The 112,006-nt window shown below is 35.7% G+C and overlaps 2 protein-coding genes and 1 long non-coding RNA gene across 4 annotated transcripts; 2 read left to right on the top strand and 1 right to left on the bottom strand.

Annotated features, from left to right (window-relative positions):
- The first annotated feature begins 1,516 nt into the window (after window positions 1–1,516).
- On the top strand, window positions 1,517–76,919 carry WASL (WASP like actin nucleation promoting factor). Of its 2 annotated transcripts, XM_079149850.1 has the most exons (12): window positions 1,517–1,808; window positions 38,203–38,337; window positions 40,701–40,787; window positions 41,280–41,376; window positions 44,590–44,613; window positions 51,188–51,356; window positions 52,344–52,386; window positions 53,394–53,547; window positions 55,269–55,286; window positions 66,921–67,441; window positions 69,633–69,741; window positions 74,175–76,919. In XM_079149850.1, the coding sequence occupies exons 1-12, from the start codon at window positions 1,695–1,697 to the stop codon at window positions 74,234–74,236; spliced, it is 1,533 nt and encodes a 510-aa protein (XP_079005976.1). In that variant the 5' UTR covers window positions 1,517–1,694; the 3' UTR covers window positions 74,237–76,919. The 2 variants fall into 2 exon arrangements, with proteins under 2 accessions (XP_079005976.1, XP_079005977.1); XM_079149851.1 differs by lacking the exon at window positions 55,269–55,286.
- LOC306667348 lies at window positions 1,815–11,382 on the top strand. The gene is made up of 2 exons (XR_013765504.1): window positions 1,815–8,392; window positions 10,501–11,382. It is a non-coding gene; the product is annotated as an uncharacterized lncRNA (long non-coding RNA).
- Window positions 76,920–89,975: 13,056 nt separating the features above from the next.
- Window positions 89,976–97,787, bottom strand: LMOD2 (leiomodin 2). Its single transcript, XM_079150255.1, has 3 exons — window positions 97,393–97,787; window positions 90,880–92,250; window positions 89,976–90,336 (listed from the first exon to the last, which is right to left on the bottom strand). The coding sequence occupies exons 1-3, from the start codon at window positions 97,663–97,665 to the stop codon at window positions 90,310–90,312; spliced, it is 1,671 nt and encodes a 556-aa protein (XP_079006381.1). The 5' UTR covers window positions 97,666–97,787; the 3' UTR covers window positions 89,976–90,309.
- Between the last annotated feature and the right edge of the window lie 14,219 nt (window positions 97,788–112,006).

Here is a 112,006-nt window from a genome sequence, read left to right on the forward strand (position 1 = left end):
CACCTCTATTATTAAGCGTTTAATTTTGAAATATCCATATATTATGTGAGAACTTCCAGGGTTATATACTTTTCATTTTTCTTTGAAGATTTGTTTCCTGCTCAATTTCATTAAGGGAAACTTTCAAATTTTTCTATTTTCAAAGTGCACTGAGAATGGTTTATTGATTTGTTTAGTACTTTAGAGATTTCTAATGGGAGCTGCTAGACAAGTTAACCTCAGAGAGTTTTATGAAAGTTTAATCGTTACAGGATTCACGTCTTAAGTTCATCATAACTTTGTTTACAGAAACTTTGTACTTAGCAAACGATGGTTTAAAAAAAGTCACACAATAAATTCTAATATGCTTAGCAGAGATAAATCATAAAGATGTTTTATAATTCACTGCAGTCCATTTTATTATTTCCATATCCCTAAATTTCCTTTTACAACGGCCTAGTGATTTCCTCCACGGGGGAGTTAACTTTTAATACTCTGAAGCATACACATTTTTGAAAAGTTCTTGAAATTTACTTCTAGGGAGTAAACCAGATAAGGTATTTTTCTATATGACATCCCCAAATGAGCACATACATTAATAAGAAAACAGAGAGTTCGGGGTTTAGGATGCAGGAAAAGGAGGGGGGAAGGGAATATTTTTCCAATTCTTGAGACGGGGAAAAGCAAACGTGTTCAGCTCCCTGACGAGACTATGCGTTTAAATGCTGCAAATACATTCATCCCACGTGAAACGACCTGCCGGCAGGGCGGTGCGTTTTTTGTGACATCCGTCAAAATCTCCTTCACAGTCGTGGGGGCGAGAGGCCTGTGTGCTCCTTCAATGTCCCTGTCGAAGTGCGGACAGAGTTTGGGATCCCCAGTACCTGCGGCTCTGCCCCACACCCGGCGCCAGCGGCACACGAGAGCGCGTCTCTTCCCAATTTCTGTCCCCAGGTTCCACCCCTTCTTGACCAGCGGCGCGAGCGCCCCACTTTCGTTCCCGAGAAACTGCTATTCCGGGGAGGGGGACCTGCTGCTCCCGGCTACTCCGCCCAGGTGTGCGCCGGCTGAAGAGAGGCGGACGCCGTGGCAGCGAAGCCTCCTCGTCTCTCCAAATAGTAGTGGCCGGGCTCGGATTCCCGACCCGCGAGCCGAGAGGGAGAGGTCGAGGCCCCCGACCCACCACCGCAGACCCGAGCCACCCGCGCGGCCCGCGCCCGGCCGGAAGAGGGCGGGGCCTCAGGACGGTCCGCGAGGCTCGCGGCGAGCCGAGAGGTTCCTCCCCGGCCCCAGGCCGCGGCGGCCGCGCGTTTCCGGCGCGCTCCCCCGCGTCTCGCGTCCCGTGGTCTCGTCCGCCCCCGCTGCCATGTTGGATTGTGCGGCCGCCGCCGCCGCAGCCGCCGCCGCCGCCGCCGCCGCCGCGGGAGCGTCGGAGGAGGAGTTGGGAGTTTAGCGCAGTCGCCGGAGTGTGGGGACAACGGCCATCTGGCCCAAGCCTAGCCGGGCGGGAGCTGGGAGCTTCCCTTTCTGAGTGCGGCCCGAAGGCGGCCCGCCGTCAGCTCCTCCTTCCCTTGTCTTCCTCCCTGCTCCGCTGGAGCTGCGAGATGCGGCGCCTCTGAATCGCTCCCGCCCGCCCCTGTCACCGAGAGGGGGATCGAGCACTCGCCCACTCGCCGAGGAGACGGCCCTGGACGCCCAGCCCAGCCGGCGAAACCATGAGCTCCAGCCAGCAGCCGCCGCCTCCGCGGAAGGTCACCAACGTGGGGTCTCTGCTGCTCACTCCGCAGGAGAACGAGTCCCTCTTCACTTTCCTCGGCAAGAAATGTGTGGTCAGTGGCCGAGCCCCCTATCGCCTCCCGGACGTTACCTTTCGGGCCTGGGCTCGGGGGACCGGGAAGTGGGAGTGAGGAAGGAGGCGGGAGCCGCGCAGGGAGGGTCCCGCCGCCGCCAGGCCTCCCGCCGGCCCGAGCCCCGCGGCGGCGCCCTCGTCCTGCTCTGTGGGTTCGGGCCGGGGCGGCCGGACGCCTCCCGAGCCGCTGGAGAACAGGGGAGTGTCACCTCCACAGGCCTGTCCTGGAGCCCAGCCTGGCCGGGCTCGGGTCCGCACCCTTGCTGCTGGTTCAAACTTTACTCGGACCACAAGGGGATTTTCTTCTTTCAGGAGCTGTTTAATCTGTGAACAGAACCCGTGTTCTGACCCGAGCTTTACCTCCTACTGCTAGAGCTGAGGGCTACCTTCCTTAACAATGCCAGAGGTTTGAGGAGTGCATCGATTGGGGAATGAAGCGGATCGGGCTTTTAATCCTCCTCTAGGAGTCTAGGAGGGGATGAAGTAGAGTGCAGGTTCCTGGACATTCTTGGAATCAGTGCAAGGACAGGAAATGCTACTGCTCCCCGTTGCAGAGAACCAGCATTTATTTCTCCAGCAATGACGCCTAGGCCTGGTTTCTACTCTCTTCACTGATTTTTTTTTTTTTTTTTTTTTTTAATCATTGGTGGGAGGGGGTGCATCTCTCCCCGCAGCCATGCGCAAGGAAACCGCAATCTAGTAGTTTTTGGCCTTTGGGACCAAGCATGATTCTTAGGTTGGTGTAGTGCGGCGGATTCCAACCCCAGATGGCCGGTTGGGAGTGAGCAGTTCTGTGGGAAGGGGAATGTGTGTTGTTGACGGAAGCATTCATTATATTGGCTGCTGGCACTTCTGGGGGTGGGGAGGTTCAGCTCCGTGGTGCAGGCCTAGTCGGGATCTTACTGAGGTGACTGGGTTGAACTGTGGGTTGTTGAAATGCTGCGTGCCTCCCTCTCTCCCTTTTTTGCTGGCTCTTACCTGCAGAGAATGTGCCACTCGAACCTAGGGAACACCTAAGGAAGTTGTAACAGACCAGTACCATTTTATAACTTCTTGATAATATTAAAAATGTCAGACTTACACCTGCTTGTTTAAGAATTTAAGATTGGGACAATTTCTGGAAAGTTATCAGATTGTTAACTTTATAGGAGTCTACTCTGTGTGTCTTGTACCATCCAGTTAGAGACTGAATAATTTCATTCAGTTTCAGATGTGTTTGTTATTTAAGAATTTTGACTTTGAAGAACACAGTTAACTGATTAGAAAAAATGAAACAAGAGGACGGTCTCAAAATCAGAAATTTGGGAAACCACTTCAAAGATAGTCAGATCCCTTCTCCCCTACCCACTTTTTAAAACAAATGAGAAAATGGAGCCAGCAAGTCCCAGGTCACACAAGAGTTTAGTAAGATAATAGAAATGAGAAAACCAGGAGTAGTCCCTTTGTACTTCCCATTACATTGTTGTTTAAGAATAGTTTTTTTTTTTTTTTTCCAAATTTTAAAAAGTGTTAAGGGCATAACCATTTCTCTACATCAAAATTAATATAATTTAAGATGTAAAGTTCTAATTTTTGCATATTGTCAATGTAGGAAAAGCTCCAGCATTTAAAATATTATTTATCTGCAAATAAAAAAAAAATTAGTTTTGCTGACTTACTACATTTGTTATGTAGTTTGCATCAAAAAGGAAGTAGTGCTATGTTTTACATACCAGACAGGTTAACTAGGCAGGAAGAACATTACATTTACATGCAAGTATACTAACAAATTGCTTTGTGCTTACCTATAGTGTTTATTCCTGGTTTCAGAAGAATGACAAATATGAGAGAACATTGTGATAGAGAAAGAGCATTGCTTACTGATTAGCATAAGTAGATTGCTGAGTAGGTATCAGTATTTAGTGCTTAATTTATATCATCTATTCTTAATCACTTTTTAAATTTCAGTCATCTGCTCTTATGGGATGAAACTGTTGTGAAGATTAAGTCTAAAATTTGAAGTCCTCATTTTGATAGAGGGTAATGTAAGAATGATACTTTAATTTTAGAATAATCTTTTTTTTTTTTTTCCCTCTTCTTTGGCTGTGTAGTTTTACATAGTTTAAAATAATGCCAAAATTCACTGTGTTATTATAAATCCAACAGCAGATTTGCAGGTCAGGCCTGATGTGTTTGACATGAAGTATATTCAGAGCTCACTCTAAGAATCCAAGAAATGAAACCTGAGTTATATAGAACCAGCTCTTGAGGAGCTTTTTTTCCTGTTTCATTCAACAAACATGTACCAAGTAACTAAATGTTGAGGTCAAAATCAGGGTTGATACCTGCCCTCAGGGAAGCATAGTATGTCTAAAAAGGGAAACAAAGGGTGTAAACTGATGAGTAAGTCAGTACTTCTGAGTGATGTGTAAGAGTCTGCATATCACAATGGAAAACACCATACATAGCTTTGTAGTCGGTCAATGTGGGTTCGAATTCAGGATCACTTTAAACATATTTCTTAACTTTCCTGTCACAGATTCAGTTTTCTTACCTCTAAAATAGGGATACTATGTCACGGTTATATGGGTTAGAAGGACTATATGTGAATATATGAAAACTTTTTGTAAAGTTTTAAAGGATCAAAGGAGAGGTGGTGGGAGAGGAGATGAGTAAAAGTTTTTAGAATGAGCATTATCCGAGTATTTAAGATGAATAGTACTCCCCAGGTTGATGAGAGGTATAAAACATCCTGGAAGTTAGTATGTCTACTTATTGTTATGAAGCAAGGATTTTCTGCTTGGGTTCTCTAATTTAGGTTTGCATTGGGATTATTGAAGATTATTTTAAAATGCTAGTTTCAATTCTAAGATGATATTCAAATTCATTGGTTCTGAAATGGAGCTTGGTCATTTGTTTTTTAGCAAGCTTGACAGAAGATTTCTGTAGAATCAGTTTCAGAACTGAAGTGTACTCTTCTGATAGGGTAGTCCTGAAAATGTCACTTTGGAAACTTTGGATATTGTGTTGGAAAAATAACATTGGAGATAGTAGGTTTTCTTTCGATCATTGTATTTTGTGAGCTAAGTTAAATTAAGTTACAACAAATTATTTTGTACAGAATTTCTCTTGACTTCTGAAGATATTAAGGTACATTTCATAACTATAAGGAGGACATAAAATTGAGGAAGTATTTCACTAGTTATCAGGGAACTGCAAATCAGATTCTACTTTTAGAATGTTTTTGGGGGGAAAAGAGGCAGTTTAAAAGGTGGATTGAGGATTGTGAGAATGGAGCAAAAGATCAGATACGTGTTTATAAAAGTCCTCATTAAATATGACTGGGACCTGAATCAAAGAATTTCTGATGGGAATTCAAGGGCAATTAACAAAACTTTCTGCAGAACTTAGTCCCATCTAAGTATAGAGGGTAAGGGATGGGAATTTCAATAAAGCCAGGCATTATAAGTATCAGCAGAAGAAATATGCAGCAGCATTCATATCTCATTAGCTGGAAAAGTGCTTTAATTTTATGAGACTCTGGACTGGCAATTGGTTTCATGGAAGAGGTGATTTCTAAGTAAATCTATTGTTTTTAAAATAAATTTTGTAGAAATTAAAGTTTCATTTATATAAATTGTTATGAACTTTTTACATAAAGTAATTCTGATGCCATTCATTACCCAGTAGTGTTTTCTTAGGAGAACCATGTAAAAAAATTGATAAAATTAAATTCATAGGTCTTGTAATTAGTTCTGTTGACTTTTGTGAGGTGTGGTATTTATATTCTGTGAAGAGTACATGTGCATTCTTGTCAAGTGGACTTTAGTATATGCAGTGCTGAATAAGTAAGAAATTGAATGGGAAAAATAAAAGCTTCCAACTCTCCCTCTGTAGCCATCTCTGGCTAAATGGCTTTGTGTTGATATTGTTCATTAACTTTTCCTGCCATACCCACCCAGGTTGTTTCTTCAAGATTTAATGATAGTCAAAAGCCATATTTTCCCCCTTTTATTAGTGCTTTATAGTTGTATATAATAGTTGGGTTCATTTTGACATAATTGTACATTCAAGAAATTTAATTTGTTACCTTTTAGTCTCCAGTTCTTCCTTTTTCCCTCCCTGTCTCCTTCTCCATGTTTGCCTCCTTTGGCTCTGCTGGTCTTCTTTCCACTCATTTATTTGCTTATTTTTAATTGGTACTGTATAGATATACATAAAGGTGAAATTCACCTTATATTTATACATGCAGAGTGTGATTTTGTCAAATTCATTCCACAGTAATAAGCAATCTTCATTAATCAGATTTAACTTTCATTTCCTTTAATTCCTTAGCATTTGTTTTAACTTGCTTATATTCTTTAGTGATTTTGTTTGATTCCTCACTCTGAATATAACTCTGGGAGATGAACTTTATTATTCCTTGGTACTTTTCTATAGTTTTCATAACCTTAGCACAGATCAGTGAATAGTTATTGATTGAATAATTATAATTGTTCACTTGCTTATTCCTTAGCTATTCAACATTTCTTTTTGTATAACCAAGTTGTTAAAACCCTTAGTTTCTAATGCAGATAATATCTTCAATCTCATTTACTGGTTTAACAACAACAACAACAACAAAAAAAAAACATGGTTTAATTCTGTCCCTGAACTAATGTAGTTGGTAACTGTTTAACAATTATTTTGTTTCTTTTCTAAGTCATATCTTTTGGGTAGTAGGTCTAAAATAGGTTTAGAGGAAAATATGTGCTAGAGAGCAATGTTTATCTTAATGTTTGTTGGCCTGAATTAAGAAAGTACCAATGAAAAGTCATGGGCTGGGAATATATTTTACCTTGAGTCATTTGGAAGGAGAAACAAGGTTAAAGTTCACAGAGTTTGGAATATACAGAAATGAAAAGGTCCCCTTGTCTAGTACATAGGGAAAAACTGAGCACAGTAGTGTATATAATATAGGGCAGACTATGAGCACAGGAAGAGATTCAGATGAATCTAACAGAGTTGGGTTATGAATCCTGTTCTGGTAATTCTTAAGTCTATAATAATATAGGCCAGTTTATTAACTAGTGTGAACCTTGGTATCTAGGATTGTAAAATGGGCTTAGCTAAGGATTTCAAAGAATAATGCAATGACTATGTAAAATACTTAAGAGTGCCCAAAGTATTGTGGAAGTTTGGGGAAGCATATGAAAGAAAGTTGTTATTAATGCTATTAAATGCTGTTTAGATTTCCTGTTACTGGCAGAGATTTTAGAGTAAATTTGAATTTTGTATTTTATTTGCTGTGACTTAGGTTAGATGGTAGCTTGTTCTCATTTTGAGTAGAAAATATAAGTAATATTAATTACTTAATATAAGTGAAATTTAGTAATTAGAAGATGTTTGAAATATTTAATTATAAATAGTGTATCAAAAATATATCCCGTTTTTATTTATTGCATATGTCAGTATTGTTAGAAGTAGTAGAGGGTTACAACATCATGATAGCAATATGAGAGACTGAAATTAATTAGAAAACACCAGTTTCACTTTGTAGTTGAGTTGTCATCGAATTGAGTTTTAGTTGATTTGTGATCTGTTTTAAAAGAGATTAAACAGTGGACTTTAGAAAAATGTTGAAGAGGTAAATCTGGAAGAGCCCCCTTTGGAAAATAGGATCAAATGAAAAATATGTGGTGTGTTTATAGTTTAGTTTAGGTATCGATTTAATTCAATATTCTTACCTCTTGGGTTCCTTTGCCATGTGGATTTTTTTTTAACTTGATCTGAAGATTTACCATGGAAGTCTGTCACTATAAAGCAGTACTTATTAAAGATCTGCTAGATTGAAGCAAAAGGAAAATAGAATTTAGTATCATCTTAAATTCCTGATATGAAGAAATTGGAAATATCACAAATACATAGTAACTTTAGAACAATTAAATGTTTTCCAGATTTCTATATAAAGTTAAACTTTTAGATTTGCAGAAGCTAAGACTATTTAGAGATGAAGTTACTTATTTAAATACCTGTGGTTCCAAAATAAAAATATTAAGTTAAATACTCTCTTGAGTGTAGTGAATTGCTTTTGATACCATAAGAAGTATGAGGATATATAAATATCTTTAAAATTTCCATATTAGTAAAGGAGCTGGTTGATATGTATATAGTTCATAAAGCTAGTCAGAAACCCAAATGATTTATTTTTAATCAGTGAAATACCAGAAAGTATTGTACTTACTGATAAGCAGTAATATCATAGAGTACCAATTAAAAAAAAAAAGATTCAGGCTTTACCCTTCCCTTGTTTACTCTATAGCTAGAAAAAACAAAAATCATCATCACAAAAAGATACATACTACAAACCAGTGATTATTAGAGATTAGAATAATGGGGAGAAGAGATAGATGCCACATTGTGAGATTTGATAGATCGTTTGTGGGACTTGAATTTGAGGACCTTAAATAGTGTGTAGAATTTCTATCAGGAGCAGGAAAAAACTCATTTCAAGTATAGGGAACTGTATAAGCAAATTTTTGAAATAGAAAATGTACATGAAGTGTTTGGAGATATCAAATATACTGACTTCTAAAATTGAATAAGGTATTTATTTCCTTGGGGAGATAGTGGACCATAAGTTGCAGGACAATTTGAGGTCAGAATTTGGAAGACTTTGAACTGCAATCTTAAGGATTGAGCTTTATTCCATAGGTAGTGGTAATAAGAAACCACTAAGTTTTTTGGTTTTGGTTGGGGCAGGTACTGGGGGTTTAACCCATGGAAGCTTTATCACTGAGCTACATCTCCAGTCCTTTTTATTTTTTATTTTGAGACAAGGTTTCATGAAGTTGCTGAGATCTTTGCTGATTTGCTGAGGCTGGCCTCGAAATTGCAATCCTGCTTCGGTCTCCCAAGTCAGTGGAATTATAGGCATGTACCCCTGCATGAGTTCCACTACTAAATTTTTTGATTCAAGAAATGTCGAGAAAATAAGTTTGTAGAGATGGGAAAAATTGAAAATATTTGTAATATAAATAATTGAATGTTTTAAAACTTAATATTTTTCTTATTCATTATATTAACATAACTGGTATGGGTAAGGAACCTGGATTATAGCAGCACCTGGGACGAATAAAAGACTGTGTCACTGGTCTGTGTGTCCAGTGCAGATAACACTAGTTGCTCATTGTTTTTCACACTGAGTTCAGATATGGTGTCTGAATAACCAGCATATGTCTACAGGCAGCCACTACCAATTTTCCAACTTCATAGTAGATGGAATCTAGTTGGTACTGAATGTTTGAAACATGTGAAGAAAAATTGGACTGTGTAAATTCCAAATGACAACAGAACCTCTTAATGGAAATGGCTAAATCCTAAGAATTATAGGTATAGGGCTTTTGGAATCCTTTACAGAGTTGATTATTTAGGCCATGGGAATGGAATTATATCTGTGAAAGTGTCAGTGTCAAGAATACAGAGGGGAGCAAGTCTAGCCCATGTTTGATTTGGTCAGCACTGGAAAATTATAATTACAGTTCAAGAGAGAGATGTTCTCTTTAATTCATCAGAAAAATGGGATTGTATGTGTTTTCTGCAACTTAACTTTCTCACTTTATTTCCATGCCCATATATATCTGTTGCATCCTATTTATTGTATGTTATATTACTATAGTATGTGAATATACATGTAGTTTATTAATCTCTGCTGGTGGGTATAATAATTTCCTAGGGCTTCTATAACTAAGTACTACAGAGTAGCTGGCCAAAACAACAGAAATTTAACTGTCTCCTGGTTCTGGAGACCAGACATCTGAAATCAGGGTTTTGGCAGGGTTGGTTTCTTCAGGAGGAACTGAGAATCTGTCCCATACCTCTCCTAACTTCTGGCAGTTGCTGGCAATCCTTGAGGTTTCTTGACTTGTAGGTTTATCACTCTGGCCTCTGCCTATTCTATTACATATTTTTCTCTTTTCTCTGTGTCTTCTTACTTATGAGATCATCAATCATATTGGATTAGTGTCAACCCTAATGACTTCACCGTAACTTGGTTACATCTGTCAAGACACTCTTTGTAAGTAATAACACATCTGCATGCTCTCCAAGTATTTCTGTAGAATAAGTTCTAAGAATAAAATCAAAGGCTATAAAGATTAAAAATATTAATAGACACTACTTACTATTGGTCCTCCAAAACAATTGTTTTGAGTGTAACTTATTCTAACTTAGGATCCCATTTTTGTGGTCGTACATGATGTAATTTTGAATGGATCTGCTTCTCCTTGCAGTTTTATGAGGTTTTGCTTCAAATATTTTGAACCTCTGAATTGGGAGTATAAACGTTTACAGTTGTTATATCCTGTTGATGAATTCACCCTTTTATCATTATGAAATGATCTCCTTTGTCCCTCATACACTTGACTCTTAAATCAACTTTGACATTAATATAGTCATTGCAGCTTTCTTTGATGTTATCATCTGTGTGCATTCTTCATTTCAGTTCCTTTTGTGTCTTTATTCTTAAAGTCGGTTTGTTTTAGGCAGCACATGCAGTCATCCCCCAGAATCTGTGGATGATGAGTTCCAAGATCTAAGTGGACACCATAATCTCTGGATGTTCAGGTCCCTGTGGTGCATATAACCCACACACTTCCTCTCATATACTTTAGATCATCTGTAGATTACTAGTAATATCTGATACAAAGCAAAAGTGACTTTGCTAGATTGTTGTCGCTCAGGGAATAATTAACAAGGCAAAAAGGCTATGTGTTCAGTACAGATGAGTTTTTTTCCTGAATGTTTTCCATCTGTACTTGGTTAATCCAAGGGTGCAAAACTTCGGCACCCATGGATGTTGAAGGGCTGCCAATATTAAATCTTGCTTTATAAATTTAATCTGACAGTGTCTGCCCTTTGATCTAGATATTTAGACTGTTTGCATTTAATGTACTTATTTATATGGTTGAATTTAAATCTACCACCTTACTGTTTGTCTTGTTTGTTCATTTCCCTTTCCCTTTTTTTTCTGCCTTTGGATTGTTTTAGTAATTTTTTTTTTTTTTTTTTTTTTACTTATAACTTGTTGTTTTGTTGCTTTAGGGCTTATAGTAAATGACTTTTAAATACAGTTCACTTTCAAGGGCTATTATATTCCTTTCTATTTATTAGTAAAAGAATGTAACCATAGCATAGTTTCATTTGTCTCCTCCAGACTGTGGTACTGTATTACTGTATATTTTACTTCTATTTATGTTATAAACTCTGTACTACATTTTCACTTTTTTGCACCAAAACTTCAGTTATCTTTTAAAAGAAGACATTAAAATAGTAAGAAAATAAAAGGGGTGTGCTGGGTGGGTATGTATTGTGTGTTTATATATATAATTTATGGTGTCCTTAATTTCTTTATCTAGATCTAGATATCTCTCTGTTATCATTTTCTTTCAGTTAAAAGTGTGGCTTTTGTTTTTTTTTTTTTTTTTCCTCTCTCTCTCTAAACATCTCTTAGGACCCCTGCTGATAAATTTTGTTTATCTGAAAAAGTCTGTATTTTGTTCTGAATCTTAAAAGACCTTTTCACTGGGTATAGAATTCCATGTTTTTTTTTGTTTTGTTTTGTTTTTGTACTTTCAAAAGGATGTTGGTATAAATATTGTTGTAGCTGCTTCACTGTAGTATGCTGAATTTTAAGTCCTTTGGGTATACACCAAGGAGTGGGATAGCTGGGTCCAGTGGATGATGATATATAACGGGCAGGGTTGGGGGAGTTAAGGGAAGAATGGAAGAAGGGTGGGTTGTGTAGAGGAAACTGAGGGGTGGGGAGGGGGCGAGGGAAAGGAAAGATAATAGAATGAGACAAAAATCATTACCCTATGTACCCTATTTATTTTCCATAAAGGCTATATACATGTATGATTACACAAATGGTATGACTTTACATGTACAACCAGAGAAACAATAGTTGTACCCCATTTGTGTATGATCAAATCAAATATAATCAATAATAATCAAAATAAAAAGAAAATCACAGTGGCAGTAATTAATAAACATCTCTATCAGGAAAAAAAAAAGGATGTTGGTTCATTATCTCGTTAGTTTGCCTTATTTCTTATAGAAACTCAGTTACTGTGCTTTCCTATAATCTTCTGTACATAATTTATACTTTTTTATCTTTGACTTCTCTTCAAATTTTTCTCTTTATTATCATTTTAAGGGATCAGATTATGATGTACCTTTGAATTGTTTTCTTACTGTTTCTTGTGCTAGAGTTTTTTGAATTTCTTAGATCTATGTGTTTATAATAAGTATACAATAAGTTTGGAAAATTTTCAGACTTTTTTTTTCTTTGAAACAACTACTTCCCATCTCACCCTCCTATACTTGTTACACATGTGTGAGACTGCTTAAAGATGTTGTATACATCACTGCTACACAGCTGAGTTTCTTTTCTTCCATCTGTATCGCTTTTGGATATTGCTTTGTCTTTAAATTGCCTAGTTTCTAATCTCAGGGATAGCATCCACTGTATTTTTCTTTTCAGACGTTGTATTTTTCATCTGTAGAAGTTTAATTTGTTGTTATAGTCTGTGTCTCTACACGTTCATTCTTTACTGTGGCTTCTTTAATATATGGAATATAAGTATAGCTACTTTTTTGCACATATCTGCTAATTCTTGGTGTCAGTTTTTCTTGATTTATTCTGTCTTCATTGTGGGTAATATTTTATTGATTTTTCTTGCTTGGTAATTTTTGAATGGTAAATCTATAAAATTTACCTTGACTTTTTAACTAGTCCTGAATTTTTGCTGGTAGGGTTTTTTAAAAAAATTTATTTTCCATAAAGGCTTTTCTATAATTGCAAGTGCTATGTTTTAATAGCACCCTACTCTCCTCTGTTTTTTTTTTTTAAATAATAGTACCTAATTATTTCTGAAAATATTAATTTATTTTTTTCTTAACTTTCATTGAAGACCTTTTGTTTTCTGGCAGAATACTTACACTTGATATTCATGTTTACTGGTTTACTTAAAAACACACATTGCTCTACTTAATCATCCTTCTCTCCTGCTATCCACTGAATTTTTCACATTCCTTATGGTTTTGCCTTACTTGTAATAACATATAGTTGGAGTTACAAGTGTGTAAACTTTATAGGCAGGCCGCCTGTTCCTGTTGCTTCCCATCTTCACCAGCTTTCGGTGTTACCAGTATTTTGGATTTTAGCTATTCCAATAAGTTTATTTTCTGGGGTTTTCATCTCTAATCCTCTAATACCATATAATGTTGAGATCCTTTCATATGACTATTTGCCATCTATTTCTCTTCTTTGGTGAGTTATCCATATCATTGACCCTTTTTAAAATTAAGTTGTTCATTTCTTATTGTTTTAGTGTATTTTTTTCTCTTGAAATTAAGCCCTTTGTTAGTACTGTTTTGCATATATTTTCTCTTAGTGTGGGACTTGTCTTTTCATTCATTTATCAGTCTTTCACAGAATGGAAGTTTCTTTTGTGTGTGTGCAGTTTAAAAATATTTTCTCTCTTGGATTGTGTCTTTGGTGTTATATTTAAAAAGTCATCACCAACTCCAAGGTCACCTAGATTTTCTTTCATGTTATCTTCCAAACACTTTGTTTTGAATTTGAATTTTAAATCTGTATTCTATGTTGAATAAATTTGTAAGGTGTAAAATTGGTGTTTATATTTGATTTTTGTTTTTTTTTTGCATGAGGATGTACAGTGTTTCATTGTTAAAGTTTATCATTCCTTGATTGCATTATTGTTGTTCCTTTGTGAAAGATGAGTTGACTGTGTTTATATGAGTCTACTACTGGACTCTCTCTTCTGTTCCACTGATCTTTTTGTCTGTTCTCTGGACAATACCACACTGTCTTAATAACTGTTGCTTTAAGTAACTCTTGAAATCATGTAGTGTCAGTCCTCAGACATTGTTCTTATTTGTCAGCATTTTGTTTACAGTTCTAGCTCTTTTTTCTTTGCATATAAACTTTAGAGCAGTTTGGTGATACACAATAACTTACTAGGATTTTGGGTTGGAGTTCTGTTGAATCCATTACGGAAAAAAAACTGACATTTTAAGAGTATTGAGTATTCCTATTCATAAACATGAAATATCTCATGTTAATTTAGATCATTGATTTCTTTTTTTGTAATTTAAATTTTTACTTTTATAGACTGCATTTTGATTCATTGTACACAAATGGGGTCAACTTTTCATTTCTATGGTTGTACACAGTGTAGATTCACACCATCCCTGTAATCATACATATACATAGGGTAGTACTGTCTCATTCTCATATACATAGGGTAGTACTGTGTTTCCTTCCCCCACAGCCTCCTGCCCCATTTTCCTCTGCACCATCCAAAGTTACTTCATTCTTCTCTTCCTGCCCCCTTCCATTAGTATCGTTATCCACTTATCAGAGAAAACATTCGGTCTTTGGTTTTTTGGGTTTAGCCTATTTCACTTAGCATGATATTCCCCAGTTCCATCCATTTACCACCAAATGCCATAATTTTCTTCTTTATGACTGAGTAATGTTCCATTGTGTATATATACCATAATTTCTTTATCCATTCATCAGTTGAAGGGCATCTCAGTTGGTTCCACAATCTGGCTATTGTGAGCTGAGCAGATATGAACATTGATGTGGCTGTGTCATTGTAGTATGCTGACATTGATTTCTTTAATTGTGATTTTTGTAAGCACATAGGCCTGCTGTGCTTATTTGTTAGGGTTATATTTAGGTATTTTTCTTTCTTTTTTTAAAATTTTTTTTTGATAATCAAGTAAATGGTGTTGTGTTTTCATTTCAAATTCCAGTTCTTTGCTACTGATACATAGGAAAGCAATGGACTTTGTGCATTAGCCTGTATCTTATAGCATTGCTATAATGGCTTATTAGTTCCTTGGAGTTTTTTATGTGTACAGTTATGTCATTTGCAAATAAAGACATTTTAGGAACAAGACAGGGATGCCCTTTTTCACTATGTGTTCAACATAGTTCTTGAAACCTTAGCCAGAGCAATTAGGTGAAAGAAAGAAATTAAAGAGATAGGAATAGGAAAAGAAGAACTCAAACTATCCCTATTTGCCAGTGTTATGATTCTGTATTTACAAGACTCAAAAAACTCCACCAGAAAACTTCTAGGACTTATAAATATATTCAGAAAAGTAACAGGATATAAAATTAACACTTACAAATCAATTGTGTACCTATACAGCAGTGATGAATCAACTGAAAGAGGAAATTTGGAAAACTATTTCATTCACGATAGCCTTGGGAAAAAAGATTTGGAATCAATCTAATAAAAGAGGTGAAAGACCACTACAGTGAAAACTATACCATCATTAAAGAAAGAAATTGAAGACCTTAGAAGATGGAAAGATATCTCATGTTCTTGGATAGGCAGAATTAATATTGTCAAAATGGCCATTATACCAAACGTTCTATGCAGATTTAATGCAATTCCTATTAAAATTACAATGTCATTCTTCATAGAAGTAGAAAAAGCTGTCATGAAATTCATTTGGAAAAATAAGAGAGCAAGAAAAGTGAAGCAGAAGGCATCATATTGCCAGGCTTTAATTATACTACAGGGCTAATAATACTAAGTGCATGGTATTGGCATAAAAAAAAAGGCATGAAGACCATTGGAACAGAATAGAAGGCACAGAGACAAACCCACATTAATAGCATTTATCTCATAGTAGACAAAGGTGCCATAAACATACATTGGGGAAAAGAAAGCCTCTTCAACAAATGGTGCTGGGAAAACTGGAAATCCACATGTAGTAGAATGAATTTTCAAAAATTTGTTCTAATTAGTTATACATGATGCCAGAATGCATTTGGACTCATTATACACAAATGGAACACAACTTTTCATATCTCTGGTTGCACAGGATACAGTCACACCATTCCTGCAATCACACATGTACATAGGGTCTCATTCCACCACTTTACCATACCCCCCTCACTCCCTCTGCCCAATCTAAAGTTCTTCCATTCTTCCTTTGCCCCGCCTCACCCCCATTATGGATCATCATCCACATAATCAGAAAAAAACATCTGGCCTTTTGTTTTCTGAGATTGGCCTAATTTGCTTAGCATGATAATCTCCAACTCCATCTATTTACCTGCAAATGCCGTAATTTCATTCTTGTAGAATGAAATTTAACCCCTTTCTCACCCTGCACAAAACTCAAAGTGGATTAAGGACCTATGCATTAGACCAGAGACCCTGTGCCTACTAGAAGAAAATTTAGGTCCAACTGTGCATCACGTTCGCTTAGGAACTGAGTTCCTCAACAAGACTCTTAAAGTGCCAGAAGTAAAATGAAGAATCAATAAATGGGATGGCATCAAACTAAAAAACTTCTTCACAGCAAATGAAACAATCAAGAATGTGAAGAGAGAACCTATAGAATGGGAAAAAATCTTTGCAACTTGCACCTTAGATAGAGCATTAATCTGTAGGATATACAAAGAACTCAAAAAACTTAGTACCAAATCAAAATCAAATAATCCAATCAATAAATGGGCAAAGGAGATGAACAAGCACTTCACAAAAGAAGAAATAAGAATGGTCCAAAAATATACAAAAAAAATGTTCAATATCTCTTGAAGTTAGAGAAATGCAAATTAAAACTACACTGAGATTTCATCTCACTCCAGTCAGAATAGCAGTTATCAAAAATGCAAGTGAAAATAAATGTTGGTTGAGGATGTAGGCAAAAAGATTCACTCATACATTGCTGATGGGAAGCAAATTGGTACAACTGCTTTGGAAAGCAGTATGGAAATTCTTCAGAAAACTTGGAATGAAACCACTGTTTGACCCAGTTGCCATTCCTCGTATATACCTAAAGGACTTAAAATCAGTAAGGCAGCCACATCATTGGTTATAGCAGCTCAGTACACAATAGTTAAGCTATGAAACCAACCTAGGTGCCCTTCAACAGATGAATGTATAAAGAAAAGTGGTACATATACACAAGGAATATTACTCATCCATGAAGAAGAATGAAATTATGGCATTTGCCAGTAAATGGATAGAACTGGAGATTATCATGCTAAGTGACATAAGCCAATGCCAAAAACAAAACAAAACAAAACACTAGAAGCTGAATGTTCTCTCTTATCTGTGGATGCTGATACAAAATAAAGGGGGTGGATGAGAAGAATAATTGTTCATTGGATTAGACAAAGGGAATGAAGGGAGGGATGGCGGATGGGAATAGGAAAGACAATAGAATGAATTGGACATCACTTTGATATGTACATATATGAATGTATGACAGTGTAACTCACATCATGTACAACCACAAGAATGAGTAAGTTATACTCCATGAATGTATAATATGTCAAAATTCACTCTACTGTCCTGTATATCTAAAAAGAACAAATAAAAAAAAAAATTTAAAGGAAGGTTTTTTTTTTTTTTTTCTTCCTTCCTAATTTGTATACTTTTTACTCTGTGTTCTTGTGTTACATAAGACCTCCAGAATAGTGTTAGATAATAGTGGTAAGAAGGTATATTATTGGATTGTTCCCAGTATTAGGGGAGAAAGCATCTAGCTTTATGAGTTAGATCATAATATCACTAATATCACTGAGTGTGATACTAGTTATAGGTTGAGTATAGATTTTCTTTCTTTGTCAATTTTAGGAAGTTCCCCTCTTTTGAAAGTTTTTGCCATGAATGAGTATTGGATCAGTAACTATTCATTGAATTTAATTGTCAGAAATTCACTGTTACAATATATGGAAAACAGGGTTTGAATTCATGCATACATCCCCATAATACCAGAAGTCTCTCTTTATTGCTACATTTTAAATTGATTTTTGTATTTTTGTATCTTTTCCATCAGCTCAGACCAACCTGTTCATTTCTAAAAACAAGAATTTTTCACAGAATGCTAGGAAACAGTTTGAAGTAATCCAGAAAATTATGTAATACACAGCTGCAAGAATTTGGAAAAGGCTCTGGTATCAGTTATTTAAAAGACAACTTTTCTTTCTCATTAAAAACGTAATGTTCGTTATTAAAAATGTAGTCTTGCACTGTACCTGCCTGGTAGCCGCTAGCCACATTGTGGTTAGCAGTTGAAACGTGATTAACTCAAAAGGAGATGTTTGGTTAGTGTGAACTATACACTGGATTTCTGCGACTTAGTATGAAAAAATGCATGATATTTAATTATTTTCATACAGATTATACTTTGGAATGGTAGTTTTTTGTACATTTAGTTAAGTTTGTTAAAATTAATTTCACTTACTTTTTTTATGTACTACCTGCTGAAATATTTGAAATTGCTTACTTGACTCATATTTCTATTGAAAAGTGTAAACTTAGGTGCTTGACAGAGTAATAATGATAAAAGTAGAAATCATCTATAAACTCTTAAGACCTAGAAATAATATTTATTAATATTTTTGTTCAAATCTTCCTGGATTCTGTTTTGCGTGAATCATTGAATGACAATGACATAAAGGCACTTAATCTCAGCGTACATACCCCACAGGCACAGTCGTTCAATTTTTATGGACATCATTTCATGTCAGTAAGTCTGTCATTGCCAGTGTCATAGTATTCTCTGGAGCTTAACGGTTTTGTTTTTCTTTTTTCCCCTACCCCCACCACTATACATGGAGTGCGCGCACACACACACACACACACACGAATAGATAAGTACACTTTGGTCTTCATCTTCATAGACTTCATCTCTTCTGTGTTTTTTTGGTTTTTGTTTTTTTTTTCTCCCTAGTGCTTGGGACTAAATCCAGGACCTCATCTCATGCATGCTAGGCAAATGTTCTACCACTAAGCTATCTTCCCACCCCTTGATCTACTATTTTACAATGATCATTTTGAAGAAATAGGTTTGTTTAGTTAAAGGGTAAGCACTTTTTAAATTTGTTGTTGCCTGGTCAAATTGTACTTTTCAAGAGTTTGTGCCTCCTATAGTGATAATTTAGCATATTCTGTGTAGTTCTTGAACATGCCCAAACCCTATATAACATTAAACAAATTAACAATATGTTTTGTACTTGTTCGCATTAGAAATGTTCTGGATTTTAAAATGTACTTTTTCTGAATATTGGGCATGATTTTTTTTCCTAAGTATTCTTAGAGACATCTCAATTTTAAAATGAAAGTGAATAAATGAGAAGATGAATGTGGTAATAATGCATTTTACAGTCTTTCTATTAAAGTGAGGTATTGTGTTTCTTTCCAACTTTCCAAATAAAGGAAAGTAGGAAAGTTACACTGTATCCTTAATTCTCCCTAATTTGTCTAGCTACCTTTAACAAGACTGTATCAAACAGAAGTAGTCATTAGTGTTTGATGATTTTGCTGTTAAGATGCTTTTTTTTTTAACTTAAAAAATTAAGGTATACTATATATATAAAATAAAACACAGATCTTAAATGTTAAGTTTGATGAATTTTGAAATTGTGTAACCAGTATCCCCTAAAAAAGGTTGAGAATATCTCTTTGCCACCTTAAATGCATCTGTGTCCCTGTCCAATTATTTTCTTTTTCCTTTCTTTTCCTTTTAAAGAGACAGTCTCTTGCTATGTTGCTGAGGTATCCCCAGACTCCTGTGGAATCCTCCCACCTTAGCCCCTTAAGTATTGCGGGCATGTACCACCCACCCGGGTTAGCCAGTTACCTTCTAATGCTTACCTTTCCTCATCTGCCATTCCACCCCTGGCAATCATTTCCTGATTTCTATGACTATGGCTTACTTGCCCCTGATTTGGCTTATTTCCCTCAGCATGTTTTGAGATTCATCTGTTATTGTATAGACATTCTTTTTTTATTGGTCATCAGTAGTATTCCATTGATGAATATACCACAATTCTTTTACCTATTTTTCTGCTAATTCGATGTTTCCAGTTTTGAATTGATTTTTTTTTTTTTTTTTTGTATGTTATGAATTAAGGCTCCCGGAAATGTTTATAGGGTTTTGTTGTTGTTGTTGTTGTTTGTGGACACATTTTTTACTTCTTTTGGGTAAATACATGGAAGAAGAATTACATTGTCATAGTGCACTTATTTTTATAAGGAACTTCCAGGCAAGTGGCTGTACCATGTTTTTAATACTTGTATTAACAGTATATAAAAGTTCCAGTTGCTCCATATCTTTTCCAACATTTGATGTGATTGGTATTTTGGGGGGTTTGGTAATTCGAGTAGATGTGGAATGACTTTTCAGTGTAACTTTTTTTTTTGGTACTTCCTTGATTAATGTTGAACACTTTTTTGTTTGCTTATTAGCCATTTGTGTACTTTTGTTTTTTTATGTAGCTTTTTAGGTCCTTTGTTCACCTGTTCAGTGAGTTGTTTGCTATTAATGGTTTTGGGGAGTGCTTTATATATTCTAGAAACAAGGATATTGTTAGAGATACAAGCGTCTAGTATTTTCTCACTTGTTTTAGTAATGCTGCCTTTTGGTGGGGTGAATATTTTAATTCTGATGAAGGCTAATTTATTGTTTTTTTCCTTTTCTCGAAAATGTTTTTGAATTCTAAAAAATTTGGCTATTGCCAAAGTCACAATGACAATCTTCTGGAAGCTTTGTGGTGCTAACTTTATGTTTAGGCTTATGAGTTATCTTTAATTAAGTTTTATACATGGAGTGCAGAAGGGGGGTGTCGTAGGAGATGATCATTTAATTTTTTTAACAGATTCATGTCTTTCCATAGTTGCCCATTCGATATAGCACCATTAAAAACCCCTTTATCTCTGAATTGACTGGGAGCCTTTGTATAAACTATTTGACCATATGTGTTTGGATTTCTTTCTAGATTCTGACTTGTCCCATTACTTTTTCTGTCCTTTTGCCAATATAATATTGATTTGATTATTGTAGATTTGTCTAAATCTTAAAAGTAGCTATGAGAAACCACATTTTTCTTTTCAAGATTGTTTTGGATATTCTGGGTCCTTTGAATGTCCATCTAAATTTTAAAATGAGAGGTTTTCAAACTACTTTCAGAAAATATTCTAGGATTTGGATTAGATATTGTGTTCAGCTATATTGATCAGTTTGGGAAAGATGGATAGTTAACAATACTGAGCTTTCCAAATCATAAACATAGCATCCAATATTAACTTATTTCTACATATCTTTTTCTGTACTGTTTTAAGTAATATTTAAAAATTTTAATTCTAACATATAGAACTAGACTGTGCTTGACCATGTATCCCCAACCTTGCTAAATACACAAATCAGTTTCAGTAGCTTTTTGGGATATATATTTTTTATGCATATAATCATTTCTTCTGTGGAAAAAAATGCAATTTTATTCTTTCTCTCATTTTTATGTCTTTTATTTGTTGTTCTTGCCTTATTTCCCTGATTTTTACTCCTGCTGCGTTATTAAAGAGAAGTAGTAAGAATGGATATCCTAGACTTGTTGATATTGATAGGGAAAACAGGATTTTTCATATATGCCCTTTATCAGATTAAGGAAGTACTCCCCTGTGTCTGGTTAGCTGAGAACTTTCATTTCAGGTGTTAATAGCACGAAACTAAACTCAAAATGGATTAAGGACCTCGGAATCAGACCAGAGACCCTGCAAATTATAGAAGAAAAAGTAGGTCCAGATCTTCAACATGTCGGCTACGGACCAGACTTCCTCAACAGGACTCCCATAGCACAAGAAATAAAAGCAAGAATCAATAACTGGGATAGATTCAAACTAAAAAGCTTTCTCTCAGCAAAGGAAACTATCAGCAATGCGAAGAAAGAGCCTACAGAGTGGGAGAAAATCTTTGCCAATCATACTTCAGATAGAGCACTAATCTCCAGAATCTATAAAGAACTCAAAAAACCTCTACACCAAGAATGCAAATAATCCAGTCGACAAATGGGCTAAGGAAATGAATAGACACTTCACAGAAGAAGATCTACAAGCAATCAACAAACATATGGAAAAATGTTCAACATCTCTAGTAATAAGAGAAATGCAAATCAAAACCACCCTAAGATTCCATCTCACCCCAATTAGAATGGCTATTATCAAGAATACCAGCAACAACAGGTGTTGGTGAGGATGTGGGGAGAAAGGTACACTCATACATTGCTGGTGGGGCTGCAAATTAGTGCAGCCACTCTGGAAAGCAGTGTGGAGATTCCTTAGAAAACTTGGAATGGACCCTCCATTTGACCCAGCTATCCCACTCCTTGGCCTATACCCGAAGGACTTAAAATCAGCATACTACAGAGTTACAGCCCCATCAATGTTCATAGCTGCTCAATTCACAATAGCCAGATTGTGGAACCAACCTAGATGCCCTTCAATTGATGAATGAATAAAGAAACTGTGGTATATATACACAATGGAATATTACTCAGCCATAAAGAATGATAAAATTATGGCATTTGCAGGCACATGGATGAAATTGGAGAATATCATGCTAAGTGAGATAAGCCAATCTCAAAAAACCAAAGGTCGAATGATATCGCTAATAAGTGGATGAGGACACATAATGGGGGGAGGGAGAGGTTAGTGTTAGGATTAGAACATAATGGGGGAAGGGAGGGGTTAGAGTTAGGGTTAGGGAGGGGGGCAAGAATGGAGGAAGGAAGGTCTGTATAGAGGGAAAAGAGGGATGGGAGGGGCGGGGGGAAGGGAAAAATAACAGAATGAATCAAACAGCAATACCCTGTGTAAATTTATGATTACACAAATGGTATGCCTTTACGCCATGTACAAACAGAAACAACATGTATCCCATTTGTTTACAATAAAAAAAATAAAAAATAAAAAAATAAAAAAAAATTTTGGATTTTTTACATCTATATTCATGAATGCTATTGATCTGAGATTTTTCTTTTCTTGTAATTCTTTGTTTTGCTAACAGGGTTTTCCTGATAAGGTTAATGCTGGCTTCATAGGACCTTTAAAAGATAGTCTTCAGATCTGTAGGTATTATGTTACTATGAAATTATATATTTGATTTAAAACAGTCATCTGTTTATCTTCCATTCCTGGGACCAAAATTAACTATTAGGAATCCTTACAAACAGTACTTAGCAGCATGGACTCTGCAATAAACAGTTTTGAACTTAGAACCCTGTTTCTTCAGTTGCTACTTCTATGACAGCAAGCAAGTTACTAAATATCTCAGTTTCGCTTTCTCATGTGTGATGTTAGTTCCTTCTGTGTTTTAATTGCCACTTTTCAGCTTTCAAATTTCAAATTCCTTTCCTTTCTTTAGAGTTTAACATCTTGAGTTTAAAAATCCTGGCCTCATATTTTCTTGACATAGTAGCAATGGGTGAACTGAGTATTTATTGAGTAATTAGCAAGAAGATTACATTTATATATGGTGTGTGCATCATAGCAGTGTATAAAGGATGGAACACTTTCTGTTTTTAAGATCGACTTCATAACCACAAAAGTGTTCACTTAACCAAATGTGCTGGGAATTATTTCCTGCCTCTGTGCTCATCTGACTTACTGGCCTTGATGTGCTTTGCAAAACTACTGGGGAAGTACATTCCTCTTTTTAAAAACAGACTTTGGTCTGCTTTTTTTGTCCTTATACTCTTACACCTGCCCTCCCTTAATAAGGTGGAAGCAAATTCCTGTGGTTTGTGGCATTTAAAATATTAGGAATAGGGATACATAAACTGAGACTTTTCATCCATATATATAAACCCAAGATTGATTGAGGTACCATGAAAAAGAAATTTATCCCACATGCCCCATCATCCTCTACATAGGACACCTATACAAACATAAATTTTATAAGATACCTATAAAATTGCTCAATTTACATTTCTATAGATGTCCTGTACATTAGGAGGATGGGACATAATATGGGTTACCACAGATAAGCAGTTTCTACCCCTTTGAAAAACCTTAAGATTTGATAATGTAGCAGTGATCAGTATGATTCTAAGACACCTTTTTCAATTCAATTCAGCAAATGAATGCATGTAAAATGCATATAAAATGTCATGCTGGGGGCTAAGGGTACACACAGTTGAAGAGTAGCCATTTTCTTTCAGAGATGAACAGTGTATTGGTGAAACCTGCCCACGGGGGATAATATTAATCATTCAATTATGAGTACCTCACTTGATGTATACATGAAATTAAGTGGGAGTAGAGAGGAATACTTGGTTGAGGAAATCAGGAAAAATTGATCAAAAGTGTGATGCTTCAACTCGTGTAATTGGAAAACTTTGCAACATGATATTCCTGCAGAGCAAACAACATAAGCCAAGTTGTGAAATACTATTGGGAGTCTGTAGATTATTTGACTGCTGTTCTAATATATATTGGGTTAATATCAAGAGGTTAAGTGTAAAAGTGTTGATTATATCAGATTAAGAAAGAGTGTAAACCTTTTTTTTTTTTTAATCAAGTAGAAACCTGTTAACATTTTTAAACATGAGTCTTGTATGTTAAAAGATAATCAGCAAGAAGAATTCTTAAAGGAGAATAAAATAGAAGTAGAGTGGCCTCTTAGCTTAGGGATTTTTGCAGTACTTAAGGCCAAAAGCAAGATATAAATTTCAGATATCATTTATACAGTTGTGTATAGTAGTATATACATATAATGAAAAAGGGTGCCATTTTTCATTGATTTCCATTAAGATTTCAAGAGTATAGGGATGTGCACAGTGTATACTTTAATAAGTGTATTGTTAAGGTCATTTTGTACAAATAACAGAAAGTTCTGTCTGGCTTAAGCAAAAGAATTTATTGGCTACCAGAGAATCCCATGGAATCCAAAACAACTGAACAGTACAACTTCAGGAACAGCAGGAGACTGAAGCTCTGAGAAAAACAGCAGAAGTCAGTGGAACTTTTCTTGCTACACACATCTCTTCCTCCGACTCTTTAGTCCAGAATTTCTAAATTCCTGAAAGAGAATATGAATTTAATTGTGATAGTGTTTAACACAGGTGTTTGTCTTTGGAGAGAGGCATTAAGTCTTTAACATTTAACTCTTGGGAACAGAGGACAGTCAGTGCCTCTAGGTTGATTTGTCATGCATTTACAGGCTGGTGAAAATTTTGTTATGATACAGAACTTAAACCTCCTTTAGATAGTATTGTTTAAAATATTCTGTACTATAGTGACGTGCTTGTTTGGTTCTAGCTCAGATCCCAGATAATGCAGACAGTGAAGGGTTCCTTTTCTTATTTTTAGAAGCTTGAGGAATTTTGGGGTGAGGGGCAAGGGGTTGGTTGGTTTATTTTAATTCACCAACATGCGGAAACAAAAAAAAGTACTTATTGCTAGTTTCTGTAAACTAGCAAATAGAACTTTAAAATGATATGATTGAAAATATAGCATGGATAAATCTGATAATATATTAATGAACATTTAATATGTGCAGACAATACCAAGCAATGTTATAAACACGTTGTATGCATTATTTAATCCTAACAAATCTATGATGAAGGAACTGAAACATTTTATGTGTATTAACTAAATGAAGATAGTATCACCACCACCTTTGAACAGATGAGAAAATAGGGATGGGGTAAAGTAATTGCTTAAAATCACACAGCTAGTAAGTGGTGTAGTTAATCTATCCTATCAGCTGTGCTTTCCATCTTCACATTGTTCTTCCCTGATAACATCCCTGATTCTTGGCCCTAAGTTTATCTTCACTTAGTTCAGATGTCCCTTTTCAGTCCTCCATGAGACATTTTATTCCTTAGATTTTGTTACTTATACTTGTGATTCCTTTATTTTTTTCTTTTTTAAATAACCTATCTCCTTTACAAGGTTAACTACAAGGAACTATTATTTAATTGTCTTTCTCTTATCAGTAAAAATAAGTTTTTGTTAAATTGAATTAATACCTTGTTAAGATTTGAAGTTACCCAGACTTTTTGTGAATAGCGTAATTCTTTCCCTTATGCACATTGTTTTGTATAGTGATCCTAACTCTCGACTTTTCCTTGGTCTTATAAATTTCATATCTTGCTCTAAGAGATATGGGACTTTCTATAACCTTACTGTGCAATAGGACTTTTTATGATGCTGCCTAATGTGGTCATGGGTTTATTGAACCCTTAAGATAGAGCTAGTATGACTTAGGAGCTGAAATTTTAACTATCTGAATTTAAGTAACTACATGTGGCTAGTGTGTACTTTATTAGACAGTTCAATTACTAACTGCAGAAAGGAGTTTCAGAACTTCATTGTACCCAGTTCCCTCTTGACAACCTGCCCTTTTATTGCTAGCCACACTGATCTGGGTACTTTCCTGGAAAGAAGAGTCACATTGAAAATGTCTGATGCAAAGTGAAATTGCTCCTAAATAATTTATATAATTAAAAAACATAGTGCACTTAAGTTATTAAATGTGTATGTAAAATCTAAAGATTCCCCCCTTTCTATTTAAATGGAAAATCACACATTTGTTGTTTTTGCTTTTACAGTGCACAATATAATTTATCGAGTAGTATTATATAAAATTTCCATGTTCTCCATTCTTCATGGTTGTTTGTTTTGTTTTTTTGGTACCAGGGATTGAATCCAGGTGCACTTAACCACTCAGCCACATTCCTAGCCCTTCTAATTTTTTATTTTGTGACAGGGTCTTGCTTAGTTGCTTAGGGCCTCACTAAGTTGCTGAGACTGGCTTTGATCTTTCTGCCTCAGCCTCCTAGTCTCTGGTACTACAGGAATGAGCCACTACACCCAGCCTCCCCACCATTCTTGATATTTTTAATGGTAAAGATGTTTTAAAAGAAAAAAAATCATGATTTACTTTTTATTATTCATTTGCAGTGCTGGGGAATCCAAGATAGGGCCTTTTGAATGCTAGGCAAGCATCTACTACTAAGCTGTATCCTCAGTTCCTTTTATTTTAATATAGTCAGCTTCCTACTCCATGGGGAATGCAGTTGCCTTTCTAATTATACATGATTTAGTAATAATTATCAGAATTTAAAATATTGTTTAATGCATTTTGAATAAGTTGCCTTTTGAAATTAGCAACATTGAGTTGTGGCAGTATAAAACCTAGTTTACTGGATAATTTTTATGCAGATTATTGACAAGCTCATTATTGTTTTATACTTCAGTTTTAAGTCTCTTAAATTGTAAATAAAATGTAAATCTTAAAAACAAACTTCGGAAAAGTTCTTGCCTTTTCCCCTGATTCTTATGCATAATGTATGAAGAGTTTCACATGTGGTAAAGTCCTTAGATAGGTTTAATGTTAATTTTTAAACTGTTATGTGAAAGAGAAGGGGGTGGGGGAGGGAGAGAGGGAGGGAAAGAGAAGGAAAGCCCTTACATTTACCCTGTGCTTTCAGAAAGATTGTCATTTTTTTTTCATTTGCTGTAAGATCAGCCATCTCTCACCTCGATTATACATATAAAAATCAAGCATATTAGATGTGATTATATATATACTATATACATGCATTTCTATAATTAGAATTTGCAGAATAAAGAATAGGAAATAAAGAAGACAAAGCCAGTTGAATTTTAAATTTGCTCATGTTAATTAATCAGTCATATTTCATTTCAAAAGACTTGGAGAAAATCTGTGAAAATAATCATGGACTTTGTCCTTATAGACATAGGCCAACTCCCTGTTATAGCCAGTTTGTTTTTTTATTTACCCTCTGCAGGCATCAGAGCATATAATAATTTTTACTTTTAATTTTTAAGGGGAAGGCTTAAAAGCTACTTAAAATTCTTCTTAGGTTATAGTTTCTAGGTCAGAAAGATGATCTTTTCTTTTTCCAGACTTACACCATAATGTGAGTTGAATAAGTCTTTTTCTCTCTTTTGAATGTGTATTTTTCAAATCAATATTTTATTTCTTAAAAACTAAAATAGTCACATGGTTTAACAAAAAAAAAAAAAAAGTTTTCTCTTCTGTTCATTCTGCATTTGCCCAGCCATTCCTTTCCTCAGAACACTTGTACACCAAACCTCTAAATAGTTTATAACTGTTACTAGTTTTTTTTTTTTTTTCCCTGTTTTAGATGGTTCTCTGCATATTTAGGCAAATGCAAGTGATTTATTCTTGTTCCTGCTAGTATGTACAAATGTTAGCATATGCTACTATACTTTTTACATCTTGCTTTTTCCACATAATAATATTTCATGTCCATCTTTATCATTACTTAAGGAGCCTCTTTTTAAAAAAAGCAGCTGTATAGTATTCTATTGAACAGCTGAACTGTGGCTACTTAATGAGTTTCAGTGTTTTTCTTTATCTAGAAAATTCCAGTTGAGTATTTTCAGGGTTTGAATTAATAAGTAAGGTTTAAAATACTTAATGATTTTTGATAGAAGTCTTTTTAAAATGTGTCACCTCTCTGCTCTTGTATGTTAAATAGACCACTTTATTGAACTTACATTAATTCTCATATGATAAACAGGGTTATCCAGTAACTATTTTGGTATTGCATATTTTACTGTGCTTTATTTCCTTGCTGTAGAGTCCTGGTTTGGTTTTGTTTTTTGTTTTTCTTTTGTTTTTGTTGTTTGGGTTTGTTTGTTTTTTTTTTTTTAAACTGTGGAATGCAAATCATCTTATCTTGCTATGTCTTCTGAATTTACTCTTTTTTGATTATGGTGCTATGGGGAGACTTTACTTTTCATTGGACTTCTTTCCAGGAAAGTTGTTATTAGTATCTATACCTCCTAATGTGAAAATGCTTATACTGGCAATATCAGAAATCACAGTTTTTCCTGTTCAAAGCCCCTCTCACAATAAAATTATTTTAGTTTCTTGGTATGTTTTTTAATTGGCTTTTTGTTTCTTTTATTTTATTCTTAGCATTTCCAAATCACTAAAAAGTATTGAACCTAACCATTTGTGTAGTTTGAAAGGACCTATTTACCTAACCAGCCCACAGACTGTTTTGAAGAGCATCTTCTTGGCAAGATTCAGTGAAAAGGGAAATAGCTTCCTCCTCTTCATCTCAGGATCGAAGCTAACCAAAGTCAGCTAGGCTGGGCACTCATGTTGCTTATCCTTACTGTAGTTTAGGAATCACTTTCTTTGCTTTTTGATTTCAGCAGTTTTGTAATTACATATCATGTGCCTGACATTGAGCTGGGTGAATGTAGAAATGAGAACTCTATTTTCAAGGGCATAACAGACAGGTAAGGATACCTAAGTGAGCACATTATATATAGTACAATAACTGCTATAATGAAGATGCTTAGGCACCATGGGAGCTCTGTGGATAGGCTTCCAACCTTACCTATCCTGGAGGAGAGTAGGGCTCTTCACTTTTGTAAGCACAGATTTTGAAATGAAGGCTTGGAATATGAGAGAGGGTAATGGTTTATGTGTCAGTCTTACATGTCTTTAGCATATAATGTGATAGATGAGAATAAGGCTACACAAAATACATTTCATGTTTGGAAACCAATTATTTCATTGATTATTTTGATAATACTCTGTACTGATCAGATCACATGTAAAATACCAACTTCTTTTTAACAGTGGTGACCAGACTGATAAAAGATCCACAAACCAGATCAGGTGAAGAATTATCAAAAATAAATTTTAGCTGAAGAGAGATGACCTGAGAACTAGAGTTGTTGAGGGCACATCTCTGTGGAAGTGAAAATGCTATGACCACCACCTCAAATAAGAAGTACACTATAATTAGAGGAGAAATTATGTATATCCACAGTTTTGCATTACAACTATAGTAGCTGGCACTGTGCCTGGCTCATAGCAAATGCTCAACAGATAATTAAGTGAAGTAATAAAATGCCTCTGGTGGGAATGGCCAAGAAAGCTGGCTTAGGTTCCATATTTTAAAAAGTTCTGAGCTGCTATAGTATGATAATAAACAAGATAGTTGTCAGCTCTCCATTTCAGCAAGCTTTTAAGCAAATGCTATGCAGTCATCTACTAAGAAGGGGAAGGTTCTTATTAAATACAGAAGAATCCCCTGCCTCCACACACCTGTTGACCTTTCTTATCTATCCTATTTAATGATTTTTTAAAAAGTTGTTTGGCCTTAGTTTTCTTAAGTGGATTGAGATCACTCTTAAATGGTTATTTCATTAAAGTTTGGTTTGGCAAATTGAATATATTGGTTTAGATATTCGTTCATCTCTATAAAAAATTCTGTCAAGCTGGCTACATTATTTTCTTACCCCTAGCAAGGCTGATCCAGGTTTTGTGGCTTATACAACTTAGAGATGTTCTCCTTAAGAAAAAGAATCCAAAACCAAATATAAAAGTGAATGTTTATTTAACATGAGAAAAGATTATAATACCACAAACGTCACAAAGTTCAGAAAAATAGTTTATTACTTAAAATGTATTACTGTTGTTATTAGTTTCCTATGATAGACCTCTTTGTACTTTTTTCCTACCCTTTTGTAAACATATTCATGGATCACTTCTTTACATTACAATTTTTTCTTTTTCTTTTTTAAAATTTTTATTTTTATAGACTGCATTTTGATTCATTGTACACAAATGGGGTACATCTTTTCTTTTCTATGGTTGTGTGTGATGTAAATTCATAGGAAAAACTATTCTTGTATAGTGCTTGGCAAGCTATTGCCTCTAAACAACATCTAGCCTGCTTATTCTTTTTAATAAAGTTTTATTGCAACACAAGTATTTTTATGTTACCTGTGACTGCTTTTGAAAAGGAGGGAGGATGAGTTAAAAGACACTGTATGACACACAAAACCTAAAATATTAGCTATCTGGTCCTTTATAGAATAAGACTTTTGCTCTAACATATTGGCTCAGAATTTCTTCATTATCCATAGTTGCAAAGGCAAAAGAAATTTTTGAAACCAACTACTGGTGATGGCACATCTGTAATTAACTTTACTTAAAAGGGTTGGTTTTTTACCTGGGAAGATCTCCAGATCACAGTTGGCTGGTCCACTGTTCCCTAACCAGAAGTATCCATGAGGTTTGATCTTGGCATGCCATATCCAGCAGGAGCTAATGAGCACTCATTTTATTTTCTTTGGGGTTAAAGCTTGGGCTGACTGGTATCATGTGGTTCCTCCAGGAGGGATAGGCTACCTTATTGCTGGGAAATGAACATCCTTGATGTAAATACCATGATTACCTTTAACAATACTTAGAAAGGAGGGCCAGTATATGAGGCAGGGGTTGCCACTACCTCCCTGTGTTCCCGAAGGAGAACAAGCCTTGTAAAGGACACTTAAAAATAAAGGACCCTGAAACAAAACTTAATTGGCTTCATATCCACTTCTGACTTAAGGATATACAGCCTCTCTATTTGGATTTGTTCTTTTTTAAAGATCCTTTTCATACATCAGCTCTCCTCTGCTTTCTACCACCACCATCAACCCCCTCCACAGATTTCCCTCCCCCAAAATAAGCAAAACAGCGGGCAGTACAAGAATAAAATTATATTAAGAATATATAGTTCTTAGAGAACCATTTATGTGGGATAGCCTCAAAATATAACAAATTAGGCACTTGAATGAATCACTGAATAATGCATTTTGAATATAAAATTAGTAGCTGATTAGGAAGTTCATCCAAAGTTGCATAATATGTGGCCTTTGGCAAATGAATTGACCTCATGTAAAATGAGGGGACTGGATTATGTGTTTGATAAAACTTATGATGAAATGGTTATTAGGAGGTATTTGGCTCTTGAATTCTGGAATAACTAAATCCTACCAGTAACCATGGGCCTACCTTCCTGCCCTCTCACCCAAGACTCCCTGGAGACTGTTCAGGGAAGGAGTAATAGAAAAAAATTTTTTTCTTGTTATCAGGAATTGGGTCTTGGCTGGTAATGCTAAACTTTGGTGAGCTGAGATGGGTATCCTAGGGGTCCTGCTTCCCTACCTTCATTCCCTGAAAAATTGAAACCCAGATACCATGTTTACCGTAATCTAACTGTCTTTGGGAGAGAAAGGATGAGGAAAGAAGAAAAACTCCTTTTAGGCAGGTTCGTTTGAGCTATAGAAGGACAATCAGAAAAGAGCAATCACAACTTTCTTTGCCTCAAGTATTCTCACACATTTGCAAATATGACCCAGTCTGTAATGAGTTGTCTCCCTCTTACCTCTATGTGCATATGACTATCTGCATATGTAGAAAATCCAGAATACCGTAAACCTTGCTATTTGTAGTTTTAATACCTGTAATTTCGATTGTTTGCAGGTAGGGCAAAAAGTGTGTACTACATAGTAATTTACAATTTTCTGGACATATGATGTAAATCAGGCAGCATATGAGACTGTCGTGTGGTCATGACAGCCTGGTCTATTGCTCAGAACACAGCTTTTACTATGACTTTTCAATATTTTTATTTTAAAACTGGTTCTCCTTAAAAATGTATGCTGATAATAAAAGTGAGGTCAAAAATGTTTATGATTTGTGAGTTTTAAAATGTTGATAGCTTTACTGCAATTTTAAATACATATCTGTTATAATTGGAACAGAGAATAAAGCTAGGACCATCTGTTAAGGCTCTTTTTACAGTATGCTAAAATAATCAGTATACTAAAACAGTCTCCTTCAACTGTGGCTGCAGACAAACCACTTTATGAAACAAATGTCAGTTTATTTTCATGATTCTCTGAATTGACCAGGTGATTTACTTGGCTGGTGCCACTGATTCACCTTGCAGTTCCATTCAGCTGGCAAGTCTATAATAAGGCTCTGGGGTCAGAAAGGACAGGTCTAATAGTCTGGGTCCTTGCTCTCCATGTGGTCTTAACTCAGACTACAGCAGCAATCCCTAAAATGGGCCACAATGTACAAGTACTTTTCAAACTTGTACTGACATTTACTTTCCTTTGGTCAAAGAAAGTCACATGGACAAATCTAAAGTCAGTGGGAAAGGATAATATATAAGAACTTGGGTTTTGAGAGGTATCAGAGGCCATTCAAGAATGGTATACCACTCTATCACATTGCCTGTCAAGATTTCCAGACTGTATATCTCCACACCAGAGAATTAAGCAGTGTTTGACATTACTTAATAATGTGAAGTCTCTAAATTTATTCCATGCCACTCTTTCTTATCCTCCACCTCCACATAGTTCCTCAAACTCTCCCTCATGTTTTCCTGGGTAGAGTTTGTTGATATGTCCACTTAGAATGCTATTCCCTTCCCTTTTGCCCCCAACTTTGTTCACCTGATGCATCAGGTAAAATACTATTTTAAGAAAGCCTTCCTAGACTACTTAGGTTTTACATTTTCATTACATACTGGAATTTTCCTTTATAGCATTTTGTATTAGTTACTAATGCCTGTCTTCTCATTAGACTGTGTGTTATCTGCCTAATTCTTTCAGTCCCACCATCCTCCCTGTTTATCACCATTCCTGATAGATAGTAAGTACTCAGTAAATGCTTGGTGAACAGATAGGTCTGGCACAGTACTTCTCTTAAATAGTTACTAAGACCTAAAAGGCTCATTGTGTTTGGTCCCTAATACTGCTGCTGTTTTTATCTAACTCCATTTTTTTCCCCCACTGTGGGCATTCTGTTTGTTACTTTTTGCTTTTGTCTTGCTTTCTCCTCCTCCTCCATTCCTCCAGCTTTGGTTTTTTAAAATTAACTATTTCTTATAGAGTTGTCTACCTTTGCTGTATTTTTCTTTAATCTCTACCATTTTCCTTTATTTTCTCTTTCCTTTTCTAATTATTTCTCATTGTAAAAATTATCAGATGGTAAGATTTCTCCAAAGTGGAGTTTCAAGATTTCTTTTCCTGGGTTGTTTTTACTCATACTAACCACTTAGGAGATTCTTTTCACTACCAGATATGTCATTTTAATTTTTTAAAATTATTGGTCTCTGTATTGGGTTTTTGAGGTTAACATAGAACTGTAGTGGTGTTATGCTTTTTTAAATACTTTAATTATTTAGAAAATTGTTCTTTGAGATCACTGCACAGTTAATTAATTACAAGAATTCAACTACTCTGTATTTCTTAACTTTTATTCTTTAATACTGTGTCAGCTAAAATTTCATATTCAGTGTAACAATGGGTTATTGCATAGGAATACATCATCAGAACATTTAGCAATATATTTAAAGTCTAGCTCTTACATACTGAGAAAAATGGATTTTTCTCAGATTAGTTTTCATGCATTTGGGGTCCAGTATACACACAGACACATACATACATGTAAACCTGAGAGTATTTGACTACTAATCTAGACCAATGTGATTATAGAAAAGGCTGATTTTAGTTCATATTTTTTCCACACTTGGCTTATTTTGAATATTTATCTTAAAATATTTCCTTTAATAACATTATGTATTTATTATTAAAATATTAATTGTTGTAAATACTCATTCAGTATTATGTTATCTTAGTATTTGTTATAGGCAGTTTTTTGTTAAAAAGAAGGATCTGTGAATCCTGCTATTTTCCAGTCCTTTCCTAGCTATTTGCTGTTCTGTAATCACAGAAACACCTATTTTCCTGATCTGAAATCTTCTGTTGACCTGTTATGTAATGTGGTTGTTCTGAAACCATGAAAGGAATTTAAACTATAAACATTCTAGATGTCTGTGTACTAGATCTTACTTAGAATGGCCCTCCTTTTAACAAAATTGATGTGCATATAGAAGGGACTAGAGGAAGTGGCAGATACTTGTTTATATTCTCAGTTTGGGGTCATTTGGCAGTGGCAGAGGTAGTATTGACTCTGAGAAGAAAGCCACTTTTTTCAAAACTGTCATGGCTATGTAAGGGGGGCTGAGAGTCCTACATTTTCATGAATCATTTGTGCTTTTAAATATTTTTTAAATTTTTGAAATATTTTTGTACTTACAGAAAAATAAATTGCAAATAAGTACAATTTCTGTGTAGCCTTCATCTAGATTTGCCAAACATTTATAACACTTCATCTCGGTTTCCTCTCTTGAAATATAATGGATGCTTACATGTTATTTTTCTGAGGAAGTTGAAGTAATTTGAAGGCATAATGCCCTTTTACAATATGTTAGGGTATTTATCCTGAAATCAAGGTCATTCTCTTCAGTTACTATCACAGTATCATTATCAAAATCAGAACATGCAATTTTCAGTTGAACAAATATTTGTTTACTTAGGGACAAAGTATAGGAAGATTGATAATATAGGCTTGCAAAACCATTGTAGGTTCTTGGGAGAATTACAGTCTCCTTAATGGGTAAGAAATCAATATAGAAGATTATTCTATTTTAGAATAAGATTTGTGGCATATCAGAGTAACAGATACAAAAAAATAATAATGTAGAAACACACACAAAAAAAGCAGTTAGCATTTCATCCTAGAGGATCAGGGAAATATTTCTTCATTGGTGCAGCATCAACCCAAGAGAGATGAAGGTGCTGTGTTGAAGGACAGGGAGAGGGAATTCACTTCTCAGGATACATCTCAGGATACGTTCCTCTTGACAATAAAGTCTGAGGATGAATGTGTTATCGTGGTTACTCAGTATTGAAATATCTGAAATGATAAGACAAGTTTTATTTCTACAAAAATTGATACTGTGATTTTTTCCCCCTTTTAATTAACAGATTGTAACCTTACATCATTGGACTAATAGATTTCCCTTCCTAAGCACTTGTCCTCAGATTGTTTTTCATTAATATCTTCTCAACTATGAAAGACAAGAAGTGATGGAGTAGATTAGTGTAATTACTTTAAAGGAATGGAAGGAATGTTTTTAAAAGTTTAATTAAACCACTGTCAATCTAGAGCTTAAAGGGATAGTTATTGTTTTTATATTGTCTAGCACTTATATATTAAATATCGAATTTATAAGCAATTTTTGCATTTGCAATAATTATTTGGAATTAATTAGAAATGGCTTCATAAGAGGCTATGACTTCTCCTTTTCAGACTACCAGTTCAAGGTAAAAAGTGTAAAATAGAGGCCTACAATAAAATTGTAGCAAATTATTGAATATGTAGTTATCGAAGATTGCTTACAAATATTTGAGTTTTATTTAGTTTTAGAATAAGTTTTATAATACCAAACCATGTTTGTGTGGAAAAGTATAGAATGTCTTTATTTCTTATGCAGATGTTATGGAAATTTGCTTAAAATTTACATAAATATTTAAAGATTTTTTAGTTTTTAGTTTTCACATATACATCCAAATGATGTTTCACAGTGTTAATAATATGTAATCTTTGGCAAGGGAATTTTCATAATGGAATTTCAGATTCTATAAATAACATTTTTATTTTTCAAACTGTTGCTTCTTGATTTCTACTTAAGTAAAGTAGGGAGATTTTTAGTTTATTGTCTTGGTATCTACTTTCTTAATTCATTTTCTTTTTAGAAATTAATGTATTTTGATAGCACCATACTTTTTAAAGGGGCTGTTGTATAACATGAATTTTCACTAGAATACAAATCTTCTCATCTTGTTTTTTAATTTTTTTATTTTTTAGTTGTGGATGGCTACAATACCCTTACTTATTCGTTTTTATTTTTATGTGGGGCTGAGGATTTAACCCACTGCCTCACAAGAGCTCTACCACTGAGCTACCACCCCAACCCCATGATTTTTCAACTCTTAAGCCTGGTATTTAATACTTTTGGATAATTTATGCAAAATGTATGTTTTCCTTAGTGCTCAGTGCTAAGGATTCAGGGCAGGAAGCCTGTGGAGTTGTCATCCTGTGATAACATGCTTCCACAACACTGGTGGGTCTTGATCAGGCTAAAGGTACACCTGCATTTTTCAGTCTCCTGTTTTAAATACAGTGTCTTGGTGTACGGCATTTATCATGTTCCTAAGATATTTTTAAGAGTTCTTGTGGAAAATTTTCTGCTACTTTATGTTCTGCTCATTTGAAGTTCAAAGATTAATTTGGTCGGTTAAAATTAAAAATATAACATTGAACACATTGAACACTGTTACCTGGGGAAGTTTGTAGGAACTTTTGATTCCTAACACTACACTATTCTGGTTTTTGTTTTTTTTTTTTTTTTTTTTTTTGCAGTGCTGGGGATTGAACCCAGGCACTCTACCAACTGAGGTACATCCCCAGCCCCCACTATTCTGATATTACATTTCTGATTTTTGGCATTATAAAAGATTTGTGTATATAATTATATAATAGTTTTAAAAAAATTCTCCTACCAAAGGAGAGCAGTGCCCAGGCATAGTAAACTCAAAAACAATCCCCAAATCTTAATGTAGTCTCTTGTTGATCAGCACCCAAATTTTATTGAACTAAGGTATCATAATTACTGAATAAGAGATTCTTTTTGATTATTTAAATTGCTTTTTTTAAAAAAACATGGTTACTATATATATTCATATGAAATTTTATTTTTGTTTACATAAAAAGTTTATATTTTTGTTTTCTAAATTATTTCCTTAATTTTTAGCTTAGGAATGATATTACTAGTCCAGAAAACATGATTATTGTTTTCATTGAACTTATAAGAGCTGTATCAGTATATATGTCTATCACTTTCACAGAAAGACTGAATATTTACATTTTAGATGATAATATACAATTTAGAATAAAATGGGAGTTTCCATTGTTTCATAAAACCCAGAAGGAAAGTTGCAACAGGTGTCCTAGAAAGCATTTTTGCCCAAGATGTCGTTTGCATGTACTGAATTGTCCTCTCTCCTATGCAACCAAAAGAATTCTAGTTAGGTACTATTTTGGGGGAAATCAAGATAATAGTTTCTCAAATAGTTTTTCTTATTCTCAGTTTAGCTTTAACACTATGTGTCCATTTGGGCAAGGTGCTTAAAAGTTTTTTTTTTTTTTCCCTCAGTATTACCATCTTTTAAAAAGGAGATATAATCTACTACAGTGATAATATGATTAAGTATCTAGCACCAATAATTAGTAGCCATTAATCTAACGTGCAAATTTGACTAAGCTCTTATACTATAAAGTGCTTAACTATCTTACAGAAGTCAACCTTTACTAATACTACTAGTGCCTTACTTAAATGTTTAATTTGTTGGGATACAGTTTAATAAAGGATCTGAAGTCACACATTGCCTGGATTGAAATTTCAGCTCTACCACTTTGTTGTATGATATTTGACAAATTACTTACCCCTTTAGTGTTGGGTTTCTCAAATGTAAAATGAGGTTAAGGTAGCACTAACAATTCAATGAAGTTACATTTAGAAGTGCTTAGCATTTTCCTGATATATTTTAAGCATTAATAAATGTTGAGTTTCCAGAATTACTGTTATATGGTTTTTATATTAGGTATTTGTTACTTTGAAAAGTAGTGGCTTAAAATAACAATAAATGCATATTATCTCCTTTTTGGGGGAGCCAGCAACTCAAGAGCATCTTATCTTGGTGGTCCTGGTTTGGTGTCTTTCATGAGGTTGTATTCAAGATATTAACAGGGTTGGTCTGTGGTCATCTGATTGTTAGTTTGAAACTAATGACTATAAATTTTATATTTTGCAGACTATGTCTTCAGCAGTGGTACAGTTATATGCAGCAGATCGCAACTGTATGTGGTCAAAGAAGTGTAGTGGTGTTGCTTGTCTTGTTAAGGACAATCCACAGAGATCTTATTTTTTAAGAATATTTGACATTAAGGTTGGTTTTTGTTTTGCTTTCACTTTAAACTGTATGTGGTTAAGTTTTCTGCCTAATTATAATTTAGTATAGATTTATTTTTTATCTTGGTATAATATTAAGTTGCACTTAATAATATTCAAAAGAGTGGAGTTTTGTTTATGAAGTATGGACATTGGGACCAAATGGGAGCATATCCTAAGCCAAAAGTGAATACTGTAGTCCCCTCCTATCCATGGTTTTGCTTTCCGTGATTTCATGTACCTGTAGTCAATTGTGTTTCCAAAATATTAAGTGGGAAATTCCTGAAGTAAACAATTCATAAGTTTTAGGTAACCTTTATTGTAGTTTATTATAATTATTTCATTTATTATTAGTTATTATTGGTTATCTTTACTGTGCCTAATTTATAAGTTAAATTTTATCATTAGAAATACTTTGGATTAGACAAAGGGTAATGAAGGAAAGGGAGTGAGGATGGGAATGGGAAAGACAGTAGAATGAATCGGACATAACTTTACTATGTTCATATATGAATACACGACCAGTGTGATGCCATGTCACCTACTGCCACAAGAATGGGAAGTCATTCTCTGTGTGTGTATCATATATCAAAACACATTCTACTGTCATGTAACCGAAAAGAACAAATAAAATCTTTAAACAAAATTTTATCATAAGTATGTATATTTAGGAAAAATAAACATATATAGGGTTCAGTACTAGACAGGATTTTAGGCATCCATGGAATATCTTCACATGTGTCCCTCTATGGTAAAGTAGTTTCCTATTTTATATCTTCATTGTCACCATACATTAATGATACTGTTTTTTTTAATTATGCCTTTTGATCTTGGCACATTCTCTTTTTCTAATGGTACTCTTTTCTTCCACCTTGTGCATTATAGACAACTATACATAGTCCTTTCAGGGAACAACTATTATTTTAGTTTTGTATGTACTGTTACTTCTGCTCTTCTATAAAGCATTCATATAATCTAAAAAATATTTTCTATCCATTTTTCCTTGTTTTTTATCATAAGTATATTCAAATTTTTATGGCTTTATGTCCTTCACTTTCAATTATAAATCTGTCATAGATTTAACACCCTATGTCAGGTATTCATCTCTTCTAGTTGCTATAAAAGTAATTATCATTTGGTAAAGTGAAGTCGACATTATGTCTTTTAACATCTTTCTGTAGGTAAATTCCCATGGTTAACATTTATATGTGACAATAGGTTTAATGGGATTTTATTTACAAAAAACTGAAACTGTTCATTAAACTGAACACTGATATCAGATAGATCACAATCAAACCTTTTAACATCTCTGGATCTCACTTCTGAGATTAAAGGAGATTTAAGTTACTGTACTTTGTAAGTTGGTCCTTTTCAACTACAACTTTCACACATCCCCAAGACTGCTGATATATAGCATGCTCCTGTTACTAGTAGTAGCTTAGTATGGCAGTGATTCTGAGAGATGAGAATACATCCATAGTTTGGGAAAAAAATTCCTAAGTACTTTGATAATTTCTCACAACTAATGAGAAGCACTATTTAGAAATGGAATAACATGCAACTCCATTAAGAAGAAAGGAATTCCATATTAGTGTTAATTTGTGTACAGTATATTTTACATATTTTAAAACTGTGGTGTAGGAGGAACCTTGCATTTTAGAATAGGGTAATGATTATAGTTTTTCCAACCACCTATTTACAGTTGAAAATAACAATTGCTGAACATACAATTATCCACTTTAGGTGTGAAAGTTAAACATATTTCTTATCTACAGTTTAACATTGATGTGATTTAATCATTAGTCTCTTTCTGCAGCATGATTGGTACTACTTACTGGTACTTAAGTAACAGGTCACTGCAAAAGTTAAGAATTCAAAGATAATTAGTGAGCAGTACAGAGGCTTATTTGACCCTCACACATCTATAAAACTAAAGAAAAGAGCATGATATATTCCTGTAATATTTGATAGTACATAGTCTAAATATTGCTAGTGGAACTGCACCTTGGTAATTAGTGCATATCTTATTCCCTCACTGTAACATTGATCTAGGAATTATTCTGTTTATCTCTTTGTGCTAGTAACTATTAGGAAATGCCTGGCCAGTGAAATTATATAGTAACATATTGAACTAAACTATTTTGATATGTAGGGTTTATAAGATAAATGTTATCTAGTGTTTACTCTTTTGTTAAGAAATTATTAAATAATCTATTACTAATATATCACAATTATATGTAATGTGTCTGAAGTCATTGTTATTATAAACAATTCCCTTATCATGAATCATCTGCTTTGTTTCATTCCTATAAAGATTTTTTTTTTTTGGTAGCTCTTATTTGAATTTTTACTTTTTTCTAGGATGGGAAATTATTGTGGGAACAAGAACTATACAATAACTTTGTATATAATAGTCCTAGAGGATATTTTCATACCTTTGCTGGAGATGTAAGTCATATTTTCTTTTATTGTCATGTTTTAATTTTTCCATTACTTGCCTTTTTTAATATCAAATATTTATAGAGCCCTATTGAAAATCAAATTCAGTTTTTATTTTTCGATGAACTGTTCAGTTTATTATTTGAATGTCTATTAGGTAACTCTTCTCATAATAGTCTTTTCATTTACCTTCTCTTTTTTTTGTTAAACTTTGAGACAGGATCTTGCCTAGTTTCATAGGGCCTCTCTCTGTTGCTCAGGTTGTCCTCAAACCTTCTACCTCAGTTTTCCAAGTCACTGGAATTGCAAGCATGCACCTCTGTAACTGACTTCTTCATGCTTTTTGCCTTATTCAGTTATTCAAATCATAAAATACTTTCTTGTCTACCAGTGCAATCAACCTTTTCTCCTTTACAAATATGTTTGTTTGTCACCTTTTTTGTTATTTAAAGCTAAATTTCTACTTTTTGTTGTTTGCCCTTTTTGCTAAAAATATTTTAGACTTGTCAAGTTGCTCTTAATTTTGCCAATGAAGAAGAAGCAAAAAAATTCCGAAAAGCAGTTACTGACTTGTTGGGCCGGAGACAAAGAAAATCGGGTATGCCCTCCTTTTTTCTTTTCCCTTTTTGCAGTTACATAAAATGGGCCAGGAAACTAATGGCTTATGGTACAAATGTAACTGGTTGTGTGTGTGCGACTTTATTAAAACCTGGCTATGTTCACAGTTCAGTAATTAGGATAGAGAACATATGGCCTTCAAGGCCTACAATATTTACTGTCTAGCTCTTTCAAAGAAGAAAAATTTGGTGATCTGTACCTCAGAATAAATGGTGGTTTTTCTTGACAACTCCCACATACACTGAATCTAAATTTGTATTTTTAATGACATTGTAACTTAAATTTCTTAAAGTATTTTATACTTTGTCCACAGATATTTTAGATAAGCTTAGAAGCAAATAAGCAGAATTCAAACAAGATCTATAAGCATTGCCTTGTCTTTTGTTCCTACAGTTGTATGCTATAAAATCATAAGGAGCTTAGTTTAGTACATGAAACACTTTTAACACACATAAAAGAGAGAACTATGCAGAACAGTGTAGTACTGTTGTTTGATAAGTGTACCAGGCCTTGCTGTGGGAATAGAAAAGGGCAGTTAGGAAAAATAATCCTCTCCAACATCTTCCTATCAAGCACATCAGTTTTAAGAGGGATAACTTGGGAGTGGAGACTGACAAATCCTCTCAAAACTAGCTACAATCTTATTCTCCTTGAAAAGGAGTCTGTATTTCCTAAGGTACATGTTAACCTCAGTTTGAAGATGAGCATATTCATCTTTCACCAGTAAACGGGAATGAATATACAAAAAGAAAGAAAGATGTTGGATCTGGAAAATGGCAGTGCAAAAGCATATATTCCATTTTATATATCCTCATTGTTTTTTTAGTGAATTCCAAGAGAGATGTGGGGTAAAAATGAAAATAAAGTGGGCCAAGATGTTGCTTCATTGTTGCCATCTTATATTCTTTTTACAGTGAGTCAGTAGGAGAATTATTAAGGGCTGCTACTTTTTGTGGCTTTGGTGGAGGCAAGAGCATTTACCATTTGATGCTATACTAAGAAATTAAATGCTGTTATACTGTAACCTCAACTTTAGGAATGGTTATGTTTCAGTGCCTATTTCAATGTCATGCTCTGGTTTTAGGCCAGGGTGTATATAGGGCTACTTACAGTCAAAACATGACATTTTTGATATTAGAAAGAGAAAGAAAGAAAAAAAGTCTTAAAAAATAATTGATTTTGAAATTGGTAAGATTAGTTAAAGGTGTCTTTCGTCTCACACAGAAATTTTCTTGTGGATAGTTCCTAAACTTTTAGGCAAAGTGTTTCAGTAGTAGAAAAAGTATAACATTAAGGAGGCAGCTGAGTCATCGTTGGGTGACCCTTCATGCTGATTTAACTCCATCTTCACCTCTCTTTAACTTAAGCATGTAGGATCCAACTTGTTGAGCAATCCATTAGTATCTTTTCTTTTCTTCACAATAGCTATATAACTTTGGAAGCTATAATGTTCTCTTCCTACCTTCTCTTCTTTAGTTTAACCAGTTCCAGATTCTTGAAATATTTCTATGATCATTTATAGACTTACCATCCTGAGTACTGTGCTCTGAATCCACAGTAGATTTGATGTCTTTTGCTCAGTATGGTGTTCATACTTGAACACAGTACTCCAATGCAGTCTCACTAATACTGTAATACTTAAATATCCCTCATTTTGGTTGAACGCTCTTCTGTTTTGGTCAACTAAACTGCCCCCTTTTATCACATTAATAGTTCCCAAGCCAGGATGATGTTGTATATTTAAGCAATTGCTTCTTAGAACTTAACATTCTGAACTTTTATGATCATCTCTTTATTTCCATATTTGTGTCATTCACCAATTTAAGAAATATTTCTTCTTTGTATTCAGGGATAAACATCATTCTTGGAAACTGGGGATTGGTAGTCATTGACATAGAAGTCTTAATTACTTTAAAGGTTTCAGAAAGTAACATCATCAGGTTACCAGATAGATTAATATATTTATATTTCCCATTGCTAAGATTTTTAACTTGTCCACCAATTAAATCCTTTTGATTCTGGTTTGTGGTTAGTTTTAAACCGATTATTTTATTTCATCAGTTATTTATGGGCATTTTTATTATAATTTCAGAAAATTTGGTATTAATAAATCTGAGGAAATTGCACTTGTTTAAAATTCTTCAGCCACTTTTCAATTTTCTTAAAACCTAAGTAGTATCTTGTTCTAAACAAACTTGTTATAAAGGTGTATGAATACAAAGAATTGATTAAAAAATTCTGTGTTTTCTCCTGCTTTAATTGACTCTAGCTTTTCATTGTTTTTTCTGGTCTGGCCTAGTGCTCCAAGTTTTCTGGGTACTCTTTTCCTCTTTGTTCTTTCATCTAGTACAATGGCTTTGAAAAATGATATATATACTAAATTACTCCCAAACCGTTATCTTCAGTTCTGACCTCTTCCTGGACTTCAGACTATCTGCTCAAGTTGAGTATCAGAATAGCCAAACTTTGAGCAGAGCACTTGACCTGTATCCCCTATCCTATCCACATTCCCACTCAGAAATGTTCCTTCTACGCTGATCCTCTTCCTTGTCACTGTAAAATGCTCCATTTTGTCACTTAGGCTCACCATGATCCCTCATAATTCTATCAGTGAGCCTCATGGGCTCTGCCTTATAATATGCCTGGGTTTCACCATTTCTTGCAACTTCTGCTACCATTTTAATCTAATCCATCATCATGTCATCTGGACTACTACCCTAGATCCTTGGCTAGTCCTCTGCTGCTATTTTATCCATCCCTCTGCTATCTCTTCCACAGTATAGCCAGAGTAAAATTTTAAACATAGATTAGATTATGTCACTTGCCCTACTCTCAGCCCTGTAAAAGCTTCCTGTCATATATTGAATAAAATCCATAGTCCTTAACCATGGACCACGGGATCCTATACAGTCCAGCCCCTGGCTCTCCTGACTTTGCTCATTGCACCATTCCCTTTGCTTTCTCCGGTCCAGTCTTTATGGTGTTCCCCCATTCTGTGTCTGCCTCAGGACTTTGACTCTCTTTCTCTCTTCCTCACTTATTTAGTTGTTTGCTTAAATATTCTTCAGAAAAACCTTCCTTAACCACCTGCACATCTACTTAGGAATTAGGAATAAGAGTTTAAATGAATTAATCTTTCATATATATGTTGTATTACACAAGTCTAATAATATTCTAATTTATTTTCTAACAGAGAAAAGACGAGACCCCCCAAATGGTAAGCTCTTTCATAATTATTAACTAAAAAGATTAAAATTATGGTTTAATTCTTGTAGAAATGATACCATACATTTAATTCCTAATACTTAATATCTGTGATCTAATGCCATTAATTATGTTTTTATTTGAAATTAATGAATGGCAGTGAGAGAAAACATAGTATTCTCTAGGGTTTCTTTTGTTGTTGTTCCTAACATGAAAGAAGAAATCATAGGTTGAAGGTGATTAGTACTTAATTAAATTGGCCAAGTTTAGAAACTGTACTTTATTGTCCATATTTTCCCTAAAGGATTAAATTTTATCTACTGTATTTGTTAATATCCTATTTTAATATTTATCATTTTTTTCTATGTCAAAATGTCTCACACTTGTTATATGTTATGTGAAGCCCCTTTTAAAATGAACACTTACTGTGAAGATGTGTTTATAAATAATTGTAAGTTCACACCATTGTAGCCCTCTTTAATTTGATAATGAACACTTGAAATATGATGAATTTGTTTACTTTTTTGAGTCTTGAATACCAGAGTTGTAAAAGATAAGGCCCCAGACCTTTAGTGTAGATTTTCATCCTGAACTTGTTAAACTCTCTCTGAAATTATGTGCTAAATTTTAAAATTGTCTATGTTCTTTTTTCTGGAGAAGAGGAACAGTGACTTTTAGTACATTTAAGTGGAGACCATGACTGCTGTGCGGGTGAAGAACCATTGCTCCAAGAACCTTTATTATAGTGGAGAACATAGCTGCTTCATTTTAAGAAGCATCTCAAAGCTTCCTGTCAGAATTTAGAATGCTTATTCAAGGAAAAACTTACATAATACAAAGATTTTGTTTTTGTTTTGTTTTGTTTTTTAATTTTTTGCAGTGCTGGGGATTGAACTCAGGGCCTTGTGCTTACAAGGCAAGCACTCTATCAACTGAGCTATTTCCCCAGCCCCAAAGTTTTTAATGTATATTGACTATTGGATGATTATTGAGGTTTGTTTTTGTTTGTTGATTTTATTTTTTCTGGTGCTGGGGATTAGACCCAGGGCCTCATACATGCTAGACAAGTACTGTACCACTGAACTACATCCCTAGCCCAAGGTTTTTTTTTTTTTCCTCTCTCTTTTTTTTTAAATTTTTTTAATTGTAGATGTACACAATACCCTTTATTTTATTTATTTATTTTTATGTGGTGCTGAGAATTGAACCCAGTGCCTCACACATGCTATGCAAGCACTCTACCACTGAGCTACAACCCCAGCCCCAAAGTTTCTCTTTTAAGCAAATAAAGTGCTTTCTGGTTTTGTTTTTAAATTTCTTTTCCTGATATAAAACACAAACTAAGTATTGTTTTATTAAATTTTGTTATTTATCTTATTAAATTTATCTTATTTTTTTCTAATGGCTAACTACCTTTAATGTTTACCATGTGCCAGGTATTGTGTACTTTGACTTTGTTTTTTACATAGAAATGTTAATATTTACAGGACTGCTCTGGGATTTAAATGAGATGATTAAAGAACTTAGCTTAGTACTTAATAAATACTAGTTGTCATGATGAAGATAATGGCAACAATAATAGCAGCTTCTGTTTAATGAACATTTACACCAAGCACCTTCTAAGATAACTCCTATAGGTGAAGAAACAGGCACAGATAAGTAACTTGCTTAAAATAACATAACTAGTAAATTTTGGAGCAGGATTCTGCCTCGAGTGATTGGAGACGTAGAGAGAGCAAATAAAATGTCTGAAGATATACAGTTGGTATGTGGCAGAAGCAAAGGAAGCGGAGCCGCTGAGTCCCAGTTCATTCACTTGTGGACTTCTAATGCAGTGTTAGAATTTTTACTTGATGTGTGCCCAGTATTTTAACCTCTGTTATTTTATTAATTATTTTGCATTTGGTGAACATATATTGAATACCAGTGGGGAAGACTTCTAAAAACTTTGGAAAAAGTAACCTGAGATTTTAAAGTATAGATATTGTACAAATCATATAATTAAAGAATGTAAGTATTTTTAAAGCAATTATTTTCAATATATACAAAATGTATTTGTGAAGAGACATCTAATTTCCATGGATAGACTTTAAAAGTACTTCATGCAGTGGTGGTATCTCACAATTTTATTTTCCCTACTAAGAGAGTCACGCAGTAGTAGAGTATTTTGCTCAAATTGCTCATGGTTTTAAATATTTAGGTTTATGACTTTTACCCTTTGGTGCAGTGGTCCCAAACTTTTTTCCTTAAATAAATAAAGGGGTTTTTAAATTTCTTTGAAATGTTGTAAAAGGTCAAATTACACAGCAGGTGTTGCCGTTATCATCACCTTTTTATTTAAAGATATAAAAATACAGGGGCTAGGGTTGTGACTCAGTGGTAGAATGCTTGCCTGGCATGTGTGAGCCACTGGGTTTAATTCTCAATACCACATATAAATAAATAAATATCCATCAGCAACTAAAAATTATTTTTAAATATATTATAATATGGTATTATTACATACATAACAAAGGATGATCAAAATAATTGCTAATATAGTCCAATACTTTATTCTTGCTCCCACAGTTCAGCAAGTCTTGCTGTCTTACTGTTTTACAGCACTGCTTCTACTGTACTGCGTTTGGCACCCTCCACTAGGTGGCACTAGGCGCCTTAACCATGCTTTGCAGTGTCCATGGGGCACTTGGTTATAGAATGTCATTTAGAGGATCTGTTTACCAGATCATTTTGAATAATTATTTAGAAGACACTTGAGTAGAAGTTACATATATTCCTAAAATGTAACTTCATATCTTCCTCACAGATGCCTAACTTCATTAGCCACTCTGACATTTTAGCTTATACACTTTATAGTGATTTGTTCTCAGCATCATGATTGCTTAAACCAGAGGCCTTCCTCTGGGCCACCTGTTTTTCAACTCTCTCACCTTGTTGACAAGTTTCTGCTTTTTATATAATTAAAGGAGACGTGTTTATTTATTTAGATTTAAAATTAATTAGAAATGTGTGCTGTTCACAAGAATATATAAACATTTTCCTATGACAGTTGCCCTTAATAAGAAGGAGATGATTTATTTGATTGTTCTTTTGAAAAGGGGGGCGGGGACACAACTCCTTCATTATGTATTACTTGGTATGTGATCTTAGTATGAGTGTAACTTCACAGATGTAATAATACAGTTAAATTTTACTAGAAGTGATTTGAATATTTGTTACCAAATCTTCTCTATACTTTAATATGACTCTGCCTTATATAAGTTATCTTCCTTTTTTTTTTACAGTGCTGGGGATTGAACCTAGGGCCTTGTGCTTGCAAGGCAAGCACTCTACTAACTGAGCTATCTCCCCAGCCCCTATCTCTTTTTTATTTTGTCATTGTTGAAACGGATAATTAGACTTTAGAATCACTTTTCTAACTTATTTTATCACACTATAAGTAACTATTATCAGCAGAAATAAGTACCTAAGCTCTTGAATGTATCAGAAATTATTTTCCTAAGTTCTGAAATTTTTTATTGTAAAGATTTAGTGAAAACTGAATTGTTGGACTGTAAGTTGAGAATTAATAAATTTAAGTAACTAAGATACCAGTGTTCACCTACCTTTGCTTCTGTCACCAGTCGTTTGACTTCATACAGGTTACCCGATCTGTCTTTTGTTTTCACATATAAAATGATCTTTTTTTGTCTTTCCAAGTTATATTAACTTTTATACATCTCTGTAGTCTAGATTTTTCTCTACAGACTTATTTAAATATATTTTAACCAGTACTAGTGAAATTAATCTATAAGGGCTCTAAAGAGATCACATCAAGTCTTTATAACTGCTTGGCAGATGCTTATCCATGCATCTATGCCTGAATTTTGGACACAGGAGGAAGGGAAACACAGTTTACCTATAATACAAGTTAAACACTGTTATTCATTTAATGTAGCCACTTTTACTTCTTCTGTCTTCTTCATTCTTGAATCTTCTGACACCACTGAGTTACTAAGCTATAAATGGGGCTCACAAGAATGCTAACTTATTTTCATAGAAAAGAATATACTAGTTTAAGTAATTTAAACCATCAAACTTAACTTTACCCAACTCTGTTACCATTTAGGTCATCCATAGAATTATAGATCACTTTTATGTAAACAAAGAAGCATAAAAATATTTTTCCCTTAGAAATGATTATGATTAGGTTTTGCTTTTTATCTTTTAGTGGTGAGTGATTATTTCCTTTTAGATTCTATTTGAACTTCTATTTCAGAAAAAGTGGTATGAATAAAAACATGCCTGATACTTGCTGATCTGTCTTAAGTGAACTCTTAGATTCTACTGAATATAAACATAAGAGAATAAATAATTCATAGACTCTCACTGTGGTGTTGCTGATACTGGTTGGTGTAGATAAGTTAAAGTCCATGAGTGTGTCACCATTTTAACCATCTAACCTAATTTTGGGTATTCTCAATAAGTCCTGTATTTTGTGATACTTTAGCAAATGCTGAGATATAGGACAATTTAGAAAATCCATGTCTGTCTACTATTTAATCAGCCTTTCAGATCATTCCATATTGCTCACCTATCCTTTGCTTCTAGTTGCCATTATTTTCAGAGTATTCCTTGACACCAAGAAAACTTTAATGATTTTATCTATTTTATTCAGTAGCTTCTATTTTTTTCTATGAGTTGCTTTACTTTTGCCAATATCAGCAGATTCCATGGGATTTTTAAGTGCAATTATAAATAAAACTTTAGATCTTTTATATATTTATGATTAAATACATTTTGACTATTGATGGAAAATAGCTCAGTTTTGTTGATATTAAAAATATACATCTTTCCATTTTGTTTGCTTCTCTGATAAGGACGTGTGGCATTCATAATTTTTTTTTTTAGTTTTATTTCATTTTTAATAGTAGAGTTGAGAGAAAGAGAAAATAGGTTATTGTAATTCACCCAAGTAAGTAAAGATTTTTCTTTCAGACAGATTTACTGAGTAGGATGCATTCAAATTCATTTGAGGTTTTCAACATAATTAATGAATTACAGTCAGATTGACCTTTAGTGATCACTGGATATACATTAGCCTATAATTTCTTGAAATTTCTACTTGCTATTATATGATTGTTAGAGGGTCCCCAAGATTATCCCCACAGTTGATAAATCACCAGAAGAACTCTCAGGACTCGGTGTATAGTCATCCTTATTGCAGATATTCATTACACTGAAAAGATATAAAAATTAACAAACATAACAACACATGGGATGAAGTACATAGGAAACCTGTACAAGTATCCAGTAGTTCTCCCAGTGAAGTCACAGGAGATGTGCTTCATTCCTCTAGTAATAAATTGGGATAATATGTGAAATATTACCTAAGAAAGTACTCAATTACATAGACACTCAGTGCCCAGGGTTTTTATTGGGGACTTGACCTATAGGCATCTGCCATACCATGATTCCCAACTCCAAAGGGAAAAGCAGATATTCAGCATAGATCACATTGTTAGCACAAAGTTTAGACATGGTGAGCCTGCCCTTTCAGGAAATGGTGGGAATGTTCTTAGAATGCAAGTTCCCAGATGCCAGTGAAAGACCATCCTTGTAGACCTTTCTGCATTGCAATCCCAAGCTTGTTGTGTTAACTCCTGTTCTCCAAGTAGTGATAGTAGTTTATACATTTCAAAAGTTGTCATTAATATAATGATCTTAAAGGAACTTGGCCTGAGAGGAGATTTTGTTAGAGAATTTTATATTAAAATGGGATGTTTCCTTAAACATTCATTGGCCTTTACTTAAATTCATAAGATATTTTTAATTGAATATATTGCATTCAGACTATTATTCCATTAAGATTTTTTTAAAGTATAAGACAAGCTTTGTCCTACATCACTTAGTGTCACCCCTAAAAATGCTACTGATAATATCCAAGAGTGCCCAAGGTATTTTAATTGTTGATCCTTGTAAAAAATATGTTTTGAGAATTTTTCCATTTTAGGTTTGTGAGCTATAAGCTTTTTCTTTGACACTTATGCTATATGTGTACTGATAGGGAAAATATTAGTGGACTTAAATATGGAGTTTTGGAAAAATTGGTAGTAATAATTTTATAAGTAGTTTTTCCCCTCATGGATTAATAAAGTTGAAACAGGTAAGACTAGACTTCTTTGTTAAATTTGAAACAAAGCAGATACCTCTTTTTTACTTTCTTTAGTCCTTGTTATTTAATGTATACTATTTTATCAGTGAGAAATGTATTGACTGTTAGGCTATTAAAGGCAAAATATAAGTGTTTATTCTAATTAAATTTAATATCTATAGAAGTTTGTGTTCTTCATGAGAATTAATGTCATAAAAATAGAAGTTTGATTTGAAATAATGCATGTGTGCCAGAGTGTTTAAGAAGTTATTACAGGTTTTAGAAATTAAGGCAGTACTTTATTATTCATAAAACATTAATATATGCAGGCTTAAATTTTATAGTAATGAAGTGATTCTACTTTTAAAAAAAACATTTAAATTATAAAATATGACTATATAGAATTGCTTTGTTAAATTGTATCCCTTTAGTGTTATTTTGACTTTATTTGTAGGTCCCAGTCTACCTATGGCTACAGTTGATATAAAAAATCCAGAAATCACAACAAATAGATTTTATGGGTCCCAAGTCAACAACATCTCCCATACCAAAGAAAAGAAGAAAGGAAAAGCTAAAAAGAAGAGGTTAACCAAGGCAGATATTGGAACACCAAGCAACTTCCAGTAAGAGTTCTTTTGTTCTTATTTTCACTTTTGAAAATACTCATCAAATTATTCATTGACGCTCCTTATTTTTTTCTTTTTTGGAGAGAAAATGCTTGCATTCATCACATTTTAAAAGCTATAGATTTTGTTGGAGATTTTTAAAGACAGTTGCTTAGTATATGTTCTGTGAATCTTCCAACTAATTTATCTCCTCACCTATCAGAAAAGAAAAAGTAGATAAACTTGTTTTTTCAACTAATTGTTAAACATGAAGATGATTTCTCACTCTAATCTACAAATAGTATTTAAAAATTGCCTGCAGGTGTTGTTTAGAGGGAAAAAGAAGCCTTTGATATTTATATATTGTATTTTAATGATTTTCGTATGCATTATTTCATTATTTTATTGTAAAATTCCTATCCTTTCATATGTATAATGCTTGTATTCTATACTTATATGATGGTTAAAGAAATAGATACTCAGAAAGATTGTTAAAAAATATAAAGATTCAGTTATTAGAGTGCCATGGCCAGAATCCTGTCTCCTGGAATATAGGTTTTCCCAAAATACTATTGTGTCTGTGAGAACTATCAGTGCAGGCCAAAAATTCAAAAGATGCATTTGACAAAAAAACAAGGACCAAATGTTTTCTCTAATAAGTGGATGATGATACATACTGAGGGAGGGGTTTGGCGGGGCAGGTAAGAGAAGAATGGAGGAACTTTGTATTGTGTAGAGGGAAATGGGGTGGGAGGGATGGGGAAAGGAAAGACAATGAACTGAGACAGACATTATTAACCAATGTACATGTATGATTTCATGAATGGTGTGAATCTACATTGTGTATAACCATAGAAATGAAAAGTTGTACTCCATTTGTATACAATGAATCAAAATGCAGTCTGTAAAAAATTTTTAAAAGGTGCATTTGATTTCATTCATATTATGTTTTCATTTTATTGCATTTTATTTTTCTACTCTTCTGTTTTTAATTTTCTACTTTAGGCATATTGGACATGTTGGCTGGGATCCAAATACAGGCTTTGATGTAAGTCTTTTTAAGCCATATTCATTATTACTCAAAATATGTGGGACTATTACAGCCTTTTGAGACTGTTTTATTAATTTTTTTATTTTGCTATTTTCTGAGTGTACTCGTTTTTATGTATTTGTACTATTAAGGTTTGAAACTATAGTGTTGTTCTGTCCAGTTCATAACTGAGTGTCTGAAGACAAAGTCTTTATGCTTCTGGGACTTCATATACTGAATAAGTAAAATCTTGTGCTTTGAAAGCCAAGGGAAGAAAGTTATTTTTGCCAAGTGATAATTCAGAGGAATACATGCCAAATTACTGGAAATTAGCATAATTGAATTCTGAGTATCCATTTGTGGGATTATCTAGATGTGGCATTTTTCATTATCCCTAATTTTGTATCAGTTTGAGGGTAAAGTGAATGAAACTGCTGTGTTGAGCCAGACATAGTGGCACACGCTGGTAATCTCAGTGACTCAGGAGGCTGAGGCAGGAGGATTACAAGTTCAAGGCCACCCTTGGCATTTAGCAAAACCCTATCTCAAAATAATAAATGAAAAGCACTGGTAGTATAGCACCTCTGGGTTAAATTCCCAGTACTGCCAAAGAACAAAGTTAGTATTTGGATAAATTATTTTGAAGAAAAATATTTGTGATTGGTGTCAATAATCCTTGGTTATGTAGCTTCACTGTTAACTCTACAAACATACCCTGACCACCTCTTTGTGTTGGGTGCTATGCAGGGTCTTTGGGGTGCAAGGAGGTTCTTTTCCTTAAATTTTCAAATTTATTTATTTTTTTAGAGGCAAGGAAAAGAGATGGGATAGAATAGAAAATCTGTTTTTTGTTCATATCTGCTCAGGTTTTTTATAAGAAAGTTTAGCATTTAAATAATGTAACCATTTAAAAAGTTTGTAAATTTAAAACAATTTTATTGGGATACAGATGAATATTAAATTTTATCATGTTTTTTTTTAATTGAATTAATTGTTATACTTAGCAGTTATGTTATCTATTATAGCTGAATAATTTGGATCCAGAATTGAAGAATCTTTTTGATATGTGTGGAATCTCAGAGGCACAACTTAAAGACAGAGAAACATCAAAAGTTATATATGACTTTATTGAAAAAACAGGAGGTGTTGAAGCAGTTAAAAATGAACTACGAAGGCAAGGTAACTTTTATTTCTCTTTAAGCACTTGGATTTTTTTTTTTTTTTTTTTTTCTTGTGAATCTTCTGAGGTCAGTTTCATGCCAGACACCTGTGTACATGAGAACCCTTTCTTGGGCTCTTGGGCAGAATGTGTGAATTTATGCACAACTTGGCCCAGCACACTGTCTTAATGTTACTTTAGCGTAACTAAAAAGCTTGACAAGGTTTTGATTACTGCTTTTATTGTTTGAAGACTTTTGTTATTAAATTCATGAAAACTCACACAAAATCTTCCAGCTGTTCTATTTTAGAATAAAGTTATAATTGCCTAAATATTTCACTATTGAATCCTAGAAACTACCATTAAAGTTGTATTTCTTATAATTCAGAAGTAGTAATTTAAATATAATCACTGTCTAACTGATAATGTAAGCATTTTAGAACACAAATAATATAAACTCTTCTATTAATTTTAAGATGCAAACTTTTTCTTGGATAAAGTACAAAATTGTCTTTTGGTTCCTGAAGCACAATTTGCAAAATCTGATCTTTCCTTTAAAGCACCTCGTATTTTAGTTGTATTTTAACAATTATTTCAGCAAAATGCAAATAAAATAATTTCTCAGTATGATAGTCATCTTACATTCTATCATAGAAACAACTGTGTAAATACACTTAAGGTTATATTGCTATTTTGGAAGCAATGCTAATTCCAATGAAGCTAGCATGATGTTAATTTATCTTATTTGCAGACAAATTACATTTCCAAATTCTGTCAAGTTTTAAAAATAAATCCTTGGCATAGCACTGCTGTTCTTTTAAAATGTCCTTCGTCAGTCATGGTTACTGCTAGTGTGTAGACAATGCAAGGTCTTGACAACCCTCTTGTGTTCTTCAGCACTCTTTCTCCACTATTTCTACTCACCTTGCCATACACTAAAGTGATACTCAGGATCTCTCAGCCCTTTGGATTTTAAGTTTTTAATTTACTGTTTACGTTACTTGACCAAACCTATGGCTGCCCTTTCACCTGAATACCTGAAACTAAAAGTTGATCATATGAACTAGATTGGACTTTGTTTTTGTTTCTGGGTGTTTTGTTTTGTTTTGTTACTGCTTTTTATTTTACTAGGTTAAAAACACTGAATTAGGCAAGGTCTTACCTTAATTTAATCTACCTAAAACAAAAATGTCATAGGAATTAAGAAAAATGCTTTGGGAATAAAATATAAAATATAATTTTTTTAATGTAAGAATTGAAATTTCAGTCTGGAATCTTTTAGATTCCAAAGATTTATTTTATGTAAGACAGATTATTTTTTTTAAAGGACAAGTAAAATGGCAAATTAACAATTTTTAAAAGTCTTTTCTAAGTAAAGTACATAATTGTAAGTTAATATTTAAAAGTATGAAAAAAATAAACCAGAAAGGTGGTAGGGAAGTTGTTTTAAAAAATATGCTTTGTAAAGTCTGTTTACTCAAATATCCTTGACACTTATTTTGTAAAAGTATGTAATCAGATTTATAAAAACAAATAACTGTGTGCTAAGCAGCTCGGGGAGACCCCGTCTCTATATAAAATAGAAAATAGAGATAGGAATGTAGCTCAGTGGTTGAGTGACCCTGAGTTCAATCCTGATACCCACCAAAACGAAAGAGAACAAATGACATGTGAGTTCCAGTGTATCTCTTTGTATATGCAATTATTTGAAGTCATTAACTCATAATAATCTGTTCTATAGGTCCACCACAGTGGAGTGGTATGTATATGTAATATTATTTGACTTGGCACTCTAAATTATGCATGCTATGCTGTGTTGATTTTTATAGAAGCTAGAGTTCATATATCCTGTCTCCAAATATAACTTACAGTGAGATTTTTCTGCCTTATATTCAAACTAACACATAGATGCTAAAATAAAATTTTATTTCTATATGCGTTAGAACTTACATTTTGTGTATAATTTAATTTTATTGAGGTTCTAGATGGAAAAACCTCTTGCCCACAGTACCGCTATTGTTTTTATTACTACTAATTATACTGATTATTTTATGATTGTTTTTCACATTTAACATTTTTTCAGTAGCCTGTGTAAAATAAATTACATTTTACATTAAATTGGGTCAGTGAGAGAGAACTAAACATAAATAAACACAGTTTTACAAATTCCCACTAAGGGGCTTGTCAGCATTCCCATAAATTTTAGTTGGCATTAACTAAGTTTTTTCAATTTGTCTTATCTTGGTCTGAGTGCATGAAATCAGATCTTTAATATATTCTGAACTATACATTACTATATTTAAGTTACAGAATTTTGAAATTTTTTTATTAGAGAATTAGTTATACATAAAGTCATACGTGGGTAGAATTTGTTTTACTCCATGTCAGTCCTGGTTCCCACACCTTTCCCTCCAGTGCTTCCTCCCCCAGTCTCCTTCTTCTACTGCCGCAGCTCTCATCTCTGCTCTCAGAAACTGGATGAGGGGCAATGTGAGATGAAGAAAAACAGACACACCTAGAGAGAAAAAGGTGGGGCCAGGTGGTCAAACTCTGATGGATATCAGACAAATGTAGTTAATAGAGTTTACTCTTTGGTCAGATTAAAGTCCTGAAATCCTCAGGTAAAGATTTCTAAGGAGAAGAAAAATTGTATATATGAGATCATTTCTTTTTTCTCCCTGTGCTGTAGTGTTATGGAGGAACTTCTTAAGAAAGCAGGGTGTTAGAGTGTGAAAAGGAGATAAGATAGCCAGTCACAGAGACTTGAATTTAAAAGTGATACTCTTTTTCTTTGGTGTTAAACCAGTTTCCACAATTTATATTTTAGATGCAAGTATAGGAGAGAGAAAGTCTTAAGCATTGCAGCATAGAGTCTATCCCTTTCTTTGGATCTTAGTTGTCCTATGTTTTACACCCATCTATAAACTTGCACTCCTCATCTTCTTTGAGTATCACAGCCTCAGGAGTGTCCCCTCATCTGACCATTGAAGTTCCCCGGTGTCCATTCCCTGTTTGAGCGCCAACTCTCTGGGCATCTCATGTCTGGGCTGTTAATTTGGAAACTGGACAGGCTGTGATGGGGAATAAAGAAAAAGACCAGTAGACACTCATAGAGAGAAAAAGGTAGGGCCAGGTGGGACACTGCTTTCTGATAGAGAAACAGTGACCCAGCACATTTATTATCTAGGTTTCATCAAAAGGATATTTGTGGGAAAGTTTCAGCAAAGCAAGCAATCTGAAGGATACTGGACTGGCAAGACATTAGGGTTATCTTGTTATGCTCAGAATTCTCTGTCATCTTGTGAGTTGGTGACTGATAATAGTGGTATGCTTTTGCACATAGGCCCTGGCCAGCAGCATCATAGCAACTGGGCCATCTTGACCTGCACCTTCACACAGAAAGTTTCCAGTACAACACAACCATGAGGGAGTCAGACCATGATTCAAATCACCACCATGCACATCCTACTTTACTGGTCATCATTTCACTTGTTATTCATTTTTGATTGGTGCTGTGTAAATATACATAGAGGTGGAATTCCCTCTGGTATGCTTATGTATGCATATAGCGTGATTTTGTTAAATTCATACGCATTTCCTCCCCTTTCCTGTTGCTCCTCTCTCCCTCTCTATTCCTTTCTTCTACTCCTCTGATCTTCCTTTTATTTTTATAATATACGATCCCCTACCTTTTTCCCCTTTATTTTGCTCTGCATGAGAAAAAATATTCAGCTCTTCTTTCTGAGTCTGATTTCACTTAGCGTGATGTTCTCCATTTCCATCCATTTGTTAGCAAATGCCATAATTCCATTTTTCTTTATGACTGAGTAAAACTCCATTGTGTGTGTGTGTGTGTGTGTACATATATACATACACACTACATTTTCTTAATCTCTATCTGTTGATGGGCATCTGGTCTGGTTCCATAATTGGGCTTTTGTGAATTGTGCTGCTATAAATATTTGAAGTGGCTGTATTGCCATATATGCTGATTTTAGTTCTTTTTAATAAATACCAAGGAGTGGAATAGCTGGGTCATGTGGTGGTTCTATTCCAAGTTTTTTGAGGTGTCTCCATACTGTTTTCCAGAATGGTTATACTAATTAGCAGTCCCACCAACAATATGAGAGTGTATCTTCTTCTCTGCATCCTCACCAGCATTTATTATTATGTATATTCTTGATAATTGCCATTTTGTTAACTAGAGTGAGATGAAATCATGGGGTAGTTTGGATTTACATTTCCCTGATTGCTAGAGATGTTGAACATTTTTTCATATATTTGTTGACAGTTTGTATATCTTCTTTTGAGAAATGTCTTTTTTGTGTTAAACTTTTTGAGTTCTTTATATTTATTCTAGATCCTGTCAAATGAATAGCTGGCAGGATTTTCTTCTGTTCTATGGGCTCTCTCTTCACATTCATAATTGTTTCCTTTCTGTTTAGGAGTTAGGATCTTATTAAGGGAGTTGGAATCTGCACCAATAAGATGGACTGTTGACCCTATATTTTCTTCTCACAGTTGCAAAATTCCTGGTCTAATTCCTAAGTCTTTGATCCACTTTGATTTGATTTTGTGTAGGGTGAGAGAGAGGGATCTAGTTTCATTCTTCGATGTGTGGATATTCATTTTTTCCTGGCCATTTGTTAAAAAGGCTATCTTTTCTCCAACATACATTTTTCGCACCTTTGTCTAGTATCAGATGGCTGTTACGTATGTGTCTTCTATACTGTCCCACTGGACTTCATGTCTATTTTGATGTCAATACTATGCTTGGGTTTTTTGTTTGTTTGTTTTATTTTGATTTTTAAGTACAACTCTGTAGTATAATTTGAGATCAGGTATTGTAATACCTCTGCATAACTGTCCTTCCTTAGGATTGCTTTGGTTATTCTGGGTCTCTTATTCTTCCAAATGAATTTTAGTCCTGCTTTTTTCTAGTTCTGTGAAGAATGCCATAGGTATTATGATGGGGATTGCATTGAACCTGTTTACTACTTTTGATAATATTAATTACTACATTTTGACAATATTAATTCTGCCTATACAAGACCGTGGGAGATCTTTCCATTTTCTAAGATCTTTAATTTTTTTCTTCAGTATTCTGTAATTTTCATTGTAGAGATCTTTCACCTTCTTGTTTATATTAATTCCCAAGTATTTTATTTTTGAGATTATAACTAATGGGATAGTTTTCCTCCTTCTCAGCAGAATCACTGTTGGAGTATAGGAAAGTTGTTCATTTATGAATGTTGATATTGTATCCTGATACTTTGCTGAATTCATTTCAACTCTAGAAAACTTCTGGTGGAGTGTTTTAATCTATTTTTTGATTTTTTAGATATAAAATCGTATCAGTAAACATTGATAGTTTGTCTTCTTTTTCTCTTTGTAGTCCTTTAGTTTTGTTCTTTTGCATGATGGCTCTGGCTAGAGTTTCAAGAATTATATTGGTAAGAGGGACATCCTTGTTTTGTTTCTGATTTTGGAGGAAATGATGTTAGCTTTTCTGCATTCTGTATGATGTTGGCTTTGGTTTATTATATAAAGTCTTTATAATGTTGAGTCAAGTTCCTTCTATCCGTAGTTTTTCCAGTGTTGTTAACATGAATTGTTACTATAGCTTATCAAAGACCTTTTCTGCATCTGTTGAGATGATCATATGATTCTTGTCCTTTCTGTTTATGTGGTAAATTACATTGATTGATTTGCCTATGTTGAATCCGCCTTGTATCCTTGGGAAGAAACCCACTTAATCAAGGCATATTACTTCTTAATGTGTTTTTGGGTGCAGTTTGTCAAGATTTCATTAAGGATTTTTGCATCCTTGTTCATCAGGGATGTTGGTCTGTAGTTTTCTTTCCTTGGTGTGTCTGTCTGGTTTTGATATCAGGGTTCTAATGACTTTGTAGGTTGTAATTGGCAACGGTCCCTCCCTTTGAATTTCATGAAATAATTTGAGAAAGACTGGTGTTAGTTCTTCCTTAAAAGTATGGTAGAATTTAGTTGAGAATTCATCTGGTTCTGGCCTTATTTTTGTTGGAAGACTTTTTAAATTGCAGTTTCAATTTAATTACTGGCTGTTGGTCTACTTAGGTTTTCTGTATCTTACTGGTTCAATTTGGACAGGTCATGTGTGTCTAGAAATTTATCTTCAGAAGTGTCTGATGATAGCTTCTTTTTCATGTCTAATTCTGTTTATTTGAGTCTTCTCTCTCTCTCGGTTAGTTTGACTAAGGGCTTATCAGTCTTATTTATCTTTTCAAATAACTAAATCTTTGTTGCATTGCTCCCGTGTATTTTCTAAATTCTCAATTTCATTAATTTTGGGTCTGATCTTAATTATTTCCTGTCTTCTACTGATTTTGTAATTAATTTATTCTTCCTTTCCCAATGATTAGAGGTGGAACATAAGCTCATGTATTTATGATCTAATTTTTTTTAACACGTGCACTCATGAGTTTTCCTCTTAAAACACCTTTCACATTGTCTCAGAGATTTTGATGTTGTATCTGTTCTCATTTGTTTCTAAGAATTTCTTGATTGCTTCTCATTTTTCTGTGATCCATTCTTCATTTAAAATTCAATCTCCACATGTTTATATATTTTGGTTATTATTTTTCTTGCCATTGATTTCTAGTTTCATTCCATCATGGTCTGATCGAATGCATTGGACTATGTCTGGGTTTTTTTGGTGTTTTGTTTTTTTTTTTTTTTTGTAGTTACTAAGATTTATATTGTGACCCTAGAATGTGGTCTATTTTGGAAAGGGTTCCATGAGTTGCTGAGAGAAAGTAAATTCAGGTGTTTTCACATGAAATGCTGGGATGAAATATTCTGTAGATGTCTTATCAGGTCCATTTTATTTATAGTATTATTTAGGTTGGAAAATCTTTATTAAGCTTGTGCTTGGATGACCTATCTATTGATGATAAAGGTGTGTTGAAATCACCCAGTATTATTGTATTGGGGTCTATCTGGAATCTTGGGGTATATATATTGACTATTGTTGTATCTTGTCAAATTGTTCCCTTATCAGTCTGTATATTCTGTATTGATTGTTTGTCTTCTTTTTCTATTTGTAGTCCTTAGTTTCCTTCTCTTGCATGATGGCTCTGGCTAGAGTTTCAAGAATTATATTGAATAAAAGTGATGAGAGGGGACATCCTTGTCCAGTTCCTGATTTTGGAGGAAATGATGTTAGTTTTTCTGCATTCTGTATGATGTTGGCTTTCAGACCCTCCTTGATTTAGATACCATCTTGTTCTCTTCTGATTAATTTTTGCTTCAAATCTGTTTCATCAAATACAAGAACAGCTATTCCTTCTTGTTTTAAGGCTCTATTTGTCTGGAATATTTTTTTTTCAGTCCTTGTACTTTCAGCCTGTGGGTGTTTTTTCCAATGAAGTGAGTCTTGCAAACAGCATATAGTTTGGACCTTGTTTTTTGATCCACTCAGCTAATCTATGTCTTTTAATTGGGGAGTTGAGACTATTTACATTCCATGTTATTATGGATATGTTTATATTTTCCTAACATTTTAGCTTATTTGCTATATTTAATTCTGTCTCAATTTTCATTTGGTTGGTGGTCCTTCTAATGATCTTCATCTCTTTGGGAGTTTTGGGGTTTGTTTTGGGGCATATTCTTTGTAGTGCTTTCCTAGTAGTCATAAATTCTTTTAGTTTTCCTTATCATGGAAAGTTTCCATTCTTTCATTGATTTTGAAAGATGTCTTTGCTGAATATAGCAATATTAGGTGGCAGTTGTTTTCTTTTAAAGCTTGGAATATCTCATTTCAGACCCTCCTGGGTTTTAGGAGCTGTGTTGAAGAGTCAGAGGTGTGCCTTATTGATTTGCCTCTAAATGTGATCTTACGTTTTTCTCTTGCAACTTTCAATAATTCCTTATTTTCTTTCTTAGGTAATTTAATTATGATATTTCTTGAAGGGTCTGTTCTGATCTTGTCTGTTTGGAGTCCTATATGCTGTCTATCTCATTTTTAATATTGGGAAATTTTTCTGTTACTGTCCATTGAAAATGTTCTTAATGCCATTAGCCTGTATCTTCATGTTCTCTTCTTTCACAGTGACTCTCAGGCTTGTTCTCTTGATGCAGTCCCAGAGTTCTTGTGTAGTCTGATCGTCGTCTTTTATTCTTTTTCCTTTATTGCATACTGAGTATTCAAGTTCATGTACCCTGTCTCAAGGCCCAGCATTGTTTTCTGTGCAATCTAGTCTGTTTGCGATGCTTTCCATTGAATTGTTTAATTCATTTTGTCTTTTATGAGTGCTGATTGGTTTCTTTTCATTGTCTGTATTTCTTTATCGAAATGATCTTTCATCTCATGTTTGCTTTCTTAATTCATTCCTTAGCTCTTTTAATTTTGTGAATATTTAATAATCAGCTTTTCGTAGTCTTTTTCAGGAATTTCATCTACTTCATATCTGTAGGATCATTTGTTGGGGATGGTGAATTTTGGGGAGAGATTTGTTTGCCTGTTTCCTCATGTTTTCAGAAGTCTTGGACTTGTGCATTAGTTGAGATGGATTCCCCTTCCTCTTTGATACATGTGTCATTTTGTGTTTAGTTAATTTTTTTTGTTCTGGGACTTCTCTCCCTTTTTTTTTTTATTTGTTGATGGACCTTCATTTTTATTTATTTATATGTGGTGCTGAGAATCGAACCCAGTGCCTCACACATGCTACGTGAGTACTCTACCACTGAGCCACAGTCCCAGACCCTTTCTCTCTGTTTTTGATGTATGAGTAGATAGATATTCAAGAGTAGGATTTGAGGTCCCCCTCTGGTTGTTGGTTTGGGGGTTTTGTCTCCTAGATTTTATGTGTTGAAGTATTATTGAGGCTAGAGTAGGACTCAATTATGTGGAGTGAGATTTTCTGTTACTTGGCTAAGTTGTGAGTATTGCTCAGCAGCAGGATCTCTTGTCCCTGAACTTAAAGTGTCTCACTCACTTTCCAGCCTCTGTCAGGAGAAGTAGGGAACTAGGAATAGCAATAATGTTAGCAATAGATGTACAGCTTTAATAAAAAATGTCCAAAGTCTACTTTGGCGTCTGTTACACTAATTGCCACCTATGTAGGAATGATGGGGTCGGCATTTAACATCACTGCCAACAGTAAAAGCCCATTAATTTGATCAGGCATCAAACAGCAGATATTTACTACATCATCCACTATATTAATAATCAATAATAATATAATAATATATATAGCAATATATATATAATATAATAATATAATATATATAATATAATATATATTATATAATAATATTATATATATTATATAATTATATAATATAATAATATAGCAATAATAATAGGAAGAATTACATAAACTATTTAATTCTCTTAATGGGATGACAGATTCTTAAGGGAATATAAAGTAGGATGAGAAGAGAAAGTTTGAAACGTTTAAACAGTGAACAGAGAAGAAATAGAGGAGATAGGTGGCAGATGATGGCTATAAAGAAGAAGGAATTAAAAAAACTAAAAGTAATAAAAAAAATGGAAGAGAGGAAGAGGGAATGAAATTTTGACTATTAGTGGAGGAAGAGAGTGAAGAAGAGGCAGTAAGAGGAACAGAAACTAAGGTACTAACAAACAAATATAAGATCAAAACAACTCAAACCCACATAGTAGTTATACCCCATCTAAGTCAAACCAAAGCTAAATAACAAACTGGTGATGATGAAAGCAACTAAAATAAAAGTAGAATTATATGAATATATATGTTTTTTTGAAACCTGTCGCACAGTGAGAGCACATCCTATATATGCACTATCTCACAGAGTGGAAAAAAGAAAAAATATTAAAATATAATGAAGTGATTTTGGAAAAAGTCTATATACACACTATCTCACAGAATGGAAAAAAAGTATTAAAATATAATGAAGTGATTTTTGAAAAAGCTAAACAATTTTTAAGTTAAAAAAAGTTTAAAAGCGGGATACTGGAATAAATGAGAGGAAAAAGGGGTTAAAAACTCTTAATGAGAAATAAAGGACTTATTTCCACTGAAGTCAAAATTATTGTCAGGGATGGATTTTCATTCTTTGTATTTATTTTTGGGCTCTGTAATCTTTGGTCAAGGGCTGTGGATTGTTAAATTCAACAATGTTGTGTTCTTCACCTAACTGCCAGCCCTTGTGACTAGGAGCCAAATCTGGTTCCAATAACTCTCAGCTTCCTCATCTCCCGGTATAGGGTGGGATAGACTGCAGAATGCTGACAAATTGTATATTGTCATGGAGGCGATGCAGAGTTCTAAATTGGAAGTTTCAGTAACTGGGATTTGGTCTTAACTGACCTTTGGAACTTCTGTCAGTGAGTATCTGAGATTAGACCCACACCCCTGTTGATGGGGAGATGCCGATCTCTGGTGGACATCTGGGGCGCCAGCAACAAAGGGAACTCTCTCTCTCCTTGGTATCCAGAGCCTGTATGCCCTAGGCACAATTTTCTTTGTCCCTATTTCAGTTAAACTGGCTCAGGTTCTTTAGGGCTTATAATAGGCAGGTGGTACCTTCCTTTTGTGAGTGTCCCATCTCCTGCCTCTGCCTGCACAGCAGCACTTGTAAATGGTTCCCATGCAGGTGACCTGGGTTTCCCCCAAATTACCCACCTGTGGGCCTAGAGATTTTGGTTACTTTTCACTCAACAGCTTTTCCCACAGACTCCATTGAGATCAGCCTCCCTCTTTTCCCACAGGTCCCCCACCCACACTACTTGAAAGCCAGGCATTTTGTTTTGTTTTGTTTTGTTTTGTTGTTCTGCTGTGCTGTCCTTTGTCTATACCTGCACTCCCCCTTCCTGCAGCAGCTGTGGCTGCCACCAGCCAGATTGGCATGTCTAAAGTATTATTTCTTAGGTTAAAAGTTTCCAATTTTCTGTGTCTCCATGACTTCTTCTACTGCCCAGTATTGAATTTCAGTGAGTTCCATTAGTTACCCTCCTTGCTGTGGGGGGGCAGTCTTCCTGCTTTTTTTATCCGGTGCTGAGGAACTGCTGGAAAGTGTGTCCTTCCTCTATTCTACCTTCCACCAATGCTTATAATTCTTATAAGTGACTGGAGAGTTATCTACCAGTACTTGTAATACTAATCTGAAACAATTAACAATTACTTTTGAGTATTAGGCTCCCATCAAGACAAAGTTGTTTTGTTGTGTTGTGTTTTGTTTTGTTTTGTTGGTAAGCTCAGTCTTGTTTTCTTTTAGCTTTGATGAAACAGTTTTCATTTTCAATTACTTTTGTTTCATGCTTTCCACTTATTTCTTTTTTTAAATGTCAAAAATACCATTGTCATTCTAATTCTGATATTTGTGGTGACAGAGTTTTCTCATAATGGTGTATTTCTCAGTGATTTATGGAGGCTTTTTGTGTGTGTGTTTGTATACCATGTGTCCTCTCCTCTCCTGTTTTAATTCTTTCACATTTTTATCTTGGGATACAGCATTTTTGCAGTTTCCTCTTTATGTAGATATAAAGCACACTATAAAAATCAAAAGTTAGTATATATTTCTTCAAAAAAATAAAATTAAAAAAGTTTGCCGTTACTTTGCAAGGTAATAGAAATGCTGAACTTTCTCTACATTCAGATTAGATGCAGCTGATAATTTACTCATAAATCAAAGGCTTTCTTTTCTGAGTGATGAATTAGTGTCTCTTTGAGTTGGTATTAGCCAAATCCCAAATTATCCCAATAAATGTACTTACTGCAGATTCGAAAGAAATTTAATTCATGGTTCTTAGTAAAATCATGAGAAATAATTATTTAATGTCTTTTGTAATAAATAGTATGGGTCCTTTTCCTCTTAAGTAACAGAAAAGCCTGTCATACTAGTTCTAAATATTGTTGCCATTTGAAATATAAGTGTAACTGATTGAATGAAATTTTGTATCTGCTTAAAGGGTTTGATACACTCTTATTCAGGGAATGGCCATTTTATACGTGTGTGTGTGTGTGTGTGTGTGTGTGTGTGTGTGTGTGTTTGCCATTTCCTCCCTTTTTTGCCCTTTGATTGAAAATATGTTAGAAAACCATTCTGCTTCTAGAAAGTTTTAAGTCTCCTTGCTTTAGGTCCAGTTAGATGGAAAATTGGGTGACTCTTAGCTGTATCTTCTAGACCTCTAGTGTATCTTAAGTGTAAATCATAGGAGTGTCCCACTGTGATGGTCTGAATGTAGGGTAACTCTCCTGCTTCCTGTTATGTATATTTAAAAGTTATGTGTATTTGAAAGTTTTTATGCCAGGAAAACAATACCAATGTGAGTGTGGTCCTTTCCATATATTTCATCAATATTTATATTTTTATTTGATTGTAGATTTCTATAGCATGTTCCCATGATTATCCCAAATGAAATCAGAAGATATTGTTTTATTCCCTATAAAGTGAGGTTTTTTTCCTTTCATTGCATTACTGAACATCTAAGGTTATTGATATTTATAATTAAGTTAGGTATTTATAATTGAATTTGGTTGGATAGGAAGGTTCCTTCATACCACGTTATACTTTGTATCAGTAAATACAAATGACTATTATGAATTCTAACATTTCTGTACTCATAAAAATAATTTTTCAAACCAGTCTTTAAATTAATGGGAAAAGATGAAGTACATTTTTATATTTATTGGTGTATGTCGATGCTATATCATGTCTCCAGAAATGTAATAAAAATAAAATCTAACACTTCAAGGTGTTATTCACATTCTCCAGTAGAGTCTGATGTCACTGTACTTTTAGATTCGTTTTCTTATTTTATCTTAACATTGTCATTTAAGTTGAAGGAGAATGTAAAGATCATTACTATCAGAATAATGGTCACTTTTAATGATTGACTATAGTTTCATTTTACAGTTAATAGGAACTCAGTTAATTTGTTAATCACTTTTTGTCTCCTAAGTATGTAATTAACATTTTGATTGAGCAACTAGTCCCCCTTTGTTTCATTGTTAGAACTGCTAGAATTTCTTTAGGCAATGTAGGACATTATATCATAAAATACTAGTACATGTAAATTAGACAACAAAGGATTACATTTTAAAGGAAAAGCATCATATTTGGAATTTAGATCAGATTAATATTAATAAATTCTAATAAATAAACTATAAACATTGAATTAAATTTAAAAAATAAAAGTAATTGATATTTGAAAAGAAGTTATTTGTTAATTTTTATTAAAATGTAAAAGTGCTTATTAAGTGAACTTTATTTTTATATTTCTGTTATTATAGAAAGTAGAAAAATGTTTATTATTCTTACCTTCATAACTGGTATTGATTCCTAAACACTAAATTCTGGTTTTTTCACTGATATTTTTCAAGAAACAACAGGAAAGTGATCTTGTTTTTATGTTTTTTTTTTATTTCAGCACCACCACCTCCACCACCATCAAGGGGAGGACCACCACCTCCTCCTCCCCCTCCACATAGCTCAGGCCCTCCTCCTCCTCCTGCCAGGGGAAGAGGTGCTCCTCCCCCACCACCTTCAAGAGCTCCCACAGCTGCACCTCCACCACCACCTCCTTCCAGGCCAGGTGTGGTCGTCCCTCCACCACCACCAAACAGGGTGTATCCTCCTCCACCTCCAGCCCTTCCCTCTTCAGCACCTTCTGGGCCTCCACCACCACCTCCACCTCTATCAGTGGTAGGATCAGCGACACCACCCCCACCACCTCCACCTCCACCTCCACCAGGGCCACCACCTCCCCCTGGCCTCCCTTCTGATGGGGACCATCAAGTTCCAACTCCTGCAGGAAGCAAAGCAGCCCTTTTAGATCAAATCAGAGAGGGTGCTCAGCTAAAAAAAGTGGAACAGAACAGTCGACCAGTGTCCTGCTCTGGAAGGGATGCGCTTTTAGACCAGATACGACAGGGTATTCAACTGAAATCTGTAAGTAATCTGCCCTTTCATCTTAGGTCATTGATCGCAATAGAATTTTAAAGTAATTTATAAGATTTCTTTAAAAAGTTCGTTAGTCTTTTTTCTCTTGCTCTAATTTATAATTTTTAACCCTATAAATTTTTAAATATCTTTACATACAATGACATGTAACAAATTTTTTAGATAAAAAATTCCTATAGCTGTATAGCCTGTACTTCTACATCAAAATGTAGAACATTCCACACCCCAGGAAGTTCCTATGCCTCTTCCCAATTAGTTCCTTCCAAAACATTCACTGGTATGATTACCTATTCTGAAACGTAAAGTGGAATTTTATAGTATGTTTACAATTCATTATTCTATACTTGATTTTTAAATAAAAAGGTACTTTTTTAAAGAGTCATTATTAAAGTGTGGGAAATTTACCAATTGCAGTTACCTTGGTAAATCCAAACCAGTAACTTTATGAAAATTAAATCATAGTCTAATGATTCCATGTTTTAAAGTAGTAAAGCCACACCAAAAAAAAAAAAACAAACAAACAAACAAAACTGAAAGAGTTATAGTAGAATTTCTGACAGTGAAGACCAATAACTTTTGGACAAGATGATCATCTTATCCTTTAGATCATTTAATGCTCTAGAAGTTCACAAACTTTTCTATAACGAACCAGATTGTAAGTATTTAGACTTATGGGCCATATGGTCTTTTGTTACAAGTGCCCAAATCTGCTGTTGTACCATAAAAGCTGCCATAGATAGTATATAAATAAATGAATATACTTGATATGGTATAAAGGTTTATTTTTATACACTGATGACAGTGTTGCACTCCTACCTAGTGTTTTCTGCCTTACATTACCTAATCACTTAAAGGTGGTCCTGGCTGCTATTATATCCTTTGAGAGCCTCATGCAGAAATACCAAACCCTCAAACTCAGATTTTCTGTTTGTGGACTGCTGCTATACTACTACTAATATTTTATATATAGCCTCTGAACTTAAGTGCTTATGAATGAGTCTATATCTTATGGGTGACTACATGGAATATTTTTTAGAGAACACAGTGGTGTTTATCCCAGAAAGAAAAGTAGTTCGTGGAAGAATTACCAAAAAAAAAAGAAGAAAAAATTTGTCTTCATAAAATAAGAGTTTTTTCTTTAGAAAAATGTTTTTTTTTTAATATTTGGAAAAATATTTTTCTTTGGAAAATGATTTAAAATTTCAAATAAATAAAAATATATGATTAAAAACTTGTGATTATTTTAGTTTATCTATGCTGGTTTATCTTTTCACCAATATTATACCAATGGGTAATGGAAGTTCAGAGACAGAATTAACAAAATTAATAAGTTAATATGTAAAAAAATATTTATCTCATTTTAGTACTTAGAGAAGTATGTCATAAATTGTAAATGTTTTCAACTAAATATGTTTCCCCTTTTTTAGTATGAATGTTGGAAATAGGGATAATTTTGCATGAACTGGCTTGTGAATAAATGAGTTTTTAATAAAAGTCTTAGGTGTTTCTTTTGTTTTATTTCCTGAATGTAGTTTAAAGGAAATAGAAGTAATTTATACTAGTAATAGTTATTTGCCTTGTGAGACAGATACAGTTTGAAAGCTTCTTAGCTGATCTCCTGTGCTATGAGTAGGGAGGTTCATTTTGAAATATACCATATTAACTCTAATTATGTAGTGTGAGTTATAAATATGACATGCAAAGGTATAAAGGTGAATTTTTCTCAGAGAATGTTAAGTCGCTCTTAGATATCTTCAGTGTGGTTTCCACCAAACAACGTTAGGAATCTAAATATTGCCCAGGTTTATAAAATAATATCCTTTAATAATAGTGTTGAAGTTTTATCATCTCAGACTTGTGTGCTGGAAGTGCAGAAATTACCCAGCCATGTGGATAAGTATTATTTAGTAAAGAATTTGATTTGTATCTAAATACAGCCATTTGGTGGGGCAGGACATTGATGGTTTATACATTACAAAGGAGGCGATAGTTCCTGCATAATTCTTTGAAGGCTGCAGTTTCTTCTTAATTTAGCTAATCCTGCCTGGGCTTGAAAATTTGCTTGCTTGCTTTTTAATTTTCTCAAGATAAAGAGTTGCTACTAAGAAAGTAAGATATTCTGAAGACAGATTCTTTGCTAAGGATTTACAGTTGAGTCTTACTCATTTTGTATTCCAAGGTGTCTGATGGCCAGGAGTCTGCACCACCAACACCTGCACCCACTTCAGGAATTGTGGGTGCATTGATGGAAGTGATGCAGAAAAGGAGCAAAGCCATTCATTCTTCAGGTATCTTGCATATGTTTGTGTGTTTGTGCATGTGAGAGAGAGAGTAAAAATTTGATCGTTCAGAATTCTGAAATTTTAGTTTTTATGACTGTCTTTGTTAGCTTTTCTCTGCTAATGAATAATTAACTAATATGGATTCTAGGCTGTAATTAAATAAAATGTCACCCCTGTGATTAGTCTATCTGAAACTTTATGGATGCTAGCATACCAACCATAGCTGTAAAGTGTAAAAACAGCTTTGGACAAGTGGTAATTTTATTTCCTGTACTGAGAAATACTAATAGAATCTGATTATCAAGCAACCTCTAGACAAGGCTTGGGATTTCTAGATCTCATTCCTGTTATATTTTGATGACATAAGAAAGTTTTTCTGATCTCACAGCATTGGAAAATTAGGAATGTTCTACAGGTTCTGGAGTTGTTAAAGAATACTTTTTTGAGACATGCCTATAATCTCAGTTACTTTAGAGACTGAGGCAGGGGGACTGAGAGTTTGAGGCCAGCCTGGGCAATCGAGGGAGATGCTATCTCTAAATAAAAAATAAAAAGAGCTAGGGATGTAGCTGAGTAGTAGAGCACCCCTGGGTTCAATCCCCAATAAGTACCACCCCCAAAAAAGCATACTTTGTCATTTTATTTTTCTTCTTTGTTACATGGAGAGAATTCACCTATGAAATGATTGATGGTGAGAATTAAATAAAATAATATGTAACCAGCAGATTACCTCTAGCACATAGTAGGTGCTCAGTAAATCTTCTTTTCCTTTTCTTTTTTTCTCTATAAGGATATGGCTATCTTAAGATCCTTGAGCAACATTTGTTTTCCTTTAATGAGAATATTTATTATATAAATATATATATAATTTATTTCATCAATATTTGTTGAAGAGTAATATTAAAATTATAACAAGACAATAAAATCCCCTGCCTTCATTAAATAAGCTTTCTAGTGAGAGAGACCACAGAAATACATAAAACAAATTAGAAAATATATAGCAGAAAACGGAGAGGGAGTTACAGGCTTTGGGAGGGAGGCTCATTTTGGAATAGAATGAACTGAGGTGACATTTGTGAAAAACCTGGAAGGAATTCAAGGAGTAAAACATGTTTTATTAAAAAAATAAAAAAAAAAACAGGAAAAGTATGAGATGGAAAGAACAGCAAGAGCTGAGGTCGATACTGGGGGAACAAGAGAGAGAAGTAAAGAATAAAATAGGTTACCATTAGTAATGCTTTAAAGACCATTGGCTTTTATTTTGAATGTAATGGGAAGCTATCAGAGGAGTGGCAGTGATCCAAGCAAGAGATGATGGAGGTTTGAACCTGAGTTATTGTACTAATCAGAAATGGTTAGTTGTATTTTGAATGTGGAGATCACTAGACTTGCTGATAGATCAGAAGTGAGGTTTTTAGGAAAGAGTAGTGAAGGATAACTCCAGGTTTTTTGACCTGAACAGGTTGAAATGTGGAATTTCCTTAACAAAGGAGCAAGTTAAGGAAAGATTAGGAATTTGGGTTTTCTACACTTTGTATCTGAAATACTTAGTAAAAATTCAAATTTAAATGTTGATTTGGTTATAAGTCTAGAATTCATGGACAAGGTCTTGTGAACATAAATTTGCATGTCAATAGACTGTACATAGATACATGTTATTGAAGTTTATGGAACTGGTTGAGATTAGCAAAGTGAATGTGGAGAAGAAAAGATCTAGTTGGGCATGGTGGTACAGGCCTGTATCCCAGCAACATGGGAGACTGAGTCAGGAGGATCACAAATTTGAGACCAGCTTCAACAACTTAGTGACACCCTAAGCAAATTAGTGAGACCCTGTCTTAAAAATTTTAAAATGAAGGAAAAAAAAGGTCTGGGGATGTGGCTTAGTGGTAAAGTGCCTCTGAGTTCAATTCCCCAGTATACCCCCTGCCCAGGCCAAAAGAAAAGAAAAAGTCTAATAAGGTCTGAGAGAGAACATAGTATTTAGAAGCTAGGTGAAACAAATGTTTGAAGGAGGACAGGATTAATCATCTGGGTCAAATGTTCAATAGGCCAAATATTAGCTGATCTATTCTTTCAAGAAAAAACAATTAATGTTGACAATATTATAAAAAGAACTAAGAATTCTTAAAATTGTAACTGTTCAGCTTAAACTTAGTTGACTAACCACTATGCAATTCAGGCCAAATAGAAAAAGAAAATATAAAAGTTAACCTCATATGGAAGATGCTCAGGAAAAATTTTGACAACTGCCAGTGTCAAAGAGATAAATTAAAGGTCCACATCTCATCAGATGGGCCAAATGGTAGGTTGCTATATAATAGGTGATCAGGAGAAAGCATTTTTTTTTTCTTTTGATATCTGTGGGTTTTGTTAAATACTTCCCTATAGTTATTTTTTTTAAATCATTTATATTAGTCATGTAAGTTGTAATGAACTTAAAACATTGTACATATAATGAATATATAACATACTTTTTGTATTTGGACCCATTTCTTTTCACTATTATTTCTATGCTAGTACCTGAAGATAGAATTACTAGCTGTTTCCTCCTTTTCCCCAAAGAGGAGCAATTAGCTGATAAATTTCTATCTTTGGTCATTCTGTCAGTGCCAGCATAGTTGGGTATACTTGTTGCTTTTATCCAGGTGAAGTTTTGAAACTTGTATAGCAAAAACTTTGGATAGCAAATTATTTCCATTACTAGAAAAGTAAACAGAAGTTGTGACATGAAGTTAGTTGAAATCCTTTGCAAATACATTCTATAACAATTTAGAGCTTTTAGACTTAAATAAATTATCATCGTCATCATTAAAGATGTAACTTAGTTTGGAGCCAAGAAAAGGTATCTTTGCTTCTTTCTGGCTTCTGTTAATTTCCAAGTTCTAATACTAGCTTAAGTATTCCTTTATAGGACCTTTAAAAAAATCCATTTTATGGGGGACATGGAATAAAAGAAAAAGAGATCTATACATCTAGCCCACATGTATGTCACATACTCCTAGTTCTTAGTGTCTATTATTATCAAGTGAAAGTGTTCAGGTACTATCTTACATTGCCAACTTGGCCTTTATGGGTTGTATGTGATATAACTTGAAAGGTTAGTTATTATGGCAAGTTGATAAAAATGTAGAAATGTGCTTTTAGAAATTGACAACATCTGGATACTTATTCATTCAACAAGTTCAATTGAGGGGCTTCTGTGCAGCACTGTTCTGGTGTTGAGGGTACAGTGATGAATAAGACAGGCAAAGTCCTGGCTTTCATACAGCTTGTATTCTAGTGTGAAGGCCATGAATCTATAAACAGTGTAAGAATGTCAGGCAGTAGTGTTATAGGAAAGTGAGACAGGAAAGACAGTTACTGATTGTGGAGGAGTGTTACACTTTATGTTGGATAGTCAGAAATACCCTCTAAGAAGTTGGGGTTTTAGTGGGTCCTCAAAAATAAGAAGACTCAGACAGACAGAAGAGCTACTTCAAAAGCTCTAAAGCAAGGATAAGGTTGGCATGTTTAAGGGACAGAAAGGAAGCATCTTACTAGTAATAGTGAATCAAAGGAGCATAATGAGAAAGGCTTGGAGAACTGTGAGAGATGATATCTGGGAAATCATGTAGGGTCTTTTAGAATGAAGTCACATCAGATTTTATTCAGGGCACTGCTTGGCCACAGGAGGTCTTTAGAAGGGTAGCAACATGATATTTTTAAAATTTAGAATGTAAATAGTATCACTATGTTTGCTCTGCAAATGGACTTTATAGAGTTGCAACAATCTTAGCAAGATACTATGATGGTGTGGGGAGTAGCCCTGGAAGTGGTGGGAAGGAGTAGACTTGATTGATGGTGAAACAAAAAAGGAATCATTAAGAATTTCTGGGTTCTTGGCCCAATTACCTAAGAGAATTGGTGCCATTAATTGAGATGAAACTGACTGGAGTGGAGATGGAGAAGCAGGTTAGGGAGAGAGAAAAAATTTCACAAGTATTGAGTTTGAGAATCCACAAACTCAAAGTTGAATTCTTGATATGCAGTTGAATTCTTGATATGCAAGCCTGAAATTCAAAAAGACCAACCCAAATGTAATATTGCATTTTCAGAAACACACTGGATAGGCTGGGGATGGGGAGAACTGAATGGTGAGACTCTTACCTCACATGAATGAGATCCTATGTTCTGTTACCAGTACAGGGAGAGAGGGAAAAATCACACACAGGTTGAAATTTGTTCCATAGATATTAAGGGACAGAACCCAAATCTTGGAACTTCTGTTCTAATCTTTGGTTTAACCATCACACTGTTTAGATATATTTCATTAAATTTTTAACTCTATCTTCTTAACTAAATTTCTCCAGAAATTAAATGGATTATGTTTCAGAGGTTAAATAATTTAAGAATTATGTAGCATGTATGTTTTCATTGTCTTGATGATTTTCCTCTAGATGAAGATGAAGATGAAGATGATGAAGAAGATTTTGAGGATGATGATGAATGGGAAGACTGATCTATATATTATATATATATATTTTTAAGGTGAAATACTAAACACTACTTTCTGTCTATGGATTCTGTAAAATTATCATGTAAATGTTCTACCAATTTGCTGTATATTTTTGTTGCCTTTTTTGCTTTTTTTTAATTAATCTGTGCAATACCTCATTTAATCTGTAAAGGTTTGTCATAATCCTCTACAAAGCTACTCCCTGTTACTGTGTACAAGTTTACACCAGGATGCTCACTTGATTTGTGAATATATTTCATTCCATCAACAAGGGAGTTTAAATACTATATGTGAGACTGACAAAAACCTTAATGTAATTTAGTTATAATGCCAGAAGGAAAACACTATTTTCATACCCTACTTTTTCTGTACCTAAATTTTCTTATTAAAATCTATTATAGCACTACATTCTTTTTTAAGTGATGTAAACCTTAGTTTCTTTAGCCCCTTCATTTTGAGTACAATACTACATATGAATGTTGAAGTTAATACCTTGCTCAGTTCTCTAGACATCACTACACTGACACCATTTTTCAAGTTTTAGCAATATGCTCTGTATGACATCTCTACAGAGATACCAGTAGGGGAAATCGGTGATGCCTGTTACAGCAGTATTGCTATTCCTGGCACAGTGGTGGTGTTTGCAGGCTGGAACCACAAGGAACCCTTCCTTACATACCTGTACTTGACTGCACTTATGTTTATGCTGTAGCAAATGTGACAGGCTTTTTGACAAAAAACTCTAAAAAATATTTTTGGTATTATTCTGAAGAGGTATTTAAGTTTGAGTTTGGAGACTTTGGGGCTAGTTTCATTCTTCATGAACAATTCTGGTCATTCTATTTTTCATTTGTATGGATTAAGGTTTTTAAAAATACCAACCATAAAAATCAAATTAGTTAGCAGAGGTATGTACTGTAATGCTGAACCTAACATACTGTATATTTTTCTTTTGGTAATTTCTCAAGGTTTTCATCAAATATCAGGTGAAAGGTTACATTTTCTTAAAAGATTGGTGGTCCCAATGTCAATTTTCTTGAAACACATAACTGATTCTGATTTGATAGATTTTTTAAAAAAATAAAACCTTACAACCTGCACATTTGTTTATGCATACTAAATGGTGTGTTAAAATGAGGGTGTCCTTGCCTCTTTACAATATACTAATCCACCTGAAGGTGGTCATTTCATATTTACAGTGCTAATTATCATACCTACCTACTTTGAATTTTAGGTAGAAAATTATCGGATTTAAATACATTTTTCTCACATTGAGTCATAAGCAGAATGTAGTTCCAAATGTATTTCATTACTATAGTCACGATACCCAACTAAAAATTATGCTATCTAGAATTGTTTCGACCAAAATTTAGTATTGGCATGATCTTGACAGGCTGGACCTGCAAGATGTGGCTTGAATTTTAACAAGTTTATCACATAATCTCTAGTGATCATGCATCTAGTTATCATAAAAAATAATTTAAGAGGTTTAGTTGATGAAAGCAGTAAATGGTGCGGTAAAATAGTTAAGTTATTCAAAGAATGTTACCTTCCTTGCGAGAGTAATTTAAGCACATGGGAAAGATTCTAGATTTTTGTTTCTTGTAAAAACAGTGCCCTTTGCTGCTAGAAACCTTTTTCTGCTTACTATCATTTTTATTGTGGCTTTAGCTCAGTGAGTCAGGCATGGATGAGGTTGGACAGCTACTAACGAATAAAATCAGAAAATTGTGCAAATGTTAACCAGGACATTATAATTATTTTAAATAATTAACATTAAATCTGGTGCAGTGGCTCAGCCTGTATTCCCAATGACTTGGGAGGCTGAGACAGGAGGATCACAAGTTTGAGGCCAACCATGGCAACTTTAGCAAGACCCTGTCTCAAAAATAGAAAGATCTGGGATGTAGCTTGGTGGTAAAGTACTGCTGGGTTCAATCCTCCAGTTCTGAAAAAATAAATAACATTAAACATTTCTTTTTTATGACGTTATAAAAAATATTTTAAGTGTCCTAGAAATGGAAAGTAATGCCAGTGTAAGATGTCTCTTAACTTTTGACCAAGGAATTCAGGATTTTCCAGCTAACTTTGGTATGACAGGTATTTATTCGGAGTCTCTTAGGGGAAGAGGGTATCAGTTCTCGGAGCTGGAAACACAACACATAAGATGAGCATATAATTTGCCAAAGGTAATTGAGTTTATTCTTTTTTCTTAAAGAAAAAAAGACCTTTTGTCGTGATTGCACAAAGTCTAAATTTCAATTGATTTAAACACAACAGCTGTGGAGTTCAGTCCAGCCATGAAAACTACATCTTCTTTACTGAGTAAGATAGAAGTTTGCATGTTTCAGTCCTCCACCATCCTGCACTGTGGGCAGCACTATACCTGTACATTGTCTGAAAGCCTCTCATATATACTCCAGCTAAATGATTGTCTGGTAGCCTTCGCATTTAACAAACTAGCATGAGGCTTTTTATATCTTAAATGCTACGTGATAGACAATTTCAGCTAGCCACATATTGTATGTATGAGATTCATAAAAATTTTCAATCATTCATTTCCATTTATCAACTGAAATTTTGTTTAGTATGTGAATTTTTTTTTTTTTTTTTTAATGTATAGTGAATAGGATGTTGCACTGGTGGCAATTCATCATGGAGCATAATAAAATTAATTTGGCCCAAATAGTGTAAAATGGTGTGCTTTTATTTATTAAGAGACTAAAATAAGTAACAAAATCCTTAAACTGTAGAGAATTGCAAAAATGTACAGCAGCAAATGATGATGGTTGAAGATTTCAGCAGACTGCATGCCTGAGACTTGGAGTGTGCCATTAAATAAACATGGTGAGCAAGAGACTATTACACCATGTTCTGTTGGGAAACATGACAGCTGCTCAGCAGCTCCTCTGGAAGCCAGTGAGTGCTGTGGAACACAGAGCGTTCACATCACAAGGTCACACTGTTTGGAACTCTTGTGCATACCAAAAAATGTTAAACGTTTTCTAAATTAGAATGATATTGGAGTTTACTGATAGTTTCAGTAAATGCCAAATACAGCAGTTCATGTGAGCCATAAGTAGTTTTCAGTAAACAGTATCAAAGATGGTACTCATTTTTAAAACAGGAAATTCAGTTTTTGATAAATAGAATTTTCTGTTCCACTGACCCTGGCACAAGTGGGTGTCTGAAGATTAAACTGAGTTATGGAATCCAGAGTGTAGGTTGCTACAGAATGCCTTTTGAGAGCGTCAGCCAAAGTTAACAAATGTTTCAAGAATAGTACGTTCTTTTAAAAAGTCGTTTCTATTATACAAATGTGAGCCCTTAAGAATGTATTAAACAAATTTAAAAGAATTTTTAAAGAGGAAAGTGCCTCAGAATTGTCCTATCACATCATATTTATCTAACCAACAGATTCTAAAATGACTGCTTTAAGAATGGAGCTCCTCAAGGACTACTACAGTGATAAGGCCTATTTATCCTTATCCTTTGCAACAGAAACAACAGAAAATCCTTTGTGGAAAAGTTGGTGAATTTTACTTTGCACTTTTTTTTTCCCCCTGACACTCACATCTTGCCTTTAAAACAACATTTTCTCATAATCTTTTGGCCATTTATTTGTGGATTTTATTTTACTCTTGTTTTTAGGGAAACCGTTAGGAAAAGATGAAGATGTGGTAAACTCGTTGTTATGAGTGTGATGGGGAACAGGCTTTGCAGCTAATGCTTAAGACCCTCTTTACTTCTTTATGTGATACATACTATCCTCAATTACTGTAAGGAACCTATGGAAATATTTGCCTTTCCAGATGCTTCTGCCATACCATTAAAAAGAAATGCACATTGATGATCATACTATTGATGCAGTATTTAATTTCACACACGTTCAATGTAAATCTAAATTGGTCATCTGCACCACCATCAAGACAAATGAAGATGTGAATGCTACACAATTATTTTGAGTGAAATAGTAATTTACAAATGATTTTCAATTTAGCAAACTCTTTGTCTTTTAGGAAATTTCTAGTAAATTCAAATCCTGAATTCCTTACCACTCTTACTCTAGTAAGATCTGTTTGTTTTTTCTGTTCTTATTATTTAGGTGAAGATTTATTTTCAGTATTATCTAATTGCATTATGGAACCTGACCCAAACACTGTTTTCTGACTTGAATTGGTTGGCATATGACCTAAATTTAGTTTTAGTTATGGCTGTTTTCATCAAGGCCTACTTCTAAGGATTTTTAAAAGCATCAGTATCACCGTATTTTAACTATCATTAAAAATTAAATAAATAGACTTGAGGGTACAACAGGGGAGAAAGAAGGTCCTGCCCACACTTAACAATCTTTAAAACATTTATATCACAACTGAAAGACATTTGGAGATCATCAAGTTATATTGGAAAAAATGGGCATGTGGGCACCATCAGGCCCACACACTCAATTCCACAGAAAAAGGGTACCATAATCAGAGTGATTGTGGAGCTTGATAGTTCAAGGACTCTCAAACCACATCTGACTACTAGTTTGCTCTTTGTCCTGGACCATAATATTGTTGCATCCTTGCCTTACATTTTTCTTAAGGATAAACCACAGATTTAGTTTGTTTCTGAAAGATTTATGGCCGCAGACTTCCCCCTTTCTCACGTATCATCTGGGTGTTGATAGAAGCCACTAGCATCCTGTGCCCATCTCTGCCCTGAAAAGCTGGCTTGCTTTGAGGAGTCCGCCTCTGACTGAGCATGTGATGATGTCTTGGCTCATTGATGACGGTCACCCTACATTGCCCAAGCATTTGGTCATCACAGGATACTTCTGTCATTCAGTACTGGGTTGAAATGAGGTTGAGCTTTTGATTTTACATCCAAATTACTTTTATTAGTTTCTGATGGATGTAAATAGGCTTGTCTTTTCTTAGATGTAAACATTTTAGAAACCCTTACAATGGACTTGTCTGACAAGTTTCAGAATATATCTTTCGAATAGTTTTCAATCAACAGCTGCACCATCAATTTAAAGACTGGGAGTTCTTCCAAGAGCACAAGAACAAACAACACTTTAAGTCCAACTTCCTAGTTTTACTATTGGTAAGAAAGGGGAGGTTCTAATTTTGGTTGCATGTACTTCAACCTTGTTGGAAAAGAGGCAGGAAAATAAAATGTGGTGTGGAAAGAAAGAAATTAAGGGGAAGAAAGGCATTATCATATTCCAGTGGATATAGGGGAACCAAGCTGGCCAAGTCCTAATTCTGTCACCCCTAAAACCAGAATCCTTTTCTTTTAGGGTGAAAGTATTAAAGAGGCAGAGAATAGGGAGGACACTTTTTCTTTGTAAGCATGTGTTTTATTCAAGATAGGGACTGAGAGAATGCTCAGTAAAATTAAATGTATTTGAATCTTCGTTTTGAAGGATGAAAAATAAGCACTTCTATCATGTTGTTTTCCCAGAACGAAACAATAGTAAAACTGGTTTTGATAAGAATCACTATCTTTTTCATGTTTCTTTTTTTCCCAACTATTTAAATCATTTTTAAAGTAACATCATTCCACCAGCTCAGGAGAAATGTACACTGCATTTCAGTTGTTTTGATTCTGCAAAGCCTACTTGACGAATCATTATATATGGTTAAATGAGGTTTGGTGGGTTGTTGGGAAAGGTAAGATACTTGTACAGAAAAAAATGTGTTTGCTCTTTACCTTATCAGATTTAGCATTATCTTCATATTTTAGTCTTCATTTGTGATATATGGTGAGTTAGGATTAGTATTGACCCCACATGTGAACTGCTTAACATTATAAACTTTGGGATCTTTCAACTTACCTATTTCTACATCTTGAGGTTGATATGATCTTCCACAAAATTTGAGGATAGGAATGGGCATTTTAAAAACAAAAGATTAGAAATTTTCTAAAATGCTTTCAAATACACATTTAAAAGGGGGGGGGGTGGATCTGACAAATAGGAGCAAAAGAAAATGTTCTAAGTCTTCAAAATTCCTGCAGATGTCTGTTTTTCCAAACCAATAAATAAATGCACTTAAATGCAAGTGTTATTATCCTAACGTCCTACATTAAAGCACACTATTTACAATGATTATTGTTACTCTAAGTTGGAAGTAGACACCAGAATAAAAATCTCATTCAGGTTCTAATTTTTCTCTTAAGATCAGGGTAATATGGCAAATTCAGGTGAGCACATAATGCTAAGTAACCAGTCTTTTTTTTTTTTTTTTTTTTTTTTTTCTCCTGCCAGCTCCTTAGCAGGTTTTTATGGTTTATTAAATTACCTTGATACTGTCAATTTTGCATAGAAGGTGTGCTCACAATCATTTATGAAAGAATGGCAAAAGACATGTATTGGTGACAAAGAATGGCAGAAAAACCTTGACACCAAATGTGGGAGATACACTGGTGTATTACTCAGCCTCACATTATTATAACAAAATACCTAAACCAATTAACCTGTTAGGAGAAAAGACTTATTTTGACTTAGTTTTGGATCTTCTAGTCTGTGATGGGACAGACTGTTGATTGTGGCCTCTGATGAGGGTACAGATAGCAATGGTGGGGAACATATAGCAAAGCAGACCCTTACCTCAAGGCCAGGAAGCAAAGAGAATGAGGAAGGGTCTGGAGTTCTACAGTCCCCATCAGGAAGTCCCAACATCCAAGGACCAGCACTTCCTAATAGCGCCCCCCCTAGGGAACCAGCCTTTAACAGGAACCTTTGGAGGGGGCATTTAACATCAAAGCTGTACACCCAGTGTGTAAACCAATTGCTAAGTCAACTTTGAAACCTATGTAAAATCGCAAGGTCTGCTCTTAACAGGTCACTGAAGTGTTATTAGAACTTAGTACTATATATATGATGTACTTTAAGGGGCTGGGGTTGTGGTGTAGTACTTACATATAACTTCACACATCCTCCTCTCCATGTTACTCCATGATACCTGAAACAGGTACTAAAGAATCATAAGAATGAAAAAGTAAATATGTACATAATCTGTACAGAAGCAATTTTTCCACAAATATTTTCAATACATGGTTGAATCTGCAGGTATGGAACTTGTCAATGGAAGGATGGATATATATTTATTAATTTAATTGTTTCATCAAAGTTAAATCAGAATCTCCAGATGGCTGTTGTCTTAAAATTGGGGAAAAAAAAGATCATTAAGCATGGAATTTTGGACATGCACAAGTCTCAATGTTCAACATGCTATTCCGAGAAATGTAGGTACATGTGGCACTTCACACTGTTAATAATCAGTTTTGCTGGAATTCAGCAGCGGTCACTGCATGAAATGTTTTATATGAACAAAAAGGTCAATGTAACTTGGAAAGGTCTAATAGTTTGCACAAAGTTAAATAGCTAAGTAAGTGGCAGAGCTTAGTCTCAAGCTCAAAACCCTTTACCATTATGGTACCCTACTTATCTGGTGACATTAAACACCATCAATGGAATGGTGAGAAATAAAAATGTCACTCCAATATCTTTACTTTTACTTTTTCTGCTTATACATGTGCCAAGTCATGCTTTGTTTTCAAAGCAAAATGCAACAGAAAGGAAAAATGCAATAAAATCATATAGCTAAACCAGTGGCCACTAGGGCAAGCTCGGAGATTGGGACAAAACCAGATTTTTGGAGTATGTGAATAAAAGATTTTTTACAATGTGTCTTTGGTTTGCTTATCCCTGATCCCCAGTCCCTACTCTATCACCATTAAAATATTTTTTACATTTGAACTATGAGATTAGATAATTGATACATCTGAGTAATCCCAAGTACTTAATAAATGTTTACACAGAGATTTATCGGGAAATACCTCAGTCCTCTTTGTGAATTTAAAGTAACCTCTGTCTAGAAAGACATTCACAAATAGGTATTTTCCCTCAAACTCTTCTTTAATGTGATTTTTTTAAAAAGGAAGTTCATTTTTCCAGTTTTTCTTCAACAGAAAGCATCCCTTTGAGATTCTTTTCATTGGCTGACATGTTCACATGGATATTATTTCTTAATGGGGGTGGGGGAGACTGGCACCACCCACCCATGGCTTGAAGGAGAATTATTTCCTGACAATTTCACAAAAGACAACTTGCAAATTGTAATTTAGATCATTTGCTGTGTTTTCATCATTTGTTGTGTTCATGTAACCACTATTAATGGATCATCTGAAATTTCATTCAGAAAGAAAAATTTAGCAGTTTGTCCCAGTGACCACAGTATTTTGATGATATACAGATTTACAGATCTCAGGATCCTTCAGAAGGCAGAAGTCACTGAATACAGAAATTCTAAGTAGTATACTTTGTTGGAGACCTTACCATGTTACCACAGAGTTCAATAATATTATGCACTAAAGGTTATGTGAGGGTAAAATACTTGTCACCTATTCTCCCCTCTTTGACTTGTAAACACTTTAGGTCAATATGTCATCTGATTAACGTGGTTTTCAAAAATAATATCTCCTCTCTCATGAAGTTGCAAAATGGTTACTGATTAGGGCATTCTTCACAGCTGAGCAACGCAATTCATGTAATATCTAGTTGGAGCACTAAGGAAAAGTATCCCACTGTTGGCCAACCTAGGAGGAAGGGTAAGACAATACCATCATATGTCTCTTCATTCTTGTTGAGCAGCTAATTATCTCTTCAAATATACGTACTGAGTCCTTACTATGAATGAGGCACAAAAATAAGATATAGCACCTGATCTCCTGCATACCAGTCCAGTGGGAGAGTAGGAAGATATTAGAATGTATGAACAAGTACAATGCAAATCTAAATGTAGTTAGCACCAAATGAGAAGTCTGAGTGAGGGATGACTCAGGGAAGAATGGAACAGATAAATTCCACAGAAATGAACCCTGAAAGATAAGTAGCTTATTGACCCAAGGAGATGAAAGGGGGGAGGGGGGGAAGTAATTCTGAACTGAAAAGATAGTATGAGCAAATACAAGAAAGGAGGACCAGAATGTTTGTGGGACAAGACCTGAGCCTTATGCTGGCTGAAAATGTTAAATGAGCCAGAGGCATTTTCTATTTAGAAAAGCATACATTATACAATGTCAGAAATATAAAATGCTATTATCATAAAGATTACACATTGGGAGCAATTTGTCTTTTGTAGGGATCATTCATTTATTAAACATTTATCAAACATATTTAACCCTGGGACACTAACAAGATCAGACATGGGTAATGTCCTTAAAAAGTCCATGTGGTAAGTGCTATGTTAGAACTGGTTGAATTTTTTGAAAAAAAAAATAAAATAAAAATCTTTGCCCAGCAGGGGAACAAAAAGGAACTGAGATAGGGAAGAATATGGAAGGAGTTAAATACAAGACTGTGGAATACAGCAGGAACAGGAACGGGAAGAGAAGTTCAGTGTTCCATGCATGCGTCTCAAATGTCTACTTCAAGGTATGTGCCTAGAACCATAGGGGTGGGATTTGGGGTTATGTGAGGTTTGGATGAGGCCACTCAGGGAGAGTGTAGAGAGAATATAGGCTCTTTTGAATAATGCCTTTGGGCAATAAGCTGCTCACCTATCAGGTCTCCTTTGAAGGATGAGTAGACACTAAGGAGATATAAAGAGCAGGAAGCAAATTCCACATGGGTAGGATGGTGTGTGGAAATGTGTGTGTCAGGATGAGGGCAAGTTCCATGAACTGCAAGTTGTTCATTGTGGCTCAGGCACAGGCCTCATGAGTACGAGTCAGGGAGAATGAGAAAAATAATGAGGATCATGTTTGCCATGCCAAGGGATTAGGACTTTATGCTGTAGAGTGCAGATTAGCACTGATGGATTCCAAGCAGGTGACTGAGAGGATTGGAATTGCGTTTTGGAAAAATATCACTTTGGCATGTTGAAGGCAAATTAGGAATGAACAGAATGAAAGTTAGAGAAACCAGTCAGGAAGCAACAGCAATACATCAGTTCAGGTAATGGATCGTGAGTGGTTCAACAGGGATTTTCATGGTAGTGAAGGATAGTAGGTACCATTTTTCAGAGAGGGGAAAATCCTGTTCACAATTATAACATTAGGGTGACTTTTGTTAAACAAAATTCCCTTTCAATCTGCTGACTACATTGACCTATTTGGGTATGCAAAGGTAGAGGTAGAGCTGCCCTAGGAGAAGGATAGACAGAGCTGAATTTGCTGTGCATGACAGAAGGAATAGAACTGGGACTCCCAAGGGCGATCTAGAAGGGTGGTACTGAGGCTGAACCAGGAGAAGAGAAGAGGAAGAGGAAGGAGGTGATGAGCTTGCCACAAAACACAGACTCTCATGTGGTATAAAACTTGGAAAACATCTCTGGTGGTGAGTTAGCCAGAGGATTTTTAATAACAGGTCTCTCATGCTTAATTTGAAGCTATTTGTGTTGCTCTAATGTTAAACCCACTTTCTTTTACCACATTTTCATGCAATATTGAGTCTACAGAAATTACGCAAAAGGGTGATGAGGGGTTCAATATGAACATTAATCATAGATTTGCAAGATGCACTCTTGGTATGGAGCCAAAGACAGCAGTGAGTAGATAAACCCCTGAGTTCACCCAGGAATTTTCAGTAACCTGGCAGAAGATTTTGTGCTGCCACAGATGAAATGAGGATTCCAAACTTTATCTGGATCTTAGATATAGGGCTATATAGACAAAATAATATACAATCATGCATCACGTAAGGGCAGGGATATAGTCTGAGAAATCTGTTGTTAGGTGATTTTGTTCTTGTGTGAACACTGTAGAGTGTACTTACATAAACTAAGACAGCTATGACCTTACTAGGATATATAATCTTAATGGGATCACTGTTGTATATGCGGCCCACTATTGACCAACATCTCATCATGTGGTTCTTGACACTGTGTGTGTATGAAAATTTTTTCTCATGTCAAGTTAAAGTGACAGACATACCTGGAAGACAGGTCTTTTTCAATCCTGAGCCTGGGTGGACTTCTTACCCTCCATCAGCATAGTCATTATTTTAAGCACTGTGCTTCACTCCCCATCTTGCCGAGTGGCACTACTTTGTACGCCACCCTAATCCAACATCCTGATGTCCATCTCCACTGCCCTGTGAAACAGCTCTCTTCAAGGTCAACAGTTCAACACCTCCAGCTCTAGGACTCACTGAGTCATTTTATGCCATTGCCTACTCCTTCCTTAGTCCAGCTGCTTTGGAATATTTCTTTCTTCTGATTTCTTCCACTCTCTGCTCATACTCAGTGTCTCTGTTCTCCACACTCCCCTGGGTGTCCTATCTTCAAATGCCACTAAGACCACATGAGCCTCCAAATCCTTACTTGCAGCACAAACGCAACCATCAGGATTCTAGACCCTCACATTCAGATGGAGAGGCATCTCAGAAAGCTGTTTTTAATTGAACCCATCTTCCTTCCCCACCACCACACCTCCTCCTGCTATATTCTTATTCCATTATGTGGCTTTTGGGGCTATCCAAATGGCACAGCCAGGAATGCAGGTATCCACCTAGACTCCTTTCTTGCATTGTCCCCTACCATCTCCATCCACCTAGTAACCAAATTCCGATTAGTTTACACTTTCTTAAAGTCTGTTCCATCTGTTCTGAGTTGAGCACATCTCTGCGGCATTTACAGTTCAAGTCTGCATCGCCTACTTCATTCTTAGATCATGACAACGGTCTCCTAACAGGTCTTCCTGCCATCAGTCTGGGCCTAACTAATTCCATCCTTCCCTGGATTGCACAAGTCATGTTTTTAAAACCTAAGTAAACATCATGCTGCACCCCCTCTTACAATCCTTTGATGCTCCTCATTACTTTCACAGTTGGGTCCATAGTCCTTAGCTTTCACTGTCTTGTTCAGGCTTTTGTTTAGACATAGGAAAATTTACTGACTTTTTGAAATGTGCTTACCACATGTCCATGGTTCAGATAGGCATGTAATTTGGCTGAGAGAAACTTGGTAAACATGACAATTTGGTTGAAACCTAATACCAGTTTTGGTGTACCACAATGATGCCCCATGACTCTGTTCTATTTGGAAAACAACATTTTAGCTGTGATTTTTTCAACTGATCATTTCTTCTAAGGGTTTTGGGAATTTGAAAGGTTAGAATAATCAAATGCTAAGGGCTGATTTGGAACAGACAAAATACCCAACACCAGAAGACTAATCAAAATACTCTAAATATCTGATAGCTGGTGAAATTGATTAAATAAAATGTGGTGATACGATGTTATATAAGCTATCTTTCCCTTTTGGTAGAAAAAAATAGTTCCATGTGTGTTCAAATATGCATGATGAAGAGGACTTTAAAAGATACATACTTCAAGGTTATCAGTAGTTGTTTTGATCACATGATATTTTTGTAAAAAGAAAAGGCCATACAGAAATCAAAAAACTTCTCTTCTTAATCCACCAAGGTTATAATACTTTAAAAAATAACAAACTTATTTTTACCAAACTGATGTTTTTACAGAATTACATAAAATTCTATGATTTCTGGCCATTTTTTATGGTACCCTCTTTCCTCAAACTGGGATGTACTTCCTTATCATTAGACTTTTTTTTTTTTTTTTTTTTTTAAGCTTGGTGATTTCTCTTATTCTTTAAAACATACAAATTAAGTATTACCTTCTCTGATAAGCTTTCCTTCACTTCACATCTGCTTTAGATCAAGGATCAATGGTAAAATATGGCTTACAGGTAATATCCATCCAATACCTATTTTTGTACAGCTCATGGATGAAGAAGAGTTCTTACTCATTTGGAAAGGTTGACTTCTTAGGATTTCCACTACTTTGAGGTAGAGGACATTTTCTAATTCAGATTGGTCTCCCCAGCGTGGAGCAGAGCTCCTCCTGCATAGGAGCCGCTGGATAAAACATGAGCAGGTGCAGGAAGGAATAGTACAGGATCCCTCCTTACATGGGAACATGTGTCCCATGAGGATGGGGCTTGATCTCTTTTGCATCTGGAGGAGTTTCTGGAACATGGTAGTCACTCAGGAAATATCTGCAGACATGAAGTACACCAACTGTGGTGCTTATTTCTGATCTTTCTAAGTCTTAGGTCAATTCTTAGGTCAATTTATATCATATGTGATGATTAATGGACATAAAAATCCACCTTAAGAGCCTCAGAGAAACAAATAAGACACAGTTTTAACTTCATCATGAAAGGATGTAGTTATGAGATCTTTTCGAGAGCATATTGATTTAGCCCCATCTTTCGAGTATCTCCATATGCATTGCAGCCTGTCATTATCTCTTCCTTTCATTCCCCTCATGGTACCATCTCAGGGCAAGTGTTACATCAAGATCCTGCTGACACTGAGTCATTAAATACTTGTGGCAGCAGAGCCTGTGAAGCTGAGTGAGACTCAGCATTCTGGCCTGATTTCAAATCAGAATGAGGTGTATTTTCAGAGGTCAACGTGTATGTATAAATCATAGCCTAAATGCCTCATCTGACCTTGGACAGCTTTTCTCCCAGTGAGTTGAAAGCTCTTTATAGAAGATGAACTAATTAGTTACATACCAGCTTTGTGAGTTTGCAGAGAGTACGAACTAGGGTCCCCATTTCGTGTTGAATGATGATTTTAACATAAAATCTTACATGTTTACAGTACTGGATTCTACAGTAACACATTCTAGAAATGTTTTTTTTTTTTTTTTCTTAAGGATAAACATCATTATGTCTTATTATGGACTTTATAGTATTCTCTTTTGTGGATTGAATGAGAAGGTTCATATCTTTATTTGAATTTTGTAAAGTACCTAGTAAGTGCATTCTGTCTTTTATAATGCAAAGGAGAAAATATGCTTCCTCTTGCCGAGGAGAGGGGCTGGCCAGTCTCCCCAGTCCAAGGAGCTCCTGTCAACATGCCGCTAGCTCTTCCCTCTTCATCCCTCCTCATCCCATAGTGCTACCATGTACCTTTTCTGGGACTCCTGTATGCTCTTATGGATGACCAATTTGTCAGCAGACACTTGCTCCTCTGCCTCAACAGGATGGAGTTGGAAGCTGTTCACCTCTCACTCCCACCCCTCCGTGTAGAAGAACCCTGTCTTTGAGCACATAATGTTACAGAAAAGAGAGATCTGGCTTGGCTTTCTAGTCTAAATTTGCACGTGTACATGCACACACATACATATACACACACAAGTGCCTTTGAAACACTTAAACTTAACTTTTAATTCTTTAAACAAGAGTAAACATGATTGTGAACACTAATGGAAAGAAGTGAAACAGAGGTCACTTCCAAGGGAAATAGCCACCTCCATTGTGGGTTTAAGAATGAGCCTTTGGAGGATTCCAGTTGGGATGGAAGCATTGAGGGAGAATGCATGGAAGGAACCTGGGTTATGTTGTCATGGTTCCCTAACCTTTCTGTGCCTCAGTTTCTTCATATATACAATGGGGCAGCACCTTTCAAGGTTGTGCAATATCCAGGTGAGAACTTAGTTCAGAAAATGTCACTCACCTACCACTCCTCATATGGAGCCAGTGTACTGACTTAGCTCACTGGGCCTCTGGAATCCTCTGGAAGTGATTACATCAGCTGTTCTTATTGAGTAAGAGAATGGATGCGCAATGGGAATAGACTGAAAGAAACACACCCAAGAAGTGTTAGAGAAATTTTCTAAGGAAACACAGTCTTCTTGATTGGAGATAGCCAAAGCTCTCCATGAAGCAAATCATTATTGAATGGGTGGCCCTGAAAGCTCGCCAAGACCATGGCTCTAATCTGTAGGTCACAAAGGATATGTGGCTAATCATAGTTAATACAAAGGACTTTAGAAAGGATTTATAGCTTTTGCAAATGAGGGTGGAGAACTAGAGTGGAGCCAAGGTAATTACATCTTTCCTTGGTGGGAATTTGGATGCTTTTCCAACTACACGGCCTGGAGGGGAAAGATAGCAGGGAACTGCAAATACATCACCCATCCATGTCATCGGGTATATTTCATGGACGTTTTGCCACAATTTGTATAAGGGGGGGAAAAAAAGCAAAAAACCACTGAGACCCATCGTCCAAGGAGGGTTCCCAGGGAGACCTGAATGGTGCGTCTTTAGCATCAGCCGGAAGTTTGCAGGGAATTTGTGGGTTTGCCTTCCAGGCATTCTCTTGGCACTTATTTCCTCCCTATCAAGAAACTTCCTAACTTTCCACTTTTCCCTTCCAAAAATAGTTGATTTTCATAATAGATGACTGAACTAACTTCTGGCTACCATTATACTTATGGAAACACAGTAAAATCCTCTGTCTTCCTGACTCTAATATCAATTAATCCAGAATGATATCCTTTTACTTTTACAAGAACCTTTTTTTTTTGCAGGGGGGGGGGGGGGGAGGCGGGAATGAACCCAGGGGTGCTTTACCACTGAAGTGCACACCCATTCTTTTTTAAAAATATTTTTAATTTTGAGACAGTCTCACTAAGGCCCAGACTGGCCTTAAACTTGCAATCCTCCTGCCTCAACCTCCCAAGATCCTGGGATGGCAGGCATTCACCACAGTGCCTGGTGAACTTTTTAAAAGAAAGTTCTTGATCCCAGTCCTTTAGAAAGAGATATGGTCAAATTTTCTTAGATATGAGGAAAAAATGAAAGGCAAATGCTAAGGACTCAAACCTTTTGAGTGAGAATGTAATATTTTTAATATTCAGCAATGTTACATACATACCTGACAAATGTACCAACTCACAGAAAAATATTAGTTTGACTTTTTAAAAAAAGAAGAAGCCCTTCAATCCAAATTTATTTAGATTACAAAAATAACAGCACATTTCTTAAACTCCTGACAGCTCAGCGTCACCAACACATCCAGAGATATGAAGAGCATCTTTAACCACTTCTTGCCCACACAAATCTCACGACATAAAAAAACTTTATTTTCATATTTACAGAAGAAACATGCTGATTGTTTCTTTAAATTCTCTTCGAAATTTCTGGGTGAAGCTATCTTTAAAGTCAGAGAACATTTCAAATTAAAGAAGACAATTAAAAAAACATCTCACGATGTATTTTACTTAACACCATTGAACAGTTCTGCATACTCTTCTAGAAACTGTGTTTTTATCGAAGAGCTTCTGGAACTTCCACCTACAAATACAGGGAATTTTCTTTCAATGAATCAACACAAAAAGAAATTCATACACATGCGTAGACACACACACATACACACACAAATACATAGATATCTAAAAGGTCTATCTCTAGCACTATTTTCTGAGAAAAAAAGCAAATATAGATTAATTAATGCTGCACATATATTCACATTTTATATTATAGATCGGGTTGTCCCTCCTGCAATTTTGTGTAAAATTTTTGACAAGTGATGAATCCTCTTGGAATGTAGACTATACTCCTTGACTTTCCTATTAAGGAAACTGGACTTTTTATATAATGGAATGTCTTAAAGGGGTCTTGGCCCTCATAGGACTGAGATGCAGCAGGTGGCTCAGGCACCTGTCAAATGGAAATGTGCTTATTCATGTGTCTACCCCTTGGTATCCATGCTCTCCCATACTAAAATATTTAAAATACTAGTTAAGTATTTGGAGAGGTGACTTTGGTACCACCAGGCAACGGGGGAAAACTCATTTATTAAATCTGTGCCTGAAGTTCTGTTCTGGGGTGGCTTACCCTCCTTAGCTGTCTTATGCTGCTTCCCCGGATTGCTTCCATGAGGTTCTCATGAGCTGATCTCTGTGGGGTAGACGGTCGGGAACTGTCTTCCATTTTCTTCTCTTGCACGGACCTCAGAGAATTTTTTATTTCCTTGAGGATATTGTTTGGCTGTTTCTTAACCCTTTTCCCTTTTTTCTTTTTCTGTCCATTCTGCAGTGCCCGCTGGGCACTCTCCTGTTGTTTGATGACTTCTGCGATGTTTCGGGTGATAAGCTTTTTCTCTGGGAGAGGAGGAGGAGGTGGAGGAGGTGGAGGAGGAGGGGGCGGAGGAGGAGGCGGAGGCAACTTTTGGGGAGGAAGAGGTGGAGGAGGAGGGGGTGTGGCCACAGGAGATGGAGGACGGCTCCGCACCGTCTGCACTTTCTTGGGGAGTTTGGGGGATGACCAGGGAGATTGCCTGGGAGATGCATAAGGTGAAGAGCCAGGCGTCCCTCTTTGCCAGACTTTGGTCCTAAGGTTGGATCCTCCATCATATCCCTCTTGCTGTTTTTGCTCCTGCATCCGCTTTTGTCTCTGCTTATCCATATTTCTTGTTAAAATGCTCGTCATGCTCATTCTTGGTCCTGGGAGCTCGAAATGGTATCCCAGCCTCAGCAGCGTCGTGTTCTCCTTAAGCAGCTTGACGATCTCCATCTCCACCTGGCTGCCCATGATGTGCCTCTGGTTGTGGAAGCGCAGCTCGGTGAGCACCGTGTTGTGCTGGAGAGCCCTCATGATGGCCAGGATCCCCTTTCCTGTGATGAAGTTGGACTCCACGTTGACGTTGGTGATGTGCTCGTTGACCTTGAGCATGTCCGCGATGGCCGTGGCCGCGCTGTCATCGGCGTGCGTGTTGGCCAGGCTGAACGTCTTCACCACCGTGTTGTTCTTGAGGGCCTCGGCAAAGCGGGCGAGGGTCTGCGTTGTGATGTTCTCTATATTGTTAAGGTTGACTTCTGTGGTGTCGGGGTCATTGTTTCTAATCTTTTCCAAAGCATCCTCAATAACCGTAGGATTTCCACAAGGGTGAATGGCAGCTGGTGACTCTGTGTTTCTCCCGCTATTGCCGTTGGTCAAATTAATATTTTCTATCTGACTTTTAAATGTCTTTGGCTTGGAGTGGTCAGAATTGACATCATCATAGTTAACAGTTCCATTAATACCTTTTGGGGTTTCAATGGTTCTTTCCTCTTCCTCCTCACTGTCCTCTTCATCCTCTTCCTCCTCTTCTCCCTGGGACCCCTCTTGTTCCTCCTCCTCTTCTGTATAGACCTCCTCAGAAACCTCACTGTTACTCTCTGTGAAGATCAGCTCTTCCTCACTCTCTTCTTTGTCTTCTTCTGCAACCTAAAGAGTTTTAATGCACATTTTATTAATATATAACGATAACACCTTACAAGCGACGAGTCTACAATGAAAAATGCTAATAATCCCTTGCTTCTGACCTCTCTCGTTCAGGGAACCAAGGTCAACATTTTGTTGCATAACCATCAAACAACTTTTTCTAAGCACATTTGTTTTGCACAGAATATCAAGCATTTGACTTACTGAGTACAAATATATTATCATTTTGCCATTGTGAACAAATAAGTCAGAACCTCAGTTTTGGAAAACCACTGATAATTTAATCTGTCTCTTCACTATGGGCTCTGCACTACTTAACTTCTTGTCTACTTAGAGTTTAGCAAATCCAGGCACCCATCTGGGATCAGCCCTCTGTTCTTTCTAATTTCTTCATCATATATACTATGGTAATGTGTTTGCTTTATCTAATGTTCAAAAACTCTCCCCCAAATAGCAGATGTGACTGGGGCCAATTGCTTTCTCCCCCTCTTGTCTCAGTGTAGACAGAAGCAGGGGTGTCATTTGCTCCGCACGTTTATCTACTTCTGTGGTAGAGTCGGGTATAGGGACCCAGATGCTCCACATCTTCCAGCAGTAGGGAGGTCAAAACCAGGTTCTATGCAGAAAAACATTCAGATCACCTTTTCCAGCAATCACCTGAAAATCTCCAGTGAGCTCAGGCTTAAGTGAGAAGGACTGCAGAAGATCAGGAGGGAACGATCACTCTGGCACTCACCAGATTCTAACCAGTCACATAGATCAGCAGAGAACAGTAGAAAATCGTGAAGCAAGTCATTGCCCAGTCTTGACTTATTTCACATGTATGAGTTATGAAGGACTTTCAGGTAAACACAGTTTCATGCTGTCTTTGTCTTTTCTGTTTATGGGATTCACTGTACAAAGACACCCACATGACCCCTTTTTTCTTTTTCAAAAGTCGGGCTGAGGTTGTAGCTCAGTAGTGGAGCACTTGCCTAGTGCGTATGAGGCGCTGGGTTCCATCCTCAGCGCCACATAAAATAAATAATTAATTAAATAAACATATTGTGTCCACCTACAACTAAAAAGAGTTTAAAAAGAAAAAAGTCTGGAAAGTGTTGACAGAGCCTGATTTTCCCTCATGCCGTCTTTCAAGTCCTTTATCCTCTCTGAAGCCCTTGAGCTCTCCCCTGTCCCCAAAGCTCTGATTCTTCCCTCTACTTTGGAAAGTTGTTTTCGACTCCAAGGGCTGCTGCCGCCTGAGGCATGTGGATCAAGCTTTGGAAAACACTGCAGCTGTCTCCAAGTTTGTTTGCCCAGTTGCTATCACAAAATAGGCTCCAGAGATCCACTTGTGTGGAGTGGCGGCACCAAGTGATGGCCTGGGAAGGGGTCAGCCCCTCCTGGGATGACTTGTCCAGTCTTAATTTACTTGCTTCTTTGGGACCAGGAAGAACAGGGATTCTCTCTCTCTCTCTCTCTCTCTCTCTCTCTCTCTCTCTCTCTCTCTCTCTCTCTCTCTCTCTCTCTCTCTCTCTCTTTCTGTGTGTGTGTGTGTGAGTGTGTATAAGGGGGGGCTTTGGTGGCAGCTCTCTACCAGTCACATCCCAACAACACAAAAGACAGAGTTTGGCTCTGGTCAAAACTCTTGGCATAGATGAGGAGCAAGAAAGGGCCAGCAGTGGAATAAATGGATTACCTGGAGGAAGGAAGGATTGCAGACAGACAGTTCTCACTACTATCCCAAATCCCTTGACATATGTTCTTATAATCCTAGGCCATGTTAGTTATGTGTGTGTGCGCACATGTTTACAAATGTGTCTTAGTTGTTTTAGCCTTTGGAGGAAAGGAGTCAAACTCCAAGTTATGCTGCCTTTTATGCCACTATTATATTTTATGCCCTTTGGTTTTCTGACGTCCTCTAGGTTCTACTTGCAAGAGATGTTTCCCCCTCAAAATACACCTGGAAAGATAATCCTGTCTGCTCCTGTTATCTAGCAAAGTGAGTTGTCATGTAACACCTAAATGTTGCCTCATCCAGAAAGCCTTCTTTGATGTCCCTTCAAGTTATCCCTGCAGTGTGTTCCCCATATTATTTTATCTCCCCCAACTAACTACCTATCACACTTTATTATAAATACTTGTCATTTTTTTCCAATAAACTATTAGCTGGGTGACAGCAGGGACTGTGTCAGGTTTGCTTACCTGACATCAGTTAACAGCTGCTTACTGTTGGGACTAGACGTTAGAGAAAGTACTGATGAGGTCAGGTAGAGATAAGGCAGTCAACTGTCCTGCTTTGTGTGCCTTCGTCTAAGGAGTTGCCTAAGATGCAGGATTTTTAGTTCTAAAATCTAGATAGTCCTGAGTCATCTGAGATGATCAGTTTTCTCACAGGGGGAATGTCTAGGAGAACGTCACAAGGCCAAACGGGACTTAGAGAATGGAGGTCAAGGGGAGGTTCAGAAACAAATTTTGCCTCCTTTATAAATCATTCCTGCACTGGTGCGTATAGATATCCTGTTCACCATTACTTTGGGGTTAACCCTGGTCCTTTGAGGGATGGAGGTGAGAAGATGCGTGGTGAGGTAAGGAGGAGGTGGTCAGGGAGGGAACAGGGAGAAGCTCATACTTTTAAAGAATGGGAAATGCAACGAGAAGGAGGTGGCCAGTCATTTCTTCTGATTGCCTCCCTGGCATCATTACATCAACAAAAGAGGCAAGTGGCTTGGTTTTTAGTTCTCATTGTATTTTTGCCCATAAGACAAAACAAAACAAAACAAAAAACTGTTCAACTTTAGATGACTCACTAAGTTTATTGTGTCAAGGAAACTATAGTACTAATTGAGTGATTCTTAAAGTCATAATCCCCTGGAGGACTGTTGGGTCCCCTTCTCAGAGTTTGTCATTCAGAAGACATTTGTCATTCAGGGAACCCTGAAACTTGCAGCCCCCAGAAGTTCCTGGGTGATGCTGACGCTATTGGTTGGGCACCCACAATTTTAAGAACCAGAGTTCTTGTGCCAACAGAACCTAGTTTGAATTTCAGTTTTTCTTCCAAGCTGTTAACCTCAAATAAGTTTCTTAACTTCTCCTAGGCTCAGTTCTGTGGTTCAGAGGGGTAAGAATGAAATGAGATAATATGAAGAAACTGGCACCTGCCAAGATCCCGCAGTTATTCAAGTGAGGGGAGCTGGATTTCTGGATGGTGTGGGTCCAGGCCCCCGGGGCTCTCACTCAGCACACATTTGTGTAAACCAGGGTGGGCAGAAGTCAGGTGTTGCACAGGATTTTCATAAGCCTTTACAGAGCCAGCAGCCTGACCCCAAGACCCCCAGCTCCTTCTCATGGTCCTTGCTGCATAACTCGTCACTTATGCAGCTGCCCTGCTCCTCCGCCCCCCTTAGCTGCTTTGAGTCTTTTCCTGTGCTGGGAATGGATTTACACCCTCCATCAGCAAGCTTCTGCTCTGCACTCCTTGTGACTAGAGAGACAGCTGGCCAGCCGGGAAAGTGGAGTGGGAGGAAAGTTAACTAGCCGAGAAGGGAATCAAAGTTCATAAACAAGACAGCCTCTCTAATTGGGCTGATAAGCCATTGGCAGAGATTAGCAAAACCTTTGGCAGGATCCGGTGGGTTTCACCAACAGCTGACAACAGCTTGTCCTTTGGTTCCCACCATTGTCCTGACATTATGACGTTAAAATGCCTTTGTCGGGTTATTGCTGTAGTTGGCTATATGTCCTGAATATTCCAAAGACAATTTTATTCTTTTAATGAAGGATATTCTTTAATAACTCTAATAAACATGCCACTTTATTTCACCAGACTTTTAACACTCATTCCCACACCAGATTAAATTTTAAAAAAGTTCTTAACGTTATGGTTGTGGAGGAATTGACTGGCCCAAATCCTAACTGGTCATATGTGTCCCTTCTCATTTCCCCTTCTAGCTTTTCAATATGGCCATGACTGTGGCTTTGGCAGACCCTGTCCTAATCCCAGTGACCCTTCCTGCAATGATTGACATGGACAAAACTCACACATATTTATCTTGCTGCAAATGTGGCCTACACACCTATCATCAAGATCACCCAACAGCACCCGGGTTGGTACTATGGCAGCTTGTGGATGGTTTGAAACCATTTTGATTGTAGGCAATTTCTATTGAGTGCAGGAATCTTAAACTATTCTCCTGATTTGTATTCTTCCACAAATTCAAGATTTTATTTCTTATACTAACATTTCTTGTTATAACATTCTTCTTGATCTAATGACTTTTCCAGAGCATTGTTTTTGAACTTCCTTCCACTAATGATTCTTTGGCAGATTCAAAGTTACTGTTTACTGGGCAGTACACAAGAGCTTAATAAACTTGAGCTCTCTGATAAGACCACATTTCCTAGCCTCAGAATCACCATCATTTAATAGGAAGGACTCAGAGATGATCCACATGAGTGTACTTAACCTGGGTCTTCAGAGGACTTTCATCATTTTGTGAAATTATATGCAAAAGTGTGCATGTGTGTGTTGTGTGTGTATGTGTGTGTGTGCGTTTGCACATGTACATGTGCATTTTTTTGAAGAGGTCTAGAACTTATCAAAATCTCAAAGGGGTTCTTGATTCACAAAAGAAACACTGTACTGAGTTCCCTCAATGGACAGATAGAAAGAATCCTGCAGAAGTGACCATCTAGTCAAAGTCTAGTTGTTTGGGGACAGAGCAGGACTAGTAATAAGTCCCTTGGCTCAGTCCCATGTGCATCCCACCAGCCCACAGTTCTTGGTGTTGGAAACATGTAACTATTTTTCCTGTAGCCATTACTGCAGTAAAAACAACACAAAACAAACGGAACTGAAAAGGAATCACAGAAACAGATACTATGCCTTGTCACCAACTTGCAACTCAAATAAGACTTATGATTGGCAAAACATTTAAACTCATACCTTGATTGTGAATTATTTTCCTCTTGAGGTTCCCACATTTAGTTAATTAAAAAAAAAAAAAAAAGCTCAGCTAAGAATTTTTACCTAGTATGATCTGTACAAATGGATTATAAAAATGTTAAAGTCATGGGGACTGAAAAGTTAGAGGAAGCAAGAGTGACTGGGCTTGGGGTGGGGGTGGGGCAGTGGGAGAAGCTAAGGAAAAGTCCCAAGGAGCCTACCTTTTCACATTCCCCCAGCCTCTCCTTCTCCAGGAGTTTTTGGGACTCCTTTTCCCAATAGGCCATCAGTGCCTCTCTGCTGAAATTCCCTGTGGGGGTTTTCTCAGTCAGACTCTTTTGCCTTAGCCCCACCGGGAGGTTGCGGTCAGGTTCAATATCTTCTAGCTCCCTCTCTAGCTCCTTCAGCTCCTCAGCTGACAGGGAGGCCAAGAGTTCATCCTCATCGATGGATTCATATTTACTAAGTCCTCTTCTGTAGCCAAAGGTAGACATGGTCCCTGCTTCGTCAGACTCCCAAAGAGCTGGAAGAACCAGGCATTCAAGGCAGCCAGTGGCAGGCAGGGAGGCCAGAGGGCAGACTGGTCGGCAACTGGTGCTAGGAGTGGCTGAAGTAGCCTTTTAAGAGTGGTGATCCAGGGCTGTGACAATGCAGAGGGGGTGAAAGCATGGGCTGTTTTAAGCATCAGACGTCAGCTAGACATTTGAACACAAAGAATGTCACATCGGTGGTGGTGGATGGAGGTCTCAGAACCAACGGGGATTATTAGCATAGTGGCCAGGGCCATATTTAGCTGAGCCTGATAGCTCATGAGGACAGGCAGAGAGTGTTTCAGATAGGGAGTGACATGGTTCTTCTCACTTTGTGTTCAAAAGCAAGGAAATAAAATTTATTTCAAAAATGACTTGCCACTACCACCATGGTCATGAAAATATTCTTTCATTATCAACTTAGAGATTGAGCAATGACTCCACAGTACCTTAGGGATAGAGTTTCTGGTTTCATATAAACATACTGTGGGTGGTGAGGATAGAGACAGAGGTCACAATAATATGGTGCTTTATAATTTCATTGTACTTCACAATTTACAAAGCGCATTCATGTAATTTTCTTAATCTGAAGTCCTGTGAGATAAATAACATGATCCTCATTTACAGATTTTGGCAATTGAGGGTCTGAAAGATTAAGTGAAAAACTTGAAGCCAGACAGCTGGGAAGGCAGAAGTAACTTTCTCAACTTCACCAAATGACTTCCTTCCCAACTTCACCAAATGACTTCCTTCCCTACCCCATGAGTGTTAGTAAAAACTAGGTCTTCAGATAAAACCCAAATATGATAAATAGTAATTCCGGTTATGATTTATTAAGGAATAATGTGGCTCTAGCCCAGTGCTAAGCATTTTAAATATTTTATCTCCCTCAACAAAATCCTTTAAGGTGTATACCATTGCTAATGTTTTCTAGGATAGATTTAAGTAATTAGCTTGGGAGCACAGAGTTAAGAATGGTAAAGATAGAATTTCAACCCAGATTTGTATCTGGGCTGAAAATTGAAGGGATGAAGATTTGTAATTATATATATGTACATATTCTTGGGAATGTGTTAAGATAGATATAATTATTTACAGGACTTCATAAGAATAATACTTTAGCATAGAGTTACATAAAAACTATTAAAATGTGTATGAATGGAAATATTCATTTTTAATATTTGTATAACATAAATATTTCATGTATACGTTCAACAGGGATTATTTGGGCTGTTTCTAGGTTTGGGTTATGAATGATGCTGCTGTAAATATGTAGACAGGCAAATGTTAGAGTGGTCACATATTTTCATGTCTCTTGGGTAGATACATAAGGGTAGAGTGACTGGGATATATGTTAAATTCACTTTTTAAGAAACTGCAAAAGTGTTTTCCAAAATGGCTGCCCCCACTAACATTCCACAGTCAGTGACCAAAAGTTCCAGTTTCTCTACATCCTCATCTATTATTGTTAGTCTTTCTGATTACAGTCATTTTAGTGAGTGGGAAATGGTAGTCTTGAAGTTTCATTTCTCTTATGAAATTTTCATTTCTCTTATTTATGATGTGTTGAGTATCATTTCATGTGTTTATTGGTCATCTTGTATTTTACTTGGTAAAATAGATTATAAAATATTTATTTCTAAATCGATGTACCTTAATGAGTTATAAATTGATCACACAACTGTATCAGATATATGATTTACATATATTTTCTGCCATTCTGTGGTTTGTCTTTCAGTGTCTTTTGAAGACCATGTTTTTAATTTTTTTAAGAAAATTTTATTTGTTCTAATTAGTTATATAGGTCAGTTGATTTTTTTGTGCAGGGTGAGAGATAAAAGTCTACTTTCATTTTGCTGCATATGAATTTCCAGTTTTCCAAGCACCATTTGTTGAAAGCCTATCTTTTCTCCAATGTATGTTTTGGCACCTTTGACTAGTATAACTGTGTTGATGTGGGTTTGTTTCTGTAAGCTCTATTCTGTACCATTGGTCTACTTATCTATTTTGGTGCCAATACCATGCTGTTTTTGTTACCGTGGCCATGTAGTATAATTTAAGGTCTAGTATTGTAATGCCTCCTGCTTCATTTTTATTGCTGCAGATTTCTTTGGCTATTCTGGGTCTCTTATTTTTCCAAATGAATTTTATGATTGTCTTTTCTGTTTCTATGAAGAATGACATTGGGATTTTAATAGGAATTGCATTAAATCTGTATACTACTTTTGGTAATATGGCCATTTTGACAATCTTAATTCTTTCTTTCCAAGAGCGTGGAAGATCTTTTCATCTTCTAAGGTTTTTTTTTGATTTCTTTCTTTAGTGATGGTGTAGTTTTCATTGTAGAGGTCTTTCACCTTTTTGTTCGATTGATTCCCAAATATTTTATTTCTTTTGAAATTAATGCAAATAGGGTAGTTTATGCTTTTGATTTTAATGGAGTTCAGTTTATCATTTTTTCTTCTATTGCTTGTGTTTTGGTATTATAGTTAAACAATTATTTCCTCGCTGGTGTTGTGGTATACACCTGTAATCAGTTATTCAAGAGGCTGAGAAACTGAGGAAGATCACAAGTTGAAGTGGCTCTAGCTCAGAGGTAGAATGCTCCTGGATTCAATCCCTCATACTGCAAGAAGAAATCATTTCCTAACCCCACCATCATTTCCTAACAGAGATTTACTCTGTTTTCTTTTAAGGGTTTTATAATTTTAGGTTTCTATATTTAGGCTTATTATCATTTTGACTTAATTTCTATGTTAGTGTAGGGTGAGGGTACAAAGTCATGTTTTTGCATGCAGATAGATATTCAGTGTCTTTGCATTGTTTATTGAAAAGGTTATGTTTTCCCCTATGGAATTGTTAATTGACCGTAAATTACTGAGTATTTCTGGAGAGTCATTTCTGTTTGATTGATCTATGTGTCTGTCCCTATGCCAACACCACATGACCCTAGTTACTGTAGCCTTGTAGTATGTTTTGAAATTATAAAAAGCAAGTCATCTAACTTTGTTTTTTGCAGGAATATTTTGACTAGATATTTTGATCTTAACTCATTATGGAATTCTGCCTCCAAAAATATCTATGACATTTTTCAGTGATACTAATTAGAGAGGTAATGATGAAACAGGGCATCATAAGTTCATTTTTAGGTTAATTTTATTTTTTTGAAATAATGTGTTCACATTTATGAGGTACATGTGATATTTTCATTCATTTATACACTGAGTGATGCATCATTTGTTCATTTGATTTTTTTACCTGTGGCATATATCCTTGTGTACCCTTAGTGGAGATACATCTTTGCTATTTGAAAAGGAGTTAGATTTTTGGCAATGGCATCAAGGCATGGTAGCTAAATCTTGTGAATAAAATGAGTTATTCAACTTTCTGATGACATTTTAGATAAAATAGACAACAGTTATGTAAAAAACTTTTTGAAAAAAAGAAAAAGTACATATGATAGCACAAATTGCATTCTTTCAATAATCATTAGATATAGAATATGTTAACCATTGTGTAAGTTTTGAAATATATAATTATGTATAATAGTAGAATTGTATTTAACTCTCACATTTGTAATTATATATGTATGTATATGTAGTGTGTGTATATAAATATATATAGTTAATTTTTATTTCACAATTTACTAAGCACATGCTGCATGCCAGAATCTAATTTAATTGCTGGGATTAGAGCAGTGAACATTACTAACTAAGTCCCTTCCCTATTGGAGCTTATGTTTCTTTTAGGAGAGACAGATAAAATATAAACAAACATGTAAGTACAGAATGTATCAGATAAAAGGTATATGAGAAAAGCAGAGGATGGTGTGGGCAGTATTTCATACAGGAAGATTTCCATAAGGAAATCCAAACCCAGACCTGGAGAAGTTAGGGCTCGATGCATGCAGATTGTACTACACACTTTGTGTGACTATAAAATATTATTCAGATGTATTACACGTCTCAAAGAACCTTGGAAATAATCCTCTTTATATCTCCTCTAAAAAGGATGGTCTACTGTTTGTCTGAACATCTTTGGTGAAAATGGTACATGCCAAAAGTCCATTCCATTCTTGGATAGTTTCAAATGTGCGGACAATTCTTCTTTCTATTGTGTTGAAACTGATTGGAAAATCAGCTCATATATTTTTAGTTCGCTCATTGGAACAACACAAGATAAATATAGTGACATGTGAGTTTCTTCTGCCAAATATTGGGTGTCCCCTGAATGATTCTGAAGGTGACTCCAGGAGAAGGGGCATTAAAGTGCCCTACTGATTGGCGGCGTCTCTGAAAAAAAAATGCTTCTCAAGGACACTACCTTCAGAACAATGGTCATTCAGAGATTGCTGTACGTTGTTACAAATCTCTGATCACGAAAGTAATCACAAATCATGCACCATGCTAGTTCATGAGATCTTCTCCAGAAACTATAAATATATTGGATAAAATCCTGCTAACTGACCAAACACTACCACCTTACCCTAACTAGGAATTAAGTATGATGAATAATTTAGCATTTTATATTTCTGCACATTTACTTGGTCATATTGGTTTTTTGTGTAGAATTGTTTTTAGAATCAATAATACTATAAGCCTTAAAAGATTAGCTTTTTTTTTTTTAAATACTATCTTGGGGAGAATTTTTTTATAGTTTTTGATTTTTGATTATCAGAGACTCTCATCTGACAATTATTTTTTTTAGGGATAATTGAGCTTTATCTTTCAACCTGATTTTCCCTTTTTGTTTCTTCTTGAAATGTTGTTTGTTTGTTTAACACACATTTACCAACTTGTGTTGGAAGCTAGGATTACAAACAGAAAAACAGAAACTGATCCAGACTCTGCCCTCAAGGAGTTCATACTCCTGGGAGAGAGCAGACAGCTGGCGACAACACAGTGCACCTAGCACCTCCAGCCAAGCGTGAAGAGGGGAGGAGACCAGGGAGCATTGATGAAGATGTGGGTGGAGTCAGAGAAGGCACAGAAGTGGGTAAAGAGCTTTCCAGGCTAACAGCACTGCCTCTGAGCTCACACAGGAGAGCATGAACACTAAAACGGACTTTGGCACAGGGTAAAAGAATAGGTGGAGATGAGACAGAAACCAGTCTGATTTATTGCTGTGTTAGTATCTTACCCCCACCTGCTATTTAACAGCCACCAGCAATATGTCCTGCACTGAGTTAGCGCTTACAGGTGTTGAATATTTGATGGGAAGGGCTCTCTAGGCGGTGTCAAGGAGCTTTGGATTTGATTCTTGGCTGGCATTGCCTGGTTCCTCTAACATTACCTCAGAGCTGCCGTCTGTAGCCATAGTTTACCAGGGTTGCCTAATGGGTGGCTGTTCTCCCCCACTGTCATGATGCTAATGGAGACTCAGGAGAGTGAGCAAAACTCATGGTGCCTCCAAAATTCAACAGTACCAGCCCTGTCAGCACACAGTACTTCAGTTAGTAGCCTTAAAAGGCAGTAGTCAGAGACCTTCTGACAACACATGCATATCAAACCTCTCATTTCCTAAAATGAATTCCTTGGCTTAGGGCTTATGTACTTTTGGCAATTAATATGTAGGAGTGTTTAGAGGTGCTACTAATCATTTCTTGTTTTCTTCCTTTAATAACACCCAGATTTCAGGAAGAATTTGGTCACTTTGAGAAATGTTCATATTTCAACATGTCTGTCTGGCTTTCTTACTTATAAGCACAAAAGACAGTTAAATGAATGAATTATATGAGCTTATTTTCATTTCAAATCATATTTAACATTTAAGTATTATAGAACATATATATCTATATATGTATTTAACATTTAACTTAAAACCTCATTTCTATGGACCCTTTGCTGTCATTCACAGAGTTAATATACCAAATTTATTTTCAGTGATTTTTAGGACCACTAAAGCCCAAGACTTATAATGCTGTAATTGTACAAGTTAAACTTTGTATCCTCAAGATCAATAATGTTTCATGAAACTATGTAGAAAATCCTTACCTGAGTGTCTCACAAGTACCTCGATTCAACCTGCCCTCTTTTCAGCTTCCCCACTCCCATCTTCAGCTTTCCATGTGTCAAAAAAATGGTACCCTCAAGTTGCTGGAAGCTGGTGTTTCCTCTGGCTCCTTCTCTTACAGCATCGTCCTATTCAGTCATAAGGCCTGGGCTCCTATGTGTTAACATCTCTTGAATGCATTCTTCATTTCTGGCTATTTCCCCATCTCAACTTGAGTTTGAGTTGCTGTCCTCATTTTTTCAGTGGATGGCAACAGAGGACCAATAGTCTCCCTGGCGCCTGTTGCTTGATTCTTCCCCTCTTCTATAGTACAGCAAAACTTTCATCTAGTTCTGGCATCTCCAGGATGGGGCCCTACTCACCTGTCCAGCTTCAACTTGAGTCACTTCCCTCTGCCTCTAACACTTGAACCACTCTGGGCTGAACTTTCCTCACTTGCTCCACCTCTGCCTCAAAAGACTTTGCCTCTTCTACTTTGCTCAGACCTATGCTTTCTGAGGCCCCAGGCCAGTTCAGTCCTCTCAGTTTCCACAAAATTCCAAGGCAGCATCCCACTTGGGATTACCAATTTCAAACAGGTCTTTGCAGGAAGAGTGTTTTCCCCAGCAGAAGGAGCGTGTCTGCCTCATTTGTGGGCCTGCAAGTTCTAGTATAATTATTATGTGTTCAGAAAGTAGTTTAAAAACAAAACACATAAATAAAATAATGAAACAGGAGTTGAAGTGCAGACCAAGGTAGATCAGGTCTCATGGAGCCCAAAGATTATATATTCTTGAAGAATAATAAAAAGTTCTAAATACAAACTTAGTTATGAAAGTGAAAATGTGTTTGAAACAATAACAGAAATCATGATAAACTACTGGGTCTTAGGTGATTCAGGATTCTTTTTTCTAAGATTTTTTTTTTTTTTTCTTTTTCCTGGTGTTGGGGATTGAACCCAATGCCTAATACAAGGGAAGCAAACACTCTATCACTAAACCACACCCTAACCCTGAGATCCTAAGTATTTTAAAGAAATGTTTTCAGAGAAAGGCTACCTGACTTGACTTCCCCTGCCTCTCCCCCAAACTCTCTACAATTCCTGAGTACCACAGGAAGGGCCCAGAAGTCCATGCTTTATGGTCATTCTGTACCTGAGTGTGGTCTCCAAACTGATGAACCAGTCCAATTGGTTACTAAGTGCTACTATCTCACAGTTGAGCTTTGTTCATTTCATAGACACCTTTCTTATTTAATTTGTCCTCAATGGGCAGATGAGGAAACATAGAAATCATGCTATAATGTCATTTGCAAATTTGGGGAAACTAGAAATTCTTTTATTCTAACAAATATCAAAGATCATCTACTGTTAATAAGCTATTCCTGCCTTTTTTTTCCCTCCCCTAAGTCTTATCTGGTCTCTGTCACAGTCCAGGTGCAAGGTCATTTCCTGAAATAGAACTAACAAGGTTCTCACTTACACAGAAGGGTTTGGGTTTTCAACATTGCTTACAGCTGGTCTGTAACAAGGTTGCTGAGCAAATGTAATGGTTCTGAAGGAAGTTAAGCTTCCGACTTTGTTCAGTCTGTTTGCTGGGAGAGTCTAGATAGCTGGAGAGAGGCTCCCAGGGGAGAATGTCAAGCAAAGGTCAGACTCTGCACAGACAACAACTGAGCAGGCCACAGGGATCAGATGAGATGGCAATTCCCTTATCAAGTCTCACTCTCAGGCTTGGCAGTCAAGCAAATCCAGCTCTGCCAAGTTGTGGTAGAGAACATGAGTCAAATTTAAAATTGTTAGAGCTATTTATAATAAGGTCTTACAATTGTATAACATTTGTAGTTTACAAAATACATTTTGCACAGTGTAGCAGGATGTACAATTAAACATGATATTCATTTAATAATCTTGTGTCCTGCCACTTACTGTGTGTGAGGAAAAAGTAAATGCTATTAACTCCATATTGCAAAAGATGGGAACAGGTTTGGAGAGGTTAAAAGTCTCTTCACATATATCTAGCTAGTAAGTGCTGGATATAGTTATGTTCCATAAGTCCAAGCAGATCCTCACGCTGAAGTTTACTAGTTTGCCATTTCAAAATGCAACAAAGTGAAAGATGCATATGATGAAAGATGGAGATTTGTATACAGCATCGATCTCTACTTGGTCACATATATAGCAGGCCAATGATTATTTATTGATCTGAATCAAACATGTCAAAGCAAAACTGCAAGCTGATAATACTGAAACTATAAAGATGAAAATATGATTTCCAGAAAAAAAATCCAAAAGTGAGAAATAACTGAATTATCAATTTTTTTAAAAAGTGATAGATGCAACAGACCATGAACTTGGAATTCCACTTCTGAAACAGGAAACAGATTTGATGTATGCCTTGCGAAGGTCTGATAAAGGATATTTTACCTGGTGTGGACAAGATTTTTATTCCTTTCAGCAACTCCCTTAGTTACAACCCTGGGTGTTGGTGTCACCCTTTTGGACAGGATTGCTCACTGGGGTGTCAGGAAGAACCACCGGGAAGGCGGACACTCAAACATGATCTTTGCCTTGGTGTGGCTTCCTCCTTGTGGTCATGACAACTGCTACCTTAGAACACTCCAAGCTCAGTGGTAGGGTGCTGGCCTAGACTGTGGGAGGCCCTGGTTTGATCCCCAGCACCACTGGGGGTGAGGAGGAGAGAAACAACAGCAATCACAAACAACAACAATAAAAAAGCCAAACGTCAAGTCCTGCAGGAAAATGGTACCTTAGAGGACAGAAAAGCGGAGACCTGCTGTGAAGAGGGGGTAGAAAGGTAAAGTCAAGGTCAAAGTACAGAAATCAGAGGACTCAGCGTGCCCGATAGTGGGGCAGTTAGTGCTGGAAAGCTGGACGGTGGTTACTGAGCTTTTTCACTTGCAGTTTTATCCTGAAAGTCAAAGGTGCTACCTTTTCCTACAGACTCACAGCTCCTAACTGACTTATCTATGTGCCCCCAGTGTTGAGAACCTCTGCCTTTTGCTTGTTTGCCTATGATTTTCCCAGACACTCATTTTGGCAGTCCCCCATTTCTCCTGGATTTCCTTTCTGGAGCTGGTTTTCAATGGTGTTATAAAAGACCCATTCTGCTGGTAACAAGAGCCTTTGCAGATTTGTGCCCTTTATGGGACAGGAAAACTTCCCTTTTAGTTTGAAGAATCTATATGTTTTTGTACATTTGATTTTTAAGTTAAAAAATTTAAAAACTCATATTATAACCAGCATGCAAATGTGGGAGACTGGCAGAGCTTAGCTGGGTTGAGGGCCAGTCAGACCAGTAAAGGCAGCAAGCATCCTGTGGCCCTTGAAGTCTTCGTCTTCTACTTCTAATGGTTCTATCGTCATGACAAACCTAATAAATTCTGCCCTGCCAGCACAAGAGCCAAAAACTTTCCTCTGAGCTGGAAGATCCCTTTGTTCAGTGGGGCCACCTCATCAAGGCTGTGAAGAGAGCATTCAGCATTCACCTGTCAGAGACATGTGCTTCCCTATCTTTGAAAGTGATTTTTCTTCCTTCCTTCCTTCCTTCCTTCCTTCCTTCCTTCCTTCCTTCCTTCCTTCCTTCCTTCCTTCCTTCCTTCCTTCCTTCCTTCCTTCCTTCCTTCTTTTTCTTTCTTTCTTCCTATCTCCCTTTCTTTCTTTCTTTCTTTCTTTCTTTCTTTCTTTCTTTCTTTCTTTCTTTCTTTCTTTCTTTCTTTCTTTCTTTCAACAAGGTGCATGGTTCACACCTCAAATCACAGCTACTCAGGAGGCTGAGGCAGAAAGATGCAAGTTCAAGGCCAGTCTGGACAATTTAGCAAGATCCTCTTTCAAAATAAAAATAAAAAGAACTGGGGACATAGCTCAGTGATAGAGAGCTTGCCTACCATGTGTAAGGCCTGAGTCCATTCCCTGCACACACACCTGCATACCTACACAAGAAAGAAAAAGGTGATTTTTGAGATGTGACTTATGTAAGACTTATGTATAGTATTTTTTTCTATAAAAATCACTCACCATAGTGTAAAAGTTTAACTTACCAAGTTGTGTCACCATCACCAAAAATCAGTTTTAGAATATTTCTATTGCCCTCAAAATATCCTTTGTGCCCATTTGCCATCAACCTTTATTCCCAACCCCCAGTTCCAGGAAACTACTCATGTGTTTTCTGTCCTTTGAATATTTTAAATAACTGGAATTCTGCAGTTTGTGGTCTTTTGTGCCCGGCTTCTTTTCACCTAGCCTAATGTTTCTGAAGTTCCTGCATGTTTTAGCTTGTTGACTAATCGTAATCCATTGTAAGAATATGCCACATTGAGTTTTATGTAGCTAATGGGCATTGGGGTTATTTTCCTTTTTTTTTTTTTCTTTTTTTTTTGGCTATAATGGATGATGCTCTCCTAATTCCTGATGAACTAAAAATGGTGAGATGAAAAGAGCTTTGGATTTGAAATCAGGAATCCCAGGTTGAGTCCTAGTTCTGGCATTTATTACCTTAATTGCTGCAAGATTTATTTCCTTTCATTGAGAGTGGAGGTAATTCAGCCCTTTCCTGCTCTTTGCCTAGAGAAGTTATAAGACTTAAGTGAGACAATGTATGTGAAGTGCTTCCTGTAATACACAGGGGAAATGAGAGACACTGCTATCCAAGCAGTCTTTCCAGATGTGATGAAGTAGACCAGATGTTTCTCAAGATTCTTTCCACATTCATGGAACAAATAAGTTAGCCTTTGAACTCTAGGAAAAACCTATGCATTTTTTTTTCCCCTATGGACTTGGGGTCCTCTCCTTCTCCTATAAAAACCTATTACTTAGAAAGTTTTTAATATCATCCTAACTTTCTGAAGTTTACTTCCTTTTTAAAGTTTATTTTAATGATCAGATAATAGGCTGTGTTTCCTATTGAATAATAGGTTATCAGACATAGGAGAATCACTGTCAGAAGTGTACAACTCTGTGTCATTGATGCTCAGATTTAATCAGGGCACCCTCCAACCCATAGATTCAACTTAGTCTCTTGGGTACCTCTGGAGGGAACTTGGTGAAGGTCGAGGGGTCAGAGCAAAGCCTAAGCAAATGTTAGTATCTTCAAAAGTGAGTAAAATTGTGGCCTCATTCAAAATATTAATTCAATTGGGTAACTTGAACTTCATGGGGGTATTCAAGCATCCAGGAACATAGATTTCTGACTCTTATATGTCATTTCTAGTTACTTGGCTCCTACAAAACAAAACAAAACAAAACAAACAAACAAAAAAAAAACCCAAAAACAATAACAACAAAAACCAGAAAGATGCAAAAAATGAGATATTGGTATCTGACTCTGAATTCACCCTAAGGAAAGTATCACTTTTGTACCCTCCACACCTCCTACCTCATCCAGCATTAAAGGCTGCTCCCAGTTTAATCTCGACTGGCAGTTTCAGTCATGGAAGACTTACAGATTGAGAGCTGTGGCTGTCCCATTTGCTGGAATCTGAAGCAGAGAATGCGAATTCCTGTCAGGGCCTCTGGTAGAATCACTGGCCAGCACAGCGTTAGAACTCAGGCGCTCCAGTGCCCAGATTCAAATTACGAGACCATCTCCTTTTGAAAACAGCAAATCCCCAGACATCTCTAGCACTCCCTGATATTATATAACACGGTCACTGGGGTCAAATAAGTTGACTCTTTCTACACATCTTTTCCACTGAGAAGCCCTTTTCCCCCTTGTAAACAATTATTGATCAGGACTTTACAAAGCAAAAGAAGATGTGGGATTTTATGTGCCAGGGACGGTTCTCTGCTGAGTTTTCATCATGTGAATGTTGTCAAATGATTTAGAGATGATAGTGAGAAGCCATATGCATCCCTAACATTATTTTTCATAGTCTCAGATCTAATTATGACAACCTGCAACTCAGTGAGACCAACTCTACATAAAATATGAAAAAGAACTGGGGATGTGGCTCAGTGGTTAAGCAACCCTGGTTCAATCCCTGGCATCCCACCCCTGCCCCCCAAAATGGACCAAGGTCTTGACTTTTACAGCTCCGGCACTGCCCTTGCCACTCTGTAATAGTAAGGAGAGCTTGGGTTTCACTTACACTTACTTTGTGTTGGGCATAATGCATCATAAATTTGTATCTTGTTCAGAATAAAAATAATAATAACTTGCAGAGCTTGGTTCAAACTAGTTCAAAGCCTGTATGTAAATAAGATTTGTTTACATACTTAAGGTATGTGAGGTAATCACTATCTTTTGCATTTTTTTATGTTTTAAAATTGACAAATGTATATCTTTATCATGTACAACATGATGTTTTGAAATACGTATACATTGTGGAATGGCTAAGGGGAGCTACTTCACATGCATTAACTTTCATACTTATCGTTTTTAATGGTGAGAACATACAAAATCTATTTTTTTAGTGATTTTCAAACATGCAAAGCATTGTTATTAACTATAGTCAATCTGTTACAGATCTCTAAATCTTATTCTTCCTAACTTTGTATATTTTGATCAATATCGTCCCAATCCTCCCCCACCTCCCAATCTCTGGTAACCACTATTCTACTTTCTGCTTTGGAATTTGCCTTTTTTAGATCCCACATATAAGTGAGATCATGTGGTATTTGTCTTTCTGTGACTCATTTCACTTAATGTAATGTCTTTGAAAACAAAGTACATGTCTTTGCCTACTGCATTATTTATGACACTGCAATAACATGACATATTACGGAACATACACACTATATATGTATGTGTGTATTATATTAAATGTGTGTGTCATACACATGTACTTGTGCATGTGTGTGTGTATATATGTGTACATATATAATATACATTTTGGTTAATAAATAATTTGGAGCATCTTTGAATTTTTATGTCCTAAATAATTTCAGATTAGGAGGGTAGCAATATACATAGAAGAAATGTGATTTGGAACCACAATTCGAATACTAATTTTGATAAAAAGTTTGTTGTCAGTGTTGGAAAAAGTGCAAGCTCTATGCCATGAGACTCATCTTGTTGTTTCCAGGCTGTTCAGTCCCTATGTGCTGAGTTTTCAAAAGCCTGCATCAGAAAGATGTTACCTAGGAATGTTTGCTGCACAATTATACAGTCATTTCCTGTCTTCTGCACTGTCATTCTATTGCCCAGAAATGTGTTCAGTAACTACTTAAAATGATTGAACCATATTCTATAGGAGGCACTCAGCTTCAATGTGCAGCTTCAAATTTTTTTTTAACCCGCAATGGATGTACTCTTTGACTTTGGTCCACAGGAGAGCTAAATAACACCCAACTCAGAGTTCAGATCTGCTCTTCTCCATCCGGCTCTCTGGATGACACTGAGCAAGATCCACAGTGACTGCAGCAGCCACAGAAGGCTCGGCAGCCTGAGAAGACGGCGTCCGGGCTCCACCACGTCAGGCCACAGGGCTGAACTGGCACCACTGTTGAATGTTTGGCTTCTCTTGGGCTGACTGGGAGGAGCAGCTGTTACCCGCTCCCAGATAATGTGACACACACACTCTAGGAGAAACAGAGTCCTAATTAGATCGGGATTAATTACTTTTTCCATCCAGTCCTCTTCAGAATAAAAACATTGCTAGAAAAGTCTAAAATGTGGTGAGGAAAAAATCGATCTGTTCTGAATGTAGCAGTTGCCTTAGTTTCTTGATTTTCATGTTCCTCCTGCTTCACAGATGCCAAAATGACCACGCTGAGAACTCACCGTATATGCAGTTAATTCATATCTTTATGTCAAAATGTTTCATGAATATATTTGCCCCAAAGTACACAAGAGAAAATGTCAAGGTTTAAGTGTACTAGTTTAATATATGAAGTATCATATAGCAGACTTTCAACCTAATTATTGTATTTTATTTATTTAGAGAAATATTTGTAGACAACAATGCATTTTAACCACAAATAAGAAAGCAATAAAGAAATTGTACAATCCTGTGCTCAAGACATTACAGTTCAAATTAAATACATGAAGTTTAATTTCTATAAAAATATGTCCTCTAGGAAATGTGAGATGAAACTATAGCCCTAATTATACAGCTTTTTTCATACTTATTTATCTTTCAAAGATAAGCTAAATTCAATTTGAAAATTTTACAAATCAATGAGGTTTCACTATTGAAAGAATATAGTCAACTAATAGTAAAAACAAACATAAGAAAATGCATTTTCAAAATTGAAGAATAATAAATTTTAAAGATTACTAAGATTGCACAACCAATTTGGAAATTCAAAACTATCATTTTACCATGAGGCCACTGATTATTTTTGTCTGGGTCTTAT

This window comes from Sciurus vulgaris (genome assembly GCF_902686455.1).
Source record: "Sciurus vulgaris genome assembly, chromosome: 8".
In the NCBI taxonomy this organism is placed as follows: Eukaryota; Metazoa; Chordata; class Mammalia; order Rodentia; family Sciuridae; genus Sciurus; species Sciurus vulgaris.

Coding starts and splice junctions, on each gene's coding strand:
- WASL (XM_079149850.1), top strand. CDS start 1,695: ATGAGCTCCAGCCAGCAGCCGCCGCCTCCGCGGAAGGTCACCAACGTG. Junction 40,788..41,279: donor TTCATACCTTTGCTGGAGAT/GTAAGTCATATT, acceptor AAAATATTTTAG/ACTTGTCAAGTTGCTCTTAA. Junction 52,387..53,393: donor ATCCAAATACAGGCTTTGAT/GTAAGTCTTTTT, acceptor TATCTATTATAG/CTGAATAATTTGGATCCAGA.
- LMOD2 (XM_079150255.1), bottom strand. CDS start 97,665: ATGTCTACCTTTGGCTACAGAAGAGGACTTAGTAAATATGAATCCATC. Junction 92,251..97,392: donor GGCTGGGGGAATGTGAAAAG/GTAGGCTCCTTG, acceptor AAAACTCTTTAG/GTTGCAGAAGAAGACAAAGA. Junction 90,337..90,879: donor GCATAAGACAGCTAAGGAGG/GTAAGCCACCCC, acceptor CTGTATTTGTAG/GTGGAAGTTCCAGAAGCTCT.